Below are 141,690 nucleotides of genomic sequence, written 5' to 3'. Positions count from 1 at the left end.
GTCTCTTATCTATACTCTTATGTTGGTCTTCTTGCTGAAACAGATTACATATCTTCTGTCTTATATACCTACTGTTAATAAGTATCCATTGTGTTCTATGTCTACCGTAAATGGTGATGACATACTCTGTGTTGTGTATGCACACCTATTGTGTACAGGTATCACATACCGGTACTCTGTGTTGTAGATCTACTGTCAAATGTTACAAGTATCACTTACTTTGCGTTGTACACCTACAGGAACATATATCACATACTTTGTTTTGATGTACGCCTACTATTGTTAATGAGTACCACATAGATTTTTTGTACAAAGGAAAAATGGTAGGGTTACAAAAATGGTTACAATATGTTGCTTTTGTGTGTTGAAACAAAATTGTGAATAGCTATCACATACTTTGTGTTGTTTTACACCTACTACTGTTTAGTACGAAGTTACTAACTACTGTAATAAGTACAACATATATAGTAGTTTTTTGTTACAAAATAAAATGAGCTCCTTTACTTTCAGAAACCTGTTAAACTTATTGTTTAGCCCAGTACATGGAACCAGCCAAGTATTTTTGGTTTACTACTCAAACACCTTTTTCTAAAATTGAAAGCCGTCATAACAAAAATAGTGTAGCGGACACTATTTTAATTATTATTAAAAATTTAATTTAAATTTTTTTTAATTTATTATTAAAAAAACAGCAATTAGTTAACATCATAAGAAAAGATTAGTAACAGCGAATTTCAATTCAGCTTGCTTTTTGCGGTGATAGCGTTTACAGGTAACTATAACAGCTGGCAGAGACAGCGAGTCAACTAACGAACCGTTGTAACGGGAAACAAACATTTTCCAATAGGAACTATACTCTTCCCACTACAGAAGATGGGTTGAAAAATAGACCGCCATGGCGTTCAATTAAATGTTTTGCGGTATGTGTTAAACTAAGGAGCTGAATTACTTTGGTAGGTATACCAAAACTTAGGGTCGGCAATGAACAATCCATACTAATGAGGATTTGATCCCGGAACCTCCCATTCACAAGGCAACAAGCTAGCCCATTAAGCTACATGGAATGCATTGTATTCATCGTGCAATATGATTCATTATCTAGGTTTAAAGTACGCATAGCGACTCTACGTTACGCACAGCGTCACTTGTGCTTGCTCTCACAGCTCTTATTAGTAAGTTTAGCAATACAAATACTATCTTACTCAAATTAGCCAATAGCAACTATATTACCTGCCACTGTTTATAAAGTGTTTTAATACCCATTCAATGCCTGGCATTCGGCTAGTTATATATATATATATATATATATATATATATATATATATATGTATCTAAGTGTTTGTCTTTTTGTTAAACCCTGTGTCCAGTTGTAGTAGGCCTAATTGAAATCTAGCAATAAAAAATTCACTCGGCGCGGGATTTGATCTCGAGACCTCTAGATCTAAAGGCAGCGAATTGACCCATTAAGATACACGGAATACAATGGATTTATTGGGTAAATAGTCATTGGTTAAGATACTCACACTTAAAAGCTTGTTTGGGGTTAATAACCAGCACTGTTGACCGTTACGTGTAACAATTGTTAAACTGACCCAAAACGTGGGTAGTATTTAAGTCAAAATTTTAGTTAAGATCTAGCTTTCCAAGTAAGTCACTCAGATTAATTAGGCAATAATTCTATTACCCGTGCAATGCTGAACATTCGGCTAGTATATGTGTATATACTAGCTACCTGGTGTCGCCCGGGTGTCAAAAATCTTATAAAGCTTATTGTTTCTTATATAAGCTTATAAACAATGAGAAGTAATGAGAGTTGCCGGCCACTTGCTGGCAGGCAACTCTTATTAGTTCTCATTGTTTGTAAGTTGATTTTTAATACCATTTTCCATTAGCAATGTGCCAGGCTAATGGCAAGTGGTAAGTAACTCTCATAATTTCTTATTGTCTTTAAGCTGATTTTTGCCTACCACTTGCTGGCAATTGCCTTCTAGCAGTGGCAGGCAACTCTCTAGCAACTGGCAGGCCATTGCCAAGTGGCTTGGCACATTGCCAATAGAAATTTCCAGTAAGATAGTTAATAGGCTTCTAATGACCGGTACGCCATTACGTTGTGTCAGCATTGTCCAGCTACCCTATTCTAATAATAGCTTTAGCTGGAGGGACACACATACACACATACACACATGCTTTGAAAAATTCCTATACATGTATATACTGTATATAGAGGATAAACCAATCCAACTGGAGGGCTTGTTCTTGGCAGGCAAGAAGAGTTGCACGAAGCTGGGACAAGCTGATCGGTTAGCAAACTGGTTACCGTGCTACCAGAGCACATTCAGCACATTCTTCACTTTCATGAGGGTGAAGGGGACGTGGGTCAAACTACTGAGGAGAAACGCTTCATTGTACTAAGATAGGGATCCTGGCTTATACATCAACCGCCATACTAACGTGGACCAGATAATGGAACCAAGGCAGAATGACAGGTGCTAGATCTCTTTGACAAGAAGCTCATCGAGCACACTGGAGGCACTTGGAGTTTCCCGGTAGCGCTGGTCTAAAGGAAGGATGGGAAGTGACAGTTCTGTGTCGACTACCGTTGGCTGATTGCAGTCCCAAAGCAGGATGCCTACCCCCTTCCCTGACCGATGACAGCCTCGACACCCTCTCTAGCAGCAAGTTCTTTAGCGAGCTGGATCTGGTCAGTGGCTACTGGCAGGTGCCATTGGATGCCAATGCCCAGGAGAGATCGATTGGGAGTGGAAGGTTTTGCCATTCGGACTCACGTTTCACACCAGCCATTTTCCAGAGACTAATGAAACTTGTACTGCATGGCATACATTGGGGGACACTATTGCTCTACTTGGACATCATAATAGCCATCACGCCGGACTTTGACACATACTAATGATATAATTCAAATGTTCAGTTTCTATTTAACTAATAGTCATACCTTTTGTATAATGTGTAGGGCACGACCCAGCGATGTCCTTTGTCCTTGCCGTGAATCTAGTTTGGCGAATATATGTCTCTCTCTGTGGCGAGTGTCTGTGTGGCTTGGAGGACCACTACTGCATATAGTTAATGTCCTTTTCTATAATAGTTGTGGTTTCATGTGGCCAAGTGTCTGTCTTTCTTGGAAGCTATCTTCTCCTAGCTCACCACTAGCTATCTCACTCTCCACTCCTTAACACTTCCCTCTATATAACTAGGGTAAGTGCTAATATTAGATTAGTATACTATAGAATTACATGTTCCTGGTTGTCGTTAACAGTAAGTAAAGGTATAATGTTATCTGAGGTGTAGTCTGTTCAGTATCTCGGTATAGACTGCCCAAGGAAAAGAAATGCACTTGCTATTATACTGTCTTGTCAAGTGTGAGTTGTCTGTCACTAGGCAAACAATATAATCATGGGGCGGCAACTCCAAATCTCAATTATTATGTGATAAGCAACCAGGCACTGCTGGAACTGGGAATAGTAATGGCTAAATGAATATGAGTTATTTTACTCATATTACCTACACTCACTGGAAGAGGTGTTCTACCGAGGGAAGGAAGCTATCATTATAATTAATTAATTATCATTTATTGAGGAGCGCGTACATGAACGTACATGTATTATGTATATCTTCGAGTACTGTAATTAACATCGGCAGGTTTAGTGCGCGGAGGCGAATCGTCAATTACTTTTACGTCCGCGATGTTTAGGCATCAATAACTGTGTTTATTGAGCGGTTTCGATTTGCGAAACGTGAGCCCTCCTCGTGTGTACGTGCTTTGCGAAAACTTCTCATTAACCTAACCTCATCATATAACTTCTATTTGTTACGTTTTGCTAACAGACTCGGAGCTGCTTGTTTTTTTTTATTGATTGTCAACCGTTTACCTTCATTTGTTAACTTTGGTAGTAATAGTTGCTTTACAATAAATCTGTATGCGAAAGTAGGATTTATAACGGAAAGTCGTTATTCAAGTAGATAAGATTTTTGTCACAAAATATTAGCAGAGACCATATTAACCTGTATTAAACCAGCACATCAGTAATCAAACAATTTTTTGACAAATCACATTCTAGTCTTATTATGTGACGACGATTGTTTCTTCTTTAGCTTCAGAATACAACGCCGACTGATAGGAGGTAAACAAGCATGTAGTCCTAATGATATTTCACTCATAGCTTTTGAATAGCTATTAGCTTCGTTACTTGCTTTAATAGCTGTCTCAAAGTAATTTTTGCGATTAGCCTCTGCAAGCAACAAATTGATAAACGCGATATTTTTAAAAACGGATTAACCAAGAAAAATAGCTCTAGATTGTTAAAGCACCAATAATTACTTATGCTTTTGTAAGAGAGTTCAATATTTGATTTATATTGGGTCTTTTATGATTTTTATTTTATAGTTGTAACCTAGAGTGCCTTAGTTATCCTATTGATGGCTTGACTAGTATATTGCTTAGCTAGGCCAAACTTTGGCGGTCTCACTCAATGAGAAATGTTTACACTGTTTAATAGTCTTTAAAAGACAGAAAGGAATGTGCAACTTTTGTTACACCAATAACATGTGAAATGCATCAATCTCCTGTATCAATGAAACAACATGTTGCTAGTGCTATAAACATGCAAGAGAAGTTATGTGGAGTGCAAACGATTGTTCAGTGTTGTTCACTAACATGAACAAGCATTGTATGAGCTTCATAAGAAGAAACATGTACTACAGCAATACTAATAAGCGCCCACTAAACAATACAGAAAACAGACAAATGACCATTGCATAGTTTTACAATATCGCCGATAAATAATAATCTGTGAATCTGTTGCCTTGAGGATTGATAAAATATTTTGAACTATAGAAAACAAGAAAAAATCACCTAGGGAAAGTACAGTTATTATTACTTGCTAATTTAGTGCTGTATTTAAAGCATGCTGTCGGAGTGGCAGTGTACCTTTTTATGGATGCCTTTAGGTAATAATCAAAAATACCCAAGTAACAGTTACCAATATGTGCACTAATATACCAAATGTCTGTTGAAAAAACTGAATGTAAAAATGTTTGCTAGCAATACATGTTGTAGGCCTACTGCTTCTAGTTGCTCTATAATTTGCACTTTACTAATAAGTTTCAAAACTGGACTATTACAAAAAATTAGCCAAGTTGTTGTGCTTGGTTATTGGCTAGCACGGTTAAATGAAGTATAGCTCTTGGTTTGAGGTTGAACCAATGTAAAAACTTTTTATTGTTGGTTCAACCATTCTTTCGCATAAGTACTTACCATTTCTGTGGTACTATTAATGGGAATGCAGATTTTTAGTTTGAGCTCGATTACTTGCAATATGTTCGCTTTAGTTACAGACTCTTCCCATGTCAGGATTCAGGAGGTTGGGATTTAAATTGCTGCAGAAGCAAGTGGTATGCACCACATGCCTACCCTGCTTCTCTTTAAACACTCCCTCTCTTGTATCGACAAATGTCGCAATTTTAAGAAGTACCTGTCCTGCTTTATCCTTCACCTTGTGGAGCTACACTCAAGTGCGAGAACTTTCATTAGGCAACAGGGCCAGCATTTCTGCAAAGAGCCTTATAGACAAGTCTCCACCTTCACTAAAGCCATACTTACAGCTGAGTCGACTTGATCGGCCGATAGGTAGGCTTGTGGATGTACATTTCACTGCTTAACGCTGTCCAAGTCAGGCTATTTTTAATGATTTCATAAGATTTGACTTTGTAAAAAGAACTCAATTATATTTTACCTTGGAGGTGAAATAATACTATGCCTTAGTCAGAACAAGTTTCTAATCAAAGCAGTTATTCAATGTATTGATAGTTTTAAAATTTACTTTAATATTTTTTGACTAATTTGCAAAAACCAAGTATGCATAATTTGTTGTAGTTTTGCTATATTGTACCTAAACTTACTGTTGTACACGTGTTTATTCAGCCTTAAATTGAAGATAAATGTGTAACTTCTAACTGTGAACCCCTCAACTAGTTTAAATGATACAAATGCCATGGACACCTATTATGTTTCTGTGCAGTTCCAACAGTTTTTTCTTTTCATGCAATGCTGTGACATTGGCACATGCAATTACCACCATTATAATAATTTTAATGGTACCTATTCTGGCACTCTGGCGCATCGTAAGAGATTGTCTAGTGTAATAACTAGGTGTACAATTATTCCAAAAAAACAGCAAGATGGTTGATTGGCGCAGGTGTTACAGTATTGGTCTATTAAGCTGAAAGTCATGAGTTCGAATCTTGTTGAAAGTGTTTTTCCTAACACTCTGAGCATTGCTCCGTACAGACGAACAGACATGATTTTTATTATAGTGAAGAGTACATATTATATTTTAATAATCATAATGATAATAATACTTTTACTACAATAGTAATAGTCACTATTTTAAGCTGTTACACGCAAAATATTTTAGGATGGCTTCGTAGTGTTTATTAGTTTTCTGATAAGAATACATAATTATTCACACCTGGAGTTTGTAAGCGAGGTTTCGAGGAGTAAGGTTTCCATGGTTGTATCTTATATATTAATATTGCTGTAGGCACCTGGCTGCTCTACCTTCCTTGCACATGGAGTATATCACTTGCCGCTGCCCCTGGCTGCCTACCAGATCTCTATCTCCTCTCCTTATTTGGTTGTGGAGCTATTATAATGCGAGGTGCTGGCTGCACCATTAATGATATGTGGGATAGAGATTTTGACTCTCAGGTATTTTGATACACTCACTGCCTTGGTTGTTCCACTCAGTTTACTTACACTGTTTCTGTTTTGGAGGATATTTTTTATTCCAAAAACAGGTGGTGGCCTCTTTAAATCTTGTGTATAATTATATTTACTGGTACCCTGGTAGTCCAATGTGCTGTGAGATATGGTCATGTGTAATAACTATGATCAAAAATATATTATTGATCAAAAATACTTAAATAATTCAGGTAGCCTTAGTAAGTGCACACTACAGCTATATGTATACAGTGGACGTTTCTATCACTAAATTTCAGTAACAAAGAATTTTGGTGAAGTTTCTGCTTCCTACTACGTAAAAAATTCCATATAACGTAATGTTTAAAGTCAGGCAAGTTCTCAAATTCGATTGGAATGTTACTCAATCTTATCACACTTGCGAGAGAAAAATGATGCTCGTATAAAGCTATACCTATTATATACTGTCATACTTCAACTTACGAGTGCCCCAACATACGAGAAACTTGAGATACGAGCCAGCTCTTGAGCAAGTTTTAGCACTAATATACGAACCATGTTTGAGATACGAGCACGTGAGTCAGTGGCCAAGTATGTCGGATGTGTCTTCATGAGAACAGCATCACTCTGTATTTTTTAACTGCTCAGGTTATACTTTTGCATCGTGTTTTTTGTGCGCGTTTTCAGTGTAGAATTATGTGAATTAAAAGAACTGTGCATAGACTGAAAGTTAACCGGTACAATAATGGATAATGCAAAGAATAAGCGAATGATCGAATGATAAGAATTGAAATTAAACGTGAAATTATTGAAAAAATATGAGAAAGGTGTACGTGTGATTGAGATGGCTCGCCAATATGACAGAAATACATCCACAATATTCACAATTATCAAACAGAAGGATAATATTAAGGGCATTAAGCCTGCAAAAGGAGTAACCATAGTTTCCAAACGGCATAGCGGTCTTTACGTCGAGATGGAGAGACTGCTCATGCTTTGGATAAAAGACAAACAATTAGCCGGCAACAGCATCACTGAAACGATACTATGTGTAAAGGCCGGTACTATCTATCAAGACTATAAACATAGACATTTAGACAAGTTGGCTAGTGGTAGTGCATTCGCCCTTGACGACATCTGTGTTCGTCCTTTTCGCAACATGTTGAAAGGGCGACAAAGGCAAACGTCCTTAGATAGGTTTCTCTTAAAACGACCGGCTGATTGTGAGAGTGAAACAAAGGAAAAATTAGATAAGCCATGAGAAGAAATTTAAAACTATGAACGCCAAAAAATTTTAATTACGTTAAGTTTAAAAATAAAAGTTTGCATTCAAGTCTGTGCATCAGAATCCAAATTTATCAAAGTCAAATGTTGTAATGAAGGATAACCTTTCTCTCCTTCTTTGGCAAATACTGGCGTTAGCTGCTATCCATCGTTTTTTTAAGCCATCAAGTCGTTTGTACATGCGCTCATTCACGAAAAAGCCGCCATATTGGTAGAAGACGATCGTTTTTCTTTTATTTACTAGTACTTTCAGATGTTGTTTTGATACTATAATAAAAAATAGCAAACAAAAACATCGTTTTCAAATTACCATTGCAAAAGCTTCGTGTTTTTAACGATAAAATTGTCTATAAAGATGGCCGACAACGATAAAATGACGTCACGACAAAACAAAGGATTGTACATGTATGTATTTAATTTTACATTTTAATTAACCACATTTTCTTGGATTATTTTTTATTTGTTGCTTTTTGAAAGCATGTGGTAAGTTAGGACAATTACCAACATGTTTTTTTTGTCACAGTATCTTGTTTTAAGTGTTTTTGTTTGTTTCTCAGAGTATGAAAACCAATCAATATATATTTAATTGTTCTATATATAAATAAATTGCACCAACATGCGAGTAAATCGGCATACCAGCGCAGTCCCGGAACGCATTAAGCTCGTAAGTTGAAGTATGACTGTATACAACTTTCGCAGCATCCTAGTCCGTCGTGATAGGTCGTCAAATGTGTCAACAAAACAGAGAACAGCTGCTGCGCAATTGTTCATAAATACAGAGGCGATCGATTGGTGTAGGTGCTACAGCGTCGGTTTACCAATCTACATGTAAATGTGACGAGTTGGAGTATCGTCAAAAGTTCTCTTTTATCCTAGCCTTGAGCAATGGGTACAAATAGATGACGAACAGGTAGAACCACTCTTTATAGTAAAAATATTTTGTTGTTTTACCTTATTGTAGAGGTATAAAATATTTGTTATTAATTTTACTTTGCAGAATAGACTTTGCTGTTTAGAAAAAATTAAGCAAATCATCATTAATGAACGTCGAAGATGTTTGCTCCCCATCAACTTGATTACTGTAAAAATTACCGCAACCATAGCCTATAAAACCTGTAAGATTGATCAGAAAAAGGAGAAAAGTTGCAAACCAATAAACCAATAATGTTGCAGTAACATGGTAATGGTACAGTAAGGGTACAGCCCACAAATTAGAAGAGGTAAGCCAAGTTTTCCCTTTTTGCATAGCCAAAGGGTTGAGTTTGAAAAGATCTTGGAACAGATTAGGCAATTTACATGTGTTTTACTGTTCTTCTTACATAAATTCCATATAACTTCAACGTTCCTGAAACGGATTATTTACATTGTAGGAGCGTCTACTGTATACACTTGTACATATATATATATACATACACAGTGCGCCCTCAGTGTACGATTACCCTGATATACTATTTTTACACCTTACGAAGTGGAACATGATGATTTTTTTCACCTCACCATACAAATCTTATTTCACCATACGAATTCGACAAAATTTTCACTCGAGTACAAATTTGGCAGTCGGTGTGCTTATTACGTATGCAAAATAAAAAAGACGCCCAAATGCTATTCATCGAAAACATTTTCACAATGCTTGGAAAAGACACATTGACCGCTTTCTCTAAGTTCAGCAATTCTCATTCAGCAATTCTCACTATTTTGTTTTTAAACCAGTAGCAAAGTTGGAGTTGTGATTTCTTCAAAGAAATCAGTGGTCAGACAACTTCTCTTAACCTGCTAACAAAAATCCACTTCACCACAAAAACAGCATCGTTTGGGTTGTCTTGTCGAATTACGTTGAAAAAGGTTTTACACACGTCTGCTGAAAGTTGTAGTTGAAACGAAAACAGAAACTGATGAACAATAAAATTTTAGTGATAAACAGTTGAAATTCACTAAAATATTTAAAAAAAATGCTAAAACTTGGCTTTAAGCGTGTGTGTTTAGTAAGCTAAACTTATTTAGGGTGAATTCAAAGTTTATATTATACATAGGTTTGTCTCGAAGGTAAGAACTCCCTGCATTATAATGTTACATTTTATTGCAGATCACAACCATTAAATACAATAAAATTACTATTGGTAGCTATAGTTACTAAGGTTAACATACTATTTTGTTACTACCCGTAGGTTTGAATATGTACAGCACTTATAACATTTTAAAGACTTTTATTAGGGGTGGTTACATTATATAATTACTATGGTTTCTATACTCCTACATACGATTTTTTCACCATACGATGCCAACCCTGGAACGGATCGAAATCGTATCCTGAGGGTGCACTGTACAATGATTTTCTCAGTGTACAGTAGCAACAGCAGTAGGCTCTAACCTAGTGTGAATGTTGGAACTACAACCACCTACCTGGATCACTATTTGAGTCTGGCTCTCAGCTTTCATCATCAAAGATTTCAACTAGCGTGTTAATAAAAACTAATCCCCTGTTAGCGGCCATTTTTCATTTTTAGGTCTGTTTGAAATACCCTCAGTAGTTCGGTGATATCTTATGAACTAGTAGTTTAATGAACTTGCACCTTCAGAATTATACTGAGAAGGTCTCAAGCACAAAACAAACAAGATTACTACTTAAACTGTAAGTAGGCGAATGCATAGCGAAGCTATGAGGTGTTGTTTTCTCAGGCAAAGAATTTGATGGGAAAACAACTCCTTATATTATTAGAGGCCCAGGCTTAAAAGGGCTGGCTCTCTAATATAAAACTGTTATGTACACAAATGTATATCAACTAGTTACACCTTTATGATAACTAGTCAGATGCTTTTCTAAGTGACTCGGAAAGCTTCTATTTCCTGATTGACTTTTTGTATCTCCATATTTTTACTAACTGATAATTTTGGACTAGAATACACTGTAATTTCATAGAATTATTTTGTTACAGGTGGCAAGGACGAAGTCTCGTCCACTGGCCAGTGGAGAAGTACATATAAGCCAAGCATGGACATATCTAGCCTTGCAGCTCACTGCGGGTTTGGCTTGTCTGCTTCAGCTTAATTTTCACAGGTAAGTCCTACAGGCTACCCATTTACAGGTAAGTCCTACAGGTTACCCATTTACAGGTAAGTCCTAGAGGTTCCATATTTACGGGTAAGTCTTACAGGTTTCATTTGCCAAGGCGTGACTCACTTGCCACAATGGTAAAGCTAAAGTAAAGTTTAGCTAAGCGAACATCGCCCTTTGTATCATGAGTCTTTCATACCAATGTCCACTCAGAGGTTTCAGTTACCTATCATTTTTTGTGTGAATAGCAACCAATGTGACCCAAGTTTACTAGTCTTGTTAATTTGCTAGTGATACTCGGCTACTACACTCATAGACCTATTAACTATTAACAGGACATTAGTAGGACACCTATTAACTATTAGTAGGACACTGTGGCCTTGCATTGCCCAGTCTAGTATAGTTAATATGTCTATGACTACACTATTGAAAAGAACATTGCTAATATAGGCAACTAACTGTTTTTTCTGCATGGGATAAATTATTCTAGTAGAAACCACTGATATTAAAACTGAACAAATCAATTATACTAGTGGTGCAAAGATGGTAGTGTTAGTCATTTGAGTTGTAGTGTTAGTCACTTGAGTTGTAGTATTAGTCACTTGAGTTGTAGTGTTAGTCATTTCAGTTGTATTGTTAGTCATTTGAGTTGTAGTGTTAGTCATTTGAGTTGTAGTGTTAGTAACTTGAGTTGTAGTATTAGTCACTTGAGTCATAATGTTAGTCATTTGAATTGTATTGTTAGTCATTTGAGTTGTAGCGTTAGTCATTTGAGTTGTTGTGTTAGTCATTTGAGATGTTTTAGTCATTTGAATAGTAGTGTTAGTCATTTGAGTTGTAGTGTTAGTCATTTGAGTTGTAGTGTTAGTCACTTGAGTGGTAGTGTTAGTCGTTTGAGTTGTATTGTTAGTCATTTGAGTTGTAGCGTTAGTCATTTGAGTTGTTGTGTTAGTCATTTGAGATGTTTTAGTCATTTGAGTTGTAGTGTTAGTCATTTGAGTGGTAGTGTTAGTCATGTGAGTTGTTGTGTTAGTCACTTGAGTTGTAGTGTTAGTCACTTGAGTTGTTTTAGTCATTTGAGTTATTGTACTTGTCAGTTCAGTGACTTTGAAATCAATAAGCAAGCATGATAACTATATACGTACATTCATAGTAGGTCAAACCTGTACATTAGGAAGTTCAACTGTTATGACATTTTCTTCATGCTCCAAAACCATAACTTTTGAGTAAAAGTTTGTTGATTTCATTTCATAGTTTAAAAACTTGGTGATATTTCAAGTAGTTATATGTAACATATAAAATAATAGTAGTCTATTATATAAAGGCATATGAAAAACCCAAATGTAATTGTAATATTCTGTAAACAACTAAACTTATAGAGTAATATCAAATAGCAAGAGATTTTTGTTGTCGCTTTTTCATTATGTTAATGACAGGATAACGAAGGTATAATTTTAGCCTTACAGGAAACAGTAGAGATAGAGTTAGTCAAACCTAGATTACGTGAACTTAGCATAACTTGTTTATATATTTTTGTATTTGATATTTATCACAGTATTTTAATTCTATGGTAAGCATGTTCTTCCTTCTTCACCGCTACTACCACTCGCAGTACTCTCCTTGGTATGCATGATTGCAAAACTATTATGGAAGGTATAAAGCCCTTTTTAGCGGAGCATTCTAGAACCAAATATGTAAAAGTCAACTGCATACGTACCTACATGTATATACTGCATACGTACCTACATGTATATACTGCATACGTACCTACATGTATATACTGCATACGTACCTACATGTATATACTGCATACGTACCTACATGTATATACTGCATACGTACCTACATGTATATACTGCATACGTACCTACATGTATATACTGCATACGTACCTACATGTATATACTGATTTTCAAAACTTTGTATGCCGTATGTTTGAAATTACTTAGAATGTCACCTCAAAGATTTGTTTAGGTTTTACATTCTGCATCGTAAAAATTGTATGTTAAGATGATTTTAGATCAAGGTCGGACTGCAATATTATCTATCTTTATGTCATCACATGTATTTTAAATATATTGACACAGGTTTCTCTATATGAATTGTTTTCGTAACATTTGACATTCCACATGTAAACGTTGTGCAAGATATGTAGGTAACTAGTGTTTTGGTCTTTTGTTAAATTTGGTTCCACTCAGCATTAGATCGTCTAAACCTACAGATGGAATTAATCTATTTCCAACATTATTTCCGACATGTGGCGTTTGCAGAATCCTAAAACTGGCAGTTTTGTAAGTCTGTACAAATCATTATAGAGTTGCGAATGGACCTTTATTAGAATATGAATTTTGTTACGAAGTTGTGTTGCTCTGTTTTTTCACTTACACCTGACTTACTTGGTGTTGTTTTTGCTTGCTGACAAATGTTCATTATTTTACTTATTAAAGAACACGAGGAGGATCTTGTTGAAACCCTTAGCATATTTTTGTTCAATAGTATTCAAATTACATTTACAGTATATTAACTAAGTTGTCTAGTTAGTTTTTGTCATGAGGAAGTGAAGGTGATGTAAGAACAAAAAGTCTGAAATGAATGAAAATGTGAAAGTTGGACTTAATAATTAAAGATAAAAATAAAAATATTAGGTACAAAAATAAGTTATGTTAATTTATGGCTCACATACATGCATTCAAGGCCAACTAACTTAGTATCTCTCTCATCATTCATCACTCATCCAACCTTACCTACTCGCCTTCCACTTCCTGTCTTGCCAAGATTACGCATTCGTTCACCCGATGAGCGACAATAAAATCTTTCTTTTGTTGATTATTGGTTTATTATTTCTTACTTAAAATTTATTACATTGAGTTTTTATGAAGTTCTATATAGTGCATTGGTTTTCATGTTAAATACGTGTATATTTACTTGAAGTGATTGTCATCAAGTTCTTGAGCTGTGCAACAAAGTAAGCGAAATACAGTGTATTTGTATCAGAATTTTTGCTCTAAAATACATTAATTTTGAGATACAAAGAATATGTCGGCGGGGATTAGCATTGTATGTTGAGGTCTGACTTTGTTGGCTGTAGTAAGAACATCTGATGCGGCACTCTTGCTAACAGATACTTCTGTTGCAGAGCCTTAGCCTATGACAAGACAATCTACAGCCAGCGTATCATCTGGAAGTTGAAAAAATATCTCTTTTCTTTTGTAGCATTGTGGTAGGAGCGAGTTCTCTTGCCTTTGTGGTTTCTTACCCTCTCTTCAAAAGAGTAACCTACTGGCCACAGATAGCATTAGGTTTGTTCTTTCAATCTAACAGTCCTTGCTGCAAGGGTATCATGGTTAATTTTTATAGAAACTATTCAATGGGATTTGTCTGCACTTAGAGGCTTTCTATACAGCTGTTTCTCAAAAGATGTTATTTAGGCAGTGTGATAGCAAACAATAAAACTGTCTTGTTTTTGGTTGGCTTAGTATGATACCATCGAAGCTATATTTATCATCACCTCAGCATACGAATTTTCCTGCAAATATGTAACATTAGAGCGAGTATTTTACCTGTCTGAAGTAATTTTCTACAGACAACTTTCACAGATCCTCAAAGCATCGCTATTTTGTAAGGAAAAGTTTGTAAAAACCCTATAAATAGCAAAAAATATAAAAGCAAAGTTAGTTTAAGCTAATTGTGTTGAAGTTAGTTTGAGTTGTGCTGTGTATGTACAGCACATCCGAGTGTATCTACCTCTGTGAGTTGAAACTAACCATGATAGTGTCTTCTATTGGTTGTTTGACTAATTTAATTGTTTTATACATTCTGTATAATTTCCTGCAGTATCTATTATGTAAATTTTGGGTATTGCAGCGAATTTAATGAACTACGGGAGATTCTTTTTTTGGAATTTTTGAGCCAACATGCGATCTTGAAACGAATGAACCTTGTATATTGGGTTTTGGTTGCATAATACATGTAGCTTTAAGCTGAAAGATATGCATCCTAATCTAGTTGCGGGCAGTTTATTACGCAATCATGGAAGCATTTTTGACTGACTACTGCAGAGATCAATGTTTTACTATAGATATTTAGGGAGTTTGAGATATAGAGATCAATGGGTTATTCCAGAAATAATTGGCCTGCAGTAAATATTTAAGACTGTTGGAAAATAAAAAAATTTTACCATCACATTTCCTGGTTTATTGCAGTTATACAGTTGGCCTTGTTTTGAGGTGTTTCTCAAATTTTGTTATGTTTATTCTGTGGATGTATTTATGCTTGTGCAAGGCGATTGTTGGTGTTTTTATGATTATAGGTTTAACATTCAATTGGGGAGCTATATTAGGCTGGACTGCAGTAAATAATTCTATAGACTTGGGAGTTGTTCTACCCCTATACATGTCAAGTATTATGTGGACCCTTGCATATGACACTATTTACGCCCATCAGGTACTTTGTCGTATAGTTAATTAGCAGTATGCGCGGTGATAGCCCACTAGTGAGTGTTTAGGAGGCTGGTTCTCTGTGACCAGATGGAGTTTTGAAACCAAACTGTTTTAAAGACTTTGCATAAGACACGGATCATATGCGTGTGCAGTTTGGATGCAATCGGCCAAAAAAGGGAAATTCATGGCTTTTATGTGAACTCACCAACAGAGACGCATGCACATAATGACTAAACGGGATATAGGTAGATAATCCAATTTGGCACCTTACCGCTACCTCTTTGGCCTGTTTGCAAGGTATACTTGAACAAGTTACCAAAACTCTGGTTTCATTGCATTACTACCTCTGACAGCACTACCTCTGACAGCATTACCTCTGACAGCGCTACCTTTGACAGCATTACCTCTGACAGCATTGCCTCTGTCGGCGCTACCTCTGACAGCATTGCCTCTGTCAGTGCTACCTCTAACAGCATTGCCTCTGTCAGCGCTGCCTCTGACAGCGCTTCCTCTGACAGCATTGTCTCTGTCAGTGCTACCTCTGTCAGTGCTACCTCTGACAGCATTCCTTCTGCCATCACTACCTCTGACAGCGCTACCTCTGACAGCGCTACTTCTGACAGCGCTACCTCTGACAGCGCTACCTTTGACAGCGCTACCTCTGACAGCGCTACCTCTGGCAGTGCTATGCTACCTCTGTCGCTATCTAAAAAGAATTTTGTACAAAAGGCACTCTTTAGGTGTTTGAAATGAATTTGTAGTGAATTGACATAAAGCTAAGTATTTATTTATTTTATATTATAAGATATATATCTATATATAAATCTCAAAGTTTGTCATGTGTGTGTATGACCTTAGATATGACCTTAGGTATGTCCGGTTATATCTATTAAAATTTTGGAATTAAAAGCTCACATAATTGCAAAAGCCGGTCAAGGCTTTTCATGCAGACAATAGTACTATCTCGAGTAGGAATAGCCTCTACATTCGCTTTCTGTTAGGTCAGACAAAGACAGTCCGATATCTCCTTTTTACATTTGTACCAGTATCGAGAGATACCAGTATCGTCGTATTCAAAGTTTTGTTGGATAACTTTTGCTGGAACAGTAATCTTTTTTATACATACACTTCTATGTACTTCTATTATTAATTCAATTTATTCACGATTTTTATTTTGTGCTCTTAGCTCGTATTAATTGTGTCATTACCAAATCATCTTTTATTGTAATCATAGCAAAAAACTTAATTTAGTTATTACTTGCTAATTGTTTCACATTTACATTTAAACACTTTTATAGTTGTTTTATTTTGTTTCTTAATTTATTTGACCTGCACAAAAAATTTCCCTGATGATATGAAGTCTAAAAGTTTCGGTTGCTTGACAAAGTTTGAAACCTTTACAGTTGTTTTATTTATTCGCCTAATTTATTTAAACTGTACAAAACACTTTTCTCATGATACGAAGTTTGAAAGTTGAATAGTAACCGTTGCTATACGTTAAATAAAAAATTTTTTCTGTGCAAAGACTTTTATTACTCGGACAACGCCGGTCATTCAGTACTATATATCTATACTGACAGAAAGCCCGGCGTTGCACAGGTAATTAAAAATCGGCTTATAAACAGTGACAGTTAATGTAGTTGCCTGCCATTAGCCTGGCACATTGCCAAAGACTAATTTGAGCAACCTAGTAAACTTACTAATAAAAGCCGTGAGAGCAAGCATAAAATTAAATTGCGCTGTAACAGACAGTGATGACTTATTTTAACCTGCATAGTGACATATGTCGCCCAATGAATCCATCAATCTCACGTAGCTTAATTGGTAAGGAATTTGTTTGGTGAGTGGGAGGTTCCAGGATTAAATCCTTTGCGGTACGGATTTTTCATTCTAATATTTTATAGCTACAGCCGGACAAACCGAAGGACACACAAATTTTGAGATATATATATAGGTATAGCATACATGTATATAAAATTATATATACATTGCATTCTCAGGATACGATTTTGATTCGTTCCAAGGTTGGCATCGTATGGTGAAAAAATTGTATGTAGGGGTATAGAAACCATTGTAATTACATAATGCAAACATCCCCTGGTAACAATTGTTAAAGTTTCATAAAAGTGCAGTGCATATTCAAAATTAGTGATAAAACAGTATGTCAATCTTAGTTCTCTATAGTTACCTACAGTAACTTTATTGTATTTAGTGTATTTAATGGTTATGATCAGCAATAAAATGTAACATTATATACTAGGTATACGTTGTAGGAGCGTCTACTGTATACATGTATATATAACTGCAGTGTGCGCTTACTAAGGCTGCCTGAATTATTTAAGTATTTTTGGTCAAGAATATATTTTTTGCATATTTAACTAGCTCAAAAATAATCACAATGTTCCCTTTCAATAATTTATTTTCAAGATTGTTTATGCATTAAGAAAAGTATGTATCAAATTACCGTCATCTCTTGTGTGGTCATAGCTGTAACTCCTACTGACAAGTTCATACTGACAAGCTCTTCTCATGGTTACTACTCGAAGTACCTGCCTACTACTTGTTACCTGCGTCGGTAGTAGTCTTGGTCTAATAGTCAGATGACCACTCTGCCACACGAATAGTAGCTGAAATTCTTTGTCATACCGCGTATACACCAGAGGACCACCTGAATGTACAGTCCGATCTACTTCATATGATTCTTTTAAAGAATACCGAGGATTTGACTGCTCTGCCCTTTGTCTTGGTGAATCTGAAATTGTCCGGTGTTGTCCTAAATTCACTGTGCGCATGTGATCAATGCAGCACCTAATGTGGCGGAGGAACTGGGAAAGACTCAAATTATTGACATTTTTGTTGGCATGTATGGGTAGGGCAACTCCTTTTGTACCTCTAAAAAACCACTTGAGAATCTTCACCCAATGTAACCGAGCAATGGTCTTTGTTTAGGCATAACCCTTAACTATGGCGTGCTGCTGGGCAGCTCCGCAGTGAATGGCTATTGTGATTGGCCAGAAGTGCTACCACTTTACGTTTCGGCTGTATTATGGACAATGATATTTGATACAATCTATTCACATCAGGTAAACTTCTTGGCTAGCTTGCATGGCAGTCCAGCTCATACACTCTGCCACTCAATTCTGATTAATACCGTTTCTATTCAAGTCTTCGTCTGAAGATCTCTCTGACTTTAAACAATGGTGTTGGTTGCTGACTCATCATACGGGCTCCGCAAGCTGATTAGTCCTTTCCTCGCTAGACTCCCAGACTTCCTATCTTAACTTTTTTAGGCTAACAAGCAACAATTGCTACTCCCTTTTCTTATTATGCTCAGAGCACTTCCTGGCTTCCTGTAGACCTCATGTTCGTCATTAGTACAATCAGGCTAGCTGTCTTTTCTCTGCCAAGTCCTCTCTAGGATGTTTCTATGTCCTCTGTTTTTTCTAGGATGTTTCTATGTCCACCGTTCTCTCTAGGATGTTTCCATGTCTTCTGTCCTCTCTAGAATGTTTCCATGTCCTCTTCAGATGTTTCTATGTCTTCAATGCCAGTTTACACTTTTTCATCGCGAGGCTCTTCCTGCTTCTTTCTGTGATTCTGTCTTTGATTTGTGTTGTAATTTGGTATACACGTATATTCTCTCATAAAGCTGTCAACTGTACAGTTGACAGCTTCGCTTCTTGGAAACATAAGAGGAAGTTTCTACACTGTTCTAAAATAGCTGCTGATAGATAGTCCAAAGCCTGGTTTCCATATCGATTGTGAGACCCCGGCGGTAATCTTGTGCAGCAAAACACTTGCGACGCTAGGCTCGGCGGCTTCTGTTCACATAAAACTGCATTGCCAATAATCACATAAAAATGTTTGCTTGCCATGCCCTTTTGATAAGGCTGACCTTCACCTGTACAGCGCCTTTTGGGAAGGTTTTGCCTGCGGCTCTTCGCGAAATTTAAAAGCGCCTGCACCCGGCGCATTGGTTCACATTTCACCGCTGATAGCTTGCGGTGCTGTCGCCGGTGCTTGCGGCATATATGGAAACCAGGTTTTAGGCTAGTTTATACTGAATGCGGTCTGAATGCAGTGGTAATAGGAAAACTTACGGGCCTTGCGCATCAACATTAGTGTAGTGGACCTATGCATGTTTTACTATACTAAAGAAAATACGTTTTCTTTAGTATGTTCTTCAGAAATGTTCTAGGTCGAACATTTCTGCCTCGCTTTACTGATGTTAACCTTGATGTTATCGGACTGTCTCTGTATTAAAAATTACAATGTATTTGCTATATTAAAATGAAGCTTAAACATTCAAATTGTTTGAAAATGTATTTATAAAATGGTTATAAAATTTTCAATTTAATTATTTGTTATAGTTCATGGTCTACCAATACTCAGCTGGTCATGCAACTAGCTTAACCTTTTCATTCCGAATATCGATTTATTCGAGAAGAAGTTCGTTACCCTCCTGGGCCGAATCCTGAATTTTCCGGGAGTGATTTTTTAAGCGGTTTGTGCAAATGTCGTTTGCTATGTTGTAATTCTACTGCCATATTCCGAAAGTAAACATTCTCAGTTTTTAATTGTGTACCAGTTTGCTATTTGTTGGAGCTCGTAAAATGAGCTAATAAGGCTTTGTCACTCAAATCGGTGTTAGAACAGTTCACCGTATCACCCATCTGAGGATTGTTTGTTTTTTTCAGTAGTATCATTATAATTTGAAAATTAATTTCAATATTATATTCCAACTCTACAGTTTCATCACTTAACCACTAGCTCAAGATAAGTCTCAAAAGCAGATGTAATTATAAAATTTACTTACAGATATTCCTAAATACTAGACTTTGAATAAAAGCTGAGCAAGACGTCAAATAATAACGGTAGTTTCTACTATCTGACTGAGTTTGACTGCTGTCATAGTAGTTTTTGTTACGAATTGAGTAAACTTTGATGGAGTAAGATTTTATTTTCAAGCAGTCTTACTACTTGCTGCTGAAGTTGTTCATATTGTAAATAATAACTACTCAATAGCGGCTGAATACAATCAGAAGTTGACCAGGCATGTTTTACATAATCACAATTATCTCAGCTTATAGTGCATGGATCTTCATATTTTTTACTGTTCACGGTAGCAAATGTACCTACAAACTAAACTCATAGCTGGCCAAGTTTGGGTTTTTTCATGTTTTTTTATTTTGCTCGTAAAAAGTTTCTTTGCACATAGTTACATTATTTCAATATAGACATATAGCTTGAAGTTTGTTCTACAAACTGAATGAAAACAAAAACAGAATGGAAACAAAATTATTAGAAAATGAGATACAAGCGATTTAGTAAGCCGAGTCTATGACTTGTGAGCAGCCAATTGATTAATTGGGCCTGGATGCCGCCATAAAGTTATTTAATTGGACCTAAAATGGTCAAGGTAAAATAATATCAATAATGCAGTACGTCTGACAAATTAGTATTTATGAAATTTCATTTGTTATAAAAACTTGTGTATATAGGGAATATTGATCAACGGCTGTCTATTTCACCATACAAGCACCATCAGCTATCTATGTAATATAGCTGTACTATAGATGTAATATAGCTGTAATATAGATGTAATATAGCTGTAATATAGCTGTAATATAGCTGTAATATATGTGTATGTTCTGGTTGTGAACAAAATAATTGATTTTGGAAAATGAGTCATTGTGATGACCTTCACCTAATATTTTGTGCCAAAACTGTTGTTAGGGACAGAGTGTAGATAATGGCAGCGATAAAAGCTGTGTGGGTGTCTGAGTATTGTTTTTTGCTGCCAGAGATGATGATTTCCTTCAAACCGAGTTCAAATAGCATCCGGTGTAAACCAGGCACGAGCAGCTATTAGCATGGGCTGGCCAGCATCTGCATGGCTTCATATGATTTATTCTCCTGCCTAATCTTTGACCATTCTACCAAAACAATGAAGTTACCTGCGTTCACACCACAATTGATATATAAAGTATTTATTTCAATTTCAGCATTTTTAACTTATTTGAAGTTCAGTATTAATGATAGCTTTTGGTGCGGGATACATTTGCTGCATATTACAGCTGTCTATAATCCTATCCTTTGAACTGCCTAAGAAATACCTATAGTGGTAGGTCAATCATGGTTCTACCGCTTTTTTCTTGAAGATTAGAAACTGCAGTATCAGCATGCGAAGAAGCTCTTGTTGAACAAATATTTTAGTGGGCCAATCACAAAGCATCGTCTTAATTCCAGATAAGATTAAATGGATTTTAGCTGATCTTCGGATAACGGATTATGGTTTTAACTTTCGCAACTGTCTCCAAAACACACAAAAGCAGTTGAAAGCTTTGTTGATCGTTTCTCCAAAGACTGATGTGCTCAGAGCCTTGCGCCTTGTATGGTTTGCATTCAGGGCCCAGCTAAGGGGCTGCATTATATATGCATCATTAAATACAAGTCAAGTGCGTAGTGACAGAAAGATAACAGGTGGCATCATAGAGATAGATCACGGGCAGTTAATTAGCCTTTCAATGTAATAATCATTAAGACTCTTAAACCTGTTGCTGATGAAGCAGGACATCAAAACATTTGCTGTCCTAGAAATCAGAAGCTAGCTTAGCAATGAGCTGTTCGCCATGTCAAGCTGAGCTGTTATTTCCTGCCAGGTTTTTTGTTTTGGAGATTTGGTGACATTAGACAAGCTTTCGTACATTAAATTCCACAGTGTTGAAACTTTGACACAAAATCTGTCTCACCACACGGCTATGGAACTTTTCATCATGTGTCTAACAGGAAATTCAGCTGTTCAAAAAAACTCATAAATCAAAATCGTTTATGGCAAAGTGCATAGGTATCTTTTCATAACTCAAAATGAAGTTCATCAAACATCCAACCTTGTTCTTCACCATTCTAATGTTCATCACACGTAAAGATCATCTTGTGGAATTTATCTTATGCATCGCTGATGATCGTGGAATATCATCTCATCACACATCATCCAAGGTCTAAAGAGTGTCGTATCCGGTAACTGAGCATTTTTTGACTGATTTACTGGTGATTTTCCGATTTGTATTGTCCAGGCAATCCTTTACCTATGAAATCATAGTCAGCAAAGTTGTAGCATATTTTTGGTGGCAGTGCGAGTTGTCTCACCTCTGCTGTCAGTGGAATTAATCTTGCCAAACTTTTGAGATTGGTTGATTGATGTTAAAATAGGTTTTCATGTGAAACCTCAACGTTGCACCACGTCCGCCTAAGAGCCAAAAATTGTAGCCAATACCTAATGAATAAGGAGACAGTTCAATGACAACCTCATCTATTATGTTTAATACAGTATACTAAAGCTATCGCAAGCACATGCATAGATAGATTATAGTTTTAAACAAGTGCCGATATCATTTGAATATGCAGACATTCACTAGAGCGAACCGCAGCTATATCGAACTCCATAGATAAATAGATATTTGATTTAGCCGTGTTCTACCATACAACATACAGTTTGCTCTCTAACAATGTTCTTTCCTAGAAATCCTTGACCTCTTATTGCCTCTGCTAGTCTCATTAAGCTTAAAATGAAGCATTTCAATGAAACTTCAACCTTGATTCAAAAAATGCCAAAACTGGACCTGTTACATTATTCAGTATAAGTGTATAATATCCAAAATTCTGGCTACTCCTTTTCCTCTGAGTGGTATGCTAATAGAGCATCGTTGTCTCAAGTCATACTGTTGCTTTGATTATCATTAATGACCTGCATTTTAATGAAATGCTTGCTAAGAAATATATAATATACGCTTGGCTAGCTATGCTTGTCATGGGTGGAATCTGCCAACTTGAATCCATATACATCTATATATACATATATTTTGGCTAGTTTCTTTGCAATGTTGTGTAGAGTGATTGGTTTGGCTCATTGGCTAGATAAATAGTGTAATCTCTAACAAATGATCAAAGACATGAGTGGGCGGCTACATTTAGCATACCATTTATTTGAAGGTTTGTTACAGCTGCTACTGGTGTTTTCTTAGTGTCTGTTTCTTTCAAAGTGACCTTTTCAGAAGGTATATACCAGCATGTGTGTGCAATCAGTATTGTGACATGTAGTTGTGGATGTAGTAGCCCTCTGATTTTTGCAACGGCTTGCAAACCGCTATTATACCCGTAGTACTCGAGTGACAATCCATGCTGTTCTGTATAGCTGCCAGAGGTGACCAGTGTGATCTTGTATGAATGTCACATAGATTAGCCAATGGCCAGAGATATTTAGTCGCTCACCGCAGACTTCTTTTTTGATAAACAAACTGGTTTTGTTTTTATGTTGGTCATTTTAGTGGATAAATATTGATATATATTATATGTTAACTCGTATATAATATATATTTATATATTATATATGTATATGATATATATATATATTATATGTCAATACCTATAGCCTATAATATATATTTATATATTAATTATATATCATGTACATATTTTATGTCAAATAAAGTTAATATATTTCATATATGAACTTCATCACATGTAAGATGTAGTTTTGCTATTACTCAGGACAAGGAAGATGATGTTAAAGTAGGTGTGAAGTCGACAGCACTGCGATTTGGGGAAAACAGCAAGCTTTGGCTGAGCGGTTTCACAGCTGCCATGATCCCTGGGCTCATCATGACAGGCATCTATTCTAATCAGACTTGGCCGTATTATCTGGGGGTCGTTGGGGTCATAACCCACCTGTCACATCAGGTAACTAATGATTACATGCTAAGGTGATTTCTCTATACAAGACTAGTGGTAAATGATTGAAGGAAAGTCTAGGGGAGAATCGCTTATGAATATTGCAGTCAGTCACACCTCCTATGGTCAAATGAATATTGCAGTCAGTCACGCCTCCTAAGGTCATATGGAGGTCATATGCCATCGCTGTGTTTGAATATGAATGTGCTAGCAGTTTGCCTTTGCTTTTGTTGAACTAAAGTTTTTCAAAGTATTTTTTTAAGTAATGCGCTGTGTTGGTTTGTGCTTAGATATGTCAACCATGGCTCATTTACTAAATGGAACGACTGATATGTGCATATAGTCACCTCGGCATACTAATTTTCCAACATGTGGTACAAAATTCCAGCAAGTATTTGCCTCTATACATATGAACGTTTGCAGTTTTTTGAAGTGTTGCATTTTTGTCATTGAACGAGAAGAGGCTTGTGATAATTAATCCAGAATATTGTATAAATGATAAAAAGTATCATGGTAAGTTAGTTTATTCACCTAGTCTTTATTATAGTAAGTTATACAGCATGTCTCTATAACTACCTCTACCTGCGTACCTACAGCCAACACTCATCTCTTAAGCTAAAAGTGATAATAAACTCTCATTGATCATTACTTTAATAATTTAGTTTTTTATAGTTATTTCTTCTCATAGTTGTATATAATGTTTGTTTTGACACTGTGTGTGATGAACTACAGTATCAGAGTATCTGGTAAGCAGAGAGTTATTTCTGAATATCCAAGTATTTGCTCTAAGATATGAAGGTTTTAGTTTATGAGTTGACTTTGTATGTCAACTCATAAATGGCGGGGGGGGGGGGGGGGGAAGGGTTGAGGGGGGGGGGGAGGGAGGGAATTCCTTGTAAGTTGATCAGCTATCACCTAATGGTCTAAAACTCCTGACCTGCAAACCACAGGTTGGGGTTCAGTTCCTAAAAAAAGGCAACTGGTGGTGGCAGGAAGGACATTCAACTTTTAATTGCTCTATATAACCAATGATATACAGCCCCCTAATCCTAATACACAATCCTAACAGAGCTCCATCATTAAACCCCGCCCATATGAGAGCCGTCGGCTACCCTTGGGGGGCTGTATATCATTGATATAACTAGGCGTATCTCCAGTCATCGAGGTTCTCTCGGACTCCGACATGTTCAGTCAATATCATAAACATTGTTTGTGCAAAAGTACTCTTAAAAACATGTACAGTTCCTGCTAAGCAGGCAGCACTCATGGTATTCGGGCTATTGCTCACACATATACAAGTTAAGAACAGAAGTAACCATGGGAAGAATTTTTACCAATTAATGTTAGAACGCTTTTGTTGTTTCTGTTATACTTTAGTAATCTTTCTTGCAGATCTATTCTGTAAACTTGAATGATGCAGATGACTGTCTCAAAAAGTTTAAATCTAACAGAAATCTTGGACTTATCTTCCTCGGTGCAATAGTAGCAAGCAATCTATTGAAGACTTGACAAGTGCAGACAACTACATACATCCTGTATGTGATTGCTGAATGTCTTCGGCAGAGTGTGTGGATATTCGTTGGGCCGACTAATTGTCTCGTTTAATGAAGCGAGTGTCACCGGGTAGCTTCTGATATGGATGCTGTTAGCGTGGCTGGCTGACTCATGGCGTGGATTGTCTACGTCAAAGTGGTAGCTTTTGGAAACGTTTTGGTGCGTCGACACAGTGATTTAATGCTTGCATCAGGCTATGATAAATTTCTATCGGAAATATATTTGTAATATTTGTCAAATCTAGTCAAAGAGGAAAAAGAGATATTTGTGATACACCCACTTTCTGTTGTTTTCCACCCACTTAAATTGTGACACTCATGATAGGTTCTTGGCTTTTTAACTGCCTTTTAAGTAATGATTTGATTCATCACTTTTATCACCCATACAGACTTACTTCTGTATTTCATTTGTGTGATGTTTGTTGTTGCATTCACTGAATAGTAGACTGCTTTAAATTTGAAATTTACTCACCATTCCTTGAAATTTATTGCTAATGCACAAAGATTGTTGGCAAGATCTTGTGAATTAGTATCCTCCCATCTGATTGGCTGGAATCCAACTATGTCATGGTGAGGAATTACTTGGTAGTATATAGTCTCGAGACCAGATGACCAATCAGTGTGAGTTGCCTCTTTGCGTAGACTACTTAATGGTATTTAACCAGTTAATCTATACAGTTGATCTTTCATTGGTGACATTCGTTCACACGTGTATCATTCTACAACAATGGCTTATACATACGTCCTTGCCATAATATTCACTACAGGTATGTATGTACATTTATATAAAAATTATTGTATGCCTATTGCGTTTGCTATTTTTAACTGATACTTCATAACTGCATTTGTAAAAATTATTGTTTGCCTATTGTGTTTGCTATTTTTAACTAATCTTTCATAATTATATTTGTTATTAAAATCTACTTTTCCCTTACAGAGAAATGTTAAAACTAACAATAGAGAGATTTTTGTAGAACAAATTAGGAAGTAACCTTATGAGAGCCAATGTCTTGCTGCTTATTTGCTGATTAGTATACCATTGCAGACCAAGTAGAAATGTTTTAATTAACTGGCGAACTAATATAAATCCAACAAAAGGTAGTATATCTGTACCTTCTCTATCTATTGAGTAGCAAGGTAATGGATAATGTCACCATTTCAGTTAGTTTGGGGTCCACGCAGGACAAACCCCCGACAGAAAGCTGTATAGTGCCATTGCTGGATGTGGTAACACAGGACAACAGCAAAAGAATGTGTGATATGTAAGTTTATGATATTTACCACTGGACTAGTATAAGGGATGCAATCTACCATAATCTCAAGGTGATAGCCTACAAACTAAACGTTTATCAAAAGTGCCAGTTACTGTACATCCGATACAAGCCACATGTACTTCCAGAATAATCGTATCTAAAACAGAATTCATCCTGTATGTATTTGTAATATGCAGTATTATGGTGTAGATTATAGGCCACATCTGTTGCTACCATGAAATTGTACTTACACATCTTTAAAGTGACAGTATCTACAGTACAGGATACAACCTGAAAACATTTCTAAGTTAAAATAGTACCTACAGCACAAGGTACAATCTACACGTATATCCAGAGTGACATATGTACTACTTACAGTATAGAAAGTATCCTACGTGTACCTCTAGTGCAGCGTGGTTAGTACTTGCAATGCAACCTATAAGTATCTTGGCAGTGTCTAGAACAATTTTGGCACCGTTTCCAAATGATCTTAGAGCTGATTGAGCATTACAAGAACAATCCTTTAGTGGACAATAAGAAAAGCTTTCAGTTTGATGTGGTGACAAACTGAGCACACCATGGTATATTCTCAAAGACATTCCAAGAGTTAAGTACATCTAGGTAGGAGTATGATACTTGGAATTCGCATGCTGCTCACTGATGCCTGTGAACTCGCAAGTTTATCACAATGGTTTTGCATGTGACAAATGTATGACAATGGTTTTACCTGTAACAAATATATGACAGTGGTTTTACCTGTGACAAGTATGTGACAACGGTTTTACCTGTGACAAGTATGTGACAGTGGTTTCAATCATTTTGTTTGTCATTCATGTGTGGACTCTGCTTTTAGGATGGATGAGTTTTCACAGTGCTATGTGGACACCGATGTTAATAGAAATAACCTGAGGTCCATGGAAACCACTCTACAAACTATGGTGGCCATTATGGAACTATTTGAGCAAGAAAATTGTGACTTGAATGGTATAACAATATGGAATGTACTGTAGAATACCAGTGAGGACGTTTTCTTGTACTGTAGAATCCCAGCGAGGATGTGTTCTTGTACTGTAGAGTCTCAGCGAGGTTGTGTTCTTGTACTGTAGAGTCCCAGCAAGGATGTGTTCTTGTACTGTAGAATCCCAGTGAGGTGTTCTTGTACTGTAGAATCCCAGTGAGGTTGTGTTCTTGTACTGTAGAATCTTAGTGAGGTTGTGTTCTTGTACTGTAGAATCCCAGTGAGGTTGTGTTCTTGTTCTGCAGAATATCGGCGAAGATGTGTTCTTGCAATGCGGAATCTCTGTGTGGATGTGTTCTAGTACTGTAGCATCCCCGTGAGGATGTGTTCTAGTACTGTAGCATCCCTGTGTGGATGTGTTCTAGTACTGTAGCATCCCTGTGTGGATGTGTTCTAGTATTGTAGCATCTCATAGAATATGTGTTGGTTAAAGTGCTTGTGAGAGGCGTAGTAGGACTCTACAAAGGAAGGGCGAAGTCATTCCTGCTAACATGCTAATGTGCTAGTTTGTATTGATTAATCAAATTACCATTTCTTGGTTAATAGTTTCTTTCAGTTTTGAGTTATAAGTACTCATGTAGCTATTAGGTAGTCAGGTACTGATGAAGAACTCCACTGAACATTGGAACCAAGAATATCAAGCATCGCATCAATATCACACTCATCTACTTATATAGCCTTTCTCTGTGCAATTTTCATTTGTAAAGCGTCATCAGATGTGTAACAAAGGATGCAGAATCGTAGAGAGAACTGATTAGTTAGAGAACAACTCACTTGTGAATTTGTGTGAACTTTGAACTGGTAAAAGTATCGTAACCAACACTGACAGGTGTAGGAGAATAGTTTATCCATCACATACTGAGTTATTTGATTATGTGTTTGAGCTAACATTCATGATATATTTGTGGCTAAAATGGACTAATAATGTATAAATCACACCATCTTGCCTGCTACTTGTAACCTTAGAATGTCTTGAGGTTTAAAGAACAAGAAATTGGTTTTTGAAGGTTTTCTTTTAAATGTATCACTAAATTGTCATGAAAGATAACTTCAAACAAAATATATAAAAACAAATGCTAGAATGAACAAAGGTACAAGGCTCATATAGAGGTTTTTATAAGCTTTCGTATTATGTTTTATGAGTTCGAATCACAAATGATGTAATCTTTTTTCCTAACATTAAACTATGTCTTTGGACAGGCACACTCATAGTAAAGATTGAAACATTTCAATATTATTTAAGCATTTTTTCACCTTATTTGGAACACTGCAAAGAAGTTTTACCTTATTTAGGACATTGCATAAGTTGTTTCCATTTTAGACACTGCATAAATCATTTAATTTATTGGAAACATCGCAAAAGTTTTCTCTTTTTTTTTAAACGGCGTATATACCATATAGAACAAATAATCATTTTAAAGTGTGAAGATGTTACTTCATGTATTCAATAGTTTAAAAGTAGCTTAAAATCTACGTAGAAAACTATAATTTAATTTATGCTCTAGTTGGACAACACTACTATTAGAAAGAATCCAATCAGATATAGTGTATGTTTTACGTCTTTGTGCCATGAACTCAGGAGGCAACAGTAAAATCTTGGTTGCTGCTGGAAAAGTTTGACAACTCCACAACCGAAACCAAAATACTGATCAGTATCTTCACTGCTTTGTAGAGGAGTTCAACAACATGTGCAGAGACGATTTCTTTGATTGCCTTGACCTTGTAACAGAAGGTCAAGGGTCTGATCTAACAGTCACTTGCAAGTGAGTTAATGCTGACCCAATTTTAACTTGTTTATAGCTGTTTGTATACCTTACATCACTTGTGATTCATGCTGATTTGCATAAGGTCACATACGAGGTCGCATTTCTCTTCCCCTTGAGCTAGGTAGGTCTAGCATTCACAAGAACTAAACTCCTTCAGTCTTTCGCCAAATGTCACACAATTTATGCAAATTGATTTCAATGGGAGAACTGAAGCTATTACTTCGGACAAACATTGCTAGAAAGTTTTTTTATCTTATTCAAACAGTCATGGATAGATAGGTAGGTAGATAGGTATATAATAGATAGGTAGATAGATATGTAGATGGTAGATAGATAGATGGATAGGTAGATGGATATATGGATAAGTAGATAGATATGTAGATAGGTAAATAGATATATAGATAGAAAGATAAATAGATGGATAAGTACATATTTTCTAGATAGGTAGATAGATATATAGATGGATAGGTAGATAGATAGATGGATGGATAGGTAGAAAGATAGGTAGATAGTAACTTTGTGATCTACACTGGTCAATTTACAATCTACATGTATGTGGCATTTTATTGTCAATTGGTAGGCAGATAGATAGGTAGATCGATATTAACTTTATTATCACTGGTCAAGGCCATTCAAAGCAAATGGTACCATAAGACAAAGAATAATAAATAATAGTAAAGGAAAATTATGAACATTTGAAAAAAACTTTTTTTAAATAACGTTGTTTTATAATGTGGATTGGAAAAGTGTTGGTGTCTGGTATAAGGTGTAGTGGTTTCTGAGGAAGTAGGAATGTAATGGACGGTCAGGCAGATTGGAGCTGTGATCTGAGTATTTTGGACATCAAATATCTCTGAACACATTTAGCTCATCAGCATTAAGGGTATTTAGATGCTGGTCCATGTCAAGGTCAAATATTGAGCTCTGGAATTTTGCTAATATTTTAATGACAGCTTTAAGGAGATCATTTCGTGTGAACTATGCTATTGCTCAGTTGTCGACAGCATGGTGCTTAGCCCTTGCGTCTCCCGATGACTGACCAGGCTAGAATTCCTGCTCATAATCTTTTATGATTCTGGCTGCCTACCAACTCTTTAGGATCAGGTTTATTAATGTTGAAGGGCCCTCCAGTAATCACCATAACACAATGCATGCCAGATGAAGAATGCTTTACACGCCTATGTTAGTTCTACCAGCCATTTCAGTGCCAGATGTGGTAGTGTCACCAGCACTCTCTTGTGTCAAGTGGTTGTAGATTGGTGCTGGTAAATCTGCCAAATACCAGCATATCTTTTGACACCACCAGAGCATGTATGTGATATCAAACGCAAGCATCCATACACATTTGGGTGAAGGGGTCTCCTATTATGGTATCAAAAAACCATCATCTATGCATATTTCTGTTTAATTCATTTCGTTATCTATCAAGCTTTACCTTTTAGTATCATTCTTTTTTGATGCCTTTCTCTTATGAGCAAAAATTTGCCATTATGTTAAAATATCTGTTTGCATTGCTTCAGCCAACAGGCCTATCTAGCCTTCCTTGAGTGTGTCAACTTGGAATTGGAAGTAGGTGAAGGCCCGTGCTATTTTGCTGACTGGCATGAAAGGATTGTCAACAGCACCAGAGGTAAGCTTCTACTCTCCTTTGCTCACAGCCATAATAGTTACTAGTACCTTGCAAGTACAGTGTACCGTGAGTGCCGTAATAGTTACCAGTACCTTGCAAGTACTGTGTACCGTGAGTGATCATCAGGTGTAATAACTATACGCACAATTGTTATGGTATGCAGGCACAGTTATTAGTGCTAGTCTACCATGCTAAAAATCGTGAGTTCAAATTACGTAATTTTTTCCGATTTTCAACCGTGTCTTTGGACAAACGGACAGACATTACGGCTCTTATTACAGCAAAAATTATCGTAAAGAATGTGGCTTACGTAATAAATGCCTAATTTTCTTTTTCTTCAAGTTCATACTTCCTTTAACTGTCGGCTGAGTAGCATTGATTTAGAATTTGATTTCAGATGGCAATAACAGTGAAGAGGTATTAACAGGTTATATCACAGCTTCCCTATAGACCTTAGTACTGTTACCTATTATAAAGTATCAAAAGCATCTCTACAAATAAAATCCTTCCAATTCATCATTTCACTTGTATTCATCTTCACATTTAGTGATGTTTCGAGTTCTACACGTGTAGTAGTGTACCCTAGAGGGATTTATGTGGCAAATTGTCAAAAAATTTATCAAGCCATGGGCTATTTAATCAACATTTATTCAATCCTTCACATATGCACAAATTTGGAGTTGTCGTCAAATGTGTCCTTTAGGGATGTGACCGACACAATGCCAAGTCTGCAAACAAATCTGGTACAATCATTTTACCATACACTGCACGCATTTGTTATATGACAAGCCGTAAGTTAACGTAGCCTAAAATATCAAAATAGTTATTAAGATCTTCGGCTGTGGTTTTCGCCGATAACATAGCCATGCATATGGATTAATCACTGTCAACATTGCCTACCCGTCTTGGTAAGCCAGTCATAGCAAAACTACAGCATTTGTCGTAAAATTGTAAAAACCCAATCACATGCTCACTATCCGTAGGAATTGTGGGTATGTGATTGGGTTTTTAAAAAAGTACCCATAAGCTTTTTATTGGCTTCCTTCAGCCAAACCTTTAGTTCAGTATTTTCAGTTGTGAAGAAGTGCGAGTGTATAAATCAGAATATTAATAAAGTTGTCTTCTCCTGGAAGAATTGGCTTAATAATGTTAGAAGGACGTATTTATAATGAATAGATTTTTTACATTACTTATAAAGGGTTTTCTACGTTGTTCTCATAAGAAAAGGTTTCAAGTGCAACATTTAGTCCTTATGTGTATCTTACACGTACATGTACTTGTAATGCCTCTGTTTATTCATAGCCCTGCTCTGTACGAGGAATGTAGAGATTCCCTCGGTGGAAATGAAAGATTTAAACGATGATGGAAGTATCGATGACATAGATGGAGATTTGGGATCTTCTTCAGGTTACTGCGACGCTGGTGGAATAAGATACCACGTTTTCAGGAACTGCACGGTCTTCCGAATGGAATGGCTAGGAATGAACATTGTGTTCAAGCCCCAGCGTGTTGCACCGGCAACATTGTTTGATGTTTCAATTTGTGGACTAAACCATGAGAATCTGGTATCTTGTTGAGAGGGTAGGACATGTTACTGAGTCTTCTTGTATATAGAACATGAGGGGAGACGGACAGATAGGGGCATTCAGGAATACTCAAATTGTGTACTAAATGTTATATAACTTAAGACGTCCTTCTCTTGTTATAAATATAGTTTTTGCATTATTTTCTCAATTATTCTGATCTTAAAAATTAAGGTATGTAGTAAAGGTCTACTACTACAACCTTATTGTAGGTATACCTAAGTCTTCATTAGTTGTCCCTATTCACATAACGGACACTGGATAAAAATCCATCTATCTATGTTGCTGCATTCAAAGGACCATCAATCTGTTGGGGCATCTCCTCGAAGGTGTACCGATGACTTGAACTATCAGCTCAAGTTGATTGGCTTTACCGCCCATATAACGTGTGGTGAACACACCCTACAACCTTATCAATAAGGGAGATATAGCTATAGGATTGCTCTACTAAATTCAAGAAAATTTGTCAGTTTATTTCCATAACCCTTACAATTAGTAGACCCTTCCTTGCTGCTCAATGGTCATGTGTATGTCCCTTACACTGACAGAAAAACAATTAACATTATGTGGCATCATACGTATCAACTTCTAACATAATGGCAATTGAGAAAATTAAAATATTGTATGCATACTGAATCAAACTACATGTCACTGAAGAAAGATGCACATGAAACAACAATCCCTCAAATATCCATAATTTATACATTATGAATGAATTTTTAAATCGTAAGTGACAACTTCATGATAAATATATATTAGTAAATCTCACTCTGTTATGGTATGTCTGTCTGTTAGTCTGCGTAAAGGCTAAGTTTCTACATTTTTTGGCCAATTAGCTCCTAATCTCACACACAAATTTTCCGTGCCTTTCGCCAGGTCGCTAAAACATTTTGACTTTAATAAAACTTTATCCGCTCCTGAAAAACAGCCTCTTAAACACACATTCAAGCTATCTGATTGATAACAAATCTTGGACATAGCCTGCCTCACTGCTAGTGTTCAAGATATTGCGCAATGGGTGGTATTGCTGATGAAATATGCCAAGATTGTACATACAAAATGCTTAGAGAAACCTCTTGATTGCATATAGACTATGCAAGGCTACGTGTTCAAACATTCTAAAGTTTTTGTGACACATGAAGAATTCACATTCAGCAATAAATCGCATGTTTTCTGTAAGCGACCACAACTAGTACACATAATATGCTGCTGATAGGTAGTTGAGGACAGACTTAACTTTAGGCCTACTAAATAATCTGCACTATAATAACAGCCATGTCCATCAACACGGTTAGAAGTAGAAAAAAATATTGCATTGTATGGGATTTGAACTCGCCACACTCAATTTAGCAGCCCGGCATGCTAAATGTGATAATTATTCACTTTCAATTATTTGAAGCTGTCTACAGCTACCTATTGTCGTTTATCAGCACCTGGAGAATTTCTCGTGACACATCGGTCAGCCAGGGTACTACTTGCATATAGATAAACCAGTAGCTATGATCCAACCTGATCATATTGAATTAACTAATAAGAATTAAACCTCGGAGCCAAACTGATGTTTAAAAATTTATAGAATACATAGGAACTGCCGGTTCAGATTACTCTGCTGCTGTGACATCGCCAACCCTTTATATTTTGCTTCTAAGCAGATGAGACAAAACAGATATACACATATCCCGAGGTGCAGACATACCCCAGGGTTCAGGGCCTAACACAGGCTATGGGTGACGATAACAATAGTGAGAAAACGACTCCTAATATGATTGCTTAGTGAAAATTGCAATATGTGGCGAGTATCGAATGGAATAAGTGTTCAGCTATAGACAAATACTATAGGTATTAGTACAAGCGTTAGACGAAAAAAATCATGAGTCGAGATAGTCAACTATTAGACGACTAGTGAGTGAAGGGTCGTAAACGAATGAACATGAGTTTATCAAAAAAGTCAGTGAATTAGCTGATAGGATACAATTTCACCCAAGACCACCACTGAATAAGAGAAGTAAGATATTCCTCAATCAAGGTGAGAGAACAGGTATATTTACATACACATACAGCAGATGTTTGCCTCGTATACAATCCTATATGTATCATAGGAACTACAGCAGTTTAAATCTGTGAAAATAAAAAATTTCAATAAATTGCATGTCATAAGAAACATTGAAATGTTTGTCTTATTATAGAGAGATGACGGTATCAAACAGCAGGCTGGAATTGTAAAAGCCTTTACGAAACAAACTACATATTTAGTAAGCACTCACAAAATCGTAGTGACTTTGCAGAGGTGAAAACTGTATCACGAAAAAAATTGAATAAAAACTTAAATATTTATGATATATTACTATTATTTGATTATTCTATTAGACGTGAGAGTTCCATTAGAACAAAGAATGATGAGGTATTGAATTATGGGTAAATTCTAAAACGCCTTCAAAGCTGTTGTTTGATACTGGTGCGTACCACAGAGCAGACTTATCCTGTAAGTAATTTTAAAGGAAGTCGGTGCACACCTTTAGATACCTGCTGTAGGGCGTCAAGAGAAATGGCCTTGAGAATACATATCACAAAGATCCACCCCACATAGAAAAGAAAGACATTTTATGGCTTATAAAAGTGGCAAGCCAGCCTTAGGTAATACTCAAACTCCATATGAATCTTTTGAAAATAATTTGGCATCACCCAATTAATTTAAATAAAAAATTCTTTACAGATGGGTTCATTCCCTCGACTGATAGAACAAAATATATCCTGTTTCTGTATTCTTTTGAGCATCTGAGTTCAGTCCATAGAAATCTTCTAGCTGCGTTGCATCGACCCTCTATAACAAAAATGCAAAGCATTTTCTATGGTGAAACAACTCCAAAAATCTTTTTAATCAAGGATCTTCTTTCTAGACTTGGCTTGCTCTCCTATTTTGATCATCTCGAATACATCTGTGGGCAACGCTGAATAATTTGTGGGACTTGCAGCTGTGCCAAGTCTGGCTATAGTCGGTAACCAGAAGTTTTATGGGCACTAACAGAACGAGGACATGTATTGGTATTTACAGTAGCTCTCATCCTATTGGCTAATGATAGAAACAAGCGATTGTTGTAGCAAGATACTAACATGACAGAGCCACTCTAGGAATGGTGATGTAAAATTGACTATGTACAAAACCAATGCCTGAGCTACATGCTTGTATCCAAAAGGTAAATTTATATCTTAATATAACCGCCAAAGAAATCTTTTTCTGAATGAACAACGCATGCTGTCAGTTTCTCATATCAAGCATAAGAACTCTTGAAAGTGTAGCAAAATTCAATTGAACATCCAAAAATTAGAAAGACTTTGTTGAAAAGTGCGAAGAGGTTTTAACTTGTCTCAGCACAAGGAATCAGACAGCATACTTACTAGATCAAAAGAGTGTTCACTTATCAAATGTTGGTTCATGGGTGCGCATACATCAACCAACATTTGACACACACTATGCGAGGCATGTATGTAGATAAAGTGTACAACTAGGAAAGACAGATGACATAGTCTGGTAAACTATACAGAAAAATTCAATTTTTGTTCACAGAAACAAAAAATTCAAAAAAAAAGAGAGAAGTGAAAATTGTAATAAGGGGTGAGAAGTTTTTGATTGAAAAGAAAGACAACTCCAACTTGTCGTTGTCTAGTTCCACACACTGCTGATAGCAAGAATAATGGGAAAGAATGATAGCCTAGAATAACACATGAGGATTGCAAGCAATTATTTTTTCTGGAATACCCATGCTACTAAATCTACATTATTAGTTTAACATTCAATACATCGTATGAGCTGGGAGCACCTGTGTGATACGTGGTTGATGATGAAATGCGTGTTCATGATTGTACAACTGGTTAGTGCGAGTGGCAAATACATGTAACTGTATAAAGCTTGCTTGCATTTACAGCTAAGCTTCAGCTTTTGACCATAACCTGTTCCAGAAGGCTGCTCGAAAAGCGATTTGTTCTAAATCTGAGCAGTTTTGCTACAAAGTTCCATGTCTAGAAAACAACTATTTTAAGGCCAATTTATGATCTGTAAATAGATGTAATACAACAACAGGTAATACGCAAAATACAGTGACTGTCTAATAAGAAACCTATTGATAGACTAGATTGAGGAGTGTACTGTAGACAGTCATAGACCAATTAGGGTAACTAAACTAGTAACTAGTAACTTAACTATACTAGTATAGTTAATAGGTCTATGACTGTAGAGCTGTATCAGTAGCAACTCGTACCCCAGCCTGGTTTACTCAGAGTCTTGTCTACAGTATACCATAAATAAAAAGTGCAGAAATACTGCGTGTTTTATTTTAACAAATGATTTCCTATCAAAAAGCATGAAAAAACATCAACATTTTGCATGTTGTATTTTTACCAATTTTAAGATAAACATTAAATATAGATATATAGATATATATATAAACATAAAAAAGCGAAGACTAACGCACTATAAGAGTATGATCTAAAAGCACTCTAATGGAAGAGTACAGTAAAGTAGCCTAGCAAAGATTGTAAGAAATAAAAAAGATGCCAAAAAAATTTCTTGTTTTCTGTTTTTACTAAATATGACATAAAAAATTATTCTTCTTTCGATTCAGTCGAAAGCCCAATTTTTGTTCAAAATCTGAGGTGCAAAAATTTCAAATTTTCTAGTCGAAACCCGATTTAGTCGCGATAAAAATGTTCGAAGCTAACATGACGATGACTATAGTTTTAAATGAGTGCGAATAAATGCATATAAAACGCACATCTATATATAATTATATAAACCTCAGTGTTTGTCTGTCTGTCCAGTTATAGCGATCAAATTACAGCAACGAAAAATCACCTTTGTACTGGATTTGAACACATAAGGCATTCAAACCATTGGTCTACTACTAAACACGCAGAACCACAAGCTAAGTCATTCTTAACATTCTAAGCTCTTCATCTATCCTTATTGCCATAGCAAACACGCTGAACATGCACTTTCTATTATTAATTCATATTACCTTTTTGCGTTTGTTTTTCTTAAGAAAGTTTTTTAAGTCTTTTTTACCATCACCGATTTTTTTCAATTTGTAATTTTCAAATGTGCCGTTTCAATTTCAAATGTGCCATTACACTCATCTTTCCGGGTTTAGAAAATCTGTAAAAGCTAAATACATTTTACGTGGACGATTGTGTTATCTGGAGTAGGAATTGCCTCTACATTTTCTTTCCATTCGGTCAGACAAAGTATCAGACAAAGAAAATCTGATATCTCATTTTTACGTTTGTATCAGTATCGTCCATCAAAACTTTGAGTATAACGAGCTTCTGCTGCAACTGTAACCTTTTTTTACACACACTTCCATGTACTCATTGTTTTTTTTTCTTAATTCATTTGAACTGCACAAAACAATTTTCTCATGATATGAAGTTTGAAAGTTAGAATGGTAACTGTTGTTATATGTTAAATAAAAATATGTTTCTTGCACAAAGACTTTTATTACTCGAGCAAGCCTGGGCATTCATCTAGTACTGTAATATAGTACACATTTCAAGCTACACAATAGACCAATATTTTGTTGTTTTTGCTCAAGCACCAAGCTTTAAAATCATTCAGTATAACCACACAGATGCATGAGTACTTTTCACAACAGATGTCGAATGTTTCTCTACCCGTATAGCAATGAAGAGCAAACAACTCCAACAAATCCATAAGAGTCCAGCAAACATTTTTTTGTCAACTCAACATGGCTGTTAGTTTTACAACCTGACAAAAATTTTTAAACTTTCGGTCGACCGTTTCCAAAAAGCGGTTTTAACTTGGCTCAAGCACTATGTATAGAACCTGCACAGCAACTACACAAATAAAAATGCATTTATGTAATTCTGTAGCACAACCTAAATTAAAATTAAAGTTATCTTTGCATTTAATTAAAGAGCAACATACCTCAACTGTGTCATCATCAAATAAGAGCCAGAGTCCGTGACTCTTCACTAGTGATATATAGTGACCTCTGTTGGGACTGATCCCACAATGCACTACGACTGCTACTAGGTCATACAACTGCTCAGGGTTGTAAGCGTCATCAGACTGTAACATAAAAGTACCATGTTATATAATGCCATTTGACTGAGAGAAGCCTTGACTTAGCATGAACCGATCCTCCTGATGCTAAGACTAGACTATTGACATAAGCCCGCATCACTATACGCTATGGATAATCTACAAAGATACCAAACCTTAAGACTAACATGTAAAAAGCATACAAATATATATTGAGTCAACCTAGCGCTAATAGAACTGTCAACAGAAACTAAAAAGACGATTGATTTTGTTAAATTTATGTAGTAAAACCAATTCATTAAAGATATTGTAACATCATGCAAGTTATCTGGCAGCACTATTGGGCATCATACACCTACTGTATTGAACAGACAACTCCTAAGGCATTAGATACTCATTGTATTGAACAGACGTCTTATAAGGGCATTACATACTGTATTGAACAGACAACTCCTATGGATATTGTATACTTACTGTATTGAACAAACGCAACTCAAATGGAAAGACGACTCTGTATGAAAGCTTCCTCTGTATCTGTCCGACGTATTTAAACCTTTTTAAGTGCAGCGCAAGAATCTGTGGAAGCTTTTTAATTCTCATTCTAAAATTATTTGAAGTGTGATAAAAGTTATCAAAATATTACATCGCAAAGGTTTCAGCCAAATCTTATCAAAAAATCATGCAATGTATCAACTAGTCTAATACTGACAGTGAAATTTTAATCAACCAAATGTTGCTGCCTTAGAATATCGATTATAGATTGATGTGTCAGTAAGGAATGCTAATTGTTGCTTCAATATACTAGTAAATGTTGTTATGCAAATTTTAAAGATCGACCATATCCAGAAACGAACGCTCATGGAAAAGTCGGCCACAAATGCTAGATCTGGTTGTTGTCAAAGTGTAGTATTCAACAAAAAACAATAAATATGGTGCGTAAAACTAAAAAAAAGTGTCTATAAATCATAAAACTACAAAATAAAAAAAGATTGCTGAGTTTTTGAATTCTGCAATCCGTGCTGACAAACTTGATACAGCTTAAGCGTGGCCGCTACAGTTATTACACTTTAAAACATTCATTAACCCATAGAGTGAGCCATCATAGAGTGATTCAAAAATTTGCTTCGGCAAAACAGTATAAACCGACTAATATCAAGACTTTCCATTTTAAACCAACTCCAACTTTTAGAACATGAACACCAATTAAATGGCAGTTCTTTAAGAAAACAAGTAGAAACTGTTCTACTGACCTTTTCTGCGCCTCCTGTTTGCTACAGCAGACCTCACAGTAGTATTTCTGTTCACTACGCAATGTCTCTGTGCTCGAGAAACCCCGCAGACAGTGTGTTATGGACGTGTTGTTCTCAACATCTACTGACAAGTCAAGGAAATCTTCATCCTTACTGCTCACCTGTTGACAAATGTCGACAAAAACACTCACATAATGAGAGCGCACTCTATCAACTGTACATAACATATCATATCATACATAACATCATCTCCACTGACCACCTAGTAAGTCATACATTCAGATTTACAGTAGTTCACTAAAACTTCTACTGTTCGCACAGAATCAAAGGTTGACAACTGCAGCGTTCGTACCACAAGGCAGCCTAACTGAGTCCCTAGTGAGGCTGAATACGAGCATCATTACAACTCAGCACTTCGTCACCGCACCCATAGATATGTTGAACAGCTCTACGGCACAGCTGAACTCTAATGGTGCAACAAGTAACCAGCCCCACATGACCCAAACAACTCAATATAATTTCTTACATCTATCAAAAGTATGCTATCTAGCAGGCTGGTAGACTAGAGCAATGAAGCAAGCTTTTCAAATCAAGTGACCTGTTCGAACAACTCCCATGTCCATCCCTACAGAATTAGTTGAGGCATATACACAAATTCTTACAAGGGTTGTTAGCAAGTGCGTGTAAACGCTTGACTGAATCATACACAAGCAATATTGAAGTTTAACATTGAATGCTGAACGTCTCAGATCTCGAAATAAATTACAGTTAGAACACCAAATCTATAATTTCTTTGAATGCTGAACAAAAAACTCGGAGCTTGAGAATTTAATTCAACAAATTCGGAAATTGGCAAGAGGTACCTTTCCAAATGCTGTTAGGTACCTTTAGCAAAACAGAAAAGCTTTAAAACAGATAATCTTTCCTATAATAAAATTGATGTCTGTGCGATGAAAGAAACGCTAAACGCACGAAAAAAATTGCCTCGCAAGAAGATTGAACCCGGATACTACAATTTACAGGCTGGCGTCCTAACTACTACACCATTCGGGCACCTTGCCACTTCACTAATTAACTATGCATATACTTATTACTCATTACGAGCTCTCACGGTACACTAGAGGCACACTCACACGGCCAAGGTACTAGTAATAATATTAATAAAACCTGTTTCAGTGATCAGCAACATCATATTGTTCAGTTAAACTCACCGTCTCACAATTTAAACATCGAGTTTCATTTGTAAATGTTCCCTGAAACAGTTCATGCACCCACGTAGACTCGGGCTTCTTTGTTCCACCATCAGCATCATCTTTGACTTCGTGTTTGCTTTCATGCTTGCTACTGACAGAGTCCTTTGAACCTCCTTAAAACCCCGAAGTGAATACATATAATTGCTTTAGTTTAAATGATTGTGTGAGATAGACCAGGTGCTGCGATAACAACTAGTTTTCATAACATCCCACCTCATATTATAATAACAATTTTATACAATAACAAAATATATTAAAAAAACAATTGATCTGTTTTTTAGAAAAGATAATCAAAACGTTTTCATTCATCGAAAGTTTTAATTTAGTACCCAAGTAACTTCGCTTAGTAAAGTTACCTAGCATATTTTGTAATGGTCAGATTATTATAACTAGTAATATTATTATACGTACGAGAAAAATTTCGAGCCGTTTTTGCCTTGAGATAGGAAAAACCTTTAAGATATGACCCAGTTCTCGATGGCCACTAAATGGCCAAGTATGCAAAAGGCCGTTTTCGAAAACAACAGCCGAATCAGTTTGAAAAAAGCTTTAAAAGGTTTGGCTAAAAGTTATAGTGAAAGCAAGACAAAAAGCGCTAAGCCAAAAACTAATAATAAAAAATTAAGACGAATTCAGAGTTTATGTTACGTAGCGTCGCAAAAGTCTAGTGTACTAAACAAGTTGCTATCAAGTCTCTCTCTCACACCACGGTTAGCCACTACGCCCGTCTCGAAGGTAGGAACTCCATACAGCACTGTACATAGCAATGTTACATTTTAATTTTATTGCAGATTATAACCACGTAATAAGCATTTGTTACTTTGTGAGCGCAGGTACTGAATTACAACAATGAAAAACATTTTTTCAACGTAATATCCTGTTTTAGGTGGTTTTTTCATAGTATTGAAATGAATTACTTTGTATTTAGTAAGTTTATAGAGGAAAAATTGCTTTGAAATATTAGAAAATTGACATACAAGCTCAGTCCCAGAGCGCATTAAGCTGGTATGTTGAGGTATGACTGTACATATCTGTGCTGAATTGTCACATGTAATCCTGAGAGCAACTTGGCTAGCGAAGAGTTGTCTGACACTATTACCTTTAATCGGAGAGACAACACCTAATTACCATGAACATGATCGAATTATACAATTACATAGAAATTTAAATCAACATGTGCAGTATTCCTACCTTGCACTGTGTCGGCTATGGTGTTTAGCAAGTAATTGAGGAATTCCTGAGCATCTTGTTGAATGAAGTTATCAAAGCTCTCTGCAAAATATTATAAAATTGTCTAGCTAGTGCTTGATGTCTACAGTAAATCTATCAACTTTACACAGCAGGTTGCTAGCAAGAAACTGAGCTATACTATATATTTTATAAATCATATAGCAGTAAAGGAGGTACAGCAAGAAAGTTTAATGACATTTCATCTTCCATTCATAACTAAGCCAAACATACGTAGATTTGCCTCCAATGGTTCAATAATAACTTTTTTATATAATAATATTTAAGACAGCTTATGTAGTAAGATCTTGTGTTTTTGTTACATCCTGCGCTAGATGCTAATTTGAGATGACGCATTTATGGCTTGTACAATCTACAACATGTTTCAATAAGAATTCATCAGTTCTAAACTTCACTCAGCTGTTTAATGCTATAACAGAGATATATACCGAAATAGCAAAACAGACCCTAAACAAACTTTTTTCAATAGATAATCACTAGGATTTAGATCAGTATCATCAGTGAGCCATCTATCTAATGTGTAGTATTATTAGATGAAACTGTAAAGCCCACTATCTGAAAAATCAGGTATACCAGACTAACACGGAGTTGTGTGCACATAATTGATTTTGCGCATGCCTAAGTTTGCCACCATCATATTCTCTATAACGAAGCAGAGTGAAGGCATATTATCACTAAGTTTCTATATAGTGATAGGATAGTGACACCTGAGTGTGCCAGTGATGAAGCGCCATGCTGTGCTGACAAGCAGATCATGCTTCTATAGTGTAGCGATGGCTATTCGACAGTTTTAGGTCAAGGCATATGTCTGCATATGAAGCAGCAGGAAAGCGTACCTATGCGCGCACACAAGTTCGATGTCGTTGGTCGCTAAGGCAGTTTTCATGGGATAAAGATGGCGCATCACACGAGGGCTTCCTGCCGAACAGCGGCTCTGAATCACGATAGAATGAGAGCAACAAAACTGTTTCCATGATAGCATTGCAGCCTCATGTGGGGGTGTGTCGCTACCATATCGCCGTATGGAAATTTCATAAATAACTAACCATTCTCTTTTCTTAGTTTGGTGATAAACTTCTTTGGTGAGATTTTACCAACTTTTCTCTTCTGAGTTGTGATCAGATAAAAAAGGTCACATAGACAGGATAACAGACTTTCCTTTTTGCTGCTCTTTTGTTGCTGTCTATGAATTAGCACTCTTTCTCGGAATGGTTGGCAGAAGAATAAGGCTTGCAATACCGAATTGCAATAGCATGTGTTCCCAAACTGTAACAAACACAGTATACTACTCACAAAAACATTTCCCACTTTGCTCACCAGTTTGTTTAGCGGTAAAAGAATTGACAAAAGTAAATGTTTATAGCCATACAACCATTCTTATTGTTATTGTTATACAACTAACTGATGATAGATGACAGCTGGTTGTAGGCCTAAGCTTTAGTGGTTGGAAATGGTTGCATTGTACAATGCTGATAAAAGCACTAAGGAAGAATATAGAGTTAAGTTTTCAATATGTTAGCTATATATGCATTTGCTTGATCTATATGTGACTGCAATCAAGCATATTTTTGTTTATGCACATCTCTTTTGCCCTAATAAAAATAAACACAGAAAACAATGTAGGCTAAGATTACCTATGCTTCCATATCTTGCATGCATATGCTCATATTTCTTAAGGCGCTAACTCTACAAAAATCGCTTTCTTATGATAGAAGATTTCCTTTTTTGCTCATCGAACACCAAACGAACATATTTCGTACTGCCTAGCAAACCAGTTCCGAAGCCACAAAATCAGGCACCAAAACAAAATAAAACATACATTTATTAATCCAAAGAAATGTTCGTTGTCAGGAAATCGGTCTCCAATGTCATCTACAAGTCTAGAAGCTCCAGCACCCTGTAGTTACCATAATAACGTATTATAAACAGCAAAAATAAGAGAAATCATGAGAATTGTAAACAACATTCCATCATTAAAAAGTGTAAAAATCGTCAAATGGAATCTTAAATGTATAAAAAGATGAATCCTAGTTGCTGCACACTACTATGTAGTAAACGTACCATGGCTGAAAACTAACAATAGATATAATCCTTTTTGCGAAGCACAACACAGTTGCAATTAATATTTTGTTTCTCTCCTGGTTTGAAGATCACGCCCATGCAATTTTAAAATAACTCGGCCACAATTATGAGCGTCCAACAAAGCATTTGATGATGCTCTCGCCGATCGATATCAATAAAAAAGGACAGACAACTACAGTATTATTCGGCTTATATACTTGCTTGGGGAACTGTTTTTAAAAATTAGAATATTTAAATTGATTTTTGTTCATGTTATATTTCAATTGTTAGTAATTGTTAGAGTAGAGTCTACCAGTGTTAATATTGAGCTACTTTCGATTAGTTAATAATATTGGTATTGATTGATTTATGTTTGCAGTTATTGTATTATCAGCCAGTGAAGTATTAAAGTTTAGTTTCGATTTAAGAATTATTTTTGAGAACTTGGTATCATGATCATTAAGGAGCTTTGAGTGTCATCAAGTGTCAGCAACTTTACATTTACAGATAACTGAATTGTTGTAACTTGTCGGGAGGGTAGACAGAATTTACAACCACAAAAGCTGCCATGCCTCGACTAAAACAGCAAATAAAACATTAATAAAGTTTCTAAATCAATAGAAATTAAAAAACAAACAATTTATAAGCATGATTTAGTAAATTAACAAGCTTTAAATGAATAGGTAATTTAGATACTAAAAACCTTGCCTTGCGCCACAAATTTTAGTTTTCATAAAAAATAAATAGCCCTCTATTAACACTTACATGTCCATCACAAAATAGATAACATCGTATTAACACTTACATCACAAAATCGATAACCTCGTATTAACACTTACATCACAAAATAGGTAACATCGTATTAACACTTACATCACAAAATAGATAACCTCATATTAACACTTACATCATCAAAATAGATAACCTCATATTAACACTTACATCACAAAATAGATAACCTTGTACTAACACACCTATTATCAAACCAATAATATCGTAGTACCACTTACATCAAAAAATCTTTGAACAAAATTGCTCGCTCTTGCGTCACAAGTTCCAAAATCCTTGATAAACTACGCCCAGAATATTTGCATTTCTCGCTTCACTCATATGACACCAACATATTACATCAACCATCATATGCTGTAGTTTATGAACTTTCTTTTACCACAAGCTACAATTCACTCTCCCAACTCATCCGCAATATTATTAGATTAGCAACTTTTAAAATAGTTTTGTTCAACTCACTCAATAATTCTTGATTTCTACCTTCTTATTTTCCTTTTGGCATATAATGAAAAACATCATTTTGTTAAGTTATAAATACATTTACTAAAATTTTCCTTTTGCAGATTGTTGTTTTCATATAAAATACTGTACTTAAAAAAAGTATTCGCTGTATAGTATAATGTATATAGATTTATAGAGTGCAACAGTTTAGTTTTGTACGTGACCACTGTTGTTGAATTGCTATTGAACTGCTGTTGAATTGCTATTTGATTTGCTATTGAATTTTTATTGAACTGTTATTGAATTGCTATTTGATTTGCTACTGAATTGCTATGTGATTCGCTATTGAATTGCTAGTGAGTTGCTATTTGAATTCCGGCTTAAACTGCAATTTATCAAAGTTTTTAAAGGTGTTGATTTTCAAAATATGATAATTGATCACAGCTACTGCACCCGATTAAAGTCAAGCAATACTTTAAAACTAGTGATGGTCAAAAATTTATGTTGTTTACTGCAGCTAAACTATTCAATAAATCTTGATTTGACTTACATGACTTGGCTTCAAGTGTTGTAAAAGTGAAGCTGGGGGAGTGCTTGTGAGTGGTCGATGACAGGAGTGCTACTGGTGCTCACTCATAACTGTGTCTGTTCTGCAAACTGCCAGCGAGGCTGTCCTGCTGGTAGTCTCAAACTATCAGAGAGTATTTTTGCTTTTTTTTGTATTTTTGTTAATTTTTATGTTTCACCTATAAATTACATGCAATAAAACATCATGTGCGCACACACCAGTTTATTCCCAATATAAACACACAGATTAGGACTTGTTTATATTATCATTATTCTTCTTGGTTGTATAATTTGTGTAAAGGATTAAAAACACTTTTAAGTATTTTTTAAAAAGCAGCATTAGTTTGATTGCTGTAATTCTCACTCCTCATACAATTTATTATTTGAAAACTTAAAAAAGATAATAAAACAGTTTAGTAATAGTTTAACATACTGTATATAATAGTATTATAATTATATACAATATTATTTTATATATAATAGTATTATTATCAGGTTAATAAAAGACTAATATAATCTGAAGTTTAATAAAAGTCTATAATCTGCTAGTTTTATAGTCAAAATGCCAAAAAGAGTTTTTGATGCAGGCAGTAATTTTTGGTTTCAATATGCTGATAATTTGAACACAATCTGCTGCTGTCCGCCACGTTAAAGTTAATGCAACAATCATTTAGATTTTCTTATTTTTGTATCCATTGTCATAATTTGTTTTTTTCTTTGGCCTTCAAGTAACATACATGTAGCTCAATATGCAGCCATCAAACTATGTAATCGATTGCAAAAAACCTGAATTAATATTAACATTTACTCCTGACTGATAATTGGAACGTGAAGAAGCGTTTATTCAACTCAAAATGAATTTAGATGTGAATATATATTCTGTCTGCAGTCACACCAACTCAAAATGAGTACAGATATGAGTATATATCCTGTCTGTAGTCACACCAACTCAAAATAAATAGATATGAGTATATATCCTGTCTGTACTCACACCAACTCAAAATAAATATATATGAGTATATATCCTGTCTGTACTCACACCAACTCAAATTGAATATAAATATGAGTATATATTCTGTCTGTAGTCACACTAACTCAAAATGAGTACAGATATGAGTATATATCGTGTCTGTAATCACACCAACACAAAATGAGTACAGATATGAGTATATATCCTGTCTGTAGTCACACCAACTCAAAATAAATAGATATGAGTATATATTCTGTCTGTAGTCACACTAACTCAAAATGAGTACAGATATGAGTATATATCGTGTCTGTAATCACACCAACACAAAATGAGTACAGATATGAGTATATATCCTGTCTGTAGTCACACCAACTCAAAATAAATAGATATGAGTATATATCCTGTCTGTAGTCACACCAACTCAAAATGAGTACAGATACGAGTATATATCCTGTCTGTAATCACACCAACTCAAAATGAGTACAGATATGAGTATATATATATCGTGTCTGTAGTCACACCAACTCAAAATGAATATAGAAATGAGTATATATTCTGTCTGTAGTCACACCAAACCAGTTTTATTAAATTGCTGTTTACTCCACATAGTTGTAGCAAACTAACTATGTATGTGAGATGCATTTTTTCAGATATTGTGACCAAACCTTCAATAATGATATGGTACATTTTTATTTTAAAATTCCAACAATTAATGCTTTTAATTGCTTCAATTCGATGATGTAATTCAAATTATGCTGATCAATCAAAATGTTTGCTCAGTAAACGCATACCATAATACTTTCTTCTAGCTAATCAAAAATTTTTGTAGTGTATTAAGACGAGTTGTCTTTGGACAAAACGTTTTGTGGCCGTGCTGATTCAAATTGGACACCGGAATTCGTTTTACATAGTGTTGTTATTGCCAGAGGGCAATTATTAAATTTACGAAATACGTCAAAATTAATTTTGAAAATGTTATTTTAATTTTTATATTTTTAAAATTACACATTTTAATACATTTTAGTGGTATTTAGCAAACCACGAATATTCGCGTCAATACGCATTTCTGTCTTTTCCAAGGTGGCTGCCATTGAATTCCGGTTAGTAAAATATGCTATTTTTAATTTTTCCGACTTTTTTCTGTTATTTTCATTAAGTGTCATTGAAATAATTTGATACTTGCCAGTTTTTTTTGAGCATTGTAAAGTTATTATATTTTTATCATTTTGTTTAGCATTCAAACTGCATCTGGTGGTCTACAATAATACCATGTGGTTTTTACATGTGATCGGCTTAATCGGTTTTATTGAATTACAAATTCACACTAATGCTTACTTGCTATTGTAAGCGGTATTTTTATGTTAACATATTGGAGAAGTGATATAGTACGGATTGACTTGTACGAGTCTATAAATGGTGCTAATCAAATAATTCGTATGATCACATGGTATCTCGTCTAGTTTAGTTTACCTAAAAAGAGAAGTTATCTAAAGCTGCTTGACTGTTATATTGGTGGTGACTGAATGCCATCAACGCAACTAATCATCATTATGTACGCGTTGTCGACACGTGTGTTCCTCAAAGTTATTGGCTTGCATTATTTTGCAGGTCACGATGACGAACACCAAAGGATATAGACGTGGAACTCGGTATATGTTTAGCAGGAATTTCAAAAAACATGGAACCACAGGACTTGCGCGATATTTGAAAGTCTACAAAGTTGGAGACTATGTAGATGTTAAGGTACCTCTAGATTGTTTGAAATTATGCTTTGTAATTTAATCAAGCAGGCAATGTATTACTCATTAAATAGTATTTTTGAATTTGTAAACAGCACTCAATTGTAGCAGCATTATTAATCTAATCATATAATTTGTTCTGTCTACCAAATTGTAATCTATTACTTTCTTGATTTCTAGGTTTATTTTTAGCAACCCTTATATATAAAATTTGGTGATAGCCAAACTTACTTTTGCGTTGCAAACATAAATTAATTAATGTTGAAATTTTTTACATCATAGAATTGGGTCGCAACAGTTTATATCTCTATCTAAGTCTGCAATAGGCTAGGAAGGATATAATGCTGGCACTGCCAAACTCCATCTTTGCATATTGGTTTAATTTACTCGATTCTTCTCCGTTTAGCCATCTCACACAATTCAGGTCCAACATGAAATTTTGACAGTAGTTCTCAATTAGTCAGTGTTCATTATAGGTTCGAGATGAATAAGTAAACAAAAATTTTGATTTTCAAAATGTTAATATTATTCTTATATTAGTTAAAATTGTACAGTGTGTTCAGTTATGATGATGATGGCGTAAGGTTCAAATGTTAATAACATGTATCATAGCAAACAATCATTAACCGGCTGTCAAAATTTCATTGTTTGTTATTATTATATTAAAACACTTTCAATTATCATTTTAGTATATGTGGTAGTACTGTGCCGATAATGGTAATGGCCTGCTCTGTCTGTTAGGAAGATGAGCGATACAAATTGGTAATGGTCCGCTATGTCTGTTAGGGAGATGGAGCGATGCAAATTGGTAATGGTCTGTTATGTCTGTTAGGGAGATGGAGCGATACAAAAAGGCATGCCGCACAAGTCTTATCATGGACGAACTGGCCGAGTCTTTAATGTAACTAAGCATGCTGTTGGAGTGGTCGTAAACAAGCGAGTGAGGTGAGGATTATTGGGTATAACATCAAGTTTACATACGTTTATGGCTTTTCAATGTAAATGACTCCTTTGGTATTGAGTGTTCTGCTCCTGTAATGTAAACCCCTTATGACGTGAATTACATTTGAAATTGAAAATATGTGTATTTTTTCATTCAGTGGAATTAATTTTCTCACATACAGTGAAACACGGATAACTCGCCCTCGGTTAGCTCGAACAAATGGTTAACCCGAATGGATTTGTTTGGTCTGTTCCCACGCAATGATAAATTGCTTTAGATAACTCGACCTTAACTTTGTTAACTCGAACAGTTTTTTGCCCAACGGCTACCGAGGCGGTTGTTATTGCTTTAGAATATCACTTTATTCCAAGCCACAGAGATAAACATCAACTTTTAGTAATTCTTAGGCGTCATTATTACCTCTATCGGCAAAATATTTTTGTTAACGACTTTTCTAACGGTTTGCAAAAAATCAACTTTTACCAAACATCCGCTTGAGAATAGCCTTCCGAAAGCAAGGTTAAGCGAAGTAACCTTCAGATAAAATCAGCGCTTTGATAAAATCAGTAAAATTGTTTTTTGTTAAAACGCTCAAGAAAAATATGTCTTTTTTACTGAGCGTTTCAACCGCGATCAAGTTTTGCCTATTTTTATCTGAAAACGTCCTGGCAGTCACATCACCTAAAACAAACAAACAAATCTCAAGTAATAGGAAAATATTTATACTTTCTGATTAAAATTGTTAAAACATTACATGAGAGGCCCCTTAACTTGCTACAAGCAATCTATGCTTTTGATTTATATATAGTTTGTATATGTACTGATGAATACATGCCCTTGTGACAATGTTCTCATAACTTGAACACTCTGATAACTCGAACACTTTCTCTCGGTCCCGTGAAGGTCGAGTTAGCCGAGTTTCACTGTAATTTGAAAGTGGAGCTTCGTATTATGTAGGAAATTTCATATAATGTAAAGCGTCCAGTCGGTGCCAGTTCTCAAAGTCGATTTAACAAACGATAGTCCCATAGTTAGCCATAAAATATCGTTTTCTCCTTTGCCGCACTTGGCTGAGTAAACCATATTAGTATCGTTATTACATATACTGGCACCCTTGCAGTCTAGCTCGCCATGACTGATCGTTAGATGGTGCCCATAAAGCAGGGAGAATAAATAGCTGCACACTTATTCTAAAATACTTGAAAGCGGTCGATTGGTGCAGGTGTTAAACTTGGTCTATCAATCTGAATATCATGAATTGGAGTCTTATTGAAATAATTCTTTTCACCCTGTCTTCAGAAAATGGATGAACAGACAGACACCACTCTTTCAATAGGAAATATACATTTTCGTTTTACTCGACTTATTTTTCACAGACGCATTTTTTTCTTCCCATTATAGACCTTGCTGTCTAAAAAAGGAAAAGCTCATTTAAATTGACAAGGAAGGCTTGCACGCTCCTTAGCTTAACGCAAACTTACAGTAATCATCCACCCTGAAACAACCCAAAGTGATAAGAAAAATAGTAAAGTTGCTTGTACAAACCATTAATACCACAGTTACTGTTCAGTCTACAATGTACATAAATTGATAATTTATGTACTTTGTAGAAGCGTCTACGGTACATTCACATGTATACTCAACATGTTGTAGTGTTAAAATGTATCATTTGCTCACCCAAGGCCAAAGCTGCACCAATCAAGGATTTTTCTGTCAGAATGTTAGTAACTGTGGGGTATTAATATCTGACACAACTAAGAATGCTCATAGACTCATGTAACATTAGATTAAACATAGCCTACTAAGCATGAGACTCCTTTGAAACGTTTTGAAATCAGTGTCTATCAGCATTTTATGATTTGTACATGTAGCTGTGTCACTAACACAAAGGCATTCCAATGCATGTAATAAATGGAGCTGATTTGGTTTGCCCTAATTGCTACTTGCGTTTTGTTTCAGAGGCCGAATTCTACCTAAGCGAATCAATCTCAGAATTGAGCATGTCAAGCATTCAAACTGTCGGCTGGACTTTTTGAAGAGAATGAAAGAGAACGAAGAGAAAAAGGCACAAGCAAGAGCTGAAGGTCGCCAGGTTAACTTGAAGCGTCAGCCAGTCGGACCAAGGCCAGCACATTTTGTCAGCGCCAAAAACAATGCACCGCAGATGGTTGAGCCTATTCGATATGAATTCATTGCTTAAGTTAATAAAACATCTAAAAGTCCACCCTGTCTCTTAGCCCTCTGTGCTACTAGAATTCTGCTGAAAGATTATTTATAGACATCAACATCATGACATCTAAACATCCTGACTTGTAATTTTGTGGTCGAATGAAACAGCTGCTACATGCAGTGGTCAAACAAAGTCTAATCAAGATATATCGTAGCTACATGAAGGTTGAAAAAGTTTGGTCTTGATTGCATCATAGCATTTTGCAAGTTGCCATCTCCTGAGGATGGTTTCAGCACTAAAATATTTTGACTGCAAGCTAGGAAGTTAACTTATTTATTGTTCCCCATGAAGTCACAGATAAATAATAATTGCTCATTATTTCGGCTATAGTATTCTAAAAATGTACACTTTGCTTCTCATTGGTTAACAAAAGTAATTGTGGTAACCAGTTTAAATGCAGCAAAGGTAAATGTAAGACAATGATATGGTTTATGTGACCAATCTTATAAAGCTGCTGCAGGAGTTGTAACTTCTCCATGAAGAACAACTCTACGTTTAGTCATTAGCCTTCTTGCACGGCCTGATTTAAAGTCGTGCGTTCGATGTAGTAGTCCGTGTATTTTCGCCTCAGCTCAGGCTATGTTGTCTTCATCCGGCTTTCCATCAATGGATTGCTTCATGCGTAGATCCGTTTTGAGTAGTGTTTGTTTGTATACATGTAGGTGTTGCAGCCCATAAAATACAGCACTGTATAGCTGTTGTATCATATGATTCGTTTGCTGCGATACGCGTGAAGTTTTAGTACAAATAAAAAGTTACTCGTAGTAACCGATGTGTGCCTCAAGTACGAAGAATGTTTATTGCAATGACAATGTTTTAGGATCTTCCACAGCATTTTAATATATTTTAACTTTTAACTTAATTGTGCTAAAGTTAAAAAAAAATTTAGTTGAAGAAATAATAATACTGTAATACCCTCTTAATTAGTTGGATTTTAATTTTAGCAATTAAACAGTATGATGGGGTAAATAGGCATACGATTGAAGTGAATATTTTCTATTTACTGCATGTGGTAGCCATTATCACGAGTTCGTGTACAAACACTGTTTAGTGAATCAGCTATCAGATTTTTATTATAAGTTAGTGTAGGTGGAAGAATGAGCATGACTATTGTCTGAATATTGCCTTTTTCCAACGAAGAAAGTGAGTATAGGCATATTCGTCTATTCTTAGTATAACAGAACATATTTTCATCCATTAAATAGTACATAAACTGAGTTTTTTATTTGACACTGGCATATATATATATATATATATATATATATATATATATATATATATATATATATATATATATTGACACTAGCATATATAATGTATATATATATATATATATATATTCAGAACTTTTTACATAGGACTGGACTTTTTACATAGGACTGGTATAGGAATATCTGCCCAGAAGAAATTGTTTTGAGTAGTCTCCAGAGATGTTTATACCACTTTGAAAAGTGACTTGATTCATTTCAATCTCATCAAAATATCAACTGTTCAATTGCCAATTCTTTTGCATCATATGTCATGTATAAATCAATTCAATTCGCAATTCATAGCAAAAACATCACAATTCAGTTCTCAATTCTTTAGTTATCCTATCTTCAGTGACTCAATTCAGTTCTGCCAAATAAACAAAATCAATTCTCTGTCAATTCTTACAAAAATTGACGTATAATATATCAAAATAGCATTAACCCGCAATTGCTAATTTAGCGACACGCATTAGCTCAGCCTATTGACTGTTTCTATAGCAAATATCAACTATTTTACTAGGGATTTTATTCCATTTTCAGGTGTAGTTAAGTCATGCCTACCTTTTTTTTGCTGGAATGCGCTCAGTATTTTTGCTGAAAAAGCAAGTTTCTGTCATATAACTTCAATTTACAGTTTTTTAAAATCAGCAAAAAATTCTGCACACGAATCATCGCATTTGAAAAACCAAAGAGATGTTTAATATTTTTAAGTTTAGGGAAACTGGCTGCAAAAAAATGTTGTTGCTTTTGCAGTTTGACCAAAACACAGACGCACATTATGTAATATAAAAATGTAGTACCTAAAGATATCATTGATCCAGCGTTGAAGGATTTTAATAGTAGAAATGTATTTAGGTCATTGTTTCCAAATTTTATTTCATTCATAAAAAACTGGAAATTAAAGAAAAAACTGAAACCACAATTTTATGCTGTTTCATGAATAAAGAAAAAACTATGCAACTGGTTTGTTTTTGGCACCATGATAACCTAACTTGCTCAATTTATTGTGGCAAAATTTTGGGCGGATCTGATAGGACTGTGATATGTGATCATTGTTTTTGTATAGGTACAAAGCGTGTCGTTATATAGGCTTTTCGGTAGTATGAACAATATTCCTGAGCAGCTATAAAACTTATAAACAAGCCTATTGTCAGTTCGCAGGTAAACCATAAAGCTAGTGCGTAGTAGATATTATTGACCAATAAAATGTATGCACTGCTATCGAAGTCTTTTAAAAACATATGCGGGTGGTAACATGGGACTGCACTGACATCTTCGCTTTGGCGCACGTCAAGTAACAGATTCTGTTACTTAGCACGTCACTCTCCGTGATAGTTTTCCATCAACACAGTAATTATAGAGGGACGGATTGGTGCATTTTGACTCAGGTTGTTTTGATTATAGAAAATAGAGAATTGAGTCGATTCCTCTATGGTGACCGTAAGGACTTAATTCAATTCTTATTGGTAGGATGCTCCGAGTCAATACAATTCTACAACTCCAGTAAAATATAAGTATATTTACACTAGAAATTCCCCTTTCATACAGCCCACGACCAAAGTGAAAATGGAAAAAAGAAAGGGTACTGCTGGTTGTTGAAAAAATAGTTACAAAAGGTCAGAATTCTACAAAAGTAGAATTCTTTAGTTAAATGTTGTAGGCTTCGCCTACAACATCTATTAAAGAATTCTCTGAATCAGATGAGTTGTTGTTATTATTTTGAGTAGCATGTTGTTGAACATTAGCATTTGATGTTGATGGTTGCTGTGAGGACCTTCTATTTCTCCTCTTCCGTAATAATTGGGAGACACGTGGATGGCCAGTGCGACGACATGGTGTTCTGGGAGGTTGTATTTCCATGGTAGTTATCAAGTTGTTTTGAAATAAAATTCAAAAGGTCAATTATGCAAAACAAAAGGTTGTATACAAATCAGACCTAATCTACTACTATCTCAAACCTATGTTTTACAACAATAAAATAAATATTAATTCAAGCTGTAGGCCTAACCTACTGTACGTAATTTAACTAACAACAGCAATTATGAAATATGTTTATTATATCTCTGAAATGCAATATTAAAAGTAAAATGGCAAGCTGCCGTGTGATATACACAGTTTGAAAGTTGTTTTGGAAAGTTGAAAGTTGGTTGTGTTGAATGTACCCTAGGACACTTATGTATTCGCGGCATCTACCTTTCGCATTTTCGCGGCAACATCCTCTCGCGAAAATTTTATGAGCGAAACTAAACTATCATAACGAACGAGCGAAAACGCGAAATTAAATGGCTTTGTTCATTGATATTCACAATAAAATCGTCATATTAGAAATGCAGGCAATTTTCGTGTGTGGTTGGCTCATTGGGCAATTTTTGCTAAACTCATTATAGCTAATACACCGACTGAGCAGCATGGCAAAACAAATTAAGATAAGAAGTTTTTTTGGAAAAGCCTAGACAAATGAGGAAGATGATGATATTAGTTTACTCATCGAATATGTAACTGATGAGGATGACAGTCTGGTAGGGAAAGTCATAAAATTGAATAATAATTATTGTGGTGATGAATTTTATTACCAACCAAAAGCAATAACAACCCGGAGTCATGGCCACTGCGGCACCGCGTGCTATGAATGCTTGAATTCTAAAATTGGTACCACATCAATCACTGCGGCAGGGACCTTGACGTCATTGATAGTCCAGAAGACAAATGGCAGCAAGCGATCAAATTGCATTATTGATGTCGCTTACACATTTCTACCTGCGGTTCACAAATACAAACTGCCGTACTTTTCGGACTATTAGCCGCTACTTTTTTTCTGATGATTTGAGCCATGCAGCTTATATAAGGGTGCGGCTAATCTGTGGCTTTTTCTTTCACCGCTGGGCGCATTAACGAGAATCTCCAATTAGTGCGCTTCTAGCGGTGAAAGAAAATACGAAACAATGCCTCACGGTACTGTCCCGCTAGGCCCTAAGTTAAAAAGCGTCGGATAATACGAAACTTTGCCGTTCTGCACTGTTCCGCTTTAAATGGCAAAGTTGCTGCCACGTTAAAAAGCAGTCCTCAGTTCTGCGGCCTATACTAAGGTGCGGCTTATGTATTGTTTTATTATCGTTTTTTGGAAAATAAAGCCGATGCAGCTTATATAGAGGTGCGGTTTATAGTCCAAAAAGTACGGTAGTCCCAAATTGAAAAATATTTCGTACCAGTGAACTGGACCTGAGGAATCTAATGTTTGTTCCACTGCATTTATTTTCACATCACTATATTTTCGCACTCATCAAAGCTGCGAAATTAAGTTGCAGCGAAATTTTACTCTGTATGCTACTCACGAAACTAAATACTAGCGAAATATAAGTGTCCTAGGGTAGAATGGTTTTGACAGCGATACGTAACAGAAAGCAAGCATTAGCATTAACGCGTCTGGAAGTTTTCTGCAAATTGGAGTAAAATAAAGAAATATTCTTTTCATAAAGGGGCATTGTAGTTCTGCGCTAGCTTGTAGATAAGATGTAAAGAAATCTGGCTAATGTTCCAATTACCTTCGGTAATTGGACAAAAAACATAGGTTGATAAACTGTGTACCACATTTTCGTACCTGTAAATCGGTCTACGCCTCAAACGGTCTATGTTAATTAAAGAAACCTTCGGCAATTAGACAATGCAATCATTATATACTTCAATGTTGTAAATTCTAACATTTATTCTTATAATTAAATATTATAACAATTTTTTTATAAAATCCAATAATTAATTCGAATAATAAAATCGGCCAAAAAGAAGCGATAACTTCAGTACTTTTACGTTAATTACAGAAACCTTCGGCAATTAGACAATGCTATAGACTGGTGAAATGTGCACGTTTTTCTCATGAAATGCGCATGATTTAATAGTTCTACTATTTGCCGCACGGCCTTATGGGCGTTTTGTTGGCCGGTCTTAATTTTGATTAGAGCAAGTTTGTCAAGTTTTATCGCGATTTTTGGCCAAATTAATCTGTTTATTTATGTATAATCTGATCAAATGGGTTAGTTTTAGGGTCTTGCGGTAACCTTTCAAAGACTTGGTAACATATTTAAATAGGTTTATATGTGTTTTGTATCGTTATTATATTTAAACGGCTCTACACAAAAATGGTTAAATTTGTTGATGAGATTTCGGTACAAGGGTTTGCGACGGCCGTTAATGAATATTTTTCGGGAGTTGTGTGCACATGTGCATTTATCATAAATCTCCCAAACCAATCGCTTCGCTTGTGTTTGGTCATGGGAATATAAGTAAATGATACCAGAAAATCATTTCTTTTCAATTAATTTGTGAAGTGAGCCATAAGGCTTACTCGAGCAGATATGTTACCTTGAGTGCACACCTCTGCTAATCTCAGGTCTGCAATTTTGTGGATTTTTTACTTCACCATCAACTCTGTAATAAATGGTAGGACTATTAAAGATACCATGAAACGGGATATGCATACACTTATGCGACTGATCACTACTTATAAAAAATTGTGCTACTGGTTATCTACTTTGTTTAATGATGAGTTTTTGGAAGTTCTTGCCATTGAAAGTTTCTGTTAGCTTTATATTGTTTACTTTAATTATTGCAAGCCTGCAATGTTCATTTTGCACTGCTATGGTCCAAGAACGTTATGGCTTTGTGTTGCTTCAACATTGATTTTTGCTCATAAAATGACATAATATGGATAGTTATTTTAAGGTTCGGTAGAAAATCAAGGACAAGCACAACATTTTATTGAGAGAATAAATTATGGTGTAGTCCAAGTCGTTGACTAGTTTTTTTGCTGTTAATAGTTGATTTTTCGGTCGAATAATTCTTTTAGCAAGTTCTATGTAGTCAGCTCTACATCTCTGCACCAAAATATGTTTAAAAACTAACTGTTGCTCAAACCGTTCTGATAAAACAATACTGAAACAAAAAGTAATTTTATATACAGTTAACGCTCCTACAGCGTAAAGAATCCGTTTCAAGAACCTGTATGTTATAGGGATTTTATGCTATACGAAATACATGTAAATTGCCTAATCCGTTCCCAGATATTTCCAAACTCACCCCTTTGACCATACAAAAACATCGCAAAACTTTAATTTGTTGGCTGTATTATAACAGTAATATTATTAGTTCGCATCGACAACTTGCCTCTTTTTTTTGGTCAATTTCACTGGTTTTATAGATAATGATTGCGGTAATTTTACAATAAGTTGATGGGGAACGCACATATTCGACGTCCATTTTCAACGATTTGTTCATTTTTTTAGACAACAAAGTATATTTTGGAAAGTAAAACTAATAACAAATATTTATACGTCTACAATAAAGCAAAACAAAAGGATATTTTATTATAAAAATAATAGTGTCCACTTGTTCATCGCCTATTCATATCCAGGGTTCAAGGTTAGGATAAAAAATAACTTTCGACGATACTCCCATCTCGTGACATTCAGATTGGTAGATGGCGCTGTATGACCTGCACCAATCGATCGCCTCAAAGTATTTATTAACAGCTGCGCAGCTACCCTAATCTCTGTTTTGTTGACACATCTGACGATTTATCACAACAAACTAGAATATAATGTAAGCTGTATACGTAATAGATAGAACGCTAGACGTACATCGTTTTTTCTCTCACAGGTGCGGCGAAATATGTTATAGTTTAAATCAAATTTGAGAAGTAGCTCCTACTTAACACTTAATGTTATATGGAATTTTTTACGTAGTACGAAGCAAAAACTGCTTATATTGTTTTAAGTTATCTGGAATTTACATAATAGGAGGTTTACGGTATAGGAACGTCTACTATAATGCTTAAATACAGTATTACCTATTGGTAAAGGTTGAGGCACTTGCTAGATAGCTAGGCTTGTTTCTTTCCGGTAGCAGCTCATGCGATAGAGTTATTACAAGAAATCTCTATTAACAGTTTAACAATGGTGGTAAATTATGGCCCATTATTAGTGGCATTACCAAGATGAAAAAAGACTGGAAATGAATAGTCTAGTTCGTTGTACTTGTATCCATAATCAGAATTTTCATATTCTTGTACTATTTGTGTACTCAGGCTGTGCAATTCAGTATATGGTGCTTCATTTTCTTTTCTTAATAACCTATTTTAAAGGCTTCTGCATGATGAAGAAAGGTATTTCATATGCAGTTGTGAGGTGGCTTACATGCTTCCTGAACTCTATCCAAAGAAATTTGACTCAGAACTAGTAGCTCTTCAGCGTGAAAGCTCTGTTTCTCTACCATACAAAAAACTTGTCTTAGAGGGAATATGATGAGCATTCATTCTAGTAGTTTTTTTGAGACTTCATGTATATCATAAAAATGTTTGTCAGACTTCAACATTCAGACTTTTTAAGTTGACATCAATTTAGCCTCCAGTTTGTGAGAGGATTCAATTTTAAGAATAATCTGGCTCCTTCAGCTTGGATATGTTTAGCATCAGCATTTTTCTCTGAGTGTATCGATCGCGATCAAGTTTTGTCGATTTTGTTTCTGAAACATCCTGACATCACCTCAAACATCGACACAGCCGAAAATGATAGAAAAATACCGATACATTTTGATAATTTACTACAATTTTGTGCAAGCATTATAATGAATCTTGAATGCATTATAGTATATGTTGACATGCATTTTCTTGTTTGTAGGTTTCTATAGTTCTTCACCGTACATCAAAGACAGTGGTTCTGATATATCAATGACACGATTGAACAGCTGATATCGTTATGAGTACTAGTAGGGTTTCCAATTTTGATACATACTCAAGCCCGACCAATGGCTTTCGGCAGAATTCTCAACCTTCGAACCTGTCTAAACAGCAAAATAGAACCAAAAAGATAGCTATTAAGTTCAAAGGTAGCTTTCTTACTCCAGTTTAATATTTTGATTAGGGATGAGCTTAATACTTACAATTTTACAATCATCTTCTCTTGTTGCTAGATTTTAACCAGTGATGCCATTGTTGGTAGATTATAATCTGACTTATTGTATTATAGATAGATAAATTCTTTGCAGGCTGACACAAACTTTTAATACTTCAGCTGAAAAAAGATACTTATAGAACTAACTGATTTACTTAAAGTATACGAGGTCTGATCCAAAAGTTCCCGGAATGGAGTTGTATACACTCGCATATTTGCATGATGGAAAAACCTATTGCAGCGTTTGCCGGGAAACATCTCTGGAGTGTTGTCACAAAATTTCAGGTTGTTACCGCCGCACGTTCTCATGTGGGCGGATAATATGTCAATGTCTGTCAGGGACTTCTACCGATCTTTTAACAAATTTGTCGTCATGTCTAATCAATCGGAACAGATTATTTGCATTAAAATTTGTGTGAAATTAGGGAAAACAAATACTCAGACAGTTGAAATGTTAAATATGGCTTTTGGGGATGCTGCTCTAAAGAACACACAAGTTTTTGAGTTGTACAAACGTGTTCGTCAACGTAGAGACAGCATTGAAGATGATGCGAAGTCTGGCAGACCAGCCTCAGCCAGAACTTGCTCATCAATCGACAGTGTGATGTCACTAGTCATGGCCGATTGTCGTTTAACCATTAGAAAAATATTTGGAGAGACTGGATTTGGTTTTGGAACTTCAAAGGGTTTTAACTGACGATTTGAACTCGAGAAAAGTCGCAGCAAAGTTCGTGCCACGCTTGCGAACTGATGACCAGAAGGAGCTCAGGATGCACACTTGCAATGATTTCAAGGAAGCTTTAAAGAATAATAAAAATTTTCTTTTGAAGGTAATCATCGGGGATGAGTCTTAGGTATATGGTTACGGCCCAAAACTAGATTCCAAAGTAGCCAGTGGAAGTTTCCAGTCTCCCTAAGACCAAAAAAAGCGAAGAATTCATGGTCAGATGTAAAGACCATGCTGATCATGTTTTTCGATATTCATGGAGTAGTACACCATGAGTACTTACCACCGGGTACTACTGTAAATCACTGTTTATGTTGAGATTTTGAGACGTTGTAGGGGAAAAGGTAAGCCTGAGAAAAGACCTGGACTGTGGCGTACAGGTTCATGGGTGCCGCACCATGATACATGGATGGGTGCTGCGCCTGTACATTGCATTTTCTGTGAAGCAGTATTGTGCTAAAAACATCATGGCCGTTCAACCGCATCATCCATGTTCACCAGATATAGCTTCCTGTGTCTTCTGGCTATTTCCTAAGTTAAAACTTACTATGAAAGGAACCAGATTTGACAGTATAGAGTCGATTCAATGTATAATAACGAGAGAGCTAAACAGGATAGACGCCGATGGCTTTCAGCACTGCATGGCATCATGGCAGAAAAGGTGGGACAAGTATATCGATAGGCAAGGGATTACTTTGAAGGGTTGAAGGGGACTAACTAAATAGATCAATTGAAGTAACGCGTTTTGAGTTATAGCTCCATTCCTGGAACTTTTGGATCAGACCTCATATAAAGCCTCAGGTTTATTTTGAAACCTTAATACATTTGGAATCAAAATTTGATGTTTATACATGTCTAAATGCCTGCAACCTCAAACTCTTAGTTATATACAGTATACTATGATCACCTGCGTACAGACGCTCCCCAACTTATGAACAATGTATGTTCCGGACGGTTGTCCGTTGAGCTAATTTTCTCGTAAATTGCTTCAGACTATAACTTGTGCAGTGCGCATGGGCTAAAGGTTTATCATTATTTTCGCGAAATGTTTTTCAAATAACAAACCATAAGTTTTGCTTTTCTAAAAATTTGTTTGGACGCTAAAATAGACTATCTCAGATGCGTGGAAAAAGAGTTGAGGTCAGAAAACACTGTAGAAGATATTGAACAGCCAGATGAATATGAAATGGTTCCAAATGAAAGCACCAACCAGAACACACCTGGCCAAGTAAATGATGCCAACATTTTTGTTTTTAAAATGTTAATTTTTTTCTGCATGCATTAAAATTATGGTTTGTTGATGTCACTTGTTCTTGAATATATATTTGTAGCATTTAATAGAATATTATAACTTATAAGTTTGCAAGTTTACAGAATATTATTTGATAGCATCATTGCGGTTATATAAATTCGGCTTACAATGGATCGGCGCTGTTAACTCCGTTTCTATTGCACATAGAAAACCAGTTGTGGCTGCAAACTGTAGCAAACGTATCAATGAGTGCAATGAGCTTTAATGCAACATTGTTAAATATAGTTATCAAGGGTTATATGGTAGCGTTTGTATGCACAACACCATTAATAGCTACTATTGTTCATAACACGAATGTTCATAAGTAGGGTAGCGTCTGTACGCAAAACACTGTTAGTATCTACCATTGTTCGTAACACGAATGTTCATAAGTAGGGCAGCGTCTGTATTCATTTCTAATTGGTAAATAATCACCAATCCAATTTAGGTTAAAATTTTCCTGGACATGAAGTGTTAAAACAAAACAACTGATTTGCAATTCAGCTGACTTGATGTGATATTGCAAGCTGACCAGTAAAAAACATAATGCACAGGTGTTTCGGGTCTTAGAAGAGAATGTATATAAACTGTTTCTTATAGTTTCACACGGTTTAATATTTGGAAATAAGAACTGAACTGAAAATATTTGCTCATGCCTTTTGTATGACCAAGTCGGCAATATTCAATATTCATATTTTTTAAAGTTTTAAAAGTGGCTAAAGTTGAATTAGTAATTTTTATAACCTATCCTAGGTTTGGATAGTTAGATTTCGGTCTAGCGTAGACAGTTTTTTTGCATATTTTATTAATTGATGTTTATGTAGTGCAGGATACAGCTATGTTATTAGTCATTGGCTAGTCTAGTACATTTGACCTCATTGTGGCAGTATTGCTTTGTATTTGGTGATGCTTTCATGTTTTCTACATGCCTTAAATCTTACACACATATTGCATACTTGACCCCGCATGATGTGTGACAACAATAGAGGATTAACAAAGTATAAAATAAAAGTGCTACACTCCAAATTAGCGAAAGACTTTGCAAAGAGCTGTCTCTAATAGTTACAAGTAGTGTAGGTGTCTCATTTATCGTTAGTCTGTCTACTACACTTCCTCTGTCTAGTTTGTGCCCTAAAATCTGCTAAATCTGTTCTCATTTGAGTGCGGGTGTTTTAGAGAGACCAAAACTGCCTGCTGACTACCAGGAGGTTACATGGCAGCGACTGAAAGATGCTGTCGAAGCTATTCACACGCAGCGATCAGTTAGCGCAAGTCTTGAAGAATTATATCAGGTTTGTTATGGAAGGTTTGGTTGAAATTTCCTAAGTAACCTTCTCATGACTGCAAGATAGAAATAATTCAACTATTCCATTAGAGGATACACGAGTGTTTTGTTTGTATGGTTCGGGTGAACTTGAAATAAAGTGTCTGGGTGCTTGAGCCGATAGGGTATACTCCGAGTCCTTGGAGTATGACGATCTTGAAATATGCTGTTTCAAGGTAACAAACGCTTCCCATGAAAATATCTGAAAGATTATTTAATGTAGTTCCATCTTAATATCATTTATGATGTAAGCTACTCAAACAATTACGAACTGGTATCTAGCGCGCAGGGAATGAATATGTTATGACGTGTTTGTGGGGAGGAAGATGCCATCATGCATCACTCAGTTTCAGTGATATAATCAATTTTATTTGTCCCTGTCTGTTCCCACTCTTTCGCTCGTTTGATTCTTTAAAATCTTTTGCCCTTTATTATGACTCCAAAGAGCAAGGTAGATTTTTCTATTGGTAATGGTAATGCATCAGTGAAGAAAAGCCTGTCATGGAGGTGAAACTAGATATTAATAAGAATACGGAGTAACGTATTCAGGATTTTCTGATTTACACTAAAATTCAGATTACCCCAGATCTTAAAGGTTGACTTGCAATAAAATTCACATTACAATTATTTGGTATCAAAAGCTATATATAGGCATGCCTACAGTGTATATCTACTTACATGTACTGTTATGCAGGGCACCATATTTGTTCATATAGAGTGTGGATGATCTCTGTACCCATAATCTGTCGGCTGAGCTTTATAGACGACTAAAGACTCTCTGCGAGAGTTATATTCTCACGTGTCTCGACCAGTTTTCTCGAGGCTCTATTGATACCGAACAGTTCCTCAAACTCATGAACAATACATGGCAGAGCCATTGCAATCAGATGGTAAGTGCTAAGAAAGATGATTAAAGAGCTCTGTCGGAGAGGTCATTTGTCGCAGGTATGGTAGTTATTGACCAGCAACTGATCCCTTCATTTTTCTAATGATTGATTTTGTTATCTGCGATTTACAACCCTGCTTAGGGCCATATGTTCGTTTCATGAAAAAATTCAAAACGTAAGATTCACATTATATTTCGAACATTACATCAGGCTGTATGAGTTACATAGAACTTCAAAATCCATTTTTCTAGCGACGGCTGTCTTTTACAGATGCTTATTGGCAGAATATTTAATGTCCTGGACAGGAGTTACGTACTTCAGAGCAGCCATCTTGTCTCCATTTGGTATGCTTTTTATACTCAACCATTCAAATTCTTTTACGTTGTTTCTCAATGGGTTTAGATAAACAGAAAACATGATGCTGTAGATATGGGATCAATAATGCTGGAGATATGACTGGCTTACAACTAGCACAGGGCTATAAGATTATCACCTCAGTCTAAATAACACTCATCCAGCAATGATTGTTACAAACTTTTGTTTATTATTTCTAATAAATCTCTGATACAGGTAGTACTCACATAACGACGGGCTCGATTAACGACGACTCGGAATCATGCCGGCATGTTAAAAATTGTTAAAAATATGCTTAAAGAAGCTAAATGAAAATTAAAAGAAAATATATTTTTTGAAGCCGTTAAAATAACCATGAATGTATATATATTACATATCTACACTAGCCATGAAATTATTTTTGTGCACACGTTGGATCAGGTGTTAGGCTAATATTTGCTATAATTGATCATGAAAAGCTCTCTGGTACATAAAAGTGCTAAATGAAAAGAGAAATTCCAAGAAAGCAAACACGAAGAATAGATTAAAAGAAATACCATCTACATTCTACAGCGATGTGCTCTACAGCAGCCTAACATTTATTACATGATCGTGCACATGCAAAATCTAAAAGAAAAAGTTACAATTTAATGCATTTGTTAAAAGTTTATAGCTATTATTAAAAAGCCGATAGAAAGTAGAGAAAGAGAAAAGGTGAAAAAGTACAATGTAAATAGTTTATACGAAGGGGGAGGGACTCGTTTATTGACGGAATCGCCCAACAATGGGTTCTTCAAAAAGTAAATTCTTTGTTAAGTTAGGATTACGTGTAGTATCAATCTTGAATCTCCGGTTGGTTTATGGCAGATAATCAATGTTTGCGCTTGGTTGTTAATATCATGTAGTAGAAGATTACTAGTGATAGGTTTGGAGACATTTGGAGCAGAACTTGTGTCATTCTGAGAATCTTCAAGTTATTGTGCGACGTATAGACTTATGCAAGATGTTTTCTGTTCTAATTCTACTACCTGATTCATTCGTAACTCGTTGGCAAAGAGTTAACTTATCACCTCAGAATTTAGAATTTTTACATCAAATTCATCTTTTTTGCTGATAGTTAACCTTTTCTTCTTCTGCTTGTTCTTTTGGTTAGTAGAGCCATAATATGTGTGCCATGTCATGAGGAAAGGGAGAAAAGGGAACATTACTACCTATATGGTTCTCTTTACATCGTGTTAAAATTTATTGAGGGTTTCATCACATCTCAGCTGTTTGGTCTTATTGCAGGGATATGGGACTGGAACTATTCCGTTTACACATACTCACTCCCTCTAATATTGAAAAGAGACTTCTCGATGGATTACTGTTGCTCATAGCCCGAGAACGCAAGCAAGAGATGGTTGATCGAAGCTTGCTTAAGAACCTTCTCAGAATGCTTTCAAATTTACAGGTCTGAATTAAGTTTTATTACAAGACTATAGTCTGCTGGTTTTTAGGTTATACAGTGAATTCCCCCCATACGACATTAATTGGTTCCGGTGTTGACATCGTAGAGCGAAAATGTTGTATAGAGGGGTATGGAAACTCACAGTGAATATCTAATGCAAACATACCCTGATAAAAATCATCAAAGTTTTATATGCGTACTGTACATAATTAAAACTAGTAACAAAATAATATTCGTTCACCTTAGCAACTATAGTTACCTACAGTAACTTTAGTGTATTTAGTCGTTATGGTCTGCTTATGATTATTTTTCCTTTAACGTCGTTATCAATCTTAGGATCCATGGCTAACAAATTATTAAAGTTATATATGTAGTTAAATATGTATAATGAATTCAAGTTTATATTAAATATTATATTAAACGCTAAAATGTGCAATAAATTTTCACTTTCGCTTACTTTTCACTTTCTTATCACTCGCGCAATATTAAACATTTATGTAACACGAGGATTGCTGAACTCGGAGAGAGCGAGAAATCATATCTCTTTCAGGTGTTGTGTGAGATATTTCGGTGAATAGCATATCAGCATCTTCGTTGTTCTAACGTACTCAGTACACCTACTACCAAATTTGAATTTCGAGAGACATTTTTGTAGATGTCGTTCGCCGAACAGAATGCTATAAAGAGGGAACAAAAAAATGTGTTCCACATCGTAACGCGAAAATAACTATTGAACAGAAATGTCATAACTCGGGGGTGCACTGTACATAGTTGCTTTTCATAGAAGGATGTAAATGCAGGCACACAAGAACCCTTGCAGTTTAGTTTGCCGTTAGGGATCAGCAGGTGTGCAGATAAAGCACATAGTATAACACTTGTTCGACAATGCCGGAAGGCATTGTCGAACAGACAGACATAGATTTTATTATAGTAAAGACCAGCTAAATGCCTGTCATGGCAAAGATTATAAAATAATTAAACAATGTCTTTGAGTAACCTAAGCTAGTAAAGCTAAGAACTCAGTATAATAAGAGCCGTGTCCTACGACTGACACCAGCTCGTGATGTTACACTATGCGTAATGATCTATAATGAAATCATGAACGTGAAGCATGCTAGTATTTTCACAAGCGATATTTAAGTATGGGCCTTATTATTCCACAGTATGGCAAGGAAAACGTACTGTATTGAGTTAGTTTGCCATCTACAGACCTTGAAGTTCCGAGTTGAAATCCAGTGTGAAGCGATTTTTTTGGTCCTAAAACTTGATTGTTATAACTGGACAGACGAATGACAAACACTGAGAGTTATATATAAACTAGCCGAATGCCCAGCGTTGCACAGGTATTAAAAAACCGCTTATAAACAGTGGCAGGTAATGTAGCTGCCTGTAACATGCCATTAGCCTGGCACATTTCCAACGGCTAGTTGGAGTTAGCTACTATCCGTATTGCTAAACTTACTAATAAGAACCGTGAGAGCAAGCTTTAGTGAGTGGTGTGTAATGTAGAGTAGTGCTGGCCACGAGTACTTCTTGGTCAACGGGTTTAGACCCGCCCCCTTCTGTTTGGGTTTTTCGAGTATCGGGTAGCTAGTAGTCCTAGGCTCGGGTATTTCTTTGCCTACGGGTTTTTCGGGTATCGGGTTTGTTGATATGGATTTTATGTTTAAATATTATAAACATATATCTTCAAATTTACAAAGCAATTATATTTCTTTTCAATTTATTTATCATTCTCACAGTTTTTATCGACTGACATTCGTACTCGCAGCGTTAACAGGCGGATTGTTAAACAGTCAAGATAGTCTGGGGCCACAGGGCATTTTCGTGTCAACAGGTGGCAGAAGATAGGGTCTATGGTAGCTTAATACTTAAGCATGTTCTATGGACCTCTCTGACTTTTTGTAGATGGTGCTCCAAATCTCATAAAAACCTTTACATTATCGGCTTTTTCCGTTAGTAAGGCTTGTTGGCTTAGTAAAACTTGGTTATAATGAATTATGTAATCCATAATAGCTAGCTGTGGTAATCAATTTAAACAGAGTTATTAAATTTTCACTGCTACTATCGACGCTGATGGCAGTTTCTAACAAGGCGATAGCGGAAACAGACTAAGGACCTATGTGTTATCGGTGATAGCAAACACGTGCCGTATTAAAAAAGGCATAGATTTGTTTACGAAGCCGATTTGGTTAATTGCGCAAATAAAATTTGATGTAAGTATTTCTTCTCACCTTTTAATGACAAGTAATCACTGCTTGACTACAATATTTTTAGTAGGTAGGGTAAATAAGGTATGATATGTTTTATTTTATCTATTAAATTAAAGACTCGTTAAACCCCATTGTCGTGCCTGCTTAGCAAGAATGACACAGAAATGCCCTGTGGCCCCAGACTAAGAGCGCAGGGTGCAATAGACCGAGTTTTTGATAACACTACCCGACGGATCCGTGTACCAAAACCCGAACTCGAAAGTCAAAACCCGAACCCGAAGGACCGGAATACCCGAAATCTCTATTACCCGATACTCGAGAGAAGATAAACCCGCGAGTTCAATGAGTATTACTACCCGTGCCCAGCACTAATGTAGAGTCACTATGCATATTTTAACCCAGATAAGACTCATATCGCCCAATGAATCCATTGCATCTCGCGTAGCTTAATGGGATAGTTTATAGGCTGGTGAGCGGGAGGTTCCGAGATCAAGTCTGCGATACAGATTTTTCATTGCTGGATACTGATTGCTTTAGCTGGACAGACCGAACGACAAACTCTGAGATATATATATAAACTAGCTGTGCCACCCGGCGTTGCCCGTGTGATAGAAGAGTATTTGGACAGAAAATTGATTTGTATTTAACATTTAACAACATTTGTCATTCTAACTTTCAAACTACATATCATGAGAAAAGTTTTTGTCTTATAAACAATGAGAAGTAGTGAGAGTTTTGCTATTAGCCAGTTTAATAATGTGAGCGAACAGCTTCTCGTGACGTTATGCTATGACCCGCGTCACACGCAGAGCAGTTAGGTTTTGTTCTGATATAATGACTTATATTGGCAGGTTAGCAAATCGACTTCCGTAGTCTTGTGGGCAAGGCGTCAAACTGGTAAACGGCTTGGTCTGAGATCCAATCCTTTTCGGTACGGAATATTTATTCCAAGATTTTAAGATCTTTAGACGGATTTCCGACGATGACAGACGTTGAGAAATATATATATAGATGACCTACCTTATGATTTATGATTAGAATATAGCTCTCGAGTATCAGCACATAACATACTGATCTAGTCTTGATGCTTGGTTAGGAACGCTGTATGTTGTTGAAGTTTTTTTATTCGTTGCGACTGTCCACCCCAAATGATTAACTTAGAGTAGCATAGATTTATTTGGAAATGTCCAACTTTGGTGTAAGTCCACATCTCCATTTATGATTGAAAAGCATTGTATTATGGGAGCTGTTGTTTTCAGTTTGCATATGTAAAGAGATGGCTTATGTTTATCCTTTGTTTAGCATACCATCAATTCTATTCTAGATATATGGTAGGGTGTTTGAGAAGCATTTCCTGAGCACAACCGATGAACACTATAGATTAGAAGGGCAGAAACTCAGCACGGAGTTGGAGGTACCCCAGTATTTAGCTCACGTTCACCAAAGGGTTATTGAGGAACAAGGAAGACTTCATCATTATTTAGACATGACAACCAAGTAGGTCTCATTCATCCTCTATTTATTTAAAACAACGGTATTAAGAGTGTAAATATGTAAATCAAAAGTATTAGCATGTAAATCATATTAGCTGAATTGATGTATTTTATTCATTGTAGTGGGTTACAGTTGTTAGCCAATGTCAATTGTGGAGACAAGAGGCATACAGCCTCTACATTGACAGGTTAATATAGGGTGGCAGAGTGATTCATTCCATTGCTGGCTGCAGATATAATTTGTCACGTGCCAACTTGTTCATTTTGTGTACTCGCTCCCAGTGTTCTATTTTGCCTTTTTTTTTGTTTATAATATTGTAACTAAATGTAATAATAGTCTATAATATATTACAGTAAAGCCAAAGCAACCCAGTGCTTATTTAGAAGAATACTGGCTAATGCTGAAATCTATGGCTCTGATTCTGTTTATATCACACTTTTAGTGATTTAGTGCTTTGTTTGACTTGCAGGAATGAGTTGCTACAGATTGTGGAATCTAATCTTATAGAGAAGCACGTCAAAGTCATCTTATCTCGGGGCTTTCACAATCTCATGAGGGATAATAGACATCATGATTTAACATTAATGTACTCGTTGTTTGAGAAAGTCAAAGACGCCAAATCAGAACTCGCCGCCGCTTTTGCTAGTTATGTGAAAACTGCTGGAGCCGAGCTAGTGAACAATCCTACAGCTGATCCAGAAAAAGACAAAAACTTGGTGCAGTCGCTCCTCGGTCAGTATACCTTTTGTGTACCTTTTATATATATTCCTTTTTCGTACCTATGATACATACTTTAAAACTTCTATTTGAGCACCATCTTTATGTGAACACCACCTCTAATAAAACGCCACCTCCAATAGAACACCACCTCTAATAGAACACCACCTCTAATAGAACACCACTATATAGAAAGGGTTGAAAAGTACAGTTGCCACCTTTTAATTGAACTCTACCACTAATATACTGACACTTTGACACTCATCGTATTTGGTCTTTATAAACCCATAATAAAAAGTGGTCAGTAGAAAAGTGTCCAAAAATGGTGGCAATAGCGACTAAATTACATCAATAACAATTAATTCTTTCCTTGTTGTTGTTGTCATAGTTGCCATCATTGTGGTCACGATGCACCTGAAAATATCGATCGTCAGAATCATCATAACCATACTCTGATTCAAAGTCATTAAAGCACATAAATTACATAATTTTTTTATTGTATATTTCAATGCATCAGTCTTGGCTTTCGAATGAGCTGTTGTTTGCCATGGTGAGACAGACATTGGTTGATGTTTATAGGATTTCCCCAGAGCTCTACCGCGAAAAAGTTTACTGGCATAGTCTCGAAAATTGTGACGTCACAATTCTCATATTCGTTGTTGTGTGCTCTTACCGCTTATTTATCAACTACGATAATGACGCTAGTGGCAGGCGAAGGTAGGACAAATCTAGAGAACAAATGAAGATGACAAAGGAATCAGTGTCATTAGTTCTCCATGTACATATTATTTCTATGATAAGTACCTCAGACTCCAAGAACCATACTATATTTTCCCGATGATATTATGCACTAGCTCTTTATTTTTAATGTGATGTTGATGGTGACGACTGAGACTAATTAATTTCAAGCATTGCGTGATCTCGCGAAAGCGCGATTGACATTTAGTCCAAGGGCCACGCAACTGCAGGTCATAATTTAATCGATGTGATTTCATTACCTTTATCAACGACAGAACATTTATTGAAGCATAATTAATTAACCCAGAACACGTGTTTGTATTGGTCGGGCGTTAGCACGATCGGGCATTGTTGATTATCTAGAGTCTTAGTTTATTATTAGCGCTCTCCAGGTTTAACAGCACCGATTGTCACAGACAAACGTAGCCTCAATGGCAGCGAAAGGGATCGACGACCTAAGGTTAAATGAGAATTAGGACCTCACATTTTGAGTACCTGAACCAAGTGTTTTTTTTTGCAGGACGTACTTTTGACACCCCGTTTTTCATAATTCTATTATTCTTTGTGTATTGAATATAGGCTCATTCGAAAGCCAAGACTCTGATGTATTGAAATATATAATAAAAAATTTATGTAATTTATGTGCTTTAAGGTCTAAATCCGACCCATCGTTTTCAGATTGGTCCATTAGGCAGCTTACAATTTGACCTGAAAACTCTAAAACATTTATCTAAGCGATGAGAATACTCTTCTGTGACAGTGTACAACATAATAGCAGCCATAATTTTATCGGTTTAATATGTTTTACTCCAAGTAATTCCTTGTTTGACTCAGTCTGAAACTTTAACATATAGAAAAAGCAATTTAGCAAAAATGCTGACACCGCTGGCATTTATATTACTTGATTAATATAGGTGAGAGACGTTAACATCGCTTCGTCGTAAGTGTTAAATTTATCTTCCATTAGTTTGTACCAGTCAGTCAAAAAATAAGACGCCACCAAGAAACTACAGCACCAAGGCGCTTAAATAGAGGTTTTACAGAATATACATTACATAAATAGGTTTTTTTGTCTCCACATTCCTCTATCTAGTCACAGTTGAAGTAGGTGTTATATGCTGTGTCTATTGTTAAACTTGAGATTGACTGCGAGCAACATTTGTCACCCTTCAGCCAGCTCCCAGACACTATATACATTGGTCAAATGCTTTAATATAGAAAAGAGAGTGCCAGTTTGTTCCTTGATGAAAATCGTACTGCTATATTAGGAAGTAGTCAGCTGCAGTAGTAGTCGATTTAGTAAAGGAATAATAATGCAAACAGTTGAATATACCGAAGTACACATTTGTATACCGTACTTTTCAGACTATTAACCGCGCTCCTATATAAGCCGCATCTGCTTTATTTAAAATAAAAGATAATAAAACAATACATAGGCCGCAGAACTCAGGACTGTGCTTTTTAACACGGCAGCAACTTTGCTGGTTAAAACGGAACAGTGCTGTTAGGCACTGTTCTGTATTAACCGACGCTTTTTACCCAGTGCCTAACGGAACAGTACCGTTAGGCACTGTTTTGTTTTTGCTTTCACTGCTAGAGGGCACTAGCCGGAAATTCTGGCTAATGTGCCCTAGCGGTGATAGGAAAAACCACAGAATAGCCGCACTCTTTTATAAGCCGCATGGCTCAAAACATCAAAAAAAAGTAGCGGGTAATAGTCCGAAAAGTACGGTACTCGAATTTATGCTGGACAACATTGAAATTAATTTGTAGATTTTTGTAATTTTTAATTTTTTGGTAAAACCTTTTTAGTAACACATCGGTAAAACTCGAATTGTTTGTCATAAACTAGTGCTACGAGACTTTATATTGATCCTTTTATTGGCCTTTCAATTCATGTGAGAATGTCACGTGTCAAATCAATACCCAAATCGTTTGACTACGGCAGAGAAATAAGTGATGGCGGCGATTAACTGTTCGTTTTTGAGCTTTTAAGAGCTTGTAATAACATTTCCACATATTTTGCACCTACAACACAGCAGAGTAAGACATAGTGAATCTTTTGATACCAAATAACTGTAATGTGAATTTTGTTGCAAGTCAACCTTTAACAGAGAAAATAAAAACTCTAAGAGATAATGACACTAACTTTGGCTGTAATCGTGTTACCAACTATGTTAATTGATATTAGGAAAGATTAGTGAATTATGCGCTTCTAGATAAAGTCTTAGAATTGGTTCCCTTGTAGCCGCACACTAGTCTCGATGTTGCGCATGAGCTTGTTAGTCCATTTTTGAGGGCTTTTAGTTCATAAAAATATGCAGACAGTGTAGTTTATTTGTTTGACAGTTTTTCTGTATATTAGCTAGTACCCTGGCAGTCTTGTGTGCCGCGGGAGATCATCAGGTGTGCCGATAGAGCACGGAGAATAAGCATGTGTATAATTATTCTTAAGAAATGGAAGGTGGTTGATCGCTACAGGTGTTAGAATGTCAGCCTACCAAGCTGAAATTCAATAGTTCGAGTCTCGTTGACAGCGACCTTTTATCCCAACCTCTAACCCTGGCTGACACTGACAGATGGAGTTCCTATTATTGTAAAGATAGCATGAAATGATTACATACTCTCACTTCAGTAGAATTCATAAGCTAATAAGAGTCTATAGCTTTCAAGGTGGGAACGTAAGCAATCTCGTTTAGGCCCAGATATCGCATGTGTGATATCGCATGTGTGAGTTTTTTATAGCCATTTCTAAAACTTTTCTCAACTATCACTCTCTATGCATTTAAATAGAGCGAATTCATGACTTTAGGAGTGGCACGTAGTAGTTTACATTCTATCAGGAATGGCCCACTGTTAAAACTTCTCTCTCGGTTAAACTAATGCAATTATGGTGCACAGCAATAGCGATTTATAAAAGGCGAGTGTAGGAGCCTATTCAGCAATGATGTATATCTAAAATAATATATAGAATTAACCGCTCATATGAGTCATACGAGGGAATGTTGAAGCGATTTCACCAAAGAAACATGTACATTACTGAGATGCTTTATGGTAATCTGAATGTGTAGTTGGTTGCTTTACAGACTTCAAGGACAGCATCGACTTTATCGTCGTCGAAGATTTTCATAAAGACGAAACTTTCGCTAATAAAAGAAAAGATGCTTTTGAGGAATTTATCAATCGGCGTCAAAGCAAGCCTGCAGAGTTAATTGCAAAGTGAGTAATGCTGCCAGATGGCTGCCGGGTAGAATGCTCTTCTCATCAGTTTCAAACTCGATAAAATGGTTCTTAATTGCTTCTTGTCTCATGCAAGCCCAAAAGTATTTGTTTTGACCAGATCTTTGCTTTACAACGCATGGAATTTTTAGTGATGAGTTCTATGGATTAGTTAAAAGTAGATTAGTTGAGCTTTCAATGTTTGACTCTTTTGAATGGTGTGTTAGTTGTGTGCTTAAGGATTAACTCTATGGAGTAGGGGGTTGATTGTCTGTTCAATGATTAACTCTATGAGTTGGGGGTTGATTGTCTGTTCAATGATTAACTCTATGAGTTGGGGGTTGATTGTCTGTTTAATGATTAACTCTATGTAGTAGGGATTTGATTGTATGTTTAAGGATTAACTTTATGGAGTAGGGGGTTGATTGTAGGTTGAAGGATTAGCTCTATGAAGTAGGGGGGTTGATTGTCTGTTTAATGATTAACTTCATAGAGTAGGGGGTTGATTATATGTTTAATGATTAACTCTATGGAGTAAGCGGGTTGATTGTAGGTTTATATAGAGTAGGAGGTTGATTGTATGTTTAAGGATTAACTCTATGGAGTAAGCGGGTTGATTGTAGGTTTAAGGATTAGCTCTATGAAGTAAGGGGTTGATTGTAGGTTTGAGGATTAGCTCTTTGAAGTAAAGGGTTGATTGTATGTTTAGGGGTTAACTCTATGGAATAGTAGGTTAATCGTATGTTTGGGGTTAACTCTATGGAATAGTAGATTGTGTTTGTGTTTAGAGATTAATTCTATGGAATATTAGGTTACTTGTATAATAAGGGATTAACTCTATGAAATAGAGTTAATCCCTAAACATACTGTAAGTAACCTTTGTTAGCCTACACCGACTAACAAACATCTGATATATTCATATGCAACTATTGCAACAAACCCTTCTCATTCCTAATTACAGAACATATATTGTTAGTATTTTCCTAAATATAATTCTATGTAAGGAATCTGCATAAATAATTGTAGTACAGGGTTATCCTGGGCTAGGAAATGTTATTTGAGACTCAGTTTGTAGCTGTCATAGTAGCTACCTTTACTAACATAATGTGTAACTATTTATTTTATTAATTATCTACCCATGAAAATTATAAATGATGGAAACTTATTAATTTTACTAAATGTAGTTTACTAATTGCACACTCTATTTACATGTTTACAACTACATGTGAATTTTATTAACATTTGAAATATTTAGTTACTAAGTTGTTAATCAAGAAACTCTGAACTTGTTTGATAACCAGACACATGTTACTACAGCCAGATCTCCAATCGAGTGTGTGTGTTTTACATGTAGATATGTTGATGTAAAACTGAGAGCTGGCAATAAGGAGTTGTCAGAGGATGAGCTCGAGCGAACCCTTGACAAGATCATGGTTCTTTTTCGCTTTATATATGGTGAGTGTACACATAGTCTGCTTCATATATGATGAGTGTCCACATAGTGTGCTAATGCATGGTGAGTGTCCACATAGTCTGCTTATATATGGTGAGTGTCCACATAGTGTGCTTATATATGACGAGTGTCTCCCTTCATCTTCTCACTGCCCACATAATCTGCCTATATATGGTGTGTGTCTCCCTGCATCTGCTCCTCACTGCCCACATAGTCTGCTTATATATGGTGCGTATCTCTTTGTATCTACTCTGCACTGCCCACATGATCTGCTTATATGTGGGCAGTGTCTCCCTGCATCTGCTCTGCATTGCCCACATAGTCTGTTCATATATGGTGGGTTTCCATGCATCTGCTTTGCATGGCTCATGTAGTCAGCTCATATATGGTGGGTGGCTCTTCATCAGTTTTGCTCCACTCATGTACTTTGATATTCTGAATGTTGAGCTCATGGCTTCCGCAACATATTCAGTTTTTCGTAATTTAGCCATAAGTCCTTTCAGTAGGTAATTATTAGTATAAATCTGCTGCACACCAGGGTTGTGACCACTACGATCTTCAGTCTATTAGCTTTATGACTCGCACATACATTGCTATATTGACATGGCCAATGGTTAACACAGCAACTTAAAGGGCCATATCATTAGAGTGTTTGGTTCAGACAGTGAGGACTTGTGGTTGTTAGTTTTGCTGAAACCTACCCCTTGTATTTGGTGAATTTTACTGTTACGATTTTCATTGTACTATGATGTAGTAATTATAGTTTCCTGTGTAGTTCATCAGCCTAGTTGTGTAGATCAGCGTATACCATCAGCCTCTTTCAAATTTCATTGCTATCATCTGAAGAGGTCATTAAATTAATCTCGAGTACTGAATTAAAAATGACTAACAACTACAATTGGCAGTTTTCTTCTATTGCTTCACTCCTCGTGGAAAACTGAAGTAATTTATTGTCATCAAATGCTGCGTTGAATTAAAATTGTTCTTTTCGGATGCTTGGTTATACTTGTTATAATATTGCTTTTCTGGTTGGTTAAAACTTACTCCTAATTGTGCTTTGATGTAGCAACAATTTAGTTTGTTTCAGAACTTGCTGCGTGCAAATAGGGGAGACTGGGGTAACTTGGACAGGCAAAATTTGAATGGCCATCACTCATTTGTTTATAGTACAATCATATTGACTTGCACAGCATTGGTGCAGCCTACCACAGTGTTTCAACTCGCTGTGTGCAAATACAACTGTTGTTTATGAAACTCTAGACTGTAGGTGAAATGTGTATTTTTTAGTCTTTTCTACTTAATATGTTTATTTATTATGCATTCATGAATACGGACAGGTTAATCGCAGATTACGTTATGGTATCACGTTATGATTACTTTGTTGCGTGTGTTCGATAGGAAAGGATGTCTTTGAAGCGTTCTACAAGAAAGACTTGGCTAAAAGACTTCTGCTTGGAAAGAGTGCGTCGGTAGATGCTGAAAAGTCTATGCTCTCCAAGTTAAAACAAGGTACTACTGTCTTCAAGAACAGATGTTGTAATTTGTTTTCTTCTCATCTGTCACTCTTTCTATGATCTTTCACTCATAACTAACAAGCCACGGGAGCTGCAGTGACCTAATTGTCTAGAATACTTGACCTGCGAATGACAGGTCAGGGTTCATTACCTAAGTAAGGTCACTGGTGGTGATAGGAATGGCATCCTACTATAAATTCCTCGGGAACAGGACATGTCTCCACTTTCTTTTCCACTGGACTCAGACATGTTCAGTCAAGATCACAGAGCCATCGTGTGTCCAACACTGGCTTTTAAAAACACACACAGCCTCTGCTTCTAGGAAGCTGAGCAGACATCATACCCAATCTTCAAGGGATTTACTCACGCATGCCATTCTTTTGTGTCAACTGTTTTTGCTAAAGTTCAACTCTTTGCTTGGTGCGATTTAACATTTATAGACATACAGCTTGTCTTATGATTTTAATCGACTCATATGTAAGGGCATCGTTTTCAAAACATACAAAGTCGAGGATATGATTATTATCATGTTGTATGTGGTGTATAACCTCAAGACAAGGAAAGTGGTAACGGACACATGTCCATAATTGCTGCAAACCTCCAACTTGCTGCCTCGCTTAGCTTTTGACCTAATGACCTTTATCTGTAGAATGTGGTGCTGGCTTCACAAGTAAATTGGAGGGAATGTTTAAAGATATAGACATATCGAAGGACATCATGGTGTCATTCAAGCAGCACATGGAGGCGCGTGAGGCTCCGGGTGGACTCGACATGACTGTGAATGTTCTTATGCTTAGCTACTGGCCCACCTACACTGGCATGCCTGTCAATTTACTACCTGAGGTAAGCATGCCTGTCAATTTACTACCTGAGGTAAGCATGCCTGTCAACTTGCTACCTGAGGTTAGCATGCCTGTCAACTTACTACCTGAGGTAAGCATGCCTGTCAACGTACTACCTGAGGTTAGCATGCCTGTCAACTTACTACCTGAGGTAAGCATGCCTGTCAACGTACTACCTGAGGTAAGCATGCCTGTCAACTTACTACCTGAGGTAAGCATGCCTGTCAACTTACTACCTGAGGTAAGCATGCCTATCAACTTACTACCTGAGGTAAGTATGCCTATCAACTTACTACCTGAGTTAAGCATGTCCGTCAACTTCCTACCTTAGGTAAGCATGCCTATCAACTTGATACCTTAGGTAAGTATGCCTATCAACTTACTACCTGAGGTAAGTATACCTGTCAACTTCCTACCTTAGGTAAGCATGTCTGTCAACTTGATACCTGAGGTAAGTATGCCTATCAACTTGATACCTGAGATAAGTATACCTGTCAACTTACTACCTGAGGTAAGCATGCCTGTCAACTTACTACCTGAAGTAAGCATGTCTGTCAACTTCTACCTGAGGTAAGCATGCCTGTCAACTTACTACCTGAGGTAAGCATGCCTGTCAACATGCTACCTGAGGTAAGTATGCCTATCAACTTACTACCTGAGGTAAGCATGCCCGTCAACTTCCTACCTTAGGTAAGCATGCCTGTCAACTTGCTACCTGAGGTAAGTATGCCTATCAACTTACTACCTGAGTTAAGCATGTCCGTCAACTTCCTACCTTAGGTAAGCATGCCTATCAACTTGATACCTTAGGTAAGTATGCCTATCAACTTGATACCTTAGGTAAGTATGCCTATCAACTTACTACCTGAGGTAAGTATACCTGTCAACTTCCTACCTTAGGTAAGCATGTCTGTCAACTTGATACCTGAGGTAAGTATGCCTATCAACTTGATACCTGAGATAAGTATACCTGTCAACTTACTACCTGAGGTAAGCATGCCTGTCAACTTACTACCTGAAGTAAGCATGTCTGTCAACTTCTACCTGAGGTAAGCATGCCTGTCAACTTACTACCTGAGGTAAGCATGCCTGTCAACTTGCTACCTGAGGTAAGTATGCCTATCAACTTACTACCTGAGGTAAGCATGCCCGTCAACTTCCTACCTTAGGTAAGCATGCCTGTCAACTTGCTACCTGAGGTAAGTATGCCTATCAACTTACTACCTGAGGTAAGCATGCCTGTCAACTTACTACCTGAAGTAAGCTTACTTGTCAACATACTGCATGAGGTAGACAAACCACTTTTATTTTATGAGGATCCACTAGCGGTGCGACCATTTGGCTCCTAGATGTCAGCTCACTCTAGAAGTATCCTAGAGACATGGCATGCTCAGTGGCTCACATCACTCTATTGCCCTCAAGCAGGCCATGTAATAATGGTATTAGTCATTGAGGAGGAGTAGCGGCCATTTTGTGCTAGGGTATAACAGAAACCTAACATATTCTCTTCATTTTATGAACAGACTATTTACAAACATTTTATTACTTTTGTTTACAGTTGATCATCACACTTTTCACTGATATCATGCATAGTTGTAGGAGTATGCATAGTCACATGCATAGTCGCATACTGTGTTCTGTTCATTGCAGATGGAGCAATGCCAGGAAATATTTAATAAGTTTTATCTAAGTAAACACAGCGGTCGAAAGCTACAATGGCAGCCATCTCTTGGGCACTGCGTCGTTAAGGCAAACTTTCCCAAGGTATGTTGGTCTGTTTGCCTTCTGTTTGCTCATAAAAATAATTGTTATGGATTGTATTGCAGTCTTATTGTTTGACAGACATCACCCTTTTCTGGATTTGTGAGTTTTTGATGAATTTATGCACAATTTGCATTTCACAGAAAGTACTAGGTCTGAAACAGAAGCAAAATCTTTTAGACTATGCTTGGTCATTTCTTCTGCTAAAACAGCAAATGTTGTGCGTTTCTAAATCTTAGTTTGGGCAGACACATTAATTTCGATTCGGTGTTATTTACTCATGGAAGAAGTTTGAGTTTTTGGCTTAAAGTTGTACTAACAGTTATAGCTATATATCTGAGTACTTCCACTGCCTGCTGGAAGAGTTCAGGTCTGCTGTCATAATTGAAAATTATACTGCTGCCGTAGCAATGGTCAAAATTTTTATGGCATTTTCTTTCTTTAATAATTGTTTATATATATAGATTAGTGAAACACATTTCAGTTTTATTACTTAGAGATAAAAAACATTAAGACATTTCCCGATGAAGTGCTGTCCAGCAATGACTAATAATCGCCTTAGCGTAACAATTTTTCTGTATTTGGCGAAAATTTTGAGCAAGTATTTATCCCCTTATTTTATGTAAGTTCTTAAATACAATGTCTCTAGATTCTTGAAGCGCTAAAGTTGATAAATCCGTACTTGTCCCTATGTGCACAGTACTCCTTCGCGTAGTTGGGTTCTAAACCTTATAAATGATACAAAGCAATGCTTCATACTTTCTCTATTTTCTCAATCATCTATCTTAGGCAAGTGGTAGTAGGGCAAGTGGTGGTAGGGTTAAAAAAAGGATAACGGTAATATTTTCCTTAAAATTTAAGCGAGAAATCACAAAAAAACTTGAGCAAATCTCTAACATCATTTCCATCAATGCCCTGTTTTTGCATCGCAAGAGTTTGACCTCCATTTGCCTGTCATTGACGGAATAAACACCTCTTCTAATTGACTATCTCCTTTATTTAGTTGGTACCTCCATTTGCCTGTCATTGATGGAATAAACACCTCTTCTAATTGACTATCTCCTTTATTTAGTTGGTACCTCCATTTGCCTGTCATTGATGGAATAAACACCTCTTCTAATTGACTATCTCCTTTATTTAGTTGGTACCTCCATTTGCCTGTCATTGATGGAATAAACACCTCTTCTAATTGACTATCTCCTTTATTTAGTTGGTACCTCCATTTGCCTGTCATTGATGGAATAAACACCTCTTCTAATTGACTATTATCTCCTTTATTTAGTTGGTTAAGTATAATATCGTTTTTGTATTTAGTTTTGTGAATAGTTTATAAAATGCAGTTGTTTTAATACTTAATGTAATTACTAATAATTTAATTATCATAATAATTGTCAGTAATAGTTTGTTATCAAATTTCAAGCGGTAGAATGATTTTAACAAAGTGCAATGTAGTCTTATAAGAATATTTGCCCTGACTTACAAAGGATATATTATAATGTTATATATTATAGTTATCTATATATATATTACAATAGATGTATGTCAAGGTTTGACTTTAGTGTGTGAGCATAGTTGACAGGTAGCATCATATTAATTGCAGGCTAAAGGAGAAAAATTCAGATTATTTTGTCAAAACAACATTTATCAAAAAGGGTTTAAAAGTGAAGCTTGTGCAGTTATTTTATCTTGCCTCTTTCAAATGATCTGACTGAAGATTTTCACATTTATATGAAGCAATTTTTTTATTTACAATAAATCTTCAAGCTAAATTTAGGTTTGTGGACAAATTGCTTGATGATTTGTTGATGGTTTGCTGAGTATTCATATTTACTGCCCTACTGTGCAATAGTTCCTTTAGGCCGAGAAAACAAGAACATTGAAACATATTGCTGTTTTCAGCATTTTTAGATCAAGTAAAAAGGGCCATTATTTTTTCTGTTTGACTTGTACTACTTCCGGAATGTTTGAGAATTCTGTAATGTTTGGATACAAAAAAACAGAGTGAATAGTTGTGTGCATCTGAGCTAGCTGTTAAACGATGGTTAAACTATTAATCTGAGTCCATAATCTATTAATAAATACAGCATTCTCTGTCTGTATGTGTCTAGTCACCACCTTTTGTCTCTTTGGTCTGCCTAGTGCAATAACCAATTTATATCAATGTTAAGGGCAAAAGGGAGTTGCAAGTGTCGTTATTCCAGACGCTTGTTCTTGCTCAATTCAACACCTCAGACAGGCATTCCTACGAAGCCTTAAAGCAAGCTACGGGGATAGGTGAGTTGACACACTCAAACATAACCATCCGCATATATACTTATTTACTTTCTTGCGTGATTCTCTTGGCTTCAGTTCCTCAGTTTACGTACACGAGTTTGCATCTATTAAATTTCTCACCACCGCATTAAATTCTGACTGAATTATTATTCTGACCAAATTAATTTAAACGGATTTTTTAAAAATCGATATACCGCTTGTATTTATGCCATATTTTGAGAAACCATGCAGATATCGTTTTGCTGTAAAATGTATCTTATTTAGAACAAAATTTTCTACAAGATAAGTATAAAATTGTCTAGTGAATCCCACTCACAAAATTTCTGATGCTTCCTTTACATTGAAAGAACGCGATGAGTATATTATTGCCATGACTATAGCGATTTGCTTTTTCCTGTTTTGAAAAATGATTAGAAATGGAATTGCTTAGCAGAAAGATTTTCGATTGGTTGCACTTGATTGGCAACAAGGTTGTTTCGTTAGAGACAAAATTTGATTGGTCTAGCTAATGTGTAGGCTTCGTAATGAGAAGAAAAGTGAAACCCTATTGATAAGCCGATACATCGGCTTACGGTCTGTACTTCTATTACCGCGAAGGCCGATACATAGGCTTGCGGTAGCGAAAGAGTTAAACTGCTATTAATCATGGAATGTTATTTGTTTCGCATCCCATACTTATAATCTGGCAAATGTACTGCATAGGCTGACATGGAAAGGCCGTCGATTGGAAGCATAGAGAGCCAGATAGTCCAAAGCTGGCAGTTAGTTGTTTTTTGTATTTTTGGAGCAGTAGTTGTAGCCATTTTCGTTCCTCAGAGCTGATGGTTAATTCTAATCTAACTTTCCCTAGCTGTAGAAAATGTAACCTTTGACTTGTCAATTGCTTCCTTCGTCAGATGATGTAGAGCTAAAAAGAACGCTGCAATCCCTGGCGTGTGGAAAGGCTAGGGTGCTGCATAAGGTTCCTAAGGGAAAAGAGGTCGATGACTCGGACAGCTTTGTTTTTGCCGACGATTTCAAGCACAAACTTTTCAAGATCAAAATTAATCAAGTTCAGATGAAGGAAACTGTAAGTTGATATACCAGAGTGTCGAGAATCTTGAATAGTTTATCGTGCTGTTTCTCAAAACTGATTTATAACTATAAGAAATGATGAAATCTGCTAGCTGCAGGCAATTGAAATGTCTGTTTAGATTGTCTTAGTGCCACAATGTTGTACTTAAATGTTGTACTGCATTTAAATTGATAGTCTATATTGTCTCCATCTATGTACTACACTTACTATATACGTCTCCATCATTCATAGAAAGTGGACGATGCTAGCCCCTTCTCATCTTAGTGTCATGTTTACCTAAACTGAAGTTTACCAGGTTATGATTAGGACTTCTAGGTGTAGGTTGATTAGTACTTCTAGGTGTAGGTTGATTAGTACTTCTAGGTGTAGGTTGATTAGTCCTTTTAGGTGTAGGTTGATTAGTACTTCGAGGTGTAGGTTGGTTAGTACTTCTAGGTGTAGGTTGATTAGTACTTCTAGGTGTAGGTTGATTAGTACTTCTAGGTGTAGGTTGATTAGTACTTCTAGGTGTAGGTTGATTAGTACTTCGAGGTGTAGGTTGGTTAGTACTTCTAGGTGTAGGTTGATTAGTACTTCTAGGTGTAGGTTGATTAGTACTTCTAGGTGTAGGTTGATTAGTACTTCTAGGTGTAGGTTGATTAGTACTTCTAGGTGTAAGTTGATTAGTACTTCAAGGTGTAGGTTGATTAGTACTTCTAGGTGTAGGTTGATTAGTACTTCTAGGTGTAGGTTGATTAGTACTTCTAGGTGTAGGTTGGTTAGTACTTCTAGGTGTAGGTTGGTTAGTACTTCTAGGTGTAGGTTGATTAGTACTTCTAGGTGTAGGTTGATTAGTACTTCTAGGTGTAGGTTGATTAGTACTTCTAGGTGTAGGTTGATTAGTACTTCTAGGTGTAGGTTGGTTAGTACTTCTAGGTGTAGGTTGATTAGTACTTCTAGGTATAGGTTTTGATTTGATTTGATTTTTATTGCGTAATAATAACATGACAATATGGGTAAAAAAATACACAGAGTAGCAATAGGACATGCCAGATAGCCAGAGGCTAGAGTCAAGGCAGCCCCAGCAAGCAGTAGGAAAAGAAACAGAATCAGCGATAAGCGCACACTCCGGAGCACCAGAGTCAGGAAGGACAGTCCCAGGACGCCCACAGGCGCTCTACCAACTTCGCCTTCAGCTGACCCGGAGCAGAGCCCGCACAATCACTCAAAAATTTATTATATAATTTCATTGCACTAAAAAATATCGATCTCTGTCCCTTAGAAGACAAACACTTTTTCAACTTTAATTGATTTTTACTTTTTAAACGGGTATCTTGACAATGATCTATCATAAAATCTTGCAACTCTTCCATGGGGAAAGAATTTGTTAAAAACATTAGCAGGCGATACTGGAATAAAATTTCAATTGGCATTATTTTTAAAATTTTAAAATTTTTGGAAACTGTTTGATTTGGTTTAAGATTGAGTATTATTCTGATTGCCTTTTTTTGCATGATTAAAAGTTTGTTTAAATCAGTTTTGTTGCCGTGGCCCCAAAACTCGATTCCATAAATTAAAAGAGAATAGAAAAAACTGTAGTACAAATTGATCATGGTTGATTTGTCTAGGTAGGGGCGAATGAAACGTAATATTAGTAATATGTAATTAAGTTTTTTGATGAGACTTTGGATGTGTTTTTTAAAAGTCAAGTTGTTGTCTAACGTGATACCTAAAAATTGAGTCGAATCTTTGATTTGTAGTTGAGAATTGTTTAAAGAAAGGCTTAGATTATAATTTTGAGTGTTTTTAGACGGATTTTTGAAAACTACTTGAAATGTTTTACTGTTGTTTAAAATGAGTCTGTTTGATAGGCACCATTCATTAATAATATTTAATTCCTCTTGGAGTTTAGAATTATCTGTTGAAAATATATTGGTGTCATCTGCGAATAAAATACAATCCAAAGCAGGTGCAGCATTTACTAAGTCATTTATAAAAATTAAAAATAAGAGGGGTCCTAAAATTGATCCTTGTGGGACACCAATCGTAATTGCCCTCATTTGCGAACAATCAGTATCTGTTTTGGTAAATTGAAATCTATTTTGGAGATAACTTTGAATAAGAGAGGAAGACTTTACACTAAAATTGTAGTAAAAAAGTTTGTCAATTAAAATTTTGTGATTAATCGTATCGAATGCCTTTGAAAAATCCAAAAATACGCCCTGAGTTATATTACTTTGATCTAAATTAGTATATAAAAATTCCATTAGACTGTTTATTGCTGTAGTGGTGCTTTTACCTTTTCTAAAACCAAATTGTTTAGGCGACAAGATGTTATTGGTTTCTAAAAAATCCCGTATTTGCAAAGACAAACATTTCTCTAAAATTTTTGATAAAGCAGGAAGAATGGAAATGGGCCGGTAATTAGATGGATCTGTTCTATTTCCTTTTTTAAATAATGGAGTCACGCGAGCTATTTTTAAACAATTTGGGAAATTAGATTGTTGTATAACAAGATTTATAAGATGTGTTAAAACTGGAATTAGGACTAGTTTATTTTCTTTTATTGCACGGAGAGAAATCCTATCATAGCCGGTTGCTTTAGGAAGACTGAAAGAATCAATTATTTGCAGTGTTTGGTAGGGGTCAATTATCTGGAAGCTAAAATCAATATCATTTACACAGTTGTCCATAAATTTAGAAAAGTGAATATCGGAAAGTGGCAACTCATTGGCCAGTTTATTACCAACATTTACGAAATGATCATTTAAGGTCTCAGCTATATCTTGCGAGTCTGTTAGGAGTTTTCCATCTTTGTTTATGCTCGTTGGGCTATCTGAATTTTTAGAGTCTCTATTTAACAATCTGTTTATGAATTTCCACTTTTCGTTTTGATTATTTTTACATTTATCAAATTCTTTTTTATAGAATTTAGTCTTCGCAGTTTTAATTTCATTTGTGACTAAATTTCTGAAACTGTGGTAAGAGGTGTGGAGCGAAGTATTGAAAGGTTCTTTTTTGCATTTAATGTGCAATTTTCTTCGCTTATTTATCTGTTTAAGTAGATGGTGATTCATCCAAGGTTTTAAAAAGTTGAGCTTTTTCTGATTTGTGGAAATTAATTTTTTCTTCCCAGCTATTTTTATTAAATTTTGGAACGACAAAGAAAAGGATTCAAAGCTTTTGTTAACATCAGAGCAATCCATTATCGCCCGCCAATCTTGTTCAGCAAGCTTGATTGCTAGCTGATCATAGTCAATAATGAAAATGGATAAATTTGAACGCTTGGGAATTTTGATTTTAAAATCAATTGATGCAAAAACTGGTTGATGGTCAGAAATATTAAAATCTATTGTTGCAGAGTTTATGTTAGAGTCAACCCGGTTAGTTGCTATGTGGTCTATAAGGCTATTTTTGGTACTACCTAGTCTTGTCGCAGTTAAAATTGTGTTGCAAAAACCATATGATGTTAACAAGTTTTCATAATTGAATGAGTTTATGTCAAGAATATTTTCGGGACCGAGATCGATATTAATGTCACCTACAATTATTGTGTCCGGTGGTAATGTGGGGATCAAAGCTCCGAGATCCTCCAGAAAAGACGGCAGAGCGCCCGAGGGCGCCCTGTAGACTGCCAACACCGAGAAAATCCGGCGCCCCGAAGAATGCACCGACGCGAACACCGCTTCCGCCCCAGCCAGTGTAGCCGCCAAAACTCTAGCCTCAAAACCATCTGCCACATACACGCAAACTCCTCCACCTCCTTCATTTGGCCGTGAACTGCAAAGCAATCGATAATTTTTTAAAATAAATTTGTTAATATATGAATGTTCACCAAGCCAAGATTCTGATATAACGATAAGAGAAAAGTTAACATTCAGATGAGCCAAAAAAAGTTCAAATTCAGAAAACTTGTTATGAATGCTGCGAATGTTTATATGCAGAATGTTTATAGAGTTTTTTAGTACTATGCTCTTCAATGCATTAGGTTTGATCAAAGCGCTATGATGAATATTTAGTAAATCAGGTGTATCGTCGAAGCCTGGTATAGTTGCGCTAGTAATAGAAAAACCACATTAAATTATGGAAATGATTAGTTCAAGTCTATCAGGTCTTTGTCGGAAGAAATTTTAATTGCTTCTGAAGTTTTTTCTTTACGCATGAAAATGTTTCCATGATAGGTCCAAGCATATTTATAATTTAAGTCTCTTTTTTTACATCTGACTTTATAAAACAGCTCCTGTGTTGTTTTAGGCAGCTGTTCATTGATGAAGATTTTGTCTGAGTTTTCATATCCCAGAGACTTCGTAGTAATTGATTTTTTTACCATACTCTTTCTTCCATCATAGAACGCATCTCTTGCAGACATCTTGTTGAATTTTATAATAATTGCTCTCTTAGGATTTTCACCAGACTGTTTGGTTCGGAAAATTCCGTCAATGTCTTGTTCATTATAGCTAAGGTCAAGGCTGTCAGAAAGTTTCTCAATAATAGCGTGAAGATTTTCCTTATTTGTTACTGGAATTCCGTCTAGAATAAGTGATTTGTTGAATTTTTCTTGTTCTATGAGTTGAATGGATTTAGAAAGCTTTGTCAACGAACTAGTAGATGGTTGCAGGTTGATTAGTACTTTTAGGTGTAGGTTGATTAGTACTTCTAGGTGTAGGTTGATTAGGACTTCTAGGTGTAGGTTGATTAGTACTTCTAGGTGTAGGTTGATTAGTACTTCTAGGTGTAGGTTGATTAGTACTTCTAGGTGTAGGTTGATTAGTACTTTTAGGTGTAGGTTGATTAGTACTTCTAGGTGTAGGTTGATTAGTACTTCTAGGTGTAGGTTGATTAGTACTTCTAGGTGTAGGTTGATTAGTCCTTCTAGGTGTAGGTTGATTAGTACTTCTAGGTGTAGGTTGATTAGTACTTCGAGGTGTAGGTTGATTAGTACTTCGAGGTGTAGGTTGGTTAGTACTTCTAGGTGTAGGTTGATTAGTACTTCTAGGTGTAGGTTGATTAGTACTTCTAGGTGTAGGTTGATTAGTACTTCTAGGTGTAGGTTGATTAGTACTTCTAGGTGTAGGTTGATTAGTACTTCTAGGTGTAGGTTGATTAGGACTTCTAGGTGTAGGTTGATTAGTACTTTTAGGTGTAGATTGATTAGTACTTCTAGGTGTAGGTTGATTAGTCCTTCTAGGTGTAGGTTGATTAGTACTTCTAGGTGTAGGTTGATTAGTACTTTTAGGTGTAGATTGATTAGTACTTCTAGGTGTAGGTTGATTAGTCCTTCTAGGTGTAGGTTGATTAGTACTTCTAGGTGTAGGTTGATTAGTACTTCTAGGTGTAGGTTGATTAGTACTTCTAGGTGTAGGTTGATTAGTACTTCTAGGTGTAGGTTGGTTAGTACTTCTAGGTGTAGGTTGATTAGTACTTCTAGGTATAGGTTGATTAGTACTTTTAAGTGTAGGTTGATCAGTACTTCTAGGTGTAGGTTGATTAGGACTTCTAGGTGTAGGTTGATTAGTACTTCTAGGTGTAGGTTGATTAGTACTTCTAGGTGTAGGTTGATTAGTCCTTCTAGGTGTAGGTTGATTAGGACTTCTAGGTGTAGGTTGATTAGTACGTCTAGGTGTAGGTTGATTAGTACTTCTAGGTGTAGGTTGATTAGTACTTCTAGGTGTAGGTTGATTAGTCCTTCTAGGTGTAGGTTGATTAGTACGTCTAGGTGTAGGTTGATTAGTACTTATACAAAACTTCTTTTCACCAATGTCAACTGCATTATTAAGGCGGTTTGTTATACCAGTGTAATCCATGACATCTTTGCTCTACCAATGTAACAGCTGCCCTAACTGCTGTACCAATGTATTAGCTGGTCGTGTTTGCTGTACCAGTGCAACAGCTGGCCTACTTGCTTTGCCAATATAATAGCTGGCCTATTCGCTGTACCATTGTAAAAGCTGGCCTACTTATTGTACCAGTGTAACATCTGACCTATTCACGCCGTACCAATGTAACAGTTGACCTATTTGTTCGAATTTGACAGCAAGAAGAGCAAGAGTCGACTACAGAAAGGGTTTTCACAGACCGCGTGTGCCAGGTCGATGCCGCTATTGTTCGCATTATGAAAATGAGGAAGACTTTGTCTCATACACAACTCATCCGTGAGCTCTTCGAGCAGCTCAAGTTTCCTGTTCAGGCATGTACTCTAGATATCAATGTATACTTCCAGCTACACCACTCTGTGTATCTGTCATTTATTTTACAAGAGTAATGGTGAATGAATTCGTGCATCTGATGGTTCTGCCTGATGTTCAAATAGCAAAACTATATTTTTAATAAATCAATTCATTGTTTACGCGTGTGGGCCCCTTGTTATGGGCCTCTTATTGACCCTTATTCGTACAGTCAGTTTCTCAAACATGCATAGATAGTCCCAAACATGCATAGATAGTAACAAATCCCTTTGTACAGCAGGCAGTCGCCAGATGTGTCTCAATGTCTGTTAACCATTATGTTAGTTGTATGTTTGGTATTAGACGCTTTCTTAAAGACGAACTTTCACAAAATTTTAGTAGTTTTGATCAGAAAGTACTAGTATTTCTCTAATATTTATGATTGTTTTTAATGTTGGAGGTGATCTGACTGCCAGGATGTTTCAAGATTAAAATTGACAAAACTAGATCATGGTTAAAACGATCAGATCAAGCGAAGATGCGATTATGTCTATAGTTGCAAAGATATGACCGAAAAGAGATGCGTAACCCTGCAACTTGAACACATTTACCGATATCAACTCTCTCTACTAGTAACATCATTTTGCACATATTTTTCCTCAGATTCTTTTAACCGTAAAGTTTTGTCGATTTTACTCTTGACAAATCCTAATAGTCAGAAGAAACTTGGAAACAATAGCAAATGATAGAACAACACAGATCGTTTCTGATAAAATCTAGTAGTTTTGTGCAAGTTCATCTTCAATTACGTAACCAGTTGTTATTAGAAGAGTTGTCTGTTTGTTGCAGGCTCAAGACTTGAAGAAAAGAATAGAAAGCCTTATCGAAAGAGACTACATGGAACGTGACAATGACAACACTAACATATATATTTACAAAGCTTAACTCACTCCTAGTCCAATATCTATGACAAATTGCCAGTGTCTGTCCAGATAACACATGTTTGTGATGTCATCTTCTTTTAAAGGGATACATAGTGTCCGGAAGTGATAGCATCATTGCATTTCGAAACTGGCTCTGTTTTATGCATAGCTACATTTCTTGAATACTATATGTGGTGCAAGATTGCCATTGACTGTATATAGCCGTAATAGCAATGCAGTGTTAATTTGAGTCGGTACAACTTTGGTGTTCTCAGCATTTCTGTAGTCCACCGCTTGTTTGCCTCAATTTATATTTTTTCATTATTCTGTCCAGTATAAATATCTATTATAGCATTTAAGAAAAAGATACAAGATAAGTATTAAAGATAAATTAGTCGCTGTCTTACCCTCTATAACAATAATATAAGAGTTGAAGGTGCTGACGTTATTACATCATCAGTAAGTTACTACAACAAGTGATATTTCATCTGATGCGCCAAGGTTCTCACAAATGGAAGTAAAACTTGATATTGACAAACATGCGCTGCAAAATGAGTCAAGAACTCAGTCCATGAATATAGGATAAAAAATAAAAAGGCATTGCCCTATGATGCTAGCATTGCTTCTCTAGCTGGTTTCTCCCGGGACTTTCCCTGCGTTTCTTGGACTGGTTCACCGGATGGAAGCTCCTCAGTTGGCACTTCTGGTAAGGTTACTTCTTGTTCTTCTGACTCCGCGGCCAACAACTCACTCAGCTCATCAAGTACCTGCGAAAGATTAAGAGATCATCGATGGCTAGATAAGCAGTGTCCTTGAAGCCTCGAGAGAAACATAAAAGGAGCAGCGTTGTTACAGATAGAAAACTCATACTGGTGCATAGAAAGTACTTACACATTGTAAGAACTTTCATTCAAATAATAACACATGAAGAGGATTCAGTGTTGGGCTTGCTTAAATAATTTCAGCAAAAGGGCTTAGATCAGTAAAATAAATTTTATGACTGCCTGGACAGACTGAAGAATGGAAAGCTTGCTTGCAGTGTGCATGGTCATTAAATATCGCTTCACTGGGATGGCCAGTTGATACCTGTTGGCAGTGGCTGTTCTCGTGATCCTTAAAGCCGAAAATTTGATTTACTAATGTGAAAGTTTAACGATGAATTCAACCCTGTTCTGTCTCAACAAAGCCCATATTTATCAACATGATCTGCCATACCAGGCAACTGATTTCATTTTCTGGCTGCAGGTAGGTTCCAAAAGAGATCACCTTCCATTCAGAGATTTGGAGAATATTACCTCCAAAAAATTTAGCCAATAGATAATACTAACTAGAACGACAGCAGGTGAGTGTTTAAGAAGCTGGTTCTTGGAACCAGACAGTTTTAAAAACCAAATATTTCAGCCAACCTGGTGGAAGGCACGGAGCATATGCGTGTGAAGTTTGTACAAAATCATAAAAAAATGAAGAGACCTATGATATTTATACAGAGTCACAGGACGACGCATGATAACTGCGTGCGATTTATTATAATAGATTTAACAAACTTTCAACTTGTCAAACAACTTATGAAATGGTGTCTGCCTTTCGAGAAATTTTAATGTTTGACTTTTGATTAAAAGAAATAATATATGCATACAAAATCTGTCACCTAATAATAAATGTCGTGTAAATGAGTAGATGCCTTTTGATTGCAATATGATGCGTTTGTGCAAAGAACATACAGCTATTGCCATGCTAAAATAGCCGTTTACTGAAAGTAACAATTTACTACCAAGATTAAAGAGGAGAACACAACTCTAAAACTATTTGTTTATCCGAATTAGTTTTTTAACGCTATGTTCAGTATCTACATGCCTTCTTAGGGTTGTGTATAACTGGTCAATGCTCTCTTACACGATGATAATAAATGCTGCTATTATGATACATTTTATTTGCAAAAACTGACATCATTACTTTGTGTCTTGAAACCAAACCTTAGGCTGCTCACCTCTATGTTGAAAAATTTACAATTGCTTAAGCTTACTAGCTAGCGTTTTATACCGAAAAAATAAATTCGTGTATTAACTGACAGCACTAGTAAAATCCAGGACTATAGAGCCATCCTTCAATTATTCTCTGACAAAATTCTACAAGTTATCAAAGAAATTAGTCAATGCTCGGCAGGCCAAAAGAGGCAGAACTTTGACCATTTGATCTAATAAATACAGCGCAAAGGATAAGCACAAATCGTTTGCAAATTTTATTATCATACGTACATCAGCTTCATCGTCATCCGTAAGCCCTCCAGAAAGAAGATCACTGATTTGTCTTTGATATTCAACCGCATCTGCAGTTTCATCCATTATCTTTTCGACTTCATCCAATGAAACGAGTTGCTGCATTTTTTTGAGTGACTCATTTCCCTTTTTCAAACCCTCAAGCACTTGTGACTCAATCTGGGCAAACTCGAGGTCGTGAACCTGGAGAATGAATATAGACTTAGAAAAGAGCAACAACAAATACATGTATAACAAAAATGACTTTGATAATTACTTGTAACTAACGTGGTGCCGAACCAACATTTTATTGCTGCACTATAAGTCAAAGGTCAGTTCGAAATGATGCCGAGACAACAAAGCTCAAGAGGTAAAACATTGTCTTTATAAGATTGAGCCTCAGAAGTCAATTTGTATAAATAGGGCCTTGAAACCTGTTGAAAATTCCACAATAATTCAAATGCAATTCACAAATGCTAAAAATATTCCCGCTTAAAAATGACAAATGTAAGAAAGAGTGACAACACTAAACATAAAGCACTGACCAGCTGCTCGATCGTCTCAAGTTGAGATTCTGTTTTGTCGATTAACCCTTCTTGAAATTTCTTCTTTCGTAACAAAAGCTTTGCCTTGTCTCTGTTACCTGCCAATAAAAGCCATGATACAATTGATGATACAATATCACATACAAATTAATATATTTTAAATTGAACAAAGCTTGTATTGTGTATCTTGAGCAAAGCATTATTGGAGTTGTCTTATTAAAGTGAATACTTTAAACAGCGCTTACTTTTATAACAATATATCTATGAATGTAAAGATTAATAAGTTTTATATTGCATGGTATGAATGTCACTATTATCCGACACAAATAGAAAATTTATGCTAAAAGTATTAAATATTTGTGAAATGCTTTGCACAAATATTAGATTGTTATTTTGTTACAACATTAGCCTTATGTAACAATGTTGGGCTTGTAACTTATGTGGTCACAGTTAAGACCAGTATAAATTGAAAGGTGTTTAATTTTCTCAAGAAATGGCTGCATCAATTATGAAGAATGCATTGAGTTTGGAAACACTCAACCAGTGACTAGGCCAATACTGCTATATAATGCAGAAAAAAAGACCAAATTCAAAAAGAACCGCTAAAACGTGAAGGTTTTAGTATAATGAATAAAAACGGACATACAATATTTAAGGAAAGCGTAACAAAAGAAACTGTTCATATGTACCATACCTTCGCTTAGTAGTTTTTTGGCGAATTGTCGCTCTCTTTCTAGAGACGACTGAATCTTCTTCTGATACTGCTTCAACTTATCTCTCTGTTGTTTAAGTTGCAAAACTGCTTTGTCTGCTTCTGTAACCCGTGATGGCTGCTGTTTGGTACTAGATTTTTTCCCAAAAAGATTGCCCATTCTCTCGATCCTATTCACTAAAAGACAGGAGTGATAAATTACGTTAAAAATGCTCCTTGAACCAACCAAACAATTCCTTTTACAGTGACTATTGTTATCAAATGTTAACATTTCAAAAACCTTATAGTTTATTCTAAACTATGTGAATACCTAGGGTTGCACGGGTAATAAAATAATTACCCAATAGATTTAAGTAACTTACCAGGTAAGCTAGTAGCTTAATTTCGTCTAGATTTTTACTATAATAAGAGCAGCATTTGAAGCCAGCTTAATAATCGTTACGAGTAATAATCAAGCATGCTAGTTAAAAACCAATAGTAATTTTCCAAGTGCTTCAAGTGTGATTATTTTAACCGATGGAATGAATATGTGCGCAATTATTCATCACTATGGCCAGTTGGACATGTAGTCTAAAGGTTTAGCATACCAGTATGCAGACCTAAATCCCAAGTTCATACTCAGTGCAAAGTGCAATTTTCGTGACTAAAACTCAATCACTATAACTGGACACACGAATGACAGTTAAACCAACAGACACATGAAAAATACTGAGATTTATATACAGAAACATTAACTTTTCGCTCGATCTATTTGTTCATGACCTAATTAATCAATTTTGTGGTGATTATATTTACCTAGCTGTTCTTTAATTGTTATCCTTCAGGCAACAGCTCCGAATGCACTAAACCATCTCAGTTTTACTAAATAGTGAACACCTTAATTTACCTGCAAATGGTTCAAAAACCCTTTCATCCCCCTGTTAGTTCAGAGTTTGAATGAATTTAACAAGACTATAACAGCTACTCTTAAAATATAGCTTTTCTATAAAATAGGTTCTTGCATGTACTTCAAGCTGAGCTGCAGTTACTTAGAAAACACAGTATTACAGCCATGACTAGTGTTATTTAAAAATGTTCTGATGTTGAGAGAAGATCATGGCGAGTTGCTAGTCTCATTTGGTTAATGTGTGCTTCAGCAGGATAAAAATCCTAATTTGTATTTACTACAACTTCATTCCACGTTATTTGCTCTAAGCAACATTGGAGTGTTGTACCGCGAGAATTTTATAAATAAAGCTCTTGGGTGATACTATCTTGCAGCCAGCAACATTAGGTTAAATGGTTTTTGTCCTCGGCAATACGCTTGCATCCATTTAAAGTCGTTCGTGAATTTATGATGACTTTTCAAAAGCTTTTGCTAGTGTCAATCGTCTATAGACTAGAATGATTGTGAATAACTGCTGTATTTTAGGGTCGATCTGCAGATACCAGCACACTGACACTTTTACTGTTGGTATCTTCAGGATGCAGATTTATTCTTTACACTCAACTCTTTCCCTTTTTTCTCTTCCACTTTTCAAGTTTTAAACTGCTGAATATTGAGATTTTCCAACCGACTGTGACTGGGGCTAACAAATATAGTGCCTTTTAACATCGAAAAGGTGATAGCGCAACTAATAAAACTTAACCTCGTTCTCGAAGACTTGTTGAAGACAAGCATTGAATAGTTTTAGGTAATCAAATTGACTTGGGAAAGATATTGATTGACTACATTTTTAAGACATTAATGGAATTTGGATTAATGGAAAGGCAGTGGACATTTACTTAAGTTTATTTAGTGCAAATTATTTTCCTTCTTCCTGTGCTTTATAAGAAAGGTATGGTAAAAATTGAAAAAATATTAGTCAAGTGTGTCAATAGCATGAGTACGCTAAAAACTGCTACTGAAAATAACTTGAACAAGGTAATGCTTAATGATTACACAACAAAAATATGTATGCTCTACTAGACGTGGTTGCTAAACAAAATGGTTACTATACATCGCAATCTATGTATACATTTCTCAAAGTATGTCTATATTGTATATCTGTCTGTCATTCTGGCTATAGCTATTATTACAATAATTGTAGCTGGACAACAATGCAGGCAATAGCAACATGGCAATGAGGCAGTGGCTAATAGCTTGAAAGTTACAGCTGTTTGACAAAGTTTTAAAACCTTTACAGTTGTTTTTTGATTTTCCGCTTAATTGATTTCAACTACACAAAACACTTCTCTCATGATATGTAGTTTGAAAGTTAGAATGGGAAATGTTGTTATATGTTAAATACAAATCGATTTTCTGTCCAAAGACTTTTTATTACCCGGGCAACGCTGGGTAACACATCTATATTTATATATAAGCGCCGACAGATATGACATTGAAATTCTCACCCAGATTTCCACAAAACTGAGATACAATCTACTTACATGCATAATGTCAAGATTTGGGCTACTCTGGCAACATAAAATATTTGTAGATCATAACTAAATACACCCAAACTGAGTATATGGTAAACTACTATTATAATGAATAGTGCTGCCAGTCCAATGAAAAACTGAATAGACAATTAAATGGACTTGAGCATCCCTAAATCAGCATGGTCCCGAATAATAATAATTGCAACGACATGAGTCCAATTGAAAGTTGATTAATGGCTTCAAGCAAACGATAAAACAATAGACTCCAAATGTAAACTCATTATAGCATAAACATAATTAGTGTAACAAGTTCTGCTTTTGTGTTGTTAGTTTGTTGCTTTACAGGTGAAATAGTAAGAAAAAAACCATCTTTCAGAAGACATGATTGCTTGATGTAGATTGAGGTTTTGTTTCTCCGATACGTTTCGCTTCCTAAATTCCAATTTTGACAAATGTGTCATTTATTTTTTACAGTTGTGTTTCTGTTTTCTAATAATTGATGAGATGTTCAATATAAAATCTTTTGTTTACTTCTCTCTCTTGCAGTCAGTCGAAGCGACTAAAACCGTACTATAGCTTTGTTTTGATTGCGACTCTCCAGAACAGTCTGCTGTTGTTTGCCAAAGTGTTGTCTGCCATTGTTTGCCAACTTGTTATCTGGATCAGGCCAGCACAACTCTTGTTAGCCTGATGACGTTTGAGCCAGTATGAGAGTCTGTAATCATTGTCATATTTCATAAAACAGCGTTGCGAAAAAGCCAAGTCATCCTTACCTTTTTTCTTACCAAGCACACTCTCTCAGGAGTCCGGGAATGTTGTCCAATGGGAAAAAACAGGTCAATACATGTTGCACTCCCATCCTGTTGCCGCGGCTGGCTGGATAAATCTATTTATTACTGCCTTTGAGTGCAGCCACAGGGCACCGGCTGAAGTGACCACAGGCCTTTGGCAGATATTTGTTTGCTTAGAATACTTCATATTGTAGTATGCTCTTGAAAATGTAGTAAGCTAAATGCCTCATGCGTGCTAAACAGGAATATACCGCAGAACAACAACATCTCACTGTTATGGATTCAGTTATTTGTCAGCACCCATTATTAGTAATATAACGAGGTTATGGCGAAGAGCCAATGCATTGATTCGATTTCCTTTTTCATGCCTGATAGTTCTGGACAAGAAGCTATCATGATAGATGCTTGAGGCATAGACAGACTTTGATCCTCTTCTAGCAGCACACCGAGTTTTCCTAGTTACCTGTGCGTGGCTGTCAATGATCTCATCATAGGCACACGAAAGGTCATTATGACACTCCTCCCTTCTCAAATGGGAGAGCTGGCAATTTTGCCATCGAGCTTCCAGTGTTTGCAGTCTTAACTCGCTTTGAGCAGCAATGGCAATTTCTCTGCCTTTAAGCTTGTTGATAGACCCAACAGACTTTATTCTATATGTTCTTTATTGCCTCAAGCCATGTCTGTCCAGTCTATCAAGTGCCTGTCATGCAAGTCAAGTTGCCTCAAGTAGTCATTTGGGTTGAATGCCACACTATCAACATATTCCAAGATTGCATGTCATAGAATGCTATAAGCCAAAAGCTAGGCCTTCGCAGAGACACCATAGAATGTGTTACGGCTCCAAGCATAATGCTTGCTTTTGTGCCGTTGCAGCCAATGCTTTTCACATTTTACGTAGTCGTACATTATAACTCTTGCAAACGTAATGAGTTTGTATACTCTATAGTGACACTACCCGACAGGTAGCTTGGCTGAAAAGTCTGATCACCAAAAGAAAGACACCTTCCAAGTCACAGACCACTGTTGAACAATATCTATATTCTTTTCCATTGTTTATCATCTGATAAAGCAATGTGTCAAGAGTTTATTGCCTAACTTTACATTATTGATGTAAATCATCGTAGCACTCCTAATATTACTAGAAGCTCACTAGATCGATCGTCACTTAGTACCACCCGTTTCTTTCTTCTACTGAGTAAATCCAGAAGCCATCTTATGAGCTGTGAGTCCTTAGATCGCTGCTTAAAATTACTCATTCGGAGTTGACGAAGAACTTTGCCAGTTTTTGTGTATGTCTAAAAACAGGGCAGGGGTTGTGTTAAAACCATTACATGTAACATACAATTTTGTCACGAATGATACTTTTCGAAAGCTGGACTGTCTTCTATATGGATATCAGTTTGATTTTTCTTTCATATAGTGAAAGACAATATGCTCGATCATTTCACATGCTATACTGATGAGTAATATGGGGACAATAGTTTTGGAAAGTCATGCTCACCTCCATTATATGTAGGGGTTAAACATGCCAACATTCATTATGTAGCAACAATTCAAAAGCTCAAAAGAGGCTGGAAAATCATTTGCAGGCATGCAGGTGTGATGGAGCAGTCAATCAATTTTTTCAGGCCTTCGGGTACAGCAATTTTCCATTTTCGGGGCTGCAAATAAAACTTTCACTATCTTGATTTTCAATATTTATTACGTTTTCTATTGTATGAAAGTTTTCCTCACTTTTCATTCTTTGGTTTGAATTAAATTTACATTGAAAGTAGTTGTTCAGTGTTTCAGCACGTTGTGTCAATCATCAAGTGTTTCGTGTTGATTTGGTACACCTTACTATATTTGATTTCTCTCAGACTGACTTGGAACATGACAAACATGTCGCTACGAGGTGAATGCAAAACAAAAAGCTGGCAGAAAGCTTACAAAGCTTACATAAACCATACACAAAACACTTTGAGATATACACACAAAAAATGGTTGCTCCATCATCTCTGTCAGTGGGCTTCAACTGTATTCAGACTGAGACTATCTTTTGATAGTTTGAACGTGTTTTCAATTTCTCTCTCACATACCTATTTGGGTAACAAGAATTTGTCTGTACTTCAGTCAGGTTTTTCTGTGTTTGTGTGCTATTTTCATGGCTTCTCTGTTTATCTGCTCAAACATCTTTTGATGCACATTTTAATAATTTATGCAGGTATGTACCTCATCAGTGCATTCTTGGTTTTATGTCAAAAGGCACCTGTATTTCATAAGGACTGTCCATTTTTTCTAGCTCCTTGCTAAATTTCTGCATGGCTGCTTTCTGATAAACCAGCATCTGCCTCAGAATACAGGTCAACTCTTTTTTAGTAACATTTTCTTTGTTTTATGACATACATGTAATTGTATGCTGGCTGTAGCAACACAATATTCACTGAGCCATGAAAAAATGATATCAATACCACAAACAATAGTGAGGTGCCAATAATACAAAGCAGATCTTAAATTTTGTGACGGACATCTGTTGGCTTTCAAATACCATCTAATACAGATTGTTTTCCAAAAATGAAGAAATGAAGTGTTTTTTAATCAATCTCCAGAAACTTCATATCACCTAATAGCATTTTGGTCCAGGTATCACAAATTCAACTTCTCAATAAAATCATACAGTCCTGTAAAATCCTTCAGGAAAATGTGTGGGTTGTGGTAAAAACATATCATAAATACGTTTCTTTCTTAGTATAACAATGTCCTCCATGTTGTTTACAATAGCTACCTTCACTAGACATGAGTGTTCATTTAAAGCCATAAGTGCTTTACCGCTGAAAACCTTTGTATGATTCCTGAATATATTTTTACACTTATATTTACATATTACATATATTATAATGGTACGATTGGTATAGTTTTGTTTATGCAAGTTTCCGTGAGACATACTAGCGTGTGTATCATAGATTGTAATTTAGTTAGTTTACTTTTGACTGATTTCGTGTTTGTTACATAAAGATTTAAGTATTTGTTTGCTTGTTCTTTGTGGGCTGTCTTTAAGACTTCCATTTCCCAAAAGGTTCCTGCTTTGTAAATCATTTTTTGTGATATCACATTCAACATAATCTCTTTAAAATGGCTTATATTTTCCCTTTTGGCCTACTCCTGGCTTCTGACTTCCTGGCTCATATCTATCTTGCAGAAAACTTTCTCACTCTTCTGGTTGCCCGTGTTGAATCCTTTAACAAACTCCCACTTCAAATATAACTTTAATAGTTCGTGATGTTTTATTTTGTTTGGTTTTGCTTTCAAACCGTCAGGCAGCAACAAGCTTATTTAGAAGTTTGAAGCAATGTTTTTGCGCCAACTCATTTCCCTGTTCAAAGACTATTTTGCCTTCAGAATCTGCCATACCATATAAGATAGCATTACTTTCCCTGGTCTCTGCTGTATTAATTTCATTCTGTCTTCTGGTCATCCTTTGTTTGTTTACTATTAGTGGCAGTTTGTTTCATCTCTTCTACATTCTGCCTGACAAACTGGCCAGTTTTCTTTTGGTTGTTTGGTCTTTTCAGTATGCTGTCTTAGTGTATCCGCATGTGTTTTCTGGGTTTCTTTAAGGTATACTTCGGTAAATTCAAGTTTGTCAATGGTAACACGCTGCAATGCAGTGGTCTTTTCACTTCCTTTTGTAACGACATTAAAAATCCATCAACCTGTTTGTTTTTCTAATCTCTTAATAACATTGAGGTCAGCCGTTTGTAGATCTTAGAAAATACTATGGTAACATATGTTATATATGCGTCTATGCATGTTATAGGTTCTGAGGCTAAGAATGACTCGCTAGAACCTTAACCAGGATTACGACGTCACGTGGCGTAAAAGGAAGATCCCAATATATATATTGGGACCGCAGACAAAGGGTCTTATTCAAGATTCTTCTTACTGGTAAGTGACCAGTAGGAATACAACATGGCGTCGTAGGCAAACTTGGTTTGCGGAGGATGGTATATTCAGTGAAAGTGTTGACAGTGTTTGGTGCTCGAACTGTCATGTGGACGTTCGAGAGTGGTGTAAGAAAAAGTGATAGTGTTTAGTGCTCGAATTATCATGTAGACATTCAAGAGTGGTGTAAGAAAAAGTGACAGTGTTAAGTGTTTAATATTCGAATAGTCATGTTGACATTCGAAAATGGTGTAAAAATAAGTGTTTAGTAATTGTGTTACAGGGATTAGTTACCTATTCATTTCAGGAAGAGTGAGGGTAAGTGTTTGTATACTTTTGCATGGTGATCGTGGCAGTGGCACTGATGTTTTTAACCATAGCTGCATTGAGGTTTAATGTTAGTGATTTCCCGAGGCTAGTTATTAACCCTAGTGATGTAGCTAATTCATCTAAGTCTTGGCTAACAGAATTAGGCTTATGTGTAAAACTTACGTAAGGCTGAAGGAGGTCAGGATAATTTTAGTGGTTGCATGCATTAAACTGCTTGTGCTATTGAGTGCTATAGATAAGGATGACCGTGAGGCCTTACAATTTGTAGGATTTAGTTTAGAGTCACATGATTCTACTCATGAGCATGTCATGGAACACCTAAAAAGAATTTATAGTGGGAAAGAGTCAGTGTACATTAGGACCATGAAATTAGTTACTTGTTCTCAAACATGTGATGAAAATGTAAAGGATTATATGTTAAGAGTTGAGAAACTCAGCAGAAATTTAAACTTTGGTGGCAATAATAACAGAAAAGATTTTGCTCTTGCGATAGCTGTTAATGGACTCAGAGAGCCAAAGCTACGTAGGCAATTGATGCAAGAAAGAGATTTAGATTGGGCGAGGTTATCAGATATTCTCAGAGCTAGACAACTTGATCGTGATTCAGAAGCTGTATTAAAAAATGCTAAGGCTAAAGCTAGCGGTACTAAGGTTTCAGAAGTAGCGGTCATTGTTTCTAGGCAATCTAAAAATAAAACTAGAAGCACTAGTTGTTACTCTAGTGAATATGCAGAAGGTCATAGAATTTTTCAGGAGTGTAAGGAGTATTATAATAATAGGTCTAAGATTAGGTATCCCAAGGTTGGGCGTAGATCTTCAGGTCATGAGTCTACTAGACATGAATGTAGGAGCCAACATGGAAAATCTAGTTGGTCTCCCAGAGATTTAAGTGCTGATAGACATAATTGGCGTACTAGATCTAAGGGTGAACTTTCACCTAGGAGGGATAAATGTTACAACTGTAGTAGTCGGCAGCACCGGCTTCACAATTGTCCTGCTGCTAAATGCTTTACTGGCAATAGGAAAGGCCATACTAGTATTGACTGTGCTAGGAATGGTTCTGAGGACTCTTGGAGACGAGATCTTAACAGGTACCACTATGATAGAAGTAGCAGTAGCAAAAGTGACAGGAATATAGACAAATGCTCAGATAGAAAAACAGGAACTACACATGCTCCCGCCATACTAGTGATAGTGTAAGGTTTTCTTCATCTGGTCCTAAATGACAAGATAATAAGATAGTAAGAACTTTAAAGGTAAATGGTATTGAGGTTGACTTTGTGCTTGACACAGGGGCTGAAGTTTCAGCAATTACCAACAAAACAGCCAACAGGTTAGATTTACAGTTAAGAGCGCCATAAACTGTTTTGACTGCAATAGATGGTTCTGAGTTAAAAGTAGTGGGTAAAGCAGAATTTCAGTTGAGAAGTAGATACAGATCTATGGTCACTGAAGTTCATGTTGTAAAAGGATTGAGCAAAAACTTCTTGGGCATAAATGAGTTGAGGCAGCTGAAATAATTGGCTGTTTTAAATGCATTATGTATGAATGGTTTTAAGCCAGTTACATCGTTGCCTTCTAGGCCTATTACTGCTGGTCTATGCTGGCATCTTTCAGAGGATGGCAAGTTGCAAAACTTGACAAATAAATCTGATAAAAAAGGTAAAGGTCCCAGAGATGGGAAGAACCAAGTTCTAAAATATGCTAAGCTACCTGCTATCCAGGCTAAGGTAAAGACACCTACAGACAACCAGCTGCCTGTCGGCAAAGAGACTCTTTTAGCTCCCCGCACCTCCAATCAGGGAGATGCAGAGGATGCTGTCTCGGCAATAACCTATACTAGCCCAAGAAGATTCTTCTTGGGCTAAAGGGATGGAGACACAGGAGGCCATGATAGAAGGTAAGCCAGGCTCTGAGGAGGAGCTCATGATCTACCTTTTGTATGGCCCAAATGACCCAAAAAAGTCCGTAGGAGGAGAAAATGATTTGGATGCCTAGTCGAGGCACGGAAGCAGGTAAAACAGGAGAAGGTATGTACTTGGAGCTCACAGGCTCGAGCTGAAGACAACAGGTTAGGCTAGCGAGAGCTGCTACGACCCGAAGGGTAAGTATGGGAAGAGGAAGACCCAACTCATACAGGTAAGGTCACTTTCAGTACGAGGTTGACATCTGGTCCACAGACTAGCGCTTTGCTCATGTATGTTAACCAGGCTCTCATTTAACACATTTGGGAAGCTTGCGAACTATGTTTGAACCCCATAGTTACTGTGTCTATGCTCAGGGCCCAAAAGAAAAAAAGAGGTGTGTTATATATGTGTTTATGCACGTTATAGGTTCTGAGACTACGAATGACTCGTTAGAACCTTAACCAGGATTAGGACGTCACGTGGCGTAAAAGGGAGATCCGACTATATATATATATATATATATATATATATATATATATATATATATATATATATATATATATATATATATATATATATATATATATATATATATATATTGGAACCGCAGACGAGGGCTCCTATTCAAGATTTTTCTTACTGGTATGTAATCAGTAAGAATGCAAAAACATTTAGCAAACCCATCACGTCTAATGTGCTTGCTTTTGAAGATCTCCCTCTTACCATTTACTGTCATAGTAGGCTACATATCTTCTCCTGACATAGTCGTACTTTTTACCATATTTCAATCTCATCTCCTTTTTTTCATTAGATTTTTAAAACACTGATGTTGCCATTCTTATACAGTAAACTTTAACGTATATTTAGTATAGTGAATGCTAAGTCCTATACCAAACCTCGAATTGTTATCTATATAGGTTTCCATAATGTTCCAAATATAGGCAGTGAAGAATGTATTATGCCCTTCTTAGTTATACGCAATAAGGTTAATTCTCGCAAAATGTATTTATATCATGAGCTCAAATTATGACTACCCGAACAAGCTGACGTCGAACCAAATCAAAGTTTCGATCTTTAGGTCAATGGGGGTATCCAAATTATTTCTGGAAGTCCCATTTGCGTGATGATAGACTGCGTACCAAAATAACTTTTTATTCTGTTTGGCTATGGTTTTTAAGCCAAATTTTTTAGCGAGTCAATTTCGAGCATAATATTATTCGGTTCTAAGCAGTTCCTAGATGAAATATACCCATGTAGCTGTAATAAATACATGCTAGCCTAAACGTCAATGAAAGCTAACGCCAAACTCGTATTCAAATAAACTACCATCGGCAGCAGAAAATTGTATTACACACTGTATGCGCTAATAAACGTTTGACCAACTTCAATTATTGCACATTATTGGAAGCATTTGGATCTGGACAAGTTGGGTGTTAGTTCTAGTCGGCAGTCTTTCTAGTGTGCACTCGTTCCAATACCTCTAACAGATAGTTACGTGTAACATACGTGAGTTGAAACAACCGAAAAGACCAAAGCTGCTTATTTTACAAAACTTTTAACGAATGTGACAAATAATATACATTAAATATAAATAACAGATATAAGACAGGGATGTCAATTCCCATCTCTACTTAAATATTGAGTTGATTAATGATCTCAATTGGGAAAAACATGAATAAAGTTTTTTTTCTAAAGCATCCAAACTTCTTGGAATGCTTAAAAAAGTTTTAAAATACGCCCATCAAGGGTCTGATTGTTCACTGCAAAAGTATTTTAATTCTAAGAGGGAGACAGGCTTTATTAATAGCTAAACGCTTATCTTTTTATTAAAGAATCAAACACAAGCAGTTTTAAACAAGCAGATTAACAATGTCACCAGTTGGCAAACGAGTACCAATTAATTTAAAACAGTTCAACTTTTGGAACAATTTTTTTTATAAACGTAAGACTGCAGCAACTCTCAACGCACATTACAATAGTTCTAAGTCCCTATATATAATATATGGAAAAAAATGAACGGGAAACCAGGGATATTATACGCATTTGGCTTAGTTTATTTACTTCTGAATGTTCCAGCTTTTCCATTCTTACAGCCTCAGTAGTTTTTCAAGTGAACTAAAACATAAATTGCACAAGTTTTGACAAATAGCAAACTGTGTTCATCTACGATGGCTGGTACACATAGGATGTTTAGTCCGCCCTTAATCGTTCTTCGTCATTCTTGTAGAGTCAATATTTTAGTGAGAGGGTTAATGATGTGAAAAACATGGATTTTTTTACGGGGTTGGAATCTTATTAAGATTTTTCCAAATCTCATCAAAGGTTGCAGTTCACAACACTGCCTAGTCATTTGACAAGTCTAGATCAAATAGCTGATAGCTTTGATTATCACATTTTTTCTTAATCGTAAGACTATAGGCAAACAATGTTTTTAACTCATTTTAATAAAAACTATGTTATATAATATACAAATGTTTGTACGTTTGTTTTTACAAATGTACAAACACTTGTTTTTATGAAGTGCACAAGCAACTTTTTTGTGTACTTTTATTACCCTGACTTATCTTGTCATAATGAAAACAGTGGTATCTTCAATGCCTGAATCTTTCTGATTTCTTACTTGATAGTTGATTGCATAATAATGTATATTGAATACAATACATTCAATATTTTTATTTGCGCTTCAAAAGTATAAACTATTTGCTACCCAAATATTCCTCAACTCCGCAATTGATGATCGGTTTGGTTTATTTTAGATTCATTACAATTTGTTCACATTATAACATGGGGCCTTTGGCAGATGGCCATCTGGAAGCAACCACCTTTTTTGCTTCCTCCCATGACAATGATCAGTGTGGGTCTAACGGTTTACCTCTCACTCCCAACTCTATCAGAATCATAGGCAGGTTCCAACTGCTGACTGTTATTGAACACCCTAACCTTTGCTCCTACATTGACCTAACTAGAGCCAAGCGAGGTAAGTTTTCCACTAGCTTGGTTATCTTGAGATTCCTTTTAACTAACCAGTATGTTTTAGTAACATTATTAATAGTTTTATTTCAATATGTTGTCATAAAGTTTCCTCAATCAATTATTGTGGAAATGAAAAAGTGATCTTTAGTAGGTATCGGATATATAGCTGATAATCTAACACGACTTGTTGAAAAAAAGGTGTTGGTCAATGTAAATGCAGTGTGAATAGTGCATTTATTTAATCTTTTATTAATCTAGAGGATTTTTGATTATAATAGTAATTTCGCTCTGAAAATTTGTGAAAATGATTGTTCTTGAAGAATTTTGTAGATTTTTTCTAAAATTGCTTGATAAACTAAACACTAGCAATTATGTTATAAATACTCAATATTCATTTTACTTTTAGCATCATATACTCATCACCTACTTATCGCCTACTCATCACCTACTCATCACCTACTCATCACCTACTCATCACCTACTCATCACCTACTCATCACCTACTCATCACCTACTCATCACCTACTCATCACCTACTCATCACCTACTCATCACCTACTCATCACCTACTCATCACCTACTCATCACCTACTCATCACCTACTCATCACCTACTCATCACCTACTCATCACGTACTCATCACGTACTCATCACGTACTCATCACGTACTCATCACGTACTCATCACGTACTCATCACGTACTCATCACGTACTCATCACGTACTCATCACGTACTCATCACGTACTCATCACGTACTCATCACGTACTCATCACGTACTCATCACGTACTCATCACGTACTCATCACGTACTCATCACGTACTCATCACGTACTCATCACGTACTCATCACGTACTCATCACGTACTCATCACGTACTCATCACGTACTCATCACGTACTCATCACGTACTCATCACGTACTCATCACGTACTCATCACCTACTCATCACCTACTCATCACCTACTCATCACCTACTCATGATTTTTTCATCATGTACTCATCATATACTCATCACATACTCTTCACCTACTCATCACCTACTCATCACCTACTCATCACCTACTCATCACTTACTCATCACCTACTCATCACGTACTCATCACATACTCATCACGTACTCATCATATACTCATTATATACTTGAGACAAAAACTATGCCTAGGTTTCAATTAGTTTGGTCAAATGGCAATATAAAAAGTGAATCTGCTGTGTTACTTGCTTCATGCATGGGAGCACGAAGCAAATAACAAAATTAATTCATTTTTTGTTATTTGTTTCACATAACAAAAAGTAAATTTATTTTTATTATTTTTGTTATTTTTAATATTTATGTTATCATTAAGTATGTGGATTTTGTTACACGTACTTGAGTCATGAAGTACGTGGAGTTGTAGGCTCCACGTACTCCATGACTTAAGTACGTGGAGCCTACAACTCCGCGTACTTGTGAAGTTGTACGCAATGTAGTACGATGAGTAGGAATAAACGCTATAATTTGCGATGGATACAGTTTATATTATCTTAATATTTTATGGTTTGTTTTTAATTTTTATTAGCTATTTTACTTACAAAACTGTAATGCTTTGAGAAATGTCTGATGGCGTGTGTTAGAAATTACTTTATATGTTGGGACAAGTACTCATTCAAATTTCATTTCATATATTTATTTGTAAACCTATTTAATTGTAAGTCGGTGTTTGACTGTGATTGATAGAAGCCGATAAAGTCGATTTAGTGTACCACGATGCTTTTTATTGTACAGTGTTATCTACAAGTAAGTTATACAACATCTTTGATTGACTGTGTATTTGCAGAGCAGATTATTGTGGTGAGCGAGGGTCATTCTGACAAGTTGTCTCTGCATATTTCTCATAGTTTCCCAGACAGGTATTCTCAACAGACCTTTCTTTCACACTGTCCATGTAACATAAGTTGATACTGTACGCTATAACCAAAATCAAGCTTAGAAAGTTATGTGTACAGCTCAAAATTGAAAGCTAAAGTTCACATAAAGTGAGAAGAAATTAGTTTTAGGTGGCTTAGTTGAATCGTCAGCTGTTGTAACATTTTAGTGCGATAAGTTTGGTTAGAGGTTGAACGTGCCGATGGTCTCTTACTAAATCCATAGTTTCTCTTGTTTCTAATCAAATTATATCAACCATTTCTCGATCATATGGCCTGCGATGCCTAAAGGTGCCTCGCAGGCTATACCATATGGTTATATGGTCATACCATATGATATCATATGCTATCATATGCTATCATATGGTTATACCATATGATTAGTATCGGTCTCCCAGACACGTATCCACAACAAAACTATTTTTCACACTGTCCTCGTGGTAGAGTTGATGCTTTTCCTTTTCATGCAATGATGGTTTGATAGTCTGTCAGCATTCTGTGAAGAGAATTTACATACTTCATAATATCTAAGTAAATCTATCAGTAGCTTCAGATTTCATCAATCAGTTGATGCAATGCTTTGAATTTTTGGAGACCATATGATTAGTATTTCATAGGGACAAGGTGCATAGACTCGCTTATGAAATCCTTTCTGGTCTTGACTATTTGCACTCTCGGAAGATCGTCCATAGGAACTTATCTCTTGAGAATGTGCAACTCAACACTCAAGTAAGTATCTATACCTAGTCAGAAAGTTAAGCCTTGGATCATAACATTCTACTTAACGGTTTCTTTATAATATATAAAGTTTATGGGAGTTGAAATGTTTACTCTATTTCATTCTGAGAATTATGCCCTAGAAAGTTGTTTGATTTGATAAATAAAATGTTTGGTAGAATGTCAATGATTGGGTCTCTTCTGAAACTGCTGCCTAACAACGATTTGTTTATGCTTATTGTAAAGCGACTCACATGAGAGCTGGTATACTTACATGTCTTGTGAATATTATATAGTTTATTAAAAGAATCAGGTGAATGATTCAGAATCAGAATAATTCAAACAACCAGGTTGTCTGATTTAGTTAATTTCTTATTCTTTTATATATATATATATATATATATATTTCTCAAAGTATGTCTGTCCCTCCAGCTATAGCTATTATTAGAATAGTGTAGCTGGGCAACAATGCTGACGCAATGTCATTGCCTATCAACATTAGAAGCTGACTAACTAGCTTAGTGGAATTTTCCATTGGCAATGTGCCAGGCCACTTGGCAATGGCCTGCCACTTGGCAATGGCCTGCCACTTGCTGGAGAGTTGCCTGCCAGCAATTGGTACACCAATCTCATCGCTTCTCATTGTTTATAAGCTGATTTTTAATACCCGAGCAATGCTGGGAGGCACAGATAGTCTTTTATATATGTTCTTGTATGTCTTTCGAGTTACAAAAAACACTCATAACCTAAAGGAAGGCTTTTATGCTGGTTATTTGCCATTGTATTTTTCTGGAAATTTCTAGAATAAAAGTAGGAGTGTCATCAAACATCTATGTCGGAAATTCTAGGCAACACTTTCTGAAGTATGTTGTTACTCGTATTTTACGGGGTCAGCAGTTACATGTTTCCTCTTTCTAATATAATTCTTATACAGGAAGTGCTCTGAGAATTAGCACTGTTTCTGGAGCACCATCATTTTTTGTGTGTCATTAAGTGCCTCACTCTCAATGATAACCATTGGATGCATTAATTAGGTAACTACAGAAGTTTTTTGTAAGTCACTAGGTATCTCTCTCTCAACTGATGCACGGAGTTAACTACAGAAATGTCAAGCATTTACACTATTTTTTGTTTCTTTATGTTATGAATCAACTAGGGATCGTTATTTCTAATCTGTTTGCTTCGTACTTTAGTGAGCTACTAGGTTGGTCCCTAGTTATTTTATCCTTGACTATCCCATCCTAACAAATGTATGTATTTGTTAAGAGATATCTGTAAATGATTATACATACCTCTATTCCTGAGTTATACCTCTATTCCTGAGTTATACCTCTATTACAGGGTTATACAAACCTTAACTACAAGTTTATACCTCTATTACATGGCTATGTCTTCAAAGGGTTATACTTCTATTCCAGGGTTAATATACCCTGACAACAATGTTTTAACCGAGCTTACAAGGTTATTTCTTTATTACAGGGTAGTGTCAAGTTATCTGGCTATGGTCTTTACTATATGACAGAGAATGGCGCTTCTGTACCCTTTCCTATCGGGTATGTGAATAGTTGATAATCTAGAAGTTGTCTTACTCTGTATCAGAGTTTCTCTCTGACACTCAAAAAAATGTTCCTTATATGCCTATCTACCTATCATTTTGTCATGCACTGGGAAACCAACATGTGACGCCTTCATCTTGATTTAACTAAGAACTGTCAGTTCTCACATAAGTTCTACAGTACAAGGTCAACATTATATAATTACATGGCGCAGGTATTAATAATTGTTGCTCTCATCTTCAGAAGTCCCGTTTACACCGCACCCGAAGTGTTTCTTCATGACTGTCAGCTGCTAGCGGTAGAGGGTGTTGCTAAGCGTCGCACATTGTCATCCAGCGATGCTACGGAACTATTGAATCCACCTTCAGCTCCTAATGTGGACAGCTGGTCTCTCGGCATTGTCTTGCTTCAGTGCATAGCTGTAAGTTGTCTTCTCCTCTATTAGCGCATTAATCTATGTTGGATCATTAATCCAACTGCTGCAATGAAGTGATTATGACTTTTTATATTGGTGCAATAAAAGGATTTGTGTTTTTATGCCTCTAAGCATGGCGTATTTGTGTCTATTAAAATATCTATGGGAGTTGTGTCTCTATGCCTATTAAAATACTAATGGGAGTTGTATCTCCATCTCTATTAAAATACTGATGGGAGTTGTGTTTCTATGTATATTAGGATATCAATAGATGGTATGTCTCCATGTCTGTATCAATTGTGACAGGAGTTGTCATCTCCATGCTGGCTAAGATGGTGACAAGAGCTGTGTATCTATGTCTATTATTATATTATAGTTGTATCTCTGTGTTTATTAAAATACTGATGGAAGTTGCATCTCCATGTCTGTTAGTATATTGAGGGGAGTTGTGTCTATTACTATTACTAGCTAAGTTAGTATGTTGCAGCAGCTGTTGGTATTCTATGTAATAAATTGTATAATATTTTATTCGTTTATGCATATGTTATTCCTTATGTATGTACATAGTAATGTTTTTCCAAGGAAAATTGTTTCCATATATTTAAAAATATATATTACATATTGTAAATACATCTTACAAAACTATTTAGTCCATTCATATGTCTATTATCACTCTATTTCATTTTCTCTCTTCAAATATTTTGTTACTAGGGGTCTTATCTGTTTATGTCACAGTCAACAATAACTGAAGGCCGGAAGTTGTCTTATCAGGCAGAAAGCGCTTAAGGCAGGCCCTAATTTGTCTAAAGGCAGGAAGCACAACTCTATATATACTTGCATGCAACAGAAGTAGATTGCTAAAAGGACTGCGTGAAGCATGAAGCTAGTACATCGATCTATCAAAAGCCTTTTTTCCTCTGGCTGTTTTTAGGAAGATATGGGGTTGTACGATGACTAGCCCAGCTAATTTGTCAGTTATCAATAAATATTTTTTAAAGCTCCTTGACTTTATTTACGTACCATGTCTAGTCCATTTGTTTTGTTTAGGGAGAGCTGTTGTGGGCGGACGTGCCAGTCTCTGATGTTATTTCCTCCCTTCTCCAACTGTTTCTTGATAATACTCGCTGCGCCTTCGATGTGCTGGTTCATACCTTTTCTGAAGTTGCTCAAAAGAATTTTAAGGTTAGTTAAGTTAGCCGTCAATATTCTAAGATTGTTCACTATAGTGGTCACTCAAGCGTTATACAAATATAGCCACTTCCTGTGGCTGTCGGTTGCACATCCGAAGGAAGGTTATGAGTCTGCGATTGGACGACTGCAAGCGGTATCGCTGGTATATGTATGGATATTGTTGGCTGGCAACATCGGTAATGGCAACTGCCTGTTTTGGTGAACCACTTTTGTAGCCACACCGAAGTCTGCTCGCAAATGGAGTTGGCATTACTTTTTTTTGTAGAAGCCTTTCTTATTTCCTGTTCACAATCATTTAGTTTTGCACTTGTTAAGGGTTTGGTCTTTGTCTAGCTACAATAGACGCTCCAATAATGTAAACCTCCTGTAATGTAAATTATAATTAACATAAAGAATTTATGTAAATGTTTTGCTTCATATTACATAAAAAAATCCATATAACGTAAAGCGTCTAGTCGATGCAAATTTTAAAATATCAGTTTAAAAATGAGAATCTCATAGTTAGCTATTAAAATCTCGTTTTTTCTTTTGTCACACTTGGGTAAGTAAACGTCATATATGGGTATCTTTATTATATATACTACTACACTGGTAGTCGCGTGTGAGAGATTGTCGGGTGTGCCGATAATGTGGCACACCAATATTTAGACGTACCCTAAGCCCTCAGGCGATCGATTAATGCAGGTGTTAGTGTATCGGTCTACCAAGCTAGATGTCATGAGTTGTAGTCCGTTGAAAACGAGATTTTGTCTTAATCTACTAGCTAATAGCTACTATTACTACAATAGATACTACTAACACTACTTTACTGCTACTAGTATCATATCTGTTACTATTTATAATACTCTACTGCTGCTGGTAATAATTTACTTTCACTAATAAGTTACCGGCTAGTCGATAGCCATCAGCCAAGATAAGCAATTGGTTGCAGGTACGAAACACGGTTGTAATCTTTCTACTACCAATACAACTGTACATTGACTACCATAAGTACAACTACCTGCTACTGTACTGTGCAACTACTACTAGAACTGCCACTATTTCTGTTACTAAAACTACTATTTTCCTTACTAAGTGCTAGTACTAGCACCCTGGCAGTCCAGTGCACTGTAATAGAGATTATCATGTGTAGTCGGTATCTGCAAAATTATTTTGAATTGCGACAAGGTTGAGTGATGCAGGTGGTAGCGCTCTGGGCAGCAAAGCTGGATGTCAAGGGGTCAAATCCTGTAAGATGCAATCTCTTTCCAATTTCCAGTCATGGCTTCCGACGGACAGAAGGGTGGTCAGATACCATTATTATTTATTATTTTATTAAAGATTATTCATAGATTATATTTATAGTTACCGCTATGCTTACCACTATTACCACAAGTCTTTGCTGGCAGCTGGCTTTAGTTCATGCTAGTCATTGATAACTTGTGTTCTTCATATATAAATCTAAGTGTGTGTTTGTCGTATGTCTAGTGATAGCGATAAAATACGCATGAAGATACACCTCCTCGCACTGTAATTTAACTCGGAATCACCAGTTTTGTTGACAAGGGCAGCTAACCACTACGCCACGCATCCACCTTGTCATACTATGGAATAATTGCAAACATGCGTATTACATCTGCCTATCTTTAATAACAATTGGTTAAAATATGCACGCTTCGGTTAGCAGCTTTGACTACTAAAAGAAAAATAAGTGCTCAGACTTCCCTAGAATGCTAAAAGTATAGCATATATTTAATTAAACTTATAGCACGAACAGAAATAATCAAACACCTTCATTTAAAAGTTAGAAAGGTAGATGCTGTATATGTTCATTAAAAATTATTTTTTGTGTGCAAAAACCTTTTTTATTACTCGTACAACGCCGGGCATTCAACTAGTCTTTTTTGTAATAGAGCCGTGTCTGTGTGTCCATTCATCTAAAGCAGCGGTTAGTGGTAGAAAAAAGGTTTGCATAGCACGGGATTCAAACCCGTGACATTCGGCTTTGCAGCTTCACACTCTAACAATTGCATTAATCAACTATCATCCAGCATTTCTGAATAATTGTACACATATTTATTCTCCATGTTTTATCGTTGCACCTGATGATCGTTCGCGATGCACTAGACTGTCGGGGTACTTGAGCTAATATGTTGTACAGTTTTATTGAACTTGTTCATTGCATCAATGCCCAGAGAAACTGCAACCACCTATATGTTTTGTAGGCTTTGGATGCGGGGCTGTTGGAGCTCGTAAAGTTCTGTCTCGTCGTAGACCCAAGTTCAAGGTCAGCTCTCGACTACTGCTATGTCCATATATTTCCTGGATTGGTTGTATTCACTATGCTTAATAACAAGTTAGGCTATATGTACGTGTGTTTGGCAGAATGCGGGCGGGAGAGCTGCTGTCTCTATCATATTTCACAGTGAAGCCTGAGCTAATTGGTTGCATCATACCGCAATACAAGCCCCTCAAGTTCAGCTGTGATCTTAGATGTGCTGATCTTACTCTCCAGCAGATAAAAGATTTTGCTGAGGAAGACATAGGAGATGGTAGGGCTTGCATTTCTATATAGTGAACTAGGCTATCTTGGATTAGCCAATTACTGCATTGATGGTGGTCAAAGTTGAAGGTGGTTGGGGGCTTTCTTTATACCTGTCGCCCTGTATTATTGAGATAACAGAGAAATCTTTCATACAAATGGAAAAAGTCAAAAGGATGATCTGCTTTATTCAGATAGTAGTTTTTCAAATATAGCCATTTATTCAGATAGATAACCCAAGTAATGCAATATTTGCAAATAAGATCAGTGCGGAAATCATGCTATCTAAATATCTGGTTCTACTAGTAATATTGTTTGTAAGACCTGAGGCTATTTATTGACAGGATGCTTTTATTCAAATACCAATTGATAGATTGGTGGTGCCACCTTCTTGCAGCCTTCTGAGATAATGTCTGTAAAATGTTTTCTTAGATAGTGCAGACAACTCCACCCTTGGTGATTTCGGGATAGTAGTTTTCTTTGGAAGCTCTAATAATAATGAGAATTAAAAACTTTATTACCGTACTTTTCGGACTATAAACCGCACCCTTATATAAGCCGCATCTGCTTTATTTTCCAAAACCGATAATAAAACAATACATAGGCCGCACCTTTGTACCGGCCGCAGAACTCAGGATTGTGCTTTTTAACACAGCGGCAACTTTGCTGTTTAAAATGGAACAGTGCCGAACGGCACAGTTTCGTATTAACCGACGCTTTTTAACCTAGTGCCTAAAGGAACCGTACTGTTAGGCATTGTTCCGTATTTTCTTTCACCGCTAAAGGCACACTAACCTGAGATTCTGGTTAATGCGCCCTAGCGGTCAAAGAAAAAGCCACAGAATAGCCGCACCCATATATAAGCCGCATCTGCTTTATTTTCCAAAAACCGATAATAAAACAATACATAGGCCGCACCTTTGTACCGGCCGCAGAAATCAGGATTGTGCTTTTTAACACGGCGGCAACTTTGCTGTTTAAAATGGAACAGTGCCGAACGGCACAGTTTCGTATTAACCGACGCTTTTTAACCTAGTGCCTAAAGGAACAGTACTGTTAGGCATTGTTCCGTATTTTCTTTCACCACTAAAGGCACACTAACCGGAGATTCTGGTTAATGCGCCCTAGCGGTCAAAGAAAAAGCCACAGAATAGCCGCACCCATATATAAGCCGCATGGCTCAAATCATCAAAAAAAAGTAGTGGTTAATAGTCCGAAAAGTACGGTATCTTGAAAGTTTGTCACTGTCTGCAACTGCTGACTTTATTCTCAACCTATTCCAATGATTGCATAGATGTCCATATTAGTTGTCCATATCAGTCCATATTAGATCTTACTTCGTGGTCTGTTACAAGATTTTTTTGTTGGTTCGTTGTCCATCTTGGCAATGTTAAGGGCTACATTATTGTTCAAACTCGCAGCCCTTCTGTATCGTGTTAGTGCTCTATGATGTCTGTATGATTCAACAGCGTCAACTGTAGAGAATATATTGTCAATATTTCTACAAATACTTATGTTAAAAGTTCATAAAGGATTCCTTACAAATATTCATTGGTGGATGCGTATAACATATCGGTTGTGTAGTGTGGAAAACCATAGACTATTATTATTGCCTGTTTGTATTTTTAAACTGGGAGTTATTCTCTCTATGTCATTTTCAATGATTTAATGATGGCCCTTGGACGAGTACAATAAAATGGTGTTGACATTTGCTGAACAATATTGTTATGCTGCATGCAGTCGGTTCTTGTAGCCTAGAAACATTAACTATTGTCACAGTTTTTATTGATACATCGCATGGGGAGACCCTACCATACACATTACTAATGAGGGCTCTACAAGTTGGCGATCACTTACCATTGCGTACCCATGGTACTTGCCAAAACTACCTTCGGGAGAGTGTAGAGGGGAGGGAAGATGCATGGTAGGAACCTAAGCGCCATAAACATACTCCATATGCATGGAAATAGAAACATTAATAGTAAACGCTTGACCATGTTTTCTCTTCATAAGTTTTTTAAGCTTGCATTTGAGAGTGTTAACTCTGCCAAACGTTTATGTATTTTACAGTCTTAACTTGTTCTACATGGTAAAAATTATGTTTCCATGAATCACATCATGCGTATTGGGAGTTGTGCGTAAGTTGCGTTATCGTGTGAATTGAGTGTTTCTATGAACATTCACATGATGCGGATTGACTTCGGCGCCTTGTTGATAAAAGGTAAGGAATTGTATGCTATAAGTTAATAATTAGCGATGCATGTGTTAGCGACGCAAACACGTGAAACTCGATCGAGAAAGGACGAATAGACGTATTGAAAATGTTTAAAATTGAATAGCTGGTGCGGTGTTTTAATGCGCATCATTTGCAAGTGCTGTTTCCATTATTCGTAAGCATGATGGGTTTGATAAAGTTTTGCAAATCGCACAACTCGCTTAGCTAACGGATTTATGCCGTTTCCATGATGCGGTTATCTTGCGGATTGGCTCAACTTTGCGCATCATGGAAACATAGTGATAGAGCTTTATGTGTTGCGTTGACAAGGGCCAGCTGGTATCTCCTTATTTATCTAGCTTCCTTATTGCGTACTTTATGACCGGTTGTTCTTGCAGACTATGTTCATCTGAAGGAAAGAAGCTTTCAAGAAATTTATTGCTTATGGAAGTTAACCGGTGGAGACTTGGTAGTCGTCTTGAAAAAGGCGGGACTTATAACCAACACCCCTCCCATCATCAGCATGGCGAAGTATGTGGCTGTTACTGTAAATATTTGTGTACAAACCGCACCTGTGAACCTAAAAATTTGTTTAAAAGTTTGGGTTGCGACTTATATACACAATCTAAAAATTATAGTTGTAAACTTCTCACTATATTCGGGATTAAGATACCTTGTAGAATGCCCAAATACTAAAAATAATTTATTCAACAATAAAACGCTAAAAATATCTAAGTACTTATACTCGCGAAATGAGGTCATTAGTTGTGGTCATGTGTCATCAGCAGTTGATTCTATTCATCGGGTTGCTTTTCCATCATGCCAAAAACTGCACAACATTCCGGTTGGTAGTTTCCAAAGCTACATTCACAGTGTTCAATTAAAACGTGCAGTTATATTTTGCCCTTCTTGATAACATGGCTGACAAAACTTGCTCGCTGATTTGGTACTTATTTTTTGCGGTTTGCTGAAGGCGTAACACTTTCTCCGCAACGGTGAGAGCACTCATTGGTCGATTGCCACCTCGTCAGTCAACTCGTGCGTGTGACGACAGACAGAGATGATAGACTTGGCGAATGACCCATGTGGCTAGGTTAAATTAAATGTGTTAGATGGATGGAAAAATGGTGGGTGAGGCTTATACATGCTGCATACTCTGTAACTCAAAAACAACCTTCAAAGTTTGAGCGGTGGCCTATATACGAAGATTTATTTTAGTCAGTCGTTGTGAGCCATCACCTCAGATCGCAACTTTATAACTCTATTGGTGGGTATACTGTGTATTGTACAATTTCCCTGTCCTATCTTGGAATTTTTGAGTGGGAGGTTTGTAAGTAGCCAGCTTTGATTCAAATAAAAATAGTTAGCTAACACTACAATCTCATGGAAATAGACATCAAGGATTCAACTCAGGGAAAGTCATATCTTGACATACGAGTGTACTAGCATACGAAAAATTTGAGATACGAACAAAATTTTGAGCAAATTTATGGTTTGAGATACGAGACAAATTTGAGATACGAGCAGACGAGACGGTTCTCGATGCAGCCACTACCTGGCTGAGCATGTGAGAGGTTGCTCATGAGAACAGCATCATTCAGTCCTTTTTGTCGAATCAGTTGGAAAAAGCTTTAAAAAGGCCAGCTGAATGTGAAGGTGAAAGCGAAGCAACAAGAGCCAAACAGGAATAAGAAAAACAACAACTGAAAATGAAAGGCAGGTTAGAATTAAGTTGGAATATTAATTAAATAGTAATAAATTAGCATATTTTATCTAGGAAAGATTGATTTAAGAGAGAATGCATTAAGCCTGTATGTCGAGGTATGACTGTATTGTTAGCTTGCTCATTCCATCTCATCATTTTCTCCTACCATTATTAACAGTCCAATGTAAAACTGTGTTGCCACGACAGCATACCTTAGTGTTCCTTGTAGTTGAGCCTTTTCAGGAACAACTACAAGCTAGTCTATAATTCTAACAGTACACATTAGGTTTGCTGTCTCAGTAGCCAATTTAAACTCTCCTAGAGGTGGTTACACTTATAATCAATATTGTACGACGGTTGCAAGCACGGGTTTGATTGTATGTATCACTCACTCCTATTGGCTATTGTCTGAAAGGCCTTTAAGTAGCAGCCAATGACAGTCTTCTCTGATGAACCCCTTTCTCTATATGTCGTACTTGTAGCTGGATTATAACATTTGTCGTTTTTCCAAGTTTCTCAGCATGTAATGATGGATCTACTAAATGCACACAAGAACTGACATGGTGAAGTACTCAACTACTTCAGTCTCGTCTGTGTTATTAGAGTTATCATTATAAAAAATTAGCTTTATTATTCTGGAACATTCTAGTTCTCTGGAGTGTAGCTATTAGATTTATAAGTTGGGTTAGACTTCAGACTATATCCCACGCATCCACGCAATTACAGCTTTGTGTCAGATGAAGGGGACGCGTACGGAGCCACCCAAGACCATACGACCATGTATAATGACTCGAGTGTAACACTAGACCTTACTCAGCTTAGTGAGAGGCTCGCGGAAGTTGACCCAGAGGCCTTCTATCCACTCATCATCTCTGAGTGAGTCTATATCCTATTCATTGTCTTTCACATCATTCAAGATTCAGTTGAATTTCTGTGGCTATCGTTGCAATTATCTTCTCTTTCTATCGGCGTAATAAAACCATCATTGCTTCTTATTCTTTTACATATTTAGGAAATAAATATGCATTTTAAAATTATTCACCACAAAATATAAAGCAAAAATTTTTTTACTATGTAATATCAAAAATATTATTTTTATTTTCACTTTGTAGATACATTTTATTAACATATCGAATCAAAAAATTGCTATTTTTTTTATCTATTGATGCATATCATTTTATTAGATTTGTTGTTCTTTTAAAACATTTAGACCAGGTTTAAAAATTTGTAATTTTTGCAATGGAGTGCTAGTCACTTTTATGTAATGTACTCAGAGCCTTGTGATCCTTTAAATATATTTTCGTTAAACCTTTTGTTGGCTTCTTTATGCTACAATTTTAAAGTTTAATTTTGAGTTTTTTGTAGTTTCGATATATTTTGAGTCACTCCGTATTGATTTCTTTTAAATTATAATTTTAGAGTCAAGTGTGAGTTTTTTAGTTCACCTAAGAAATTCCCTTCATAAATCAATTGGAATGTAATCTACTTCATACAAGTGTTTTTTTTCTTAGCCCAGGTTCTTCTGCTTTACAGGGACGCACCCTCTCTCCAACGGTCTGTTACTGATACGGCTAAACTACCGCTGGTTATACGAGAGCGAGACGTCGATTACCAATTTCACAGGATTGTCTTATTTGATAGCCTACTCAAGGGTTATCCTTTTACCAAGGCTAAGGTGTTAAGAGAGGCACGCACTGACATCCCTCCTCTTTTCAGGGCAGCCTCTTGGGCCGCAATTTTGGACGTGCGGGTAGGTCTTTAATTTTATAAGTTTTGATGCATGAAGCAGTTTTAAAACAGCGCTACCTCCTGCGATGCATAATTGCTACTCCTGTTCCCAAGTCATTGTCCATGTACTTATTTCACTTACCTTCTCAAAAATTTTTTATCTTGTAGCAATGCTGAGTAAAGAAGAAGTCATAATTTAGTTAACCAAGTGTATAGTTTGTGGTAAACTTTAGGTGAAGTTTCATATAGTTTTTAACTGATTTCCATCTTTGGTACAGCAGAATCTCGACGAATTAATTTAATTGGTTTTAATATTTGATTCGCATGTTAAAACCATCACATTTTATATATTCTTATAAATTTTAATGAAAATGCATCATGTTTGTTTAATTTAGTTGAGAGTCCAAAAGTCCCAAAATCAATGATACATACTTCAAGGGATCGCATATATCATTTAAATGAATGCGCTATATTGAACTACTACTGAATGCCTGGCATTGCATGGGTAATAAAATATTTTCCCAATGATTTTGAGTAACTTACCTGGTAAGCTAGTTTACTATAGTGGGAGCCGAGTCAGAAGCCAGCTTAATAAACGTTACGTTACGCGTAATGATCAAGTGTGCTAGTTAATAATCCCAAGCCTTTAAGCATGAGTATTTTAACCAATGTAATAAATATGAGCACGATTAAGCCATTGCATTGCATGTAGCCCATGTGGCTTAATGGGTAAGCTCGCTACCTCCAGAACTGCGGGTGCCAAATTCAAATCTGGTGCAAGGTGTGTAATGACATAATGATCATTGGAGGAAGTGCTGTAGTGTTTTTTTTTATCTTAGTGACACGTGAACAGAAGTTTAGGTTTAGTAGTAGGTCTGGTGATACAGTGACTGATAGATGTACATGATGTAACTTACTCTTACTTACATTAGACATAGCTTAAATTAATGCATCTTGTATATTTCAATGTTGTTTTTTAATTTCACTATTTTTTTCTACATATCAGTAAAATGTTCATACTTGGTGAGCTTTCGGATGTCACATGTTGCAAATTGCACCTTTTGCTGAGACAAAAATGTGCAGAAGATTTGCATACAAATATGATCGATCTTTAATATATCCATAGAGAATATAGAATCAGAGGTTTATTTGCTAATTTTGTTTTGAGACAGTTTCTTTACAGCTGTGATGTCATCATTTCTTTTCCACGTTAAATCTGCTAAAGATCGCTCATTTAATTTGATTCATATTTACCTTGTTTTCAAAGCTTCTTTCCACTGCTAGGGCAACATCTACGCACAATATGACAGCATAGACAAAGTGTCTGCACAGACCATAGACAGGCAGATAGAGGTGGACATTCCGAGGTGTCACCAATACAATGAGCTCATGTCCTCTCCTGATGCCCATAAAAAGTAAGCTTATTCTTAGTCCAGTTGGTGCGTCGCCTCTTGAGCGAGAGAGGAGGGAGAGTAAAGGAGAGTGAAAGAGGCCGGAAAGGGGAGAGTGAAAGAGGGGGAAGGAAGAGTGAAAGGGGAGAGTGGAGAACAGAGGCATGTGAGCGAGAAAGGGTGCAAGGGTGAGAGATGGCAAGTGAGAGTATGTGTGAGCTAGTGTGTTTGAAGGAGATGATAAAAGAGGTGTGAGATAGAGAATGCAAGGATAGGGATAGTGATGAGGGGCTACATTGAAAAGTAGAGCGGGAGTAAAAAGGAAGAAGGATGACAAAGAGGTAGTGAGGAGGGAAAAGAGAACAGGAAGGAGAAATCTAAGCAAAGTGAGAGAGAGACAGAGGAGAGGATAGAAGGAGAGAGAGGAGAGAAAAGAGAGAGAGGGAGGGAGGGAGAGAGGGAGTAGGAGAGAGAGGGAGAGGGAGAGAGAGGGAGTGGGAGAGCGAGGGTCTGGGGGAGAGTGAGTGGGAGGGAGTGAGAGGGGAGAGAGTGCGTGCACGTGCGTGTGTGAGCCTGAGAGGCACAATAAGGGAAGAAGATTGATACCACAACTACAGGACAATTTATCTTTTCTTACTTTATACTAAACACACTTGCTAGTATAAACTTACGGATACTTGGCGCCAATGATTTGATAACTCTCGGCAAGATCTGCTGCATGAGTTCATGTTAGTTGATTCTGTTTCTCAAAGTACATCGATTTCTAGTTGTAGTTTAGGTCCTCGTCCTTCAGGCACACACAGTTTTATGGCTCACGTATTGGCTACATGGCTTACTTGTTTTACATTAGTAAATCTTGCTAAGTCAGCTCTGTGGCTTTCCATCTATTTGTTCCAATACCTACTTTTAGTTCCTTTATACAAAATGATTATTTAGAGTAAACTTGTATGTTGTCTTGACTAGACCAGCAATAATGATCAGTAATCCAGCTGTATTATTCAGGCCAAGGGATTTTTGGCTACTAATTAGCCAATAGCGAGCCTAATTGGCCAATAGGTTATGGCGATGGATTTTTCATTAATTTATTTTGCTGCCTCATGTTCACACATATTTTGCCTCACTAACACATTTTTAAATCGAAACAAACATGCTGAGCGCCCGATTTGTTATGAGGTTGTCTAGTCGTAATTTTATTGGTTCATCCCAAAAGTAAATTGACTGTTCATCACCAATCGCGGCTTGAATATTTGAGTCACATTCAATGCATAGCAATTTTCTCACAAGGTTTGACTTATCAAGTTTATGTGTTTGCGTCCAATCCTTTTGACTTTTGTTAGTGATCATGTAAAACTAAAAGCTGCCTTGGCCTAGTGGTCTGGAACGCCTGACCCAAGAAGAACTGGTTGGGGTTCGATTCCCAAAAAAGGCCGCTGATGCTAACAGCAATGACATCCAACCTTAAATAGCTCTCTGCAACTGGGCATGTCTCAAGTCATCGAGGATCTTCTGCCACTAGACTCAGACATGTCCAGCGAAGATCACAGAGACATTATTTATAACAGCACGTTGCTTTAAAACACGCGCAGCCTCTTCTTTCATAAGCAGACATCATTCTCGATCTTCGAGGGATATCTTACAGACTTCTAAAATTGCTTCGTAGTCTAGACTCACTTAAAGCAAAGTTCGTCATATGCTCACATCTCCTTCTTTTCCTCTCTTCTACCAATGCACTCACCACCTTATTGCTGCCAACAAGGTTATGGTTCATACAGTCAGAGCAGGTTGGAATCTCCAACTGCAGTCTATTAGAGACAGCAACAAATCTTGGCAGTAACTGAGTCACGTTGACTTCTGTAGCAATAGTTTGTCTATCACCAGACTCTCTTACGTCCCTGGAGTATGTTGTTTGTCAAATTACCGTTGGTCCGTTGTTCCATAAGAGTATTTTCACAGACATTCAAGTTTTCATCATTAAACTATAGCAATGCTTTCATATAAATTACCATTGAACTTAATACTCAGGTAGTAAAACCACTGTCTTCTTATTGATCTCATGTTATAAGTAGACATTCTTACTCCCTTGGGGTTCTGATAGTCTATTTGATTCGGTCTGTTTTCTATGACATTATTTTCACAGACATGCCAATTATCATCATTTTATTTTAAAATATAGCAACGCTTTCATATAAATTATTATTGAATTTATTGCTGAGGTGATAAAACTACACTTTCTTCCTGTTGGCATGTCTGTCCGGTCATAAGGGCTGCTTATTCTCATGAAATCTATGATGTCTCCATGTTTAGTTGGCAGTCTTTAAAGACTCATATGGCCTCGAAGAATCTAAAAAGTTGATATTTTTATAGTTGTTTGGAAGGTCGGTTCTTAGCCTTAAGAGTGTAGTCATATGATCTGTTGACAGGCTTAAAAGAGTCCTAAAGGCCTGGGTAACCAGCCACCCGCAATATGTCTACTGGCAAGGCTTGGATTCTCTGTCGGCGCCGTTTATATTTCTTAACTTTAATGATGAAGGTAAGAACTGCTGTGTCATCTGTTAGCAGTTCTATAAGTTGTATATATGTATATGAGTTGTCTCATCTTTGTGTGTAGATGACTCATGTCTTTTGTATGATACATGTATATACATGTATGTTTCTACATTTGTAGCTCTTGCCTATGCTTGCCTCAGCAAGTTTATCTCCAAGTATTTATACAACTTCTTTCTTAAGGACAACTCCGCTGTTATTCAAGGTACCTGTTTTGAATCACCTTCTAGCTCTGAGTAACTCTGTCGTGTTATATTTTTCATATTTTTTTACAAATTTGGCTAACTCTTTGACTCTGCATCACTTTATGGCTCTAGGTACCTGTAATGCTCTGCGTAGCCATGTGGTTTTTTTATTACAATATGACTCTGTTTCACTCTATGACTTTGTATCACTCTCTGACTATGCATAACTGTGTTTCTATATAATCCTGTGACTCTGGGTAGCTCTATGTTTTTGCATAATTTTATTTCTCTACCTACATGTATATATGATCTCTGTGGCTATATGGCTTTTTATAGCTCTATGACCCTGTGTCACCCTATGACTCTGTGTCACTCTATGACCCTGTGTCACTCTATGACTCTGTGTCACTCTATGATTCTATGTAGCTTTATTGATTTAGATAGCCATATGGCTTTTTTGTAGCAATATGACTATATGGTAACTTCATGACTATGTGTAGTTTTATCAGTCTATGTAATTCTTTGCCATAGCTTTATTGATGTGTTGTGTACTCTCTGTTTTTCTGTAAGTACGCATATATGTTTGCATGACTGTCTTCTGTTATAGTACGGCTATAGCTGTATGACCTGGGCACTTACATGATTGTACATTTTAATATGACTATATATTATTATGTAACGTTTACTTTAGAGTATCTGGCTATGTTCTCCCAGCTTATAGCATTCCATGAACCAGAACTGAGCAACCATCTCGAAGAGACTGGGTTTTCCCCTGATGTAAGTTAATGTAGCTCTTCGAATTGTAGTTCTCTCTGGTTAGTACCAGAAACTTATTCTTGTTATATATTATCTTTGGCTACTTACTGTAGTATATGGACTGTTGATGTGATAAGACTAACTGATTATGTTAGGAATCATTCGTTAGTGAGCTTGTTTATTATTGTTTTTTTATAATAGGATATAAGGATATAGATATAGGATATATAGTCACTATGTTTCCATGATGCGGTTCATCCACAAGTTTCCATTATCCGCTAGATGAAAATGGCAAAAATCTGCAACCCAAGCGAGCTTTGTTCCTCACAAATTGTTATCGAATGTTTCATGCTCGCGAACGATGGAAACGACACTGGCGAATGATGCGCAGATAAATTTGCGCAATCTATTCCATTTTGAACATTTTTCACACTTCAGTCGTTCCTATTTTGGTTTGACAAGACATGAGTGTGCCGCTATGACCTCTGGCATAGAATTCCTTATCTACTTTAACAAAGTGCCTGCATTAATCCACAACACGCGAATGTGCATGGAAATGCTTATCGCGCAGTAACTCCATGAGTACACAATTCCAAATTCATACCATCAGCACGATGGTAACTGTGTAGATCATGTGAGAGTGTCCATTTGGGCAGCGCTTATGTATGATGGTACTGGAAGGCATTGCTGGATAAATATGTTTCTATACATCTGGCTATGATGTCAAACGAAAGCTGTATTTTTGTAAGTAACCACTAACGTGTTAACACTAACATGTTGTGTTCAAGTTCGATAATATTTTCACATCAAAAAACTGCTGATACATCAACGAAAGACAGATGTATGTTTACACTTAAGAGATACTCTTGATATACAATTAATTATATGCCTCTGGTTTGGTAATACATTTCTATCAGAAGTGGTACTGTTTGAGAAAGAATATGTTGAATATAGTATTTAAACAGTTTTACAGGAGTCCTGTATAATCTTAATGCAGAAGCTCAGTGGTAGATATTGTCTAATGTTCATTCATTTCATCTAAGGTGACCTTTGTTTATGGTTAGAGTAAATCTTATACAAAGCTCGCGCTTTTTGCATCTGTAGAAATTCACTCTTCAGGGAGACATCTGTCAATCGAATAATGTTAAACAACATATCAGTTCGTTCTTAGTTTGCTGGACCTTAAGATTTTCTAAGTAAACAGATGATCTGTGATTGACTGACACAGGCGTTGTAGCGATTATTTAAAACCATTTATTATTCCAACTTACAGCCGTTTTCGTGATGGCTGCGATTAATTGTTCGTTTTTGAGCTTTTAAGAGTTTGTAATCACATTTCCACATATCTTGAACCTACAACGCAGCAGATTAAGACATGGTGAACCTTTTGATACCAAATAACTGTAATGTAAATTTTGTTGCAAGTCAACCTTTAAGCACTAACTTATAAGGTAAGTAAGGCATTATTTAAGTAGCCGTTACGTCATTAGGTGGTAGGTAAGTAGGCGTTACTTCATTATTATTATTAGTACTACTACTAGTACACTGGCAGTCCCGAGTGCTGTCAGAGATCATCAGGTGTGCCAATAAAGCACTGAGAATAACTATACACTGTACACAATAATTACCCAACCCTGGAAAGCGAATGATTAGAGCTGGTGGTAGCGCACCGTGCGGCTGTGCCGAATGTTATGAGTTCGAATCCTGTATGGGGCAATCTTTTTTCTAACCTCCAACTATCACTTCTGATTGGCAAATACAGCTCTTATTATAGTAAAGATTAATAACAATAATAAATAATTGTAGAAAGGGTAGCAAGTCGTTGAATTGAATTATTGTATATTCTTGTGGATCTGAGGTAAAATCAACTAAACTAGTTGATCCAAATTTTTCTCAGTATTCTCATTGATACCATAAGTAGAGCGACATGCATTCGATGATCTCCTTCTGATCTATCTTCTCTTTTGTTTTTGTGCTTTTATTGTTAATATATATATATTATTATTATTAATATATATATTTTGTTTATATATTAATATTATTGTTGATGTAGTTTATCCTTGTACCATGACTGATCATAGTAATTATTATCATTGTAGTTCATGTACTATGACTGTCCCTAATTATATTATTGTTATCGTATTTGGTTCTGTATGTTTGATTTGATGTTGTGTTGCAGCTTTACGCCATTCCCTGGTTCCTTACAATGTACGCGCATGTCTTCCCTCTGCATCGCCTCTTCCATCTGTGGGACACATTGCTGCTCGGGGCATCCGTCTTCCCTCTTTATATCGGAGTTGCTATCCTTCAACAACTCAAGTCTCGACTGTTAACTTATGGCTTCAATGAGTGTATCCTCCTCTTCTCCGACCTTCCTGGTTGGTGTGACCTTCACATAACCTTGTTTCATATAACCTTGTTAACCATGCTATAACTGGTAGCTAATGCCAAAGTGCCATGCTTTTACCATTGGCCATGGTTTGGAAAAAAGAAAATGTTCTCTTTTGATTGTTAATGTTTAGCATTTTGCTTTTTACCTTAAAGTAATGCTGTTTAAAAAATGTTTTAGCTGATGTACCGTAAAACCTCTATTTGAGCGTCACCTCTATTTGAACCTCACTTTTAATAGAATGCTACTACAGTGGAAGGGTTTAAAAATACAGCGCACTCTTTAATTGAACGCCACCTCTATTAGACCACCACTTTGACATTCGTTATGTTTGATCTTTACCCATAATAGAAAGTGATCAGTAGTAAATTATCCACAAAAATGTTCTAATAATGACTTGGTTACATCAATGGCAATTAATTTTTTCGTTGTTGCGGTAGTGGTTACCACGATTTTAGTGACGGTGTGTCAGAGAAGATCGATCATCACAAACATCAGAACTACACTCTAATTCGAAGTAACCAAGGTCTAAATCCAATCCATTGTCTTCAGATTCGTCCATATTATGGTTTACAACCTGATCTGAAGATTTTAAAACGTTTTGATGAATGATGAGAATACTCTTCAGGAGCACCATGCGACCAGTAGCTACTATTGTTACAACATATCGAAGTATGTTTTGTAACTGTAAAGCTTTTTCTGTTTTTTTCTTTGAAACTCTAAAAGCCAAACCATTGAAATAAGGAATATTTGTATCTGTCTAATATGTTTACCCAAGTTAGTTCACTGTTCAACTCAGTTTGATACATCGAGACACTTATGAAAACCCGTTTAGTAAAAATGCTGAGGCCAACAGTATTAATGTTGCTCTGCCTGAAGTTAAGTGCAAAATATAGGCTGCATGAGCATTGTTTCACCCATGAAATGGCTAAATTTATCTTCCCAAAATTCTGACCAGCTAGTCAAAAAATAAAGCGCCACCCTCTATTTAAATGTCACCTCTAATAGAGCACCACTATAAGGAAAAGATTGAAAAATACAGCGCCATTACGCTCAAATAGAAGTTTAGTAGTATTTGACGGTGTCTTGCATTTATTTGGCACCTCCATTGTTTCTTTGTGTCTCCAGCAAAAATCGATATTTCATCGCAATTGTTTTTACTATAAGATAGAGATTAGAACTAATGCACTTGTTGCTTATAAAGAGCGTGTGTACACGACATTCTAAAGTATGCATAACTCTGCCAAAGCAGCATATATTTGTACAGAGTCATTACATGGTTCAAACCTGGTCTCTGAAAATGAGCATTTCTCCAGCTATTTCCTGTTTTGCAGTTGCTAGGTTGCATATATTATTCTGAACCATGATTAAATTAGTCCTTTGGAAACAAATGAATATGGCATTTGTTAGTAACATTGTTGAACCTACTTAAGCATGTCAAAGCCACATACCGTTAGTTAAAACTACCCTTCGATTGATTTTCTTCATTTGGTCAATAACAGATACAGAATAGGCTCTTACTAAAAATTATAAAATTACCACAAACTCTGCTAAGATCTCTCTAGTTTCTTAACTATTTACCTGTAGCTGTTATCAAAAGTTCAAGTATGGTAGCCAATTCTAACATCCTCCGCGAGTAATATTCCTGGTGTAGATGGGGATGTTTGGACAAATGTTTGTAAAGTCAGCACATGACATCAATTTACTTGTAGAAATTAATATAGAGCAGTGTGTGACTGACTCGAAAAAGATATTTTGCTCAACACCAAAGAGTGCTACTGTCAGGGTACACGCTCCTCCATTTCCAAACAAACAGGAAGCTGTTGACAACAGAACTGCACAGGAAAAAACGCTGGTAACACTTTTTGTTTTCGTCCGGTCCACTTCTTTATTTTTTATATTAATTTAGACAATATTATATAGAGTCTACTACTGTATAAAAACCACTACTATATAGAGACTACTGCTGTATAGAGACTACTACTATGTAAAGACTACTACTGTATAGAGACTACTACTGTATAGAGACTACTACTGTATAGAAACTACTACTGTATAGAGACTACTATTGTATAGAGACTACTACTGTATAGAGACTACTATTGTATAGAGACTTTTACTGTATAGAGACTACTGCTGTATAGAGACTGCTACTATATAGAGACTACTACTGTATAGAGATTACTACTGTATAGAGACTACTACTATATAGAGACTACTACTGTATAGAGACTACTACTGTATAGAGACTACTACTGTATAGAGACTACTACTGTATAGAGACTACTACTATATAAAGACTACTACTGTATAGAGACTGCTACTGTATAGAGACTACTACTGTATAGAGACTACTACTATATAGAGACTACTACTGTATAGAGACTACTACTGTATAGAGACTACTACTGTATAGAGACTACTATTGTATAAAGACTACTACTGTATAGAGACTACTACTGTATAGAAACTACTACTGTATAGAGACTACTACTGTATAGAGACTACTACTGTATAGAAACTACTACTGTATAGAGACTACTATTGTATAGAGACTACTACTGTATAGAGACTACTATTGTATAGAGACTTTTACTGTATAGAGACTACTGCTGTATAGAGACTGCTACTATATAGAGACTACTACTGTATAGAGATTACTACTGTATAGAGACTACTACTATATAGAGACTACTACTGTATAGAGACTACTACTGTATAGAGACTACTACTGTATAGAGACTACTACTGTATAGAGACTACTACTATATAAAGACTACTACTGTATAGAGACTGCTACTGTATAGAGACTACTACTGTATAGAGACTACTACTATATAGAGACTACTACTGTATAGAGACTACTACTGTATAGAGACTACTACTGTATAGAGACTACTATTGTATAAAGACTACTACTGTATAGAGACTACTACTGTATAGAAACTACTACTGTATAGAGACTACTATTGTATAGAAACTACTAGTGTATAGAGGCTACTACTGTATATGACCTTCGGCCTTTAGTTGCTATATTTGTGCTTAAACTTGCCGAGTCATTTTTATCTTTTTGATGGTTTTAACAGATGGCAGAGGCGTTACCACTTTCTGAGCTGAAGAGTTGTCGCACCCTCAAGATATCTGCTGAAGAGATGCTCTCTCTTCTCACTCCCTCATCCGATTGGAAGCAATCGAAACCAAAGCTTGTTATCATAGACATTCGCAGTACAGAAGAGTATCCTTTTTTGTCAGACGTGTGGCCTTTAGTAAATTGCTTTGTTTATTCAAACCTTGGTTCTCAAACGTCTCATATCTCGAGCAAATCAGACTTCAAACAGAAAATTTTAGATTCCTTTCCTTCAGACACCGAGTCAAAATTTGTAACTCAAACATCTTCAAGATTAGCAGGGAAAGTTTAGTGACTCAACTCGGCTGCCAACAGGCTCTCCGCTCATTCCCTTTCTTACTCTCCTCTCTTTCCCCCTCCCCCTCCTCTCTCTCTTTCTTTCCTCTCTCTTTCTTTCCTCTCTCTTTCTTTCCTTTCTCTTTTCTCTCTCTTTCATTTCTCTCTTTTTCTCTTACCCTCTTCCATTATGTTCAGTATTTAGCCTTTTATTTGTTAGTGCTTTAACTGATACAAACTAAACATTTTTTGCACGACGTTTTATTGGAAGTTTTTGTTAGAATAAAACACAAGCTATTTGCATCTTTTTTATTTTTCACTGAAATTTGAGAAAACGAGGCAGGGTTAAGGAGTTCCTAAAGAAATAGTTTCTTCAGCTCAGTCTAATCAATTAATAGATTATTCATGAGGACCTTTTAAGTGTGTTATGAAAACCCCTGTGCTTTTTATCTGCTTGTCGGATAAAATGTAGTGTGAAAATGCTTGAAAGAGTCGTTTTAGTCGTAAAAGGAATTAAAATTAGATACAATATTTATTTTAGAAAAATCATTTTAGAGTGCAAACAAATGACATTTTGGATGGCTTTCTAGAACGGATGGTGGTTTAAAGTCATGGGCCAGCTTATACTCGATACCATACTTACCTTTTTGAAGTATTTTCCAGCGTCTTCAACTGCATTTGTACGACTTCACATTGCAATAGTTTATTAGACATCAAATGTTTCAGTTTATGAACTTTCTGTTACTACAACCTACAATTGACTATCCGGACTCCTCCACAATACTATTAGGTAGATTACTAAAATACTACATCCACCATCGAATGTTTCAGTTTATGAACTTTCTGTTACTACAACCTCCAATCGACTATCCGGACTCCTCCACAATACTATTAGATTACCAAAATTGAAAAACTTTTTTTGTTCACTCAATAATACCTGATTTTTTCTCGGTTTTGTTTTGTCATGTTACGAAAAACATCATTTGGTTGATAAATGCTAATGGCAATAAAAGAATAAAATATGTGCAAACATTAGCCTCTCTTAACCAAAGCCATTAACTCTTTCATCCTCACCACTCACCATTTTCAACTGTCTGTAAAGTTTTATTTTGAAGATTATTATTGTCGTAAATGCTTTCTTTTCTATAGTACATTAATTTTCTGTTCATCGGATTTTAACTAAGAGTGGTTTTTTGATTTGGGAGTTGTCTTTCATTACACAAAGAGAGAGTAACTTCTTAAGACTTTATGGGTATATCGCTAACCTTGACTAATATTAAGATATCTCAAAGGAACGATCCCAGATGCTATTCATGTTCCAGTAACAGCTGGATTACTGGCTGAAGATAGCCTTTTGACCTCAGCTGCCAAAGAATTCTTAGATGAGTACAGATATCAAGTCAAGGTTGTTGTAGATACAAGCAATGGCCAATCACCTCAGGTCAGGCTACTTTTTATCTATACTCATCTACATATATTTACATATACATATATATTTCGATACAAAGCAGCATCTTTTTACCTGCTGTTTAGTATCGAAATCTTATTTAAAGCCATGTAACAATAAATACAATTTCTTAAATTATATGTAAAATATTAAAGTAATAATCAATAAAAACAGGTTTTTATTATTTCAAATGAAAGTAAATAGTAGTATAATGAAGTAATTTAAAAAAAATTATTTTGATTTTATGTCTTTCTCATTTTAATGTTTTTATCATTGAGACCCAGCGATCGAACTGAGTTCTCAGTCCTCAAAACTGAGCCGGTAGGTTTGGAGGTAGGGAGGTAGGGGAGAGTTGATAGAATTGTGATTAGGACAACACTGATTTAGCTGATATGGTAATTATTTTGTATTTATGTTTTATTAGTAATTTTTCATGTTTTGAGAAACGTTGAATGTTGTATATTGAAAAGTACTTTGGCTTTCAAGCCAAATATTTGCTCAACATTTAACAGTACATGTTAAAATTTGTATGTTGAGAGGATTGTAAGTTTGGTTAAATTTCTCCAAAACTGAAGACTTGAATCAGATATATACACTTCTAAGTCTAATAAGTTTGTTGCCTTTATAACGGTCATCCGCCTTTGCATTGGGAAATTCAAAAGCGAAACCTCTGTATTTCATTCTTAATGGAGTTTTTTTTCTTGCTCTTTCCTGCTATTTGTTTTTCTATTCAAGATTGTGATATTCTGAAGATGCATCCAGAAGGGCTCTGATTAATTTAATTAGCTACACGTGAACTATATATATTTCTATTGTTTAGACTGGCATTATACCTCCCAGTATATATTATTTCTTGCATTGCAGTTTGCGTCAAGACTTGTATCTTTGGGCTATACCAAGGTCTGCTACCTACACAAAGGCATGACAATCCTACGGGGCTCTAATCTACTTGTAGTCCCAAGTCCTAATGTTTGAGTTATTGTGTTGGTTTCTCACCTCGCCCAATTTTATAAACTATTCTCGCATCGAGCTATAGCTCGTTAAGGCATCCGATGAGAATATTACGCCGTGCCTTTGTGACACGCATTTCCTGGGAGGTGTTTATAACTGTAAAGTGTCTGAAACCACAAGTTGTATTGATAGGTATCTAAATGAATGCTAATATTTAGAATCTGCTGATTTTATATTTTGATTATTTAAATAGATAATAATTAGTTTTATAAGGTCATTCAAATTTGCTAAATTTATCTGGCTGAAATATTTCTTGCCGTCATTTCAAGTTCACAAGCATTAGTCTACCCCAGCATTTGCTCAAATTAGAAACACTATTTTTAATCGAATTCGAGTTGTCCTTTCACTGCGTGTTTTGCATTCTAAGATAATTAAATATTTTTAATTATATCTTCAATCGGTGCTTCATAAGTTGATATACCTGGTAGAGCTATTTAGCTTTTGCCTCGGTTTGGTATTCCATAATTTTTGTATTTTTGAATAATATATTAGATTATTGTTTAACTAATGTAAAAACCTTTTTCCATGTCATCATTAAACATTGCTGTATGGTGTTTCCATATGTTCTGAATAAAGTTGCAGCAAACAAAGTTTTGAATAATTTTAAGAGGCGTGAATGCTTTAGCGGATATTGGTTGTAATGTTGGATATTTTTTGAAACTTTGAAAGCGGATATTATTACATCATTTTAGGATCTCATATTTTAATAACAACTAGAAGTTTAATTTTTCAGATAACACATAAACTAATATGGAGGTAGTTTGCTACTTATTGATTCATTGATTATTCTACAAGTAACAAGTCTACTGTACCCGTTGATATATTAAATTAACCATAGAAAAATATTAGGAAATAAAATTTAACAGATCTCAATCCATTGGTTCTATTGCTTAATCCACATTCTAGCTACTATTCTTTCGGCTATACACACCTTTGGCTCATCTCTTTTTTGTTTCTTAATTGTCTTTATTTTTTTGGTACAAAAACATCATTTTGTGGATGATTATTAATGCCAATACAAAGTTATACATTCATCTAACCTGTATTTGCACCTAATTTTTCATTTCATGACTGCTAGGATTCTCTACACAAAAATTATTTGTGTTGATTTGGCTCCATCCGTTTGCACTCTACTCCTTCCAGAATCTGTTATTTTTTTCCAAAACCCAGAAATCGGCTATAAAAATGCCGCGGAAGATAGTAATTTGCAGCGCAGAAACCTGTTTCCTGTAACGTTCCCAAGGTACAATAGGCAGGTAACTCATAAAATCCTTTCTATGCCAGCAATAAACTCCTATTATAGCGAGAATGCTGGAGAATATGGCGCCGAGAATCAACAGCTGACATTGAAGTAAATTTTTGCGATCTAGATATCCGTTTAAATTGTAGTTTTATAACCATTTCTACCAGCTGTGCGTAATATCCAAGCATGAAATAATATTCGTCATAATTCGTGTGTCTGTCGATTGCTGCGCTGATCAATCGGAGTGGAACAATAATTCCTAATTGGCTAAGAGATAATTTGCCTGTGACCCCAGACTAGGGAATGAGCAATCGTACCTTCTCATAGCTTATCATTTAATCTGTTAACATGATCTTGTGATATAAATATCACATGGGTGCATGCATGAATTTTCTCTCAGTATTTTGTGCTTGTTCTGTTGAAGGTTGTATGGTAATATAATGTACAACTGGCACTATGCCCTGGGCTATTAAACTATTCCCAAAATATTGGTGTTCATCTTTTCACATATGACAAACATCGTTTTAAAATCCATGACACCAACATACTATATCCACTATCGCATGTTCTAGTTTATGAACTTTCTCTACTATAACCTATAATTCACTATCCTGACTTCTCTGCAATACTATTAGATTATCAGCTTTTAAAAAACTTGCTCAACTCCCTCAATAATTCCGGATTTGAGTATTCTCATTTTTTATTCGGAAGTGTTATGAAAAATATCATTTTTTGAGGACTGCTAAAATAAATAAAAAGGAATACATACATATTGAGATGTCTCTTACACGAAGACAGTAAGACAATGTTGTAGCACTTCTCTAAGAGTGTGAAGCGTTCTCAAAATCAAAACTTGCCGCTCTGTTTAATCTTTTCTCATGTCCTGATAACGGAGTAAAAAATGTTTTGATTTTACCGTTATTAAACAAGCAGATAGCATCTATAAGGCTTGCGCTCATCCACTTGATTGCCAAGTAAGAATTTTTATTGTCCGAATTTGAGCAAGCTTTGGATAAGGGCACGATCCCTAATTGAATTAGTTCCTTCAGTCATTCTCTCAGCTCGCATTTAATTTGGTTGGGCAGATTTGTGTCTCGCTTTTGATACGATTATGCATATTTGGTCTTGTCGCTTGTTCAACCTTATAGCCTCTTTGCACTCTCATCCCTTACACACACGGAGGGTGTCATCTGAGTAACTCGTGTTTGTTGAGAGTCTACCAGCTTCATGGTAAGATGACTGCAAAATAATGTCTACCAGTCCGGTATCAACACATATTAATATTGACCAAGCCAATAGAACGCAGGAAAATAAGCCATAGGTCAAAAAGTCTTTTTGAGGATGTAGTGTTTGGCCGGTTAGTCAAACAAATTTTGTTCAAAAAAGTAACATTTTAGGTTTGACAAGTGCATCAAAGTTTATTATCATTGCTCTGCAAGAAGAAGAAACATATACCAATCAAATGAGAACTGCATCCTGGAAATCAATCAGATAAAAATGGATTCTAATAGATCATGCATTAGGGAGGTGGGTACCGTAGAGGTAGGTACCGTAGCGCACTTAAATGAGAACAAAATGAATGCTATGGACCAATCATAGAAGGTCTGAATACAAAATATATTTGCACTTTCTACACATGTTTCTATTACTATGTTGTTACATACGTACTTATTATTCATTCTATTAATATACTTATCATTCATGCTATTAATATACTTATTATTCATTCTATTAATAAACTTATTATCCATTCTAACAATATACTTATTATTCATTCTATTAATATACTTATTATTCATTATATTAATATACTTATTATTCATTCTATTAATATACTTATTATTCATTCAATCAATATACTTATTATTCATTCAATTAATATACTTATTATTCATTCTATTATTATACTTATTATTCATTCAATTCATATACTTATTATTCATTCTATTATTATACTTATTATTCATTCTATCGGTATACTTTTTATTCATTGTGTTCATATACTTAGTATTCATTGCGTTAATTAGACTCATTACCTTTTAAAACATCTGATGTTAAATTTGGAGATAGAATTGGTAAACGTAATTTGTTAGTATATCAAATAACAGAATTAACTTAAATCACATCAAAATGCTCAACTTTTTAAAACTCACAATTATCCACTTATTGAAACGCCATCATCCCCAGTCATTCTGTATAGACACTAGAATGTTAGCAACTTGCCATACAGTTAATGTTTGTGGTGACTAAAAATTTGTATTTTGAATTAGTGCAATTCTATAAGCAATGTTGAAATTATCTTTTTTTTTTGTCCTTTCTCAACATAGTAAAGTACCAATTGAAATATGGTTAAATATATAAGAAAATGTGTGACAGAACCATCTGGTGCCCTTGAAACAATCTTTTTTTCAGAGGATTATAATATCCAAAATACAAAAAAAATGTTTATAAGTTTCATTATAATAAAATTTTTTATAATGAAGAGCTTAGCTATATGTTTACAGAACACAAGCTTTAGTTGACACTCAGGCATCCTTGCACCCCAATGAACATGGTAAATATCTGTGTTTGGTATTACAGACCACCCATTTGTAAAACTACCATAAAATTGTGAACTATTACAAAAAAATTTAAGTAAAGTTAAAAATATTCAAATGTTACCAGAATTTGTAATGACAATTGTTCTTGGTTAGTATCCAAGGGGAGACAATTCTATTGGAGATACCTGTTAAATAAATACGCTCAAAGAGTGTGAATGACTCTGCTCACCCTGGGTTTGTGGAGTAGATAATAATAGATCATCATTCGACCCTAATCAACCAATTCTAGTTTTAAGAGAGTTATTGATCTTCAACTTAAGCCCAGAGATCATCTACTTAGGCCCGGAGATCATCTACTTAGGCCCAGAGATCATCTACTTAGGCCAAAAGATTATCTACTTGGGCCCAGAGATCATCTACTTAAACCCAGAGATCATCTACTTAGGCCCAGAGATCATCTACTTGGGCCCAGATATTATTAACTTAGACCCAGAGATCATCTACTTAGGTCAAGAGATCATCTACCTGGCTCATTATTATTGTTGTTATTATTATTATTATTGTGACACAATTCTAGAAAAGAAGAAAAAAAACAATTGTTTGAGTATCATCCAGTTGAGCATCATTCATGGTGATAAAACAACGTATTTTAAGTTTTTGGCAGTACTATGAAATGGCAAACTACTGAAGTACAACTCTAATGATAGTACAATAGAATCTTAAAAATCTTTTATCAAGTGCCAAGCAGTCCATTGAGAGTAAACATTAGTATATCAAATGCATTTTTAATACTTCAAAACTAACTAAAGTGAACCAGTATTAAAGACATTTGTAATATTGTAGCTTCGTGTTTTGGTAATGTTAAAATAAACTTTAAAACCATGAGACTGTCGCAGACATGGCATTAGAAACCCAAACAAATAACATCTGTTAACTTCTGATTGTCTGATTGGTCCATGAATAGGAAAGAGATATAATATATTACAATGAGTAAATCTATATGTATTTATTTTGGAGTAAGTTGTAATATTGTAATATGTTAGAAGAGGATTATGCTGAGCCATGCCAAGCCATTATCAAAGGCATTGATGCAATTTTTAAACTACTGCAGTAGAACATAAAAAATATTTTGTATGAAACTTTGGTTTTTACGTTGAAACAAATATTTGTGGCTGAATGTTAAATTCATTCCATAGTCGCAGGCATTCATAGACATAGATACATGCATATATGGTGCTAGAAATAATAACGTAAGTATTCTGTGGATAGGTGAATAATATACCTCTCTCTTTTTTCTTCAGAGCAAAAAACAGGATTCATATAGACTGCTTGTCTATAACAATAAAAACGTCCAACTTTTAACATAAGCACTTATTGATATTGGCAAGGATTTCAAGAGAAAGTTGAGCTTGTGCCATATTGATTATTTTTTTTATTTCTGCTTATTGTAAATGTAAATGGCTGAAACAAGATAAGTCAAGCTTTATAAGACAGGAAACATTTGCCGTCTCATAAAGAAATTTAACTAATTAAGATGTAAAAGAGACATAAAATGTTAAATAAGAATATTTTCAATACTAACAATTTAATAAATAATTAAGTTTAAAACAGCATTGCTTAAGATTTTGAATATCGGAGATGAAATGACATTTTGACCAATTTTTTGTCTTTGAACATTGCTGCCGGGAAAGCTGCCATGTTCTCGAGCCAGAGTTCAGACTAAAAGAAAGAGGTAGCCAGTTGATTGAGTAATCTCTGTTAATCAAATCATCTTCTATTGGTTTTTCTTATTAGTGGATAACTTGATGGAATATTTGATGATTATATCATTTTACTGTTAGATAATATGGTTTCTCACTCAAAGCTCATCAAGCCGTTGGTATTGCATTACGTAACAGTTCATCGTGTATAGTCTCTCCCACTGCAACCTCATCAGCGTATATATTAGCAGACAAATATCTAAGCATCTGTGTAAATAGGTCAATTTCATATTTATGGCAGCCTTGTTTACTGCTCCTCCCAAATTCTTTAATTGAACAAGACATCGTTTTGTTGCGATACCTCATCTTAGAGTGTCAACGCATGATTCTTTATTGAGGAATTATAGTTGCTAGCATTGATTTACTTTTGGCATCCATTATCTAAAACTTAACAACTAAATTTTTTATCAAGTTTACAATGTTCACCTTTCTTTTTATAAATATGGAACTTTTTAATAAGTTCTAAAAATACAATTATCTTATCACTCTTGTCTTTATTATTTATTTATATTAATAAATACTAATTTTTCATTGCGTCTGTCTGTGTGCCTGGTAGTACACATTTTTGCCCGATTTCATCAAAACTTCACACTCATATGCCCCGTGCCTTCCGCCAGGTTGTTAAAAATATTTGATTATTTAAAAATATTTGGTTTGAAAACTCCATCTGGTTCCTGAGAACCAGCCTTTTTAACACCAACTCGCGGGCCAACTGATTGTATCTTATAATTATTTTTTGTTAAGGAGCGAGAGTTTTTAAACTCAATGACATTTTGGCCAAATTTTGTGTGATTCTAAAAACCTGGCCACCTTACCAATTACTTGGATCTGAAAAATTTTTTCAAGTTTGAAAGTTAGAAATATTTTATGAAGCTAGCCTAAAGAGTTTGCAGTTTATTAGTATGTTTCAACTCATACTTTGATAAAGTTACATACAGCCATTGTTAAAAGCCAAAATTAGATAGGTTTTGACCTTGAATTTTATTTCAGTTATACAATTACAGCCAGCTAGAGTTTTGGCATGCTACTGCCAGAGCTGTTGAGGATTCTGAGGCTAGACAAGTTTGCTACCAAAAGTTAACTCTGAATTCAAATTATACATATGTTGAATCCAAAAGTGCAAAAGAACAACAGTGGGAATTGGCATTCATAGCTGAATGTGAGTTTTTGATTAACCAGTCTGCAAATACTCAAACGTTGTTTTAGCAAACAGTGGGAAGAGGTCATCAATTGATTGTACATAACAACAATTTCATTGCAATCTCACAATTTCTTTTTATTATGAATTACGTTTAGTAGTCGCAGAGAGTTGTGAGAGATCATCAGGTAATAATAATAATAAACTACACAATGCCTAAATGAGCAAAATGGTTGACTAGTGAAGGTGGTGGAGTGTGGGTCTACCGAGCTTAAGATTGCCAGTTTGAATCCTGTCTAAAGCATTCTTTTTTAGCCTCTTACTGTGACTTTGGACAGACAGACAGATGAACAAACAAATGGACAGACAAACAGACAGACGGACAGAAGGAAACGGCTCTTACTATAGTAAAGATTCTCCCTACTAATGTCTCGACTGAGGAAGGGCAACTGAGACCATGTGGGAAATCATAGACTGAAGAGGGAAATCAAAAGTATTTCGAGAAAAACTCCTTTTGCGTAGAGATATCTTGCATTTATGGATGTACTAATGGTATGTGTCTAGTTTCACCCATCATCTGTATAGGTGGATTGTACTGCTTTAATAATTAACTTGCCCAAAAATTTTAGTTAATTTCATCAAAAAATAGTGGTATTTTTCTATCATTTGCAATTATTTTTGATGTTTAAGGTAGTCTTATTGCCAAGATGTTTCATGATTAAAATCAATAAAACTTGATCATGATTAAAATGCTCAGATAGAGTGAAAGTGCGATTATGACGTTTATGGTTGCGACCATACAGAACAGAATAGCGTAATGCTGCAACTTGAATGCCATAGTTGGTATCAACTACAGCAACTTGCGATATCAATTCGCATATATTCTTCTTTTGAGAGTCTCAACTATGATCAAGTTTTGTCGATTTTAATCTTGAAACATCCTGTCAGTAAGATCCCCT

At 36.0% G+C, this 141,690-nt stretch overlaps 8 protein-coding genes across 12 annotated transcripts; 5 read left to right on the top strand and 3 right to left on the bottom strand.

Annotated features, from left to right (window-relative positions):
- Nucleotides 1–3,779: 3,779 nt before the first annotated feature.
- Nucleotides 3,780–26,260, top strand: LOC137407355 (4-hydroxybenzoate polyprenyltransferase, mitochondrial-like). 3 transcript variants are annotated; one of them, XM_068093981.1, is made up of 8 exons: nucleotides 3,780–3,974; nucleotides 5,353–5,644; nucleotides 6,558–6,724; nucleotides 10,936–11,057; nucleotides 14,268–14,353; nucleotides 15,364–15,497; nucleotides 24,044–24,232; nucleotides 25,616–26,260. In XM_068093981.1, exons 2-8 carry the CDS (start codon nucleotides 5,362–5,364, stop codon nucleotides 25,730–25,732), a joined length of 1,098 nt encoding a protein of 365 aa, XP_067950082.1. In that variant the 5' UTR covers nucleotides 3,780–3,974; nucleotides 5,353–5,361; the 3' UTR covers nucleotides 25,733–26,260. The 3 variants fall into 3 exon arrangements, with proteins under 3 accessions (XP_067950082.1, XP_067950083.1, XP_067950081.1); XM_068093982.1 differs by lacking the exon at nucleotides 15,364–15,497 and adding an exon at nucleotides 18,443–18,576 and having other exon boundaries at nucleotides 5,347–5,644; XM_068093980.1 differs by having other exon boundaries at nucleotides 5,347–5,644.
- A 112-nt stretch (nucleotides 26,261–26,372) lies between these two features.
- LOC137407356 (uncharacterized) lies at nucleotides 26,373–33,177 on the top strand. The gene is made up of 6 exons (XM_068093983.1): nucleotides 26,373–26,543; nucleotides 26,939–27,038; nucleotides 27,883–28,013; nucleotides 29,720–29,810; nucleotides 31,334–31,443; nucleotides 32,746–33,177. Exons 1-6 carry the CDS (start codon nucleotides 26,504–26,506, stop codon nucleotides 33,018–33,020), a joined length of 747 nt encoding a protein of 248 aa, XP_067950084.1. The 5' UTR covers nucleotides 26,373–26,503; the 3' UTR covers nucleotides 33,021–33,177.
- A 1,876-nt stretch (nucleotides 33,178–35,053) lies between these two features.
- LOC137405591 (ubiquitin carboxyl-terminal hydrolase 46-like) lies at nucleotides 35,054–44,981 on the bottom strand. Its single transcript, XM_068091897.1, has 9 exons — nucleotides 44,894–44,981; nucleotides 44,652–44,729; nucleotides 43,879–44,098; nucleotides 42,776–42,856; nucleotides 41,543–41,697; nucleotides 40,332–40,492; nucleotides 39,556–39,682; nucleotides 38,965–39,108; nucleotides 35,054–35,847 (listed from the first exon to the last, which is right to left on the bottom strand). The coding sequence occupies exons 1-9, from the start codon at nucleotides 44,894–44,896 to the stop codon at nucleotides 35,746–35,748; spliced, it is 1,071 nt and encodes a 356-aa protein (XP_067947998.1). The 5' UTR covers nucleotides 44,897–44,981; the 3' UTR covers nucleotides 35,054–35,745.
- Nucleotides 44,982–48,701: 3,720 nt separating this feature from the next.
- LOC137405896 (large ribosomal subunit protein eL21-like) lies at nucleotides 48,702–52,566 on the top strand. The gene is made up of 4 exons (XM_068092341.1): nucleotides 48,702–48,760; nucleotides 49,269–49,403; nucleotides 50,232–50,344; nucleotides 52,302–52,566. Exons 2-4 carry the CDS (start codon nucleotides 49,275–49,277, stop codon nucleotides 52,540–52,542), a joined length of 483 nt encoding a protein of 160 aa, XP_067948442.1. The 5' UTR covers nucleotides 48,702–48,760; nucleotides 49,269–49,274; the 3' UTR covers nucleotides 52,543–52,566.
- Nucleotides 52,567–60,490: 7,924 nt separating this feature from the next.
- On the top strand, nucleotides 60,491–91,581 carry LOC137406557 (cullin-4B-like). The gene is made up of 16 exons (XM_068093153.1): nucleotides 60,491–60,698; nucleotides 63,958–64,073; nucleotides 64,822–64,995; nucleotides 65,263–65,336; nucleotides 66,613–66,775; nucleotides 70,310–70,482; nucleotides 70,949–71,211; nucleotides 75,021–75,153; nucleotides 76,508–76,608; nucleotides 78,005–78,115; nucleotides 78,770–78,963; nucleotides 80,613–80,726; nucleotides 82,892–82,997; nucleotides 83,894–84,066; nucleotides 90,086–90,238; nucleotides 91,065–91,581. The coding sequence occupies exons 1-16, from the start codon at nucleotides 60,569–60,571 to the stop codon at nucleotides 91,158–91,160; spliced, it is 2,274 nt and encodes a 757-aa protein (XP_067949254.1). The 5' UTR covers nucleotides 60,491–60,568; the 3' UTR covers nucleotides 91,161–91,581.
- Nucleotides 84,317–85,057, bottom strand: LOC137406087 (proteoglycan 4-like). The gene is given in 1 exon segment (XM_068092611.1): nucleotides 84,317–85,057. A coding segment is annotated over 1 exon segment (741 nt).
- On the bottom strand, nucleotides 91,208–105,122 carry LOC137406558 (charged multivesicular body protein 6-like). 3 transcript variants are annotated; one of them, XM_068093154.1, is made up of 5 exons: nucleotides 105,034–105,122; nucleotides 94,633–94,827; nucleotides 93,939–94,036; nucleotides 93,394–93,597; nucleotides 91,208–91,905 (listed from the first exon to the last, which is right to left on the bottom strand). In XM_068093154.1, the coding sequence occupies exons 2-5, from the start codon at nucleotides 94,808–94,810 to the stop codon at nucleotides 91,744–91,746; spliced, it is 642 nt and encodes a 213-aa protein (XP_067949255.1). In that variant the 5' UTR covers nucleotides 94,811–94,827; nucleotides 105,034–105,122; the 3' UTR covers nucleotides 91,208–91,743. The 3 variants fall into 3 exon arrangements, with proteins under 3 accessions (XP_067949255.1, XP_067949256.1, XP_067949257.1); XM_068093155.1 differs by having other exon boundaries at nucleotides 104,896–105,036; XM_068093156.1 differs by lacking the exon at nucleotides 105,034–105,122 and adding an exon at nucleotides 95,446–95,683.
- Nucleotides 105,123–106,760: 1,638 nt separating this feature from the next.
- On the top strand, nucleotides 106,761–134,976 carry LOC137405709 (TBC domain-containing protein kinase-like protein). The gene is made up of 20 exons (XM_068092068.1): nucleotides 106,761–106,976; nucleotides 108,789–108,861; nucleotides 109,494–109,605; nucleotides 111,073–111,146; nucleotides 111,393–111,570; nucleotides 112,612–112,746; nucleotides 114,960–115,021; nucleotides 115,120–115,286; nucleotides 117,890–118,022; nucleotides 119,923–120,072; nucleotides 120,730–120,946; nucleotides 122,209–122,339; nucleotides 124,736–124,845; nucleotides 124,981–125,064; nucleotides 125,736–125,821; nucleotides 127,980–128,178; nucleotides 129,902–130,044; nucleotides 131,276–131,424; nucleotides 132,874–133,033; nucleotides 133,904–134,976. Exons 1-20 carry the CDS (start codon nucleotides 106,784–106,786, stop codon nucleotides 134,012–134,014), a joined length of 2,667 nt encoding a protein of 888 aa, XP_067948169.1. The 5' UTR covers nucleotides 106,761–106,783; the 3' UTR covers nucleotides 134,015–134,976.
- Nucleotides 134,977–141,690: the final 6,714 nt, after the last annotated feature.

This window comes from Watersipora subatra, chromosome 10 (genome assembly GCF_963576615.1).
Source record: "Watersipora subatra chromosome 10, tzWatSuba1.1, whole genome shotgun sequence".
In the NCBI taxonomy this organism is placed as follows: domain Eukaryota; kingdom Metazoa; phylum Bryozoa; class Gymnolaemata; order Cheilostomatida; family Watersiporidae; genus Watersipora; species Watersipora subatra.
This window is presented reverse-complemented; position numbering and strand designations above follow the sequence as displayed.

Bases quoted from the DNA above. Each gene is read 5' to 3' on its own strand.
- LOC137407355 (XM_068093981.1), top strand. From the start codon at position 5,362: ATGTCAGGATTCAGGAGGTTGGGATTTAAATTGCTGCAGAAGCAAGTG. The intron at 5,645-6,557 runs GTAGGCTTGTGG...ATATTGCTGTAG, and splicing joins TCGACTTGATCGGCCGATAG to GCACCTGGCTGCTCTACCTT. The intron at 24,233-25,615 runs GTAACTAATGAT...TCTTTCTTGCAG, and splicing joins TAACCCACCTGTCACATCAG to ATCTATTCTGTAAACTTGAA.
- LOC137407356 (XM_068093983.1), top strand. From the start codon at position 26,504: ATGGCTTATACATACGTCCTTGCCATAATATTCACTACAG. The intron at 29,811-31,333 runs GTGAGTTAATGC...GCATTGCTTCAG, and splicing joins GATCTAACAGTCACTTGCAA to CCAACAGGCCTATCTAGCCT. The intron at 31,444-32,745 runs GTAAGCTTCTAC...GTTTATTCATAG, and splicing joins GATTGTCAACAGCACCAGAG to CCCTGCTCTGTACGAGGAAT.
- LOC137405591 (XM_068091897.1), bottom strand. The intron at 44,099-44,651 runs GTATGTTTTATT...TGTTTGTTACAG, and splicing joins ATTTCTTTGGATTAATAAAT to TTTGGGAACACATGCTATTG. The intron at 39,683-40,331 runs GTCAGTAGAACA...AAATAATTTTAG, and splicing joins AAACAGGAGGCGCAGAAAAG to AATGAGAATTAAAAAGCTTC.
- LOC137405896 (XM_068092341.1), top strand. From the start codon at position 49,275: ATGACGAACACCAAAGGATATAGACGTGGAACTCGGTATATGTTTAGC. The intron at 49,404-50,231 runs GTACCTCTAGAT...TATGTCTGTTAG, and splicing joins GAGACTATGTAGATGTTAAG to GGAGATGGAGCGATACAAAA. The intron at 50,345-52,301 runs GTGAGGATTATT...GTTTTGTTTCAG, and splicing joins GTCGTAAACAAGCGAGTGAG to AGGCCGAATTCTACCTAAGC.
- LOC137406557 (XM_068093153.1), top strand. From the start codon at position 60,569: ATGAGTACTAGTAGGGTTTCCAATTTTGATACATACTCAAGCCCGACC. The intron at 64,996-65,262 runs GTAAGTGCTAAG...TGTCTTTTACAG, and splicing joins AGAGCCATTGCAATCAGATG to ATGCTTATTGGCAGAATATT. The intron at 70,483-70,948 runs GTAGGTCTCATT...TTTGACTTGCAG, and splicing joins TATTTAGACATGACAACCAA to GAATGAGTTGCTACAGATTG.
- LOC137406558 (XM_068093154.1), bottom strand. From the start codon at position 94,810: ATGGGCAATCTTTTTGGGAAAAAATCTAGTACCAAACAGCAGCCATCA. The intron at 93,598-93,938 runs GTCAGTGCTTTA...TTCATTCTCCAG, and splicing joins TTGAGACGATCGAGCAGCTG to GTTCACGACCTCGAGTTTGC. The intron at 91,906-93,393 runs GTACGTATGATA...AATCTTTCGCAG, and splicing joins CGGATGACGATGAAGCTGAT to GTACTTGATGAGCTGAGTGA.
- LOC137405709 (XM_068092068.1), top strand. From the start codon at position 106,784: ATGGGGCCTTTGGCAGATGGCCATCTGGAAGCAACCACCTTTTTTGCT. The intron at 111,571-112,611 runs GTAAGTTGTCTT...TGTTTTGTTTAG, and splicing joins TCTTGCTTCAGTGCATAGCT to GGAGAGCTGTTGTGGGCGGA. The intron at 112,747-114,959 runs GTTAGTTAAGTT...TATGTTTTGTAG, and splicing joins TTGCTCAAAAGAATTTTAAG to GCTTTGGATGCGGGGCTGTT.